This window comes from Sphaerodactylus townsendi, linkage group LG05, assembly GCF_021028975.2.
Source record: "Sphaerodactylus townsendi isolate TG3544 linkage group LG05, MPM_Stown_v2.3, whole genome shotgun sequence".
Taxonomy (NCBI): Eukaryota; Metazoa; Chordata; class Lepidosauria; order Squamata; family Sphaerodactylidae; genus Sphaerodactylus; species Sphaerodactylus townsendi.
In genome coordinates, this window is record NC_059429.1 from 19,509,015 (window position 1) to 19,652,648 (window position 143,634).

Sequence of the window (143,634 nt, forward strand, 5' to 3'; positions counted from 1 at the left end):
AAATCTATCTTGGCTGCCACTGGCTATCAAATGGGACCATATACTACAGTGTTTCCCAACATTTTCGACATCACGGTACCCTTGACCTCACTCTTCATGTCTCACGGTACCCCTGCCATCCTCCCCCCCACCTTCCCCTCCCAGTGCCCCTGCTTGCCACCACCACCACCTTCCCCTCCCAGGGTGAAGGGAAGCACTGTGGGGTGGGAAGTGGCTACTGACCTTGCAGCAGGCCCTGCCTCTTGGGCCAGCTCCATGTCCTTGCTGGCACTGGTGGAAGACACCGCAAAAGTGAGAGGGGCTGGTAGCATTGCCTTGGTACCCCTGGGACTTGCTCACAGCAACCCAGGGTACCACGTAACCCTGGTTGGGAATCACTGATATACTACATGGTGCATTAGTGTTCTTGCAGAAGCATTTAGATGGGATTGTGCATTTCTGCTTTTAAGGTAGCTTCACCCTGAAAATGACATCAACCCTCACATGCAGAAGACTTCCCCCAAAATGAGAGAGAGAGAGAGAGAGGAGGAGGAGGAGTTTGGATTTAAACCCCCTTTCCTGTAAGGAGACTCAAAGGGATTTACAGTCTCCCTCCCTCCCCCCCTTGTGAGCTGGGTGGGGCTGAGAGAGCTCAGAAAAGCTGTGACTAGCCCAAGGTCACCCAGTTGGCGTGTGCTGGAGTGCACAGGCTAATCTGGTTCCCCAAATAAGCCTCCACAGCTCAAGTGGCAGAGCGGGGAATCAAACCCGGTTCTCCAGACTAGAGTGCACCTGCTCTTAACCACTACGCCACTGCTGCTCTCTAATTTACTCAGGGCAGATTCTAAAAAAAATAGGGGCTATCCTTCATAAGCAGTGACCTGGACTGGCCAGGCTAGCTCGACTCAGGCGAGCTCAGTCCATTAAGATCTCAGAAGCTAAGCAGTCAAGCCTGGTTACTGTTTGAATGGGAGACCACCCAAAAAACCCTGGGGTCGCTATGCAGAGGTAGGCAATGGCAAGCCGCCGGTACGCCTCTTGGCTTGAAAACCATGTGGGTCACCATAAGCCGGTTGCAACTTGGCGGCACAACAAAAAAACCTTGGCAACCAGGAACCGTTGAAGCATATGCAATTATGAGAGAGAAAACGAAGAGGAAGATCTGGGAGCTGGGGGGGGGGGGGGGGGGATGTGGGTGCCTGAAGAGACAGATAATTAGGTGCATTCAAAAGATATGCGAGTTTGAAGGATAAGCAGTTGTGTATTCATGATAACATGAACAGCCTGCCTGTCCTCGTGGCTGAAGGCAGCGTACAAATCAATTTAGAACATACAGAATAAAACACAGCTCTCTGTGGCGGAACAGCCCCACTCAACTGCATACCTTATCCGGTCTTGCCCTCCAAGAGGCTTTTCTTTCCCTCTTTTAGTTCACTCACTGCAGTGCCACCACCTGGCCTCTGTAAGAATTACACACTGGGAGGACCAGGGCTTGCGGCTTCCCTTCCCTATAGTGCCATTCTATGGCCCTACCTTGTGCCCACATCTCCCGCTACCATAGGAACATCTTGCTGCACTTGTGCTCCACTGGAGATATTAGAAGAGAGAAGAATTGGATTTATATCCCACTTTTCTCTCCTGTAAGGAGACTCAAAGGGGCTTACAAACTCCTTTCCCTTCCCCCCTCACAACAAATGCCCTGTGAGGTAGGTGGGATTGAGAGAGCTGTGAAGAACTGTGACTAGCCCAACGTCACCCAACTGGCATGTGTCGGAGTGGACAAGCTAATCTAGTTCACCAGATAAGCCTCCACAGCTCAAGTGACAGAGTGGGGAATCAAACCCAGTTCTCCAGATTAGAGTGCACCTGCTGTTAACCACTACACCGCGCTGGCTTTCTTGATATTAGCCACTTGATAATTGACTGGTGCTTGTCGCAGCATAGGTAGTTCAGAGAACAGGCGTGTGGGTACCATCAAGTCTCAGCTGACATCGGTGACCCCACAGGGTTCTCAAGACAAGAAACATTCAGAGGTGGTTTGCCATTGCTTGCCTCTGTGTGGGCTGAGAGACTTCTGAGAGAACAGTGACTAGTCCAAGATCACCCAGCGGGCTTCATGTGGCAGAGCAGGGAAACAATCTTGTTTCACCAGATAAGAGTCTGTCGCTCATGTGAAGGAGTGGGGAATCAAACCTGGTTCTCCAGATTAGAGTCCATCACTTGTAACCACAGCATCATGCTGAGCAAGGGGTCCAAAAGAAAACCTGAAACATGCAGTTCCTCAGGCTTATTTGGGCATCCTTCTATGGGCTCAGCAACCTCATGGAAGCCACCTATCCCCCTGATCTTTCTGAGGTGGACCTGACACACATTTGGAGATGTCCTTCCTTGCTGCAATTGCTCCTCCTTGCTTTCATTTTCCAGGGGAAGCACAGTGCTTACTTTACTGTGGGGCAGTGGTTCATTGGCTCTGCCCTGATCCCACCCTTGTGTGCCACTGTGCCATGAAGTAGAAGAGCCACAGGGATCAGTGACATGAACATGGGGCCACTGCACCTGTTCTGTCTCAGCCCCGTTAACAGATGTGAAGAGGAAGAGTTTGGATTTCCACCCCACCTTTCTCTCCTGTAAGGAGATTCAAGGTGATTTACAAGCTCCTTTCCCTTCCTCTCCCCATGCCTTGTGAGGTAGGTGGAGCTGAGAGAGTTTCGAAGAAGTGTGCCTAGCCCAAGGTCTCCCGACAGGAGTGTGGAAGCACATCCGGTTCACCAGATAAGCCTCTGCCACTCAGGTGGAGGAGTGGGGAATCAAACCCGGTTTTCCAGACTAGAATCTCTCTTGCTTTGGGGGAAGCCTTCCGCACTCCTACATTCCTGGTGGGTGACCTTGGGCTAGTTACAGTTCTTCGGAACTCTCTCAGCCCCACCTACCTCACAAGGTGTCTGCTGTGGGGAGAGGAAGGGAAAGGAGCTTGTAAGCCACCTTGAGTCTCCTTACAGGAGAGAAAGATGGGATATAAATCCAAACTACTACTACTACTACTACTACTACTACTACTACTACTACTACTACTCTCTATGTGACGTTTCACAAGCCAATTGGTCTGAAATTGGTGTAAAGAAATTCCACTTCAAATGGCTCACACTCAGAGGCACCACTCTTCTGGTCATGTGGGGGGCGCAAAATCAGCCCCCCACGTGACCAGGAAGTCCTGCAACCTCATTGTTTTCGCGTGCCTCGACCACGTCACCTACATGGGTGGGGACAGGGCACTTGAAGACCATTGTCTCGAAGAACCTCTGACCCCGCCCATGTCAGTGACACATGGACGGGGTCAAGGCATGCGAAAACAACAAGACAGCAGACTTTCTGCTGCCTCCATGTGCCTTCAACGCCACCCTGGACTCCCCCCTCCATTCCTTCCCCCCCTGCCGGCTGGGAGTAGCCAGCAGCCTGCAGTCTCTTCTGGCCTCCACTCCGGACAGGCCAGAAGAGACTGCAGTCACGGCCTTGGAGACCTACTTTTATAAGCACTGAGGCTGGGGGTGGGGCTTGGTGAGCAGGAAGTCCCACCCCTTCCTGCTCCCCAAGCCCCACCTCCCGGCCTCAGTTCTTATAAAAGCAGGTCTCTGAGCCCAGCCAGCAGGGGGAGTCTTGGGGGGGAGGTGGTGACATGGGCGGGGTCGAGGGCACCAGCAGTGGGGGGGCAGAGCCTGGGGGCGTCCCAGAGACAATTTGTCTCCAGCCGCCATTTACCCCCGGTATGCCTCTGATCACACTCTCAATGGTTTTTCTTTCAATTGGAAGACAAAACGGCCTTGCCCTTTCCATTTTGCTGTAGTTCTGATATCTTGCGGAAACCATAGGACACTTAAGCCCACTATGCTAATTTCAGTGGCCAACAAAGGAGTCCACAGGTCATGGATCCCACTAGGTTGCCAGCTCAATTTAGAAGTTCACTGTGTCCCAGATCGGCAAGGTGTGATATCCCATGGAGCTGTTCCTCAGCTGTTAAACCTTGAATAAATGACTATGGTCCCTAGAAGAGGTCTACTGTATTCCCCAGGAAAGAAAGGTCTGGATGTTAGCTTAGTGCAAATTTAGCTGTGACAAAGTCTTCCTCAGGGTAAATTGCCTTGCTGGGGCTGACAGAAAGAGTTTCACCGCTTCAGACATGCTGTGAACTCAGACAAGAGCAAGCCTCCCGAGAAATTCTAGCAGTAAGAAAGGAGGGAGGAGGAGATAGAGGCTTGTTTTCCTGTTGCCGATACTGTGCAGGGTCATCTGGTGAGCGTCTGTGGCACAACAGGAGTGCCTGGGGGTAACCTGGCCACTGCACGCCGAATGCCACAAAACAAAAAGGTTGTGGTTGTTTTAAAATTAAGTCTCAGCTGAAATCACAGGTCGTTCATGGCAATAGATCAAATATTGGATAATTACACCACCACCACTACCACCCCGCCACCTCGTGGAGATGTCTGCTTTTCATTTCATTTCATTATTCGATTCATATATACCTATTTATTTGCCTCTTTCAAGAACTGAAGGGATGGGGGAATGGGGAATCTTGCCCCCCCCCCCCCCCCGCAGATTACAGCAAAAGCATCAAACCCAGGCTGTCTTTAGACAAGGTAATAATTGCCTTTACCTACTTGGAAGACTTCCAAGGCATGCAGAAAAGTATGACTTTGTAAATTAAGCAAAAGGGCCGAATTTAAAAATCGAAACCAATATGTTCCAGACTCTACCTCATCCCTAATCTGCTCGTGAAGCCCTGCTGAGGTGCCACCTTTGGGGATGGATGAGTGGCACCTAATAAATGCTGCAGGACCTTTTCAGTGATTGCCCCATTCTATGGAATAACGTCCCCTAGGATGTTTATCTTCCACTGGCTTAATTCTAAGGATGCTCTATTTCACCAGGTTTCAAATACTGAAGACTGTGGTTGATTAAAAAAAACTGAGATGTTGTCAGTCATTCCATTGCCGCTATGATTATGTTATTTTATTTTACATCGTGTTGTGCTTTTTGCTGTTCGGGTGTTTATTTGTTTGTAGGGCTTTATGATGCTGTTTTGGCATGATGTTGCAGTGGATTATAACTGGTCTGAAATTGTATGGTTATAAATATATGGAGTAACCCAATAAAATAAGGCCCCAATTCCCTGGTAGACTACAATTCTAAAAGATATTTGCTCAGGGAAGTTCCAGTAAGTCAAATTTTAAGACCTAGTAAAAGTACAAGGGGAGAGAGAGAGAGAGAGAGAGAGAGAGAGAGAGAGAGAGAGAGAGAGACTGTCCCAGGAGATGCCAGGACTTGTGCTTCTAGGTTCAAGAACAGCTTGGAATGGTCTCAGTTTATTAAACTCTGGGTCAAGAATCAAAGTGATTTGGGTTCAAATCACAATGAACTGGTTATCCCTCGTGTAAAGCGTGGGGAAATAATATACACTGCAGCCATCCAGTGGCAGCAATGGGCACGACAGGCAAAATGGAACAATGGGGCCATAAAGGCAAAGCCATCTAAATTGCATGTTCGAGAGATGTTGAATGGTATTGTTTATAACAGTGATGGCGAACCTTTTCGAGACCGAGTGCCCAAATTGCAACCCCAAACCCACTTACTTATCGCAAAGTGCCAACACGGCAATTTAACCTGAATACTGAGGTTTTAGTTTAGAAAAAACGGTTGGCTCCGAGGCGTGCGTTACTCAGGAGTAAGCTTGGCAGTAGTCGGTGGCTTTGCTTTGAAGCAACCGCGCAACTCTTCCAACGGGTGAATCACGACCCTAGGAGGGTTCACTCAGAAGCAAGCCCCATTGCCAGCAACCGAGCTTATTCCCAGGTAAAGGATCACGTTTTAGTTCTTCACATGAAAATCAGTGGGGTTTAACAGCGCTTAATAGGGTTACCTACACTGCTTCCCCAAAACTAGGTCTTAGGTTTAATGCTAATAATTGAGGCCAGTGGCCCAGGCCAGCCTAGATGTGGGGGGAGGGGCGACTCTGTGCGTGCCCACAGAGAGGGCTCTGAGTGCCACCTCTGGCACCCGTGCCATAGGTTCGCCACCACTGGTTTATAACAACGTCCATATAACTCATCATTCTAAAAGGTGTGCATTTATGGTTGTAATTGCGCTAGAGTGCTTCTGCCCATTGTGATCTGGAGAAATGAGGTTTTGGGGAGAAAACGTGCTTGAGAATCAGCCTACGTCGCCTGCCTGTTGCGTTTGCGCAGGAGTGTCTTCAACCTGGGATTTTGCAAAAAAGATTGCGTAGCAATTTTTGAAAAACCTGGGTTGAGAGGAATAAAATGGGCTTAAGTCATATCTGTGCAAAGTTCTTCCCCAAAACGCTATTTATAACATCCTAAAGATGTTATATTTGTGTTGTGCGGAATCCACCAGTGCAGCCCTGCGACCAGACTCCTCTCAATCTCCATGCAACGCTGTAACTGGACACTGGGCCTGGAGACACTCAATCACTGTGTTAGTTACGCTTGATAAAATAAATGGGATGCAGGTAAATGCGCAGGACCAAGAGGTAGAGTGGCCATTTAATTTACAGAGAAAGATCTTGTTGGGCTATTTCTCTGAAGGGTTTCGATCAGCCAGGAGTGAGCAGAGGCAAGCCCCATGTCCCCCTACCAGCACTGCAGGAATTACTCAAGACCCTTCTGCACATACAGACTAATGCACTTTCAATCCACTTTCAATGCACTTTGCAGCTGGACAAAGCAGAATACAACCATACCTCAGTTTTCGTCGCCTTCAGAAATCGTTGGTTTCAGTTTTCGCCGATGGGATCCAGCCATTTGTTGCCTTCAATTTTCGTTGGTTGCCTCGGATTTCGTCAGCATGCCGACGAAATCCAAGGCAACTTTTGCATAAGTTGCTACGCCGTTTGCGTTGCGCCTGCACAAACAGCGTAGCCTCGGTTTTCGTCAGTTTCAGTTTTCGTCGAGGTAATCCGGACGGATTACTGATGAAAACCGAGGTATCACTGTAGCAAAATCCACTTGCAAACAATTGTGAAAGTGGATTGAAAGTGCATGTGTGGAAAGCCCATTTAAACTTGCCAGTCCACCCCTGTGTAGGGCAACCAATGCATACTGTATTTCTCCGTCACTAATAATGACTTTCAATAAGTACGAATTTCTGCATATCGGTCTAAATTGCAACCAAGGAAAACATGTTGCATTTAAAATGTGCTATATTATTCACTTCTAAAGTACACTGCCTACTTTAGAGCTGCATATGATTGTTGAATTAATTCTTGATTTTAAAAAAAGGAATCAGAGTGTGTTACAATGGAACTCATTTAACATCAGCCAGCCGCATTCCTTTAGCTTTAACAAAAAAAATGCTCCTGTAAAAACCAGCTTATAGCCAAGGGACTGCTTGGTAATTGTAAACTGGATCTAGTTTACAAGGATTACTCATAGCACAGGCCAAACACAACCTTCTTGTAAGAACCAACATTAATAATGCTTAAACTCTTATTCTTCTCCCTCAATGTCTGTTAATAGACTGGTTGTTGTGGGTTTTCCGGGCTATGTGGCAGTGGTCTGGTAGATCTTGTTCCTAACATTTCACCTGCATCTTTGGCTGGCACCTTCAGAGGTGTATAACAGAGAGAAGTCTGTTACACAGCCACAGATGCAGGCAAAATGTTAGGAACAAGCTCTACCAGACCACGGCCACACAGCCTGAAAAACCCATCACAACCAGTTGAATCCAGCCGTGAAAGCCTTCGACAATACTCTGTTAATAGAGTCACACAATTTGGAATTGGATAAGACAACTGAACAGCTAACTTGAGATGTAGTGCAACAGCATAATGTCAGTGGCCAGCAGAGAGAGAAATTATTCAGCCCAGGTTTCCCTGGTGGCTACTATTTACAAACCAATTTGCACGCAACTGCTCCTGAGACTCAGATCTATGAATTGAACACAGTCTCAAACTGTGTTTTCTATTGTGGATACTCAGGATTCAGCAGAAGAAGATTACACATTCCATTCTGGCCATCACCTACAATTTGCAGGCTCGTGCCACTTCAATTTGCCTTAGTACCATGCAGGGATTTAACTCTTCCACCCCCAGTTGGTTTTGCTGACGCCCTCCATAGACTGCAACCCATGCAGGATGATCTGTCCGTAAATTCTCCAGAACAGAACTTGATGCATTTTGTAGAGGCTGTTGCCTGGCTAGAAGTTTCGTCCTTTGTCCATATGCACATTTAATCCCAGTGGTATTATCGCATAGGAACTGTAATCTCGGCAGGATCCATGACACAATAGAGCTATGAACTCAGTGTGTATGAATGTGAGCGTTATGGACTGGGAGATTTGCACTGAGTGAATCTTTTATGAAACAGCTTGGTAGGAAGGGAAAGCTGATCTGTAGGTCAGCAGGTTTCCTTGCAAAAGCTCCCATTAGCATAGAATTAAGACATAGGGTGAAAGGGCATCCTCCACCCGTGGGTGCCTGTACAAACTGCTCACTGGTAGACGTGACATCTCATTAAAGGCCTGTGAACCTTATCCGTCTACAACTCCGAAGGAACATGATCCTGAATTCTGCTTCTAGCCCGATATATTTTCCTGATCAACAGACCACTGTAATTCCACAATCATCTGCAGGATTTGAAAACTGAATAGACGAAGAACCAGAAGGGTGAAGGGATTGTCTGGGAAGCCATTGCTATGGGCCCTGAGCATTTCTGTGACAGTATAAATTACCTGTGACCTGCTGTGTTTGACCTTGATCATAAGGAGGGCTAATGCCACTGCCATAGGTCCTAACTGCACACATGCACTGTGAAAAGCTGCTGCATTTTTTTTGTACAAGGTACTGAGAGATTCCACCAGAACTTTTCCCCATCTTGACAGCCTTTCCTTCTCAGGAAGTCAGAAATGATATACCTGCTCCCCTCTTGGGTATGATACCCGGCCATTCAGCGAAAGCGCTACTTATCTTTTGTTTGCTAGGGAGAATGAAATAAATACCACAGAGAAAAGGGTTACCTTTCTCAGTGTAGCTATTGTGATAAAATCCTGGATGCTTAAAGAGTTCTGTTAATCAAAAAAATGCAGTTGCTATATTTTGGACATTGGTTGGGCTCTCTGAGAGTTTTAGACTTCTCCTTCCTTGCAGCTGGAGAGAGTGGAGGTGCAATAACAGTGCTCCTTGTGAAGGGCAAAAGAATTCTGGGTTCCCAGAAGCATTTGAAGCCCAATCGTTCCTGGCATAAATGCGCCACATGACTCCATCAAGCTCCACATTTGTAAAAGTCCTTTTGTGTGTGTTGCTTCATGAAGTCTCACAAAACTTTCAAAGCATGCTTCAGTTCTCCCCCTCTTCTGCCCACATCGTTCTTCTGTTGTCCAGCTGGAACTTATAAAGGGTGCAAGAGCCAAGACAAATGTTGATCCCACCCTCTACCATCCCATTTAATGCATCTTCAAAGCCAGGAGTCTGATCTAAATCAGCAGTGCCTACAACATTGGCAAATCTCATTGAAGGCTTCAGTGCTGGGTTTTATAACTGTCCGTTAGCACAAGTTTTGAAATAAAGTTGAAAAAGTCTACGGTATGATGTTTCATCATACTGGAGTTAATGCTTTTTGTGCAGGATCTTTAAATCATCATATTCCACTGCCTGCCCAATTGTATTCCTTTCTAGTATGACTTAACTGAATATGAGTACATTTTCCACCGAGAGAATAATTTCCTTCCGAAACAACAACAACAAAACCAGGTTGAAGCATAACTACTCCTCTGTTACATCTGGTTTCTGTATTGCAATTTGTAGGAACATAATATATAAGCACTGGTTCAATCAACACACGCAGTAGTTGGTTGAATCAAAGCAGGAAATGCTTTGGCAGAACACTTGGGTTTGAGTGGCAATCATTTTTTTAAGCTCATGAACTTCCACTGATGGTCTCTGTTGCAGAAGGAAAGCAGCAGCTTGGTTCAAATGTAACAGCAAACTGGTTAGTCACTGCATGAACAAACCTGGGGGATTCTACCTCTGTGCATGATGAACTAATTGTATGCTTCTGCTTTAACTACTTGAGTCATAACAGCAGCTTGGTTATTACTATGCCACAGGAATATATCTACCTGTCTTGAGTCAGCAATAGTGGTTACTAGTTTGCTTCCAAGATGTGTTAAAGGTGCTGGTTATTACTGTTAGAAGTGTGGTACAGGGTGCTGGGCCCATAACCTGTTAGAAGAAGCTGGCTGTGCACTAATGAAACAGGGCAACTGCTTTTAGAATAAAGCCTACACAAGGCTTGATGTTTTATAAAAGAAATTGACATTCTTTATTGCTAAAGAAATTCATATTGTGATAGGAAAGGCATTATTGGTGTTCTAGCTTTCAGTCTCAACTAGAATGGATAGAGATTCAGTGAATGTATGTTGCTCTCATGGAGGTCAGAGAGAGAGAGAGAGAGAGAGAGAGAGAGAGAGTACAAAACAGAATGGAAAACAGTGAAGCAGTTGGAAGGAAGTTCCTTGGTAAACAAAGGTGGATTCTGCATGCAGATTGCTATTCTCAAGGAACTGCCTTCCAACTGCTTCATTAAGAACATAAGAACATAAGAACAAGCCAGCTGGATTAGACCAGAGTCCATCTAGTCCAGCTCTCTGCTACTCGCAGTGGCCCACCAGGTGCCTTTGGGAGTTCACATGTAGGATGTGAAAGCAATGGCCTTCTGCGGCTGTTGCTCCCGAGCACCTGGACTGTTAAGGCATTTGCAATCTCAGATCAAAGAGGATCAAGATTGGTAGCCATAGAAATTGACTTCTCCTCCATAAATCTGTCCAAGCCCCTTTTAAAGCTATCCAGGTTAGTGGCCATCATCCACCACCCTCCTGTGGCAGCATATTCCAAACACCAATCACACGTTGCGTGAAGAAGTGTTTTCCTTTTTATTAGTTCTAATTCTTCCCCAGCATTTTCAATGGAATTGCCCCCTGGTTCCTAGTATTGGCAGAGAAAGAGAGAGAAAAATTTCTCTCTGTCCAACATTCTACCCCATGCATAATTTTATAGACTTCAATCATATCCCCCCTCAGACGTCTCCTCTCCAAGCTGCAGCCTTTCCTCATAGGAAGGTGCTCCAGTCCCTCAATCATCCCTCGTTGCCCTTCTCTGCCCTTCTCTGCGCACTTTTTCTATCTCTTCCAATATCCTTTTTTGAGATGTGGTGACCAGAACTGAACACAAGTACTCAAGTGTGAGTCGCACCGACGGCTTTATATAAGGAGCATGACAATCTTTGCAGTTTTATTATCAATTCCTTTCCTGATTATCCCCAGCATAGGAGTTTGCCTTTTTCACAGCTGCGCATACATTGAGTTGACATTCCCATGGAACTATCGAATTAAAGGCGCTAAAATCCCTTTCCCTGGGGTCTGTGACTGATAGCACTGACCCCTGTAAGCGTGTATGTGAAGTTTGGATTTTTTTTGCCCCTATATTGCATCACTTTTTAGGCATTTTGCTACATTGAACTTGCATTTGCCATTTCTTAGCCCACTCACCTAATTTATCCAAGGTCCGCTTGGAGCTCCCTCGCCAATCCTTTGTGGTTCTCACCACCCTACATAATTTGGTATCCTCTGCAAACTTGGCCACCACGCTACCCACCCCTACTTCCAGGTCATTTATGAATAGGTTAAAGAGCACTGGTCCCAATACGGATCCTTGGGGGACACCACTCCCTACATCTCTCCATTGTGAGAATTTCCCATTTACACCCACTCTTTGCTTCCTGTTTCTCAATCAGTTTTTAATCCATAGGAGGACTTCCCCTCTTATTCCTTCATTGCTGAGTTTTCTCAATAGTCTCTGGTGAGGAACTTTGTTTTCCAATCTGTTTTGTCTCTCTTTATAATGAGTTGCACTCCCCTGCCCATTCACATGTGTGCCCATCACCCTTTCAGGCAGCAATTGGAGCCCACAGAAAGAATCCAGGTTGCTTTTGCGCCTTCACATGGGCCCCTTCCACACATGCAGAATAATGCACTTTCAATCCACTTTCAATGCACTTTGCAGCTGGATTTTACTGTGTGGAATAGCAAAATCCATTTGCAAGCAATTGTGAAAGTGGACTGAAAGTGCATTATTCTGCATGTGCGGAAGGGGCCATGGAGATGCTTCTCTTTTTTAAAATTTCCTGCAACACATGCGTGGCTGCGAAGGCATACAGAAACGAACCCCCGCAGCCATGCCAATTGTCCCACAATCCAATCAGCTGCACCTGCATAGCTGCACATGTGCAACACACAAAAGAGAAAAAAAGGGACCTCCCTGCAATAGCTGGGCAATAATGAGCATGTTGCTGTAGATCTATGTGGCAGTCCTGCACGCTGCCACCAGGAGAAAACCGGCTTGGGGAACTTCGTACACTGTTGGGCGCTCAGAGAATCTGGCCGCAAAATGCTGGGTGACCTGCACAGAATGGCAGGTGCTCCCTGACAGTGGATGGCGCAGAACCTAAAGTGAACAGGTAGCTGGAGGAAAATAAAGCATCTCCTGTCTGTTGTGTTTGTGCAGGCGCACCTCCAACCTGGGATTGTGCAGAACGATAGCTGGTTTACGCGATTTTTGAAAATCCTGGGTTGAGAGGAATAAAATGGGCCAAACTTAATGTCAGGATTTGCCATGGTTAGGATTTTGGATGGGCAATCCCCAAGAAATGCCAGAGTCGTGATGCAGAGGCATGGTGTAGTGGCCGAGGTGTCAGGTTCGAATCCCCATTGGCGCCATGGAAGCTTGCTGGGTGACCTTGGACCAGCCACATATTCTCAGCCCTGACCCTGGCAAGTATATGGAAGGAAGACCTCCAAGGAATAGCAGGATCGTGACACAAGAGCAGCCAATGGCAAACCACCTCTGAATATCTCTTGCTCAAAACAGCAAAGCATCGCTTTCAAAAAGGCACAATATTTGGGGCTATACAAACTACTCACAAACATTCACAGAGGCTCATTCCGCACATGCAGAATAATGCACTTTCAAACTGCTTTCAGTGCTCTTTGAAGCTGTGCGGAATAGCAAAATCTGTAGTCGTGACCGCGAGGTCAGCGCAAGAACGAGATGAGACGCGGTGATAACATCTGGTGGAGAGTGCCAGCAGCGGGAGCGCGGGTGTCCGTGTTCCTAGCGACTCTCCCGCGTGCTGGTTCCTGGCACCTTTTATTATAATGAATTCCTAGCAGTGTAGAAGGGCGGAGCCGGGGAATTCGAGAGAGAAGTGGGAGGCTGGAGACTGGAGAGAGCCATCATGTGAGTGCATGATCTCATCACAGCTGCCTCACGTGCGGAGAGGAGCATCAAGCGTCTGGGCCTAATGAAATCCTCACCCGAGGGGCAAGACCATTTGTCCTTTTGTCCGGGACACCCGGTGGTTTGTGAAGCCAGGTAGTTCATGACCACCTGTGACTCATCGAGGGATGAGGGTGGGAAATGATCGCTGACCAGAGGCAAATAGGAGGCGCCCGATGATGCCGAAGCTCTACTTACTGGTGCTGCTGGGTCAGCGAGTGCATCCCTACATCTCCTCCTCCTTTTTTTACATTTAGAAGGGGAGGCCGAAATGTTAGGGGGGGTGATTTAAAGGGGCCTTCGTCTCCTCCGCCCGTTTAGCCAAGCTGGCCGAGCTGCTTGATGCAACATTAGAATTTGGTTTAGAGTAGCGATGTAAAGAAAGTCAAGGGGTTTCTTACACACACATGTTACAGGCAATATTAGATATATACATTGAATGAAACAAAGATCGACGATGAGGAGGCACACAATCAAGCCAATGCAAGAGCCGTACAATAGCATAACCATCCCCGGTAGCCAGCTCCAGAGGGCTGACCACCAGTGGGGAGTAAAAGCGTCATACTTCAGATTAGATACAGCATCTTACAGTTCCGCACTTTCATATGAATCAAATGGGAATTATCAGAAAGATTAAAATGCTTACATATTATGTACATTCTCACAACCTTAGTGATGCAATAACAACAAATAGGTAATCAATAAGCAGCGCGATTATCTAAAATTAAACTTGTGAAGTTCCACCTGCTGCTTTCGGAGGCGAAGCATCCAAAGCAATGGAAATTGGAGTTGATGGATTCGCATAAGGGCACAGAGCCAACCCGACCCAATGGTCTTAAGCGTTGTAAGAAGCGAAGTCCGGGGACTCCCTACTAGGAAGTCAGCGGGGAGGCGAACTCCGCTTAGGAGAGGGTCACAGCGTTGCTCCGGCAAGAGGGGAATTCGAGGAGCAGAAGTGGAAGCTGGCGGCAGCGTCGAGACTCCCGAGGGTGGAGCTTGAAGGCCGGAGGTGATGGTGGCGAGCAATAGAAGTCCCGGTAGGCCCGGATGTGCCTTAAAGCGAAAACAAACTAACTCCTAAGTTAAGATGCGAAGTTCTCAATAGTTCGCTTTGGAGAATTAGAAGCTCCGGAGGGTATTATACAAAGCGAGGGAAGCCCGAGGGAAGGGGCTTGGCAGGAGTTACATTGGAGGTTCCAGTGACTCATCATGGCGGAAACTGCGAGAGGGAGCATGTCCCAACAACAGTCGAGGTGGCTATGAGACAGCGGGGGGTCAGGGGGTTAGGATCCTGCAAGGGGTGACCCGATTGTCACGGCCGGTAGTTGCATAAGTAGTTGCTGATGGCTGTGAAATCCGCAGCTTAATAGCCGCAGAAGGTTACAACACACAGGATTCTTAGGCGTCCCTGAGAGCAGGGCCGACTGCTGCAGGGGCTGCCGAGGTTGAGGCTGATCGAAGCTCTGGCGCCTTAGCGGATCCTCAGGATCTTCGGGTTTGTTCCGATGTTAGCCCGTAGGTCTGTTGAAGCTTCTGACAGTGGGGAGGTTCTCGGGGGGGGCCTGCTCTGTCTTAAGTGGTGTAGCCTGACTTAACGTTCCGGCGCTCGTTCCTCGGGCTGGCCACAATGGCGGTAATGGGCAGCTGGGATCCCATAGAAGACCTGTAGGAAGGAAGGACTGAAGCATACCCCCTTCCCCAGGTTGCTATGAGGGGGCTGGTCCCAGCCAGGACCGGTCTGGGAGTTGGCCGTTGTAGTAAACCTTGGCGTGGGGGGAGGGATCCCTGACTGCCTGAAGTGTCTTTCTGGGGGGTGATCTGTTTGCCCTGATGGTAGGGCAAAGCAAAATTCAAATGGTTGATGGTGAAGGGGTACTTTTGATACTGTCTGTTGTATGTGGCCTAGAGTGGGGGGGGGGGCTGCCTCCCCTTTCTTTAGTTTGTTTGGCTAAAATTTCCCTTAAAGTTCGCGATTTGCTCTCTCAAGCGATTGCTTGCCCGATACTGTTGTAGGGGAATTCCGTGTGTCAACCACGATTCCCCCAGGTAATTGGTGCAAAACTGGAGACATGGCTGTGGAGGAATATCGCGAGCGCATTGTCCGTCTTTAAATGAGGAAGTGAAGCATTATGTGATAATGCATGCAAAGAAGGTGTTGGATGGCGTGATTGGTGGTTTCACCTCGAATGGGGTGGGAATTAGCCCAAAGCGTACCCAGTGGGGTATCTATATAGTTACATGCAGGTGCTTCCAGGGGCTAGGGCGAGGAGGACCAAGGTTACGATCCAATTTGCCATAAGTCATTTGCCAGGGCCCCTCTAGGGTTTACCCAGGGTCTGAAGAGGGAGCCAAGGCGTGAAGGCGTGAGCACAAAGATTTAGCGATAGATTGTGCTTGGTTGAGAGGATGTTGCAGGATCGAGTGGCGCTTTGCCCCCTGGTGGAAGAAGTCGTTATTGACTGAAAGGGTGAGAAGGGTAGAGATGTAGGTAAAGCTGTCTGTCCTTGGTTCCTACCGCTGAGGGGCCCGGAAGCAATGATGTGACTCTGCGCATATGGCTATGAAATACTGAAGAAGGTTCTGGATGCTAGTAGATTCAGTAATGTCAGGAAGAGACTCATGAGGTTTGAAGTCGATTCGAGGGGGGGCGGCAGTAGGCTCGAATTAGGTGGCGATTACGTGCGCTACGTATTGAATACGACTAAAAGGTTGAAGAGGGTTGAGGGAAGGTTTGAAAGGGCTAGGAGAATGGCCGTAGCTGACTTCGCTCCACGCTCAGCTGAAATGAGAGGCTTAGGTGTGTAGCGATTTACCCTTTAGCCATTTTGTTGTTGAAATGCAATGCTTTTGCACGGCGTTTGCCCCGATCTGCGAGCGGTGGGGGGCGCTTTGGAGTGGGGCAGAGGCTGCTAAAGGCGAGACCCGGGGACAAGAGGCAGAGTGAAGGAGAGGTGGGGGCCGAGGATCTGGGGGGGAGGTGGAAGAGCACCTCTCCCGCAGCGAAATCCTCCAGGGCCAGCTGGAGAGGTGAGGAAGCGTTCAAGAGATGCTGGAATTCTGCTCTGTTCCAGAGGGGCGCCCAGTGATTTTTCAGGAGTCCCACCCGACCATTACACCGTAGTGCGCTGGCCGCCCTTGGTTGGTGAATCAGCATTAGAGCTGGCCTGGGGTGGGAGAGATTTTTCGCGGGTACATGAGGGTAGGTAGAGCCACTTTCGACCAAGAAGGTTTGTGGTGGTCGAGGTGTACCCTAGGACTCCCGGTTGGGAGGAGTGTTCAGAGGAGGAAGAGGGAGAGAGGTTGATCCTTGAGGGGACTCGGGAATCCACCCAGCCAGTGAGCCAGGACCTCCCTTACTGCTTTCGAAAGGGCGTCCTTGTGCTTCTGGGTGAGAGCTGGATCTCTTGTCCCTGGATCGCTTGGCTGGCCGAGGAGCAGCTGAGAACAGAGGCTGAGCAGAGAGGTGAAGGGAGGCCGAAGAAAGGGCGGACCCAGTTGAGGGTTCCGAGCAGCTGCTGCAGCTGGAGGAGGAGTGTGGGGTGTGTCTGGAAGTCTGCATTTCTGTGGTATGACGAGGGGCGGGTAGGAGTGGAGGAGTTTGTGCCCCAGATACAAGGAATGGCTCCTTCTTTTACACCTTTTCAGGGAAGCGATGTATAGGCCCTGACTGTTTTAATGTATGCGGCCAGCAGTGCTACTACTCTTGAGAGAGGATGATGGGATTGACTGTGGGATATCATCCATATAATGGATGAATTATAGCTCCAGCGCCTTAGCGAAATACAGAACTAAATTGATAGACAAAAAACTGACACAAGGTGGGGCTGTTGAGGCATTCCCTGAGGGTGGCATACCTGACTTCCATTGGTGGTACCCTGGCAGTAGGCTGCTGATGGTTAAACACGGTACATTGAAGTGGCGTGCTTTCGGTCCCCAGGAGAGAGGGATACAGAAGAAGCAATCCTTTGGGTCAACAACCAGACCCTGGTAGTCTGAGGGGATAAGGTTGGGGGTTGGGCAGACCACATTGAAGAGGGGCCATATAAGGTTCCGTTACAGGCATTTACTGCTCTATGAAAGGATCCTGGAGCAATCGCATCATGCGCAGCCACTCTTCTTTTTATTATAAGAGACAGGTGTGTTCCATGTGGTGATGTGGAGGCTTCAATGTGGCCTGCAGCCAGCTGTTCCTCCACGAGTTGGTGCATGGCAGTCAGTTTTCTCTGGACCGAATTGTGGCCACTGTTCTACCCAAACCCGGGAGTCTTGGTGGTCCCGCGTGAGGGGGGGAGGGGCAGTGGGGGGCGGACTACTAAGTCTCGAGAGCCTCTCCCCATTGGTGATGGGGAGGCTGATGAGTTGCCGATCGAGCTCTGGGGCGGTTTCTGGTGTAGCCTGTTCCCCTTCCCTCTCTTCCCAGGTGCACAAATGAGCTGGCCCAACCCGGCCACTGATCAGGCCGCCCGGTCCCTCCGCTGATAGCAGCGTCCAGTTTCTCTGGCTACCCTGGGGTTTTACCTGGGCCCTCGATTTTTTTTTTTTTTTTTTGTATTAGCGAAATGGGCGGGCTGCTCTCGGGGCAGGGAATCCCACGATGTCGCGGCTGCTCGTGAAGGCTGTTCCTGCGGGGCGGCTTCGCCCACATTGGGGGGCGTGGGCAGAGCTCGAGGCAAGCCAGATTAGGTAGTCCCTGAAATAGCCGGATAGTTCCTGCTTAATGGGGAGAAGGCTTTCGGTAGGACCCTAGGTCCGGGCGAATACGAAGCTCCCCGGGCAGCCCGAACGCTTGATGTCTCTTGGAGATGCCCTGGTTTGCCCATTACTTTCGAGATGCTTCGTCTTGGAGCTGCCCTATGGCAGCAGGAGGCTGATGGCGCTAGAAGGCTGGCCTGAGTGGGTGAAAGACCCGATGTCCCGGCAAACCTCGAGCATGTCGACTTGAATCCGGGGGTTCCTACCACCTAGATCTGTATGATCGCTTTTAGAAGGCGATGTGAGGCGTTTTCTTGGCTTGAGAGAGTTAAGCCCTATGGAGCTTCCTGATTGCCAACCTGCCTTCTGAGTGCCTCTTGGAGCCTATTCCTACCCTGCAAAAGTCCAATGTCACGGCTCCTGGGGCCTCTCTGTCCTAATGGGTGAAGTTTTTGCAGATTACGACTGCACTTTCGAGCTAGGGACTTTGGTGGCAGGCAGCTTTGTAAGAGCCACAATGTCCGGAGAACGTGACCGCAAAGGAATGGTCTCTGGCGGAAGCGGGACAACTTTGGATTTGTTGGAGTCGTGAAGCCACGCGCTTAGCCGTAAAGCAATGATCTTAGCGACCGTGTAGCAGAAACGCCCGCTTGAAGCTGACTCCCTAATGAAGACATTGCTGGCCGGAACTTCGCTATCCCAGATGCAGCATATTGGCGCGGGGTTCAGGAGTATGTGAAAGGTGGTGCTTCCAGTCACTCCCGGAACCATTGGTAGGTGACTCCCCATGCGACTACTTCTGGCATGCCTCTCACATAGGGGCTAGTGAGTTCCTCGATCCCGCATCGCCTACTGCGGGCTTCGGTGAAGGTATTATAGCCTAAAAGGGGCGATTGCACCGATAGTCAGCTGGCGATGCAGCCTCCCCACCACCGGCATCCTGTAAATTGAATGGGGCATAAAGAGGCCGAGGGCATGCGGCATCGTCTTCCCGATCAAATTTCCTTCTACTACGCCAGATGGAAGTGGCTAACTACGCTGCTCTGCTGGGGTTCGGAAACCAGCGCCATTCACGATGGCGCTAGCCGGAGAATGCTGTAGCTTCTATGAAAATGGGAAGTGAGCAAAGGGGAGGCCCGGTTCATATGCAGGGGATAGAGAAAGTTCGGGGGGGTGAAGACTGAAGCTGAGAGGATTCGAGAAAGGAGGCTACGGCAGCAGGGAGCCATAGGTCTCTCTCTTACTGCGAACAGGTGGCGACGCGGCGTTCTCCACTCCCACGTCAGTAGCAGTGTGAAGAAGTGCGCCCGATGTTTCCCAATCCTTAAGATTTAATGTCCCCCCCCCTCTCTGGGTACCACTTGGACCATTGAGCTTCAATCTCCTCAACCAATTTGCGCGGCTCCCCTCTCTTTATGGAGACCCTGCAGCATTTAAAATATGCGCTTTTTAGTTAAGTTAGCGTGCTTTGTCGCCAAGCCCCTGCTTTTGCAAGCTCCCATACCCTACGGTGTTCCGTCCCGGACGAGAGAGTGTCCCTAGGACTTGGGTCCCTGGATGCGCCCGATCCAGCCCGGACGAGCGATACGAAGAGTGGGTCCCTGGATAAGCCGATCCAGCGGACGTCCGGTACCCCTCGACCCTTTCCCAGGCGGCCGGTAAGCAGGGTGGAGGGTTCGAGGATTCCCGGGTTTTACCGGCACCAGCATGAGTAAGTGACCGCGAGGTCAGCGCATAAAGAGCGAGGAGCCGAACTTGGCGGTGATAACACTATCTGGTGGAGAAGTGCCAGCAGAAGCGGGAGGCGCAGGTGTCCCGTGTTCCCTAAGCGACTCTCTCCAGCGTGCTGGTTCCTGGCGCACTTTATTATAATTCCTAGCGAGCGTGTAGAAGAGGCGGAGCGGGGGAATTCGGGGAAGTGGGGAGACTGAGAGACCATCATGTAGCGATGCATGATCTCATCTGGCGCTGCCCTACGTCGCGGAGAGAGACGCATCAGCGTCTGGGCCTGAAAATCCTCACCGGGGGGGCAAGACCATTGTCCCTTATTGTCCGGGACACCCGGTGGTTGTAAGTAGCGGTAGTTCATGACCTGCTTGACTCATGGAGGATGACGAAGGGGAATTCAGAGGCGGTCAGTGCGACCAGAAGAGCCGATTAAAGGACGCCCGGTGTGCCAGCGCTCTACTTACGGTGCTGCTGGGTCAGCAGTGCATCCCTACAAAAATCCACTTGCAAACAGTTGTGAAAGTGGTTTGAAAACGCATTATTTTGCGTGTGCAGAAGGGGCCAGAGACTGATGGTATCTGACTAACATTACACCCTTATCAGTGTAAAGAAAAGAAAAGGAGCTTTGCGACAGGAGAATTTTAGAGGAATATGCTTAACCCTTTCCCCATTCTTCTGTTCCAAACCCCCTCCTCCAAGAATATCTTCCTTCTATGGCACAGGTGTCAAACTCGTGGCCCTCCAGATGTTATGGACTACAGTTCCCATCATCCCCTGCCAGCATCATGCTGACAGGGGATGATGGAACAGTCCACTGTATCTGGAAGGAAACTAATTTTGACACCTATGTTCTATGGAGTTTCAACATACTGGAGTTTGTGCATGTGCTTTAGAGCAGCGAAGCTGTTGTGTGGGGACAGCAATCCTGTTGGATGTCTAAATTCTCCTTCACGATGCTGTTTTCTTTTCTTTGTTGAAATGGCATCCGGGATCTCTTACACACGTCTGAAAGTAAAACACAGTGAACATCCGATTCATTCATTGGTGCCTGAGCTTTTATCACACACGATGTCTGTCGCTTTTAAAGCTGTCGCTGCTGCCAGGTTTATGATGTGGCCGGTTGAACAACTTCAGTTCTCTCTTCTCGCTCGTGTTGGTTCCAAGGGCTTCCCTGAAGAAAAGGGAGAAATTCTTTCCCCGTGAGTCACTAACCAAATGGTTGTTTTTATATAAACTTTCCTTTAGTCGGTTGAAATTGGAACGTGGTCATCTTATCTCCCCCTCATTCCAAAACTGATCCCCCCCCCTTCTTTAAACATTTGCTGTCTGAGCACGGCGGTATGTTTCCCAGGTGGTGTGGTTTTTGTCCCGGGTGTTTTTCTTTTAGTTAACGGGGGGGGGGGGGGGGGGGACTATACCAGTAAGTACTGAACATCTGAAAAATGTGGTTGGGTGTTTCCTTTCTGCCGTATTCTTTCAGCAGTCACTCACTCTGCGGCCTCTTGCTACTTGAAGGAGAAAAGTCCCGAAATGATCACATTTTAGGACACAAAAATAGAAGAAAAGGCCCAAAGGCCCCTCTAGTCCAGCATCCTGTTTTCCACAGTAGCCAACCTGTGCTCAGAGTGTCAAACAAGTGTCTGGAAAACTCAGGTTCAAATCCCCACTCTCCGTCTATCTTTCCTAAGAGATGAAATGGCAGAGAAAAGAACAATACTGCTAAACTATTCCGAGTCTGCATTGGAGAGCAAATCTGTATGTAAATATCTAATAATACCTCCAGGAAGCACGCAGGTAGGGAAAGAGCGCAGCAGATTTCCCTTGCTGTGATCCCTCAAGCAACTGGTGTCCAGAATTGGTATGTACTGCCTCTAAACATACACATTTATTTTAGCTGTTCTCCATTCGTCTACCTACTTTGCTTTTGAAGCCATCTAAACTGGTGACTGTCTCTAAATGCTGTGAAAGTGAATCCTGTATTAGTTACAAGAAGAATTAGTTTTTCTGAGTGATCCGGATCTACTGCCTGTCCGTGAGACTTGGTGAACATGGGTTCTATTATGAGAGAGGGAAAAGAAGTTCTTTGAATCCGTGCCCCCTTCCCCAGATATAATTGTATAAACTCTACCATATACCCCCCACCCCTTTTGGTATTTTTAGTAATGGGAAAAGATCCAAGATGGCTCGCACTTCTTGATAATTTAGGTTGCTTCTTTCTGCAGCTGTTTCAACTCATTTTGAGATGGGGCAATTAGAACCATACAGACAATTCCAGATTCAGTTGCACAGTAGATTTTTAGCAGGGCATTACTTTACCAGTATTTTTTAATTTCCTGTGAAATCTAATTCCTGTGAAATCTAATTCCTGGTCATTCACTGCCAGTTCATGATATGGATAGATGGATAGATGGATAATGATAGATAGATAATGATAGATAATGATGGATGGATGGATGGATGGGTGGGTGGGTGGGTGGATGGGTGGATAAAGATAGATAGATGTGTGCATGTGTTTGTGTGTGAATATGTATGTGTGTTTGAATATACATACATACATATATACATGCATACACAGAGAGAGACAGAGAGAGAGAGAATGAATTATAAAGTTATATGAGGCCAAGAGAGTAAATAGAATGTTTTCGTCCTCTTCTCAAAATATAGGACTTGGTAGCACCAAGTGAAGTCGATGGGCAATAGATTCAGGACAAGGAAATCCTTATTTACTCTACGAGTAATTAAAATGTGTGATTTATAGCCAGAGGATGTGGCGATAGTCCCAAGCATAGATGGCTTTACAAAAAGACTGGATGAATTTGTGGAGGATAGATCCATCAGCGGCTACTAGCCATGATGACCTCCGTATTCGGACCCAGTCATATTGCCGCCAGCATTGGGAGGCAACATCAGGGGAAGGCCTTGGTCTCTATGCCCTTTTGTTGGTCTTCCACAGTAACTGGTTGCCCACTGTGGGAGACAAGATGCTGCACTGGATGGACCACTGGTTTGATCCAGCAGGGCTTTTCTGAAATCCTTTAGGATTTCTTGTCCCAGCATGCATCACTTTACTCTGAATTGCACTGATTCTCATATTTATCATTTCACTTCCTGTTCAGCTAGTTTGAAGAGATCGTCCAACTTCTCTGGGTCAACAGCCTTAGCTTCAAGGACATGGATTTCCCCCCTCAGAGCCAGGCATTTATTTCCCTTAAGATTCCTCAGGAGTTCCTCTAAACCAGTGATAGCGAACCTTCGAAACCGAGTGCCCAAATTGCAACCCAAAACCCACTTATTTATCGCAAAGTGCCAACACGGCAATTTAACCTGAATACTGAGGTTTCAGTTTGGAAAAAACAGTTGGCTCCAAGGCGTGCATTACTCAGGAGTAAGCTTGGTGGTAGTCAGTGGTTTTGCTTTGAAGCAACCGTGCAACTCTTCCAACGGGTGAATCACGACCCTAGGAGGGTTTACTCAGAAGCAAGCCCCATTGCCAGCAACCAAGCTTACTCCCAGGTAAAGGATTGCGCTTTAGTTCTTCGCATGAAAATCAGTGAGGTTTAACAGGGTTACTTACACTGCTTCCCCAAAACGAGGTCTTAGGTTTGATGCTAATAATCGAGCCCAGCGGCCCAGGCCAGCCTAGATGTGGGTGGAGGGCATTTGCGCATGCCCACAGAGAGGGCTCTGAGTGCCACCTCTGGCACCTGTGCCATAGGTTCGCCACCACTGCTCTGCACAGATACTTTATAGTTAACTTTGACTGGTGTGTGTGTGCCTTCAAGTCACAGCTGACTTATGGCAACCCCACAGAGTTTTCAAGGCAAGAAACATTCAAAGGTGGTTTGCCATTCATTGCCAGCCCCTGTAAGGGCTGAGAGAGTTCACAGAGAACTGTGAATTGCCCAAGGTCACCCAGCAGGCTTCATGCGGAAGTGTGAAAACATACCCAGTTCTCCAGCTTGGAGTCCGCCACTCTCAACCACTATACTGCCCTGATAGCTAATTGAATTAAGATATTGCAAAAGGATGTCTAATTCAGCTGTGTTGGTGGAGATAATTACAAGGGAATTGACCAGTGAGTAGTGAGCAAAGCTTTATTGCTGTAAACCAATTAAGGATTTAGATTAAAGGGAACAGTGATCAACGGTCATCTGGTTTTCCCCGGAAGAAATGAGGTAAGATGTTGACAGATGCCGGATAAAGCAAGGAATCCTAAAAGCCTGGGAGAGAATCTGGGGACAAGGGTTTGGAAAAGGGTTAAGCAGAAAACCTGAGTGGTTATCTCACAGCTAGCCCTATGGCTGCCAGCATTGGTTTGGGAATCACCCGGAGAGATTGTTTGTGGAGCCTGAAATGGGTGGGGTTTAGGGAGGGAAGGGGTATAATGCCATAAGCCATTTGTGCACTTTGTTGCCTTCTTTGCATTGAGCGTACATTCCCGCCAGAGTTGATTCTTGGTTATGCATACATTTCTCCCACTTCGACAGTCGCCCGCTTTCAGATCAGACAATCCCCACGGTTTCCAAAAGCTTTGAATGTGTGACTTTTCCTTTCCCTCTGCAACGAAAGCAAAAGGAATTGGCATGTATTTAGCTTTAAGAACTTAAGAACATAAGGAAGAGCCAGAGTCCATCTAGTCCAGCACTCTGATACTCGCAGTAGCCCACCAGGTGCCTTTGGGAGCTTTCTTTGGGTTTTCTCACTCCTCCCTGGCTTTCCCTGCCCACACCACAGCAGTTCCTCCCGCTCTTTGGGTCTGTACTTCAGAAGGATCAGAAGGGCTTTTAAAATTTTCACATGATAGACCCAGTGAAATTGACATGGTCTAGCAAACCATGTGGGAAGGGAGGGATGGCATGCAAGGGAGGGAGGGGGAGAGGGCCCAAGCATCTGGACATGGCCCACCCACCCTAGTGGAGGGAGAGGGAGGGAGGTGGAAGGGTGGCATGCAAGGGAAGGGGAAGGAGGGGTCCCATTTTTATTGTATCATTGGAATATTCCATTTTATATTGATACTCTTCTTCATTCATTTTCAAACAATACATTTCCCCCTTTCCCCCTCCCCCTTGTATTTTCTTCACAGTTTTATCAAACAGCAGTAAGTTCATTTTTTGTAATCTCTTCTCCCATATCTCCTCATTGACTCTAGCTTCTTTCATCCAGTCCGCCTATATTGTCCATGTCTTCAAAATTTCGCTCTGTTTATCTTGCCACAGTTTATTTTTTGTTATTATTTCAAAAACGTCCAGTGTCACTTGTTCCCAGATATATTCCAACCATTTCTGGATTGTCCATTTTTTCTTTTCTTTCCAGCCTAAAGCTATTGTTGCATGTGCTGCTTTGATCATTATTTTATACATGTAGCTATATTTTTTTATCGGTTAGCACCCTATCGACGCTGAAGGTATATCACAGTGAGCGTAAAGGGTTGAAAATCCTTTCTTCCCCACAATGCAGAGATCATAAACTGTGGAAAGCCACCTTGTGCTTGGAAAGAGGCACCTGCTAAGCCGAGATGGAAGGGATGTCTAGGCTTAAAGACATCATCATAAGAGAGGTCAATGAGCACAGATGTCTAGATTGTCCACTGACAATTTTTCCCTCCATTTTTTCACTTTGGAGCAGATTGGAGCGCCCCCTGCTGTTATCTTTAATACACAGGCATTTATAGGAATTGTCGGTCTTGACTCTTCTTCCCCAATTAGATGGCCCCATATATTCTTAAGTGACCACATTACCCTAAAGACAATGCTATAGAGTTTGTTATATGCTCAAGTTATAGATGTAGACTGTAAGGGTAAAGTGACTGTAAAGCACTTGACAAAGCAATCTGGCAGGTGCGGCCTTGTCCATGCTTCGAACGAAGCCCTCCTGAAAACCCTATTTTACCTCATGTCCTGTGGTGAAGGAAAAGCAGGAGTCAGCACGGTGTACAGGTTATAATGTCAGGGCAGGATCTGAGAGATCCAAGTTCAAATCCCCAGCCTGCTATGGAAACTCCCTGAATGAACCTGGGCTAGTCTTAGAAGAAGAGTTTGGATTTATATCCCCCCTTTCTCTCCTGTAGGAGACTCAAAGGGGCTTACAATCACCTTGCCCTTCCCCCCTCATAACAAACACCCTGTGAGGTGGGTGGGGCTGAGAGAGCTCCGAGAAGCTGTGACTAGCCCAAGGTCACCCAGCTGGCGTGTGTGGGAGTGCACAGGCTAATCTGAATTCCCCAGATAAGCCTCCACAGCTCAGGCGGCAGAGCTGGGAATCAAACCCGGTTCCTCCAGATTAGATACACGAGCTCTTAACCTCCTACGCCACTGCTGCTCCTTAGTCTCAGCCTTGCCTACCTCTCAGGTTGTGGGTTGTGATGGGGAAATGGAGGAAAGGAGAACCATGTGTGGATCCCCATTTGCGAGAAAAACTGAGTAAATATCTATAACTAACAAATAAATTGTTATTTCAGAAAGTGCCAGGAACTGTTGCTGGAGCAGGCTCTTAAAACACGGTGCAATTGATCCCAGGGCAAAACTGCCAGCAACCTGCTGCATTGCCAAAAAACATTTATTTGCTTGAAGTGATTCTAGGATTTCATAGTGATCCAGACATGAACAAAACTGGTCCAACTTGAACAATAGCAAGAGAACAAGTCTAACAAGATTATTGTTCCCTTCTGAAAAATCTCTGCGCTTTACTTGGGAAGTTTCTTAGGATAGTAAGGTTTTCTAAAATGTAAATACACTTTTCAGAAATCAGCAGTTAAATGAGCCCTTGCCACCACTGCTGATGGCGGAGAGGACTCCAATCACCACAGCAGAGGAAAGGCCAAAGAACAGCCATCCTCTTTGGCTATCCTGACTGCAGGCATTTGACAACTCCAGCAGCCAGCAGCTGAGTGCTGCTGTGTGTATCGATGCAATTTTGGTTTTGGTTTGCCTCTCTGAACATATGAATTGGGAAGAAAAGTAAGCAGCTCTTGAAGGCAGCAGCTGGTTCTGTTGCGTCTGACTTGCACTAGATCAGGGGTCAGCAACCTTTACCACCCAAAGAGACATTTGGACCCGTTTTCCACAGTCCCGAAGATCTACGGAGCCACCTCCGGTTTGGCCCCTCCACTCACCATTCCTTCCAGCGCTGGGAGGCGGAGGCGCCGGGCAGGGAAACCCCCTCTGCCCGATGGAGCAGGCGGGTGCCTGCTCTGTGGGGCAGAAGGGGATGGTGGCCATGGCCTGTCTGGTGCCGCCACCTCTCGCGCTGTGAGAGGTAGCGGTGCCAGGCAGGGAACCCCCTCTGCCCGATGGAGCAGGCAGTCGCCTGCTCCGTGGGGCAGAGGGGGAATGGCGGCTGCGGGGATAGCAGAGAGGTGATGGCGGCTTGTTTTGGAGGGACATGCCCACACTACCCTCCGACCTCCTGGGGTCGGAGGGTAGCGTGGGCGTGTTCCTCCAGAGCAGCGCTGGAAGGAGAGATGAGGGGAGGGGATGCAAAAAGCAGTGCCCTCATGCATGGAGCCGCCTCTGGTTCAGCCCCTCGACTCACCTTTCCTTCCAGCGCTGCTCTGGAGGGCTGGAGAGACACACCCATGCTACCCTCCGACCTCCAGGCCACGTGGAGCCACAGTATAAGGCTGAAAGAGCTGCAAGCGGCTCCAGAGCCGCTGGTTGCAAACCCCTGCACTAGATTCTTTCTCACCTTGAAAATTATCCTGGAAATGGGAATTCGCTAAGTATTTTAATCGATTCCAGGAGAATAAATGCCCACTATTTTTGAAGACGAGCCAGAGTGTAATGGTTAAGAGCAGCAGACTCTAATCTGGACAGCTGAGTTTGATTCCCCATTCCTCCGCAAGAACCCTACTGCGCCAGTCACGATTTTTTCCCGAAGTCTCTCGGCCCATGCAGAGACAGGCAATGGCAAAGTACATCTAAACATCTCTTGCCTTCAAAACTGTCAGGGTCACTATAAACCAGCTGAAACTTGATATGCGCACACACGTTTTTGAAGTGCATGGGGATAGAAAAGGAAGCCCTTTGCAAAAGGGACAGGCTGGCTTTGATATTTTTCTCCTTGATCTTTGCGATGGCTTATATTATGTACGTTTGGGAGCGCTTTCAAGTTGCTAACAACCTATGATGACCCCAGCAAGGGGCCTTCAAGGCAAGTGAGAAGAGGTGGTTCACAATTGCCTTCCTCTGCAGTTTTCCTCCCATCTGAGTACCGACTCTGCATAGTTTTCCTCCCATCTGAGTACCGACTCTTAGCTTCTGAGCCCTGACGAGGCTAGGCTATACCATGCTGCCTTCTCTCCCAAGGACTTATCTAACCCATGCGAAAAGATCAGTTCTTTTGCTTTCTAATGAATACCATATTCTCAAGAGGGTAGTCCAGATTCTTTGTTATGTTTTTCTTTTCATGACATTCAATCAGGCATGACCTTAAGAAACCAGCTAAGGGCATAATAGGGTTAGATTTAGATTCAGATTTAGGCTCTTTCCGCACATGCAGAATAATGCACTTTCAATCCACTTTCAATGCACTTGCAGCTGGATTTCACTGTGCGGAATAGCAAAATCCACTTGCAAACTGTTGTGAAAGTGGACTCAAAGTCAGTGGTGGGGTCCAAAAATTTTAGTAACAGGTTCCCATGGTGGTGGGATTCAAACAGTGGCGTAGTGCCAATGGGGCTGGCGGGACACGACGGGGGTGTGGCTGGGCACAACAGGGGCGAGGCATTAATAATTTCTCTGTTACTGGAAAAAACTCTTACTGTAAAAAAAAAGTTCCTAATTTCCAGCTGGTATCTTTCTGTCCATAATTTAAACTCATTCTAGCAAGTCCTATCGTCTACTGCCAACAGAAACAACTACTTCTCCTCTCATTGACTGCCTGTCAAATACTTAATACTTTCAAATACTTCATTTTGTTTCTAGACATCAAAAGAAGGAGACTTTCCTTAAACAAGGAACTTTACCATATTTCTAAAACATGTTTTTAAAACAGCCCAACAGGGAGAATTATCCCGTTTTCTACCTTCTCTAACCAGCCACATAGGAAACAACAGGACTTTATGATTTTTGGACCTAATGGAATTTCTAACGGAAAAGCAGACCCAATTAGTAACCTTCTCTCGGCACACACAAATAATTAGTAATCCACTATCGGGAACTGGTGAGAACCTGCTGGATCCCACCTCTGCTGAAAGTGTATTATTCTGCATGTGTGGAAGGGGCCTTAGAGCTGCTGTGTGGACTCCAAATGGGCCTGCACACTGGTATGAGAATTTCTCCTCTCCTGGTCCAACAACCCCTTTTATACATTCTAGTATTCTGATCTAGAGCACCACCCTTGAAATGGTTTTCAGCTATTCATCTTAATTAACTTACTGACCAGTCACCTTCCTGAAAGGAGCTCTAATGCGATTTGGCAGCTCAGCTGCTAAAACGTTTGCCTTGTTTTTCCTTGACGGCTCCGAACGTCGTTCCCAAAACTTCCATGACGAAACAAGCTCTTGCTATGTAAAATGCTTCGCAGTATTTATTGTTTGCCGTCACAGCCCGTCGTAGAGGCTGGAATCTGAGCTGTATTGTATTTCTACATTTCCTGCTTCATTAACTTCTACTTTTGAACAAAGTAGAAACCAGTTGTTGTGGGCTTTCCGGGCTATGAGGTCGTGGTCTGGTAGATCTTGTTCTTAACGTTTCGCCTGCATCTGTGGCTGGCATCTTCAGAGGTGTATCACAGAGAGAAGTGTGTTACACACTGTGATACGCCTCTGAAGATGCCAGTCACAGATGCAGGCGAAAAGTTAGGAACAAGATCTACCAGACCACGGCCACACAGCCCGGAAAGCCCACAAAAACCAGTTGAGTCTGGCCATGAAAGCCTTTGACAAAGTAGAAACCGACCCTGTATTGTCCCAAATCCACAACGACCCCTTGGATTCCTCCATCTAGTATGTTAGAAGGATGTTTAGCCTGCCCTTTTCAACAAGAGCACATCCCACCATGCAGGGATCCCCAGTAAACATTTTCCATGTCCCAGTATTTGTCTTTAACCACATTACAGTCACTACCCGTTCATACCAAGGCAGCTGTCTTAAGTGGCACTATCCAAACAGCAGCCAAAGTATTTAGGAAAACATGTCATTCAAGAGTAGAGGCATTGAGATAGTGTCAAGCTGGGATCCCCCTTCTCCACTGAACAAATGTTTCTAGGTTGGGACCAGCCGTGGAAGCAACCACCTCCTCCATGGGCCTACATGAGGAACCTGGAGAGATCTTCTTTGATTTCCGCTTCATCCCAAGGGCCGTGGATATTGTTTTTGAAGAGCTGCAGCCTGATGAGGCAATAAGGGCACAGGCATGAAATGGAGACCAGCAGGAGGGCGAAGAGGACCGCGCCAACGCTGGAGATGGTCAGCAGACCCAGCAGAGCAAACGTGGCGAAGAGCAAAGTGAGGACCACATAGCAGTGCGGGGTCTGGGCTTTGAGTTTCTTCTGCAACATGGGCCAGAGGGCAAAGATCTGGATAGCAAAGGTCACCATGACGAAGGCGTGCAGGGACCGGGGCAGCCGGGAGGCCAAACAGACAGAGGCGAAGATGGCCATGTTGAGCGAGAGGGTGCTGGACACAATGGCAGCGTTGGCCCCGTAGTCGAAAAAGATCAGGTGTCCAAGGAGCATGAAGGCAGACATGGCGTAAATGGTGTCGGTGCTGATGGACTCCGTCAAAGTCTTCAACACTGGGGAGAAGCCGTAGGTGAAGGCCACAAAGACGATGGAGCTCTTCAGATCCGCCCATCGAGTCCGCCCGCTCTCGCTCCTCCCTGCTCCCGAGTCGATGGCATCGAAGACGACGTAGCCCACGAGGGAGGAGGCCAGCCCAGCCCCAAATAACCACTGAGGAGCCAGCAGCCCTACATCCATGTACCACCAGATGACGACAAAGACGCAAACGCTGCACAGCTGCTGGATCATCACTCCGGACTCAAACACTACAGCCTTGTACTGGTACTTGCGCGCGTGGATGTTCTTGCGCAGCTTCTCCAGGAAGCTCTGGTCCACGTAGTTATCGGGAAACGACTGCTTCTTGTAGAGCACCTTCTGCCAGTGCTGCCTTGGGTTCCGATCCAGCTGCAGAGAGGGCATGCTTCCAGCCCAGGCAGCTTCTTCAAGGAAGACAAACCAATCTGGCACAAGGTGCCACCGGACTCCTGTCTAATTTTGCCTTCTTTGTAACTGACTCTTGTCTGTGAGGCTGAAACACACACAAAATATACATGGTGGTAAGTGTTTCACACCAGGAGCTTCTGCAGATAGTCACATACGCTTCACTAGGAAAGCCAGTCTCCAGGTAGGGACTGGGAATCCCCCAGAACAGGGGTCTGCAACCTGCGGCTCTCCAGATGTACATGGACTACAATTCCCATCAGCCCCTGCCAGCACGGCCAATTGGCCACAGTGGCAGGGACTGATGGGAATTGTAGTCCATAAACATCTGGAGAGCCGCAGGTTGCAGACTCCTGCCCCAGAATTACAGGCCATCTCCAGACTACAAAGATCAGACCCCCCTGGAGAAAATGGATGCTAAGGAGGAGAAGAGTCGGATTTATATCCCCCCTTTCTCTCCTGTAAAAAACTCAAAGGGGCTTACAAACTCCTTTCCCTTCCCCCCTCACAACAAACACCCTGTGAGATAGGTGTGGCTGAGAGAGCTCCGAAAAGCTGTGACTAGCCCAAGATCACCCAGCTGGCATGTGCTGGAGTACACAGACTAATCTTAGTTCCCCAGATAAGCCTCCACAGCTCAAGTGGCAGAGCAGGGAATCAAACCTGGTTCTCCAGATTAGAGCGCACCTGCTCTTAACCACTATGCCACTGCTGCTCTCTTTGGCATCGTATCCCCCAAAGTCCCTGACCTCCTCAGGCTCCATCCCCAGATTTCCAGGAGAGTCTCAACTTGGATCTGGCAATCTTACCCCCACTGGTGAACAGGGGAACTTGGCAACCCTAACCAGACTTTTGCACATTACTACCATTAAAAAAAACATTTTAAAATGCCACAAGGACCACTCGCAGTATAATGTCAAGAACAAGACCAGACCACGGCCACACAGCCCGGACAACCCACAACCAGCTGAATCCGGTGGTAAACGCCTTCAACAATACATTGGATCTGGTAACCCCCTTACCCCCCCCCCCCCATCTTCTGCCAGTAGCTGGAGGCACCTGGCAACCCTATGTCACCCCAGCCAAAAGAAAAACAAATAACCCCCCCCCCCACACACACACACACAAAGAAGCCAAGGGGCGTTACTGCTCGTGTGAACTATCCCGTTTGCCCACACGCTGCAAAAAGCAATGGGAAAAAGCAAGAATCCGGTGTGTTAGAGGGATGTTTAGCCCGGTCTTTCCCTGAGGAGCTGCAAAATTAAGAGGTTTGGGGTGGGGGCTTCCTTGCATAAGCTTCAAGAGCAGCCCCTGCTGGCAACGCTGCGGCACAGCGCGAGGCCAGACGAACTGCAAAAAACGCCCCGCGCAAGAGCGCCGAAACCCCTTACAGCAGCAGCTTCACCTGTGCGATTTCCACCTTCGGGAAGGCCGCGCGGCCGGCAACCCTCCACCGAACGGGTTGGACAAGCGACGCAGGCCTGCGCCACGCGGGAGCCGGAGGGAGGCCCGTGCTTTCCTGCCGAGCAGCCGCCATCTGCTGGGCGAGGCTGTCCGCGGGAGGCGAAGGCGGGCACAGGCGGAGGAGGCGGAAGAGATTTCCCGGGCAAGCCTCGCCACGCTTCCCTTGAACGAAGAGGGGTTTACTTCCGAGTAGACCCGCTTCAGGGCTCCCGTATGGTTCAGTTTTATTAACGTTGCTAAAGACACGGCGGCAGGTCTAAAGATCACGATCAAATACATCATCTCCCCCCTCCTTTTATTTCTTAGAAATCACTTAAAAGTTCTCTAGAGCACAGGTGTCAAACTCGCGGCCCTTCAGATGTTATGGACTACAGTTCCCATCATGATGCTGGCAGGGGATGATGGGAGCTGTAGTCCACAACATCTGGAGGGGCACGAGTTCGACACCTATGGCAGTGGTGGTGAACCTATGGCACTCCAGATGTTCATGGACTACAATTCCCATCAGCCCCTGCCAGCATGCCCAATTGGCAGGGGCTGATGGGAATTGTAGTCCATGAACATCTGGAGTGCCATAAGTTCGCCACCACTGCTCTAGAGGATTCCTCGCATGAGCTTTTTGGTGGCATTGTGGTTGTTACTGAGGTGTTTTGGGTGTTTTTGGGTGGTGGTCTGTTGGACCAGCGGACACAGCAGGCTTGGCCACCATTTTTCACCCCCCCCCCCCAAAACTGGATCTTGAAGCTCCACAGGGAACGACTTCTGGCGACCCCCAGTGGGGCTTTCCAGGCAAGAGATGCTCAGAGGTGGTCTGCCATTCAGAGGTGGTTTGCCATCGCCTGCCTCTTTGTCAGGCTCCTGGTATCCTTTGGAGGTCTCCCATCCAAATACAAGCCAGGATCGGGGCTGAGGATGTGGCTGGTCCAAGGTCATCCAGCATAGCGCCGGCGGGGATTCGAACCTGGTCAGACACCTCAGCCATTGCACCATTCTGGCTCTCCTTAATGCAATAGGGGTTTTCAAAAAGCTATCTGCATTTGCCTGGAACATAATTTAACACTGATTATATTGCCTTGGATGCAATGGCTCATGCATGGAAGGTGCAGGGAGTGTTCTAGCATTCCTCTCCTTTCCTTCAGCCCCTTCCAATTGCTGGGAAAATCACTCCCTGATCTGTGGCAAAACAGGATAGCGAGTTGGAAGTAGTGAGATGATATCTGTGTGTGTGATAATTGCTTCTCGTTCCTCTATCACAAGCATGGGGGAGAGGGAACAGGCAATTTCATCTGCTTTATTATTTTATACATTTGTTTATTGGGTTTATTAGACTGTTTCTTCCCATTTGCACTTGCACGGAGCTGTTTACATCATTTCCTCCATATAATAAATCAGTTAAAATGTGTAATAAATTGGCTAAAATATCATATAACAACATGCTTCCCTCTTAACTCCAGCTTCTGAACCACCAAAGCCCCATGACCCATGGGCTACAATGGCCAAATTAAAATTTTTTTGTAAACAGACAGTCTAAACAAGAGTTTGATGAGAAACTGAAACTGTGTTTCTTATATGAGGCCAAATCGATTATATAAGAAGAATAATAATAGTAAGAATCTTAATTTATTATTAAGACATCAGTAACTGCTTATTAGATACTTATTCCTGTTTTGGAACTGAAGGTTAGAAGGTAACAAATTTTAAAACTACGTAATGTTCTCTCTGAATGATATTAGTGTTGTAATTCTAAGATCCAATGTGTTAGAGTTAATACATATATAGTTTCTGGGTAACTATTTTTTTCTTTCTGCATTTTCTTTTCTGTTTTTAAATAATATTTGAGAAAATTAATAAAAATATTGGGTTTAAAAAAAAACCAATCTCATGACCCCAACAATGATCTTTCTGGGAGTTGGCAAGGTTTTTCACAAGTAGCAAAAAATATGGGGAACTCTTTGTCATCTCTGGACAGAGCTAAGTTCAGACCATCAAGCCAACTAATTCACTGCAAAGGACTATGATGTCCTGGCAGAATGCACTTCACTGGGCGTCAGACTTGCTCTCCTCCCGATGAACAAAAAGTATTGTGGCACCACAAAAGGAAAGTAGCACGTTTATTGTACTGGAGCTAAATGCTGAATAAATAATGTGCTGAATTAGGGTTTCAGAGAAGCTTGAATTGGATTCGGCGAGGGCTTAAACAAACACACTGTCGTGAATAGCCACTGTGCTTTTGAGGTTTTGCCTACAAAAGTGACATGCCATAATGCTTGAATGTCGTGCCCCTTTAACACCAATGCCCGCAGGGTCTTTTTCCCCCCTCGCTCCGTCTGTACTAAAGCAAGCTTGCATGCAGTGACAGCTGCATGGATTTTTCCCGGATGCCTGCACATACCTACTCCTATTGCCAGGGCTTCCGCCTGCTATCTCCCGATCTCTTGACTCCCTCCTTCCATCAGCAACCCCCAGCTGGGCTGGACTGGCTGTAATCCAAAGAAAAGGGTCTCAGATCCCTTGCTGTTCCAACCGAACCGCTGAAGTAGCAAAGGCTGAAGACTTTTCCTGTTAAAATGTTTCTAGCTTGCTCAGAGGTTCCCAATTAGAATGAGGAGATGCCTTCAGCCAATGTCACCGCTGCCCCTAACACAGTGGTTCTCAACCTTCCTAATGCCGCGTCCCTTTAATACAGTTCCTCGTGTTGTGGTGACCCCCAACCACAACATTATTTGTGTCTCGGTTCCTAAGACCATCGGAAATATGTGTTTTCCGATGGTCTTAGGCGACCCCTGTGAAAGGGTCGTTCGACCCCCCCAAAGGAGTTGAGACCCGCTGCCCTAACAGACCCTTTTTGATTAGTGCCAGGCACAGGAGAAAAGCCTGATAAAAAGAAGGCTCAGAACAGCTGAGCAAACCAAGGACCACTGGGGTGAAAGTGTCTCCGCCCCAGTCCTGGAACCCCAACCAGACCCACATGCTGCTTGTGCTAAGACAGTGGTGGCGAACCTATGGTACGGGTGCCAGAGGTGGCACTCAGAGCCCTCTCTGTGGGCATACGCAAACAGAGTCCCCCCCCCCCCCATCTAGGCTGGCCTGGGCCGCTGGGCTCAATTATTAGCATTAAACCTAAGACCTAGTTTTGGGGAAGCAGTGTAGGTAACCCTGTTAAGCGCTGTTAAATCCCACTGATTTTCATGCGAACTAATGTGTGATCCTTTACCTGGGAGTAAGCTCGGTTGCTGGCAATGGGGCTTGCTTCTGAGTAAATCCTTTTAGGGTCGTGATTCACCCATTGGAAGAGTTGCATGGTTGCTTCAAAGCAAAGCCACCGACTACCACCAAGCTTACTCCCAAGCAACACACGCCTTGGAGCCAACCTAAACTAAAACCTTGGAGCCACCCTAAACTAAAACCTCAGTATCCAGGTTAAACTGGCATGTTGGCACTTTGCGATAAATAAGTGGATTGTGGGTTGCAATTTGGGCACTCGGTCCTGAAAAGGTTCGCCATCACTGTGCTAAGAACTGGCCCTCCGTGGCGTGCGCATCCCCAAAAGAAACCGAACAAGCCTTTTACTGCATTGTCTTCTGCCTTGTAGCCCAGTTTCTGCACGGTGGCAGCTTTGCTATAATTTGCACTGTTGTCTAACATTTGTAATCCTAGCCCTGGTGCCTTGTTTACTGGATGCTCCCTGTTGGAATTTTCTATATGTCGTAGTCTGAGTCTCGGCGAGAAAGACGGGCTGTAAATGAAATACTAAATGCAAGTGAGACACACAGACTGAATCCTGTGCATACTTGAAAGAAGGGAGGACTGATTTCTCAGTCAACCTGCCTGGGATCGGGTACCAGTGACTGCTACCACTTTTGGCCCATATGGCCAATGTAGAAATGGGGCAGGGGGAACTCTCCTATGAGGTTAGAGCAACTCCTGAAGTTCTCAACTTCAATATTAATTACCATATGGGGGTGCACGTCTCATTGTTTTTAACAATCCAGGTTACCAATTACTGGAGCATCAGGGAGAACGGCATTGTTGTTCGCAGTGAACAATGGCCCAGGCGTAGTTCAAAACCTGCCCGGATTACAAAGGCTGCCACATTCCACAAAACACTCTGAATGGCACTGTCTGCACACTGGGGAGAGAATCATTTCTCCCTGGCAACCCAAACCCACTGTTGTTCGACTGTCGTAGGTAGCCACATTAGTAAACAACATAATCAAAAAAACAAATGCCACGCGCACTCCTTTTTAAAATTAAGTCATAACACAATAGGCACGAGAACTCATCAGGCGAATGTTAGGACAAAAGTGGATTGTGGAAAGAGGAAAAAAAGACCTCCCGGGTCGTGATCTTACAGCCCCTTTGTCTGCATCTTGGGTGAACGCTTAGCTAGCTTCAGTGGTGAGGTGCGGCTGCTATCAAGAAGCACTCTGGGAGGAAGGAGCAACACATTGAAGCCATTCAACAAAATATAAAACCAGAATATTATTGCATATCAGCTCTCAGAGTGCTACAGCAAACCCCCAGAGCAGGGGACGTGCTGCTGCCAGGCTGTCTGGTGGATACAGGGTGGCCAGAAGTCTCTGTAGCTATTTCCCCCCTAAATTTTGAGTGAGCCCTGAATATAGAAGCCAGAGGCCTCCAAGAGCAGGGCTAGGCGAAGAAGAAGAAGAAGAAGAAGAAGAAGAAGAAGAAGAAGAAGAAGAAGACGACGACGACGACGACGACGACGACGACGACGGAGGAGGAGGAGGAGGAGGAGTTTGGATTTATACCCCACCTTTCTCTCCTGTAGGAGACTCAAAGGGGCTTACAATCTCCTTTCCCTTCCCTCCCTCCCACAACAAACACCCTGTGAGGTGGGTGGGGCTGAGAGGGCTCCGAAGAACAGTGACTAGTCCAAGGTCACCCAGCTGGCATGTGTTGGAGTGCAATGCACAAGCTAATCTGGCTCCCCAGATAAGCCTCCCCAGCTCAAGTGGCACAGCGGGGAACCAAACCCGGCTCTCCAGACTAGAGTGCACCTGCTGTTAACCACCACACCACGCTGGCTCTCTTTGAGCGTACATGCCAATAGTGGTACGCCATACCAAGTTGCTTGTTACTCGGCACCAGATCTCTGCTCAAGCAACCAAGGCCTTGGCAGCATGGCTGGGGCCAGCAGTGTGGGAGGAGGCTGTAGGCATGGCTTATGGCCATTCTCACCACCTGCACAGCCACCAGCGGAGCCCAAGGTGGAGATGCTGGTGGTGCTCCTTCCCCCGCATTAGCCAGCACATTGCCATCTTCAAAGGCAGACGCTGCATTTTTTCCCCGCTCGGCATTTGGGTCAAAATGCCCCTCTTCCAAAAAGCTGCTCCAGGGACAGTCTTCCTCTCTGGAACCTGAACCCTCGCCTGGGAGATAGCATGGCCTTTCTGTGGAGTCTGCCAGTGGGGTATAGCGGTTAAGAACAGTGGTATTCTAATCTGGAGGTTTGTTTCCCTGCTCCTACACATGAAGCCCACTAGGTGTCTTTGGGCGAGTCTCGCAGAACTCTCAGCTCCACCTACTCCACAAGGTGTCTGTTGTGGGGAGAGGAAGGAGTTTGTAAGCTGCTCTGAGGCTCCTTAAAGGTAGAGGAAAGCAGGTTATAACTCCAAATTCTGCTGCTGCTGCATGGTCAGTAGATGTGACTGGGCAATTTGGTTCAGCTGTCCATGCTGCTTTCTCTGCTTATCAAGCCATCAAAACACATGTTTGCTAAAGACTAGGAACATGGTAGCTACAGGGCATGGCACACTCCTCCGTATAGCGAAAAGTAGCGTACTTCCTTCCTTCTTTCTCGGACAGCTGAACCAAGCTGGAATGGTGTAATGGTTAAGAGCAGTGGACTCTCTTAATCTGGAGGAACCGGGTTTGAGTCCCAAATTCTCAACCTGAACAGAGGATTCTTGGATTTGTTTCCCCACTCCTGCACATGAAGCCTGCCGGGCGACCTTGGGCTAATCACAGTTCATTCAGAACTCTCTCAGCCCCACCTACCTCTCAAGGCGTCTGTTGTGCAGAGAGGCAGAGGAGGAGTTGTAAGCCGCTTTGAGTCTCCTTGCAGGAGAGAAAGGCGGGATATAAATCCAAACTCTTCTTGTTGCTGTTTTTTTGTGAGTGGGTCAGGGTATGGTGACATCATGGAAATGTTCTGACATCATTGCAAGTTGATTGGCTATTTCTATACACAGAAAACAGCATCAGGATCAGTGGATTACCAGGGGGGGCAGAGTGGGCCGACGCCTCAGGCGCCACTTGCGAGGGTCACGTGGAGGGTGCATTGAGCTGCCCCTTCCCCCCAACAGCCTCCACCCACTCCCCACTTGCCCTGCCCGCTCCGCTTGCCTGACCCACAGTTCGCCCAGCCCGCCCTACACTCACCAGGCCTGCCTGTAACCTGGGGGGAGGGTGCAATTTTAGGAACTTGCCCAGGGTGCATTTCCTGATTGCCACTGATCAGAATGTCACTCTGACTGGTATGGGTGATGTCACTATGAACATCAGTTCAAAGACGCTCCCAGCTCCTCTCCTCCACTTAGAAAGGTTATAAGATACTGACTAGCAACATTGGAGCCTCTCCAGTGACAGCACTTAGGACAGCACTGGCCAAATTTTCCAGCACTGACATCGCTCCTGGCTTTCTCTTTAGAATGGAACAGATTTGTTGCTTCTAGCTTTAAAAAACATTAAAGAGAGAAGGGAGGCAACCGGAATACTGAGTCATCCAAAACCAGATTGCCCAGTGGATCTTTTCATGGTCACCAGCGTGACTTTTGCAGATACCATCGCTGTTAAGGCAAATCTATTATGAAGTGTCCCACTGAACTCAGAGGAACCAAATTTGGCCCCTTTCTATGTGCAGGAATTTCCCACATAAACTTCTCTATGTGAGTATGCCGTGGAGCTACTTCGAACACCTTACAAAAAGTTTCTAGTTTTGTGAAAGTTCCACAAGAATATCAGCCTTTCAGTTTCCACAAAACCCTTTTTTTCCAGGTATCTGTATAATATTTCTATCAGGAGGAGGAGGAGGAGAAGAAGAAGAGATGGATTTATACCCCCCTTCTCTTCTGTAAGGAGACTCAAAGGGGCTTACAAACTCCTTTCCCTTCCCCCCTCACAACAAACACCCTGTGAGGTGGGGGGGGGGGGGGCTGAGAGAGCTCTGAAGAACTGTGACTAGCCCAAGGTCACCCAGTAGGAATGTAGGAGTGTGGAAACACATTTGGTTCACCAGATAAGCCTCTGCCACTCAGGTGGAGGAGTAGGGAATCAAACCTGGTTCTCCAGATTAGAGTGCATCTGCTCTTAACCACTACACCACACTGGCTCTCTCTGATGAGAGCACTTCATCAGAATCTGCAATCTAGTGATTTTTATCTTTCGTACCAAATTATTAACCACTTGCTTCCCCCCCCCCACCCCCCCGTGCATTTGAGAAGGCCAGTTCTTCTCACAACCAGGATCATGCCTGTGAAATCTTGAAAGGGAAGGCTGTAATCTCTCAGCACCTTGCTGGATTCCTCGGAGAGGTCCCTTCGGGATGCCCCTTCCCCTCTCGATGGTCAGACATCTCCACTCAACAACACCTGTTTTGTTTAAGGAGCGTGTTGCGTGTGAGCATCAAGTTGTTTTGAATTTATTTAGCTTACAAAATTGGCACCGAGCACACCTGGAAATGTGCGGCAGCTGGAACTGTGTTTCAGTAGTTCATGCAACGCCCTTTCTGAAGAGGGACAACGCGCATACCTAAAAGCTGACCCACTGATCAGCAGCTCACAGGTACGCAGGCTATCTGATGACAAAGATGCCAAAGTCCGTTTGCTTCGGCAGGCAAACTCACTGGGTCAGGTTATCACAACACACTTGGCCTCTGAGATCATGAACATACAGCCTCAGCTTAATCACTGCTTTGTACAAACTTCACAAGACACTGTGCTGCCATGGCAGGACATCTTGCCGGTCTCTGGCGATGATGAAGCTGATTGCTCCCACACTGGTGAAAGGTCTTTTTCTCTAAGTATGCACTAATCAAAGGTATCAACATAGCAAATTATCCTCCCAGTGAATGCCAAGGGGCTAGGCCTATGATGTTTTATTGGCAAACATCAGTTCCACAATGTGAATTCTTGAGTCAATAAAGCCCGTACTGGACAGCCAGTAAAGTGGTGTAGTGGCAGACTCTAATCTGGAGAACCGGGTTTGTTTCCCACTCCTCCACATGAAACCTTGCGCCAGCCACAGTTCTCTCAGAACTCTCTAAGTCTGCACAGATGAAGGCAATGGCAAACCACCTCAGGACATCTCTTGCCTTGTAAACTGATGCTATTAATAGGGTGAGACATCTATAAGAAAGGCAATACAGAAATTTGAAACAAGTATAGAATATCAGACATATTACAGAATGCCAATACGTTGTAGCAAAATGGCATTACATCAGAAGAAAATAAAGCAGAGAAATGGCATTACGTCAGTAGAAAATAATGCAGCGACAACAGGACAATACATACACCAAACCGACAAATACATCCTGTTTTCCTTTTGGTGTGATGACAACCAGCAGCATCCCTATTTTCATTTGTACAGCACAATACTTTTGTCATAGCATCAATTTAATTAAGAACAATTATGAAGAGATCAGAATTCTGTTTTGTGGTGCAGTAATTAGAAATTTTGGTCATTAAAATATGAAACCTGAAGGCTGAAAAAACGAGTCTGGCTCCTAAATGTTTAGGCTGGCCCCTAGAGCCAAAAGCAATCTGTCAAGGCCTGCACTAAAGTGTGGTATAATAAGCAATGCCGTACTAATTCTGCCGTCCTATGCAGAGTAGCTCTGGCTAAACGCAGTGAAATCAGTGATCTTAGACTGAACTGCACTGCGAATTACCTTTTGAGCAAGTGAACCAGTTTCCTAATTCAGAAATCTAGATCAAGGTCTCCAAATTTTTCAGTATGACGGCCACATTGTATATTTTATACAAATATTCACAGGCAAAAAAAAAATGAGTTTTATAAAATAAATGAATGAATAAAATGTAAACGAATGAATAAGTTTTACTTGGATTTTTCTGTAATCAGCCTGATGTGATTCGGAACAAAAGAGAAATGTGACAATTACAAAGAAACGATGCAGTGCTTAAACTGAAAAATGAGTAAAAATGACAAACAGTAGCAAATGCTCTGACAAAATGATTACTTTAAGCGTAGATAAGAAAAACAGGCTGCTAAACAACTCCTGAACTTTATTTCAGGAGAAAAAATTATGTGCACGATACCTGTGTGATAAATGAGAAATGTGTTTTCTACTAGGAATGGGGAGATGAATCATAAGGGAGGATGCTTGTGGCAGGACAAGATAAGACTGTGGGATGACGAGGCTGAAGGGCAAGCTTGTATCAGATTATACATATTGAGCATGCTTAATAGGCTAATGCATATTAACTTCTCTTGCTCTGACAACAAACTGTATTATAATGAACATACAGGAAGAATATGGGAGGGGCCACGTATAAAGGAGTAACATGTAAATAGGCGGACTAGAAAGTTGTGACTCTAAGTACCCTTAACCAATGGGGGAACAGAGAGGGGGTGGCGAATTCGGGAGAAGGGAATAAACATGCTGTGGAAATACTGTTTCGGTGGAGTCTGCCCATGTGATTACAACTCCACTTTCTTTGCAAATAAAGCTACTTAAAACTCTCTTCTGTTGGCTTGATATTTGGTAAATAAATAATGGGCACCACACCTGCAACAGCACAGTGGAAAATAATTTAATTAACAAAAGAAAGTGGTTATGATTTGTACAAAAATGATAGTTACTCACAGAGATGACACAAAAACCTGGGCTGGACGAACCGCTTACATAGGGTGGGTGCGAGCTGTGCACTGCACATGGTCTCTGCCCTGTTTGTTGCAGAAGCCTAGTTTGTTATGATTTGTTTGTGCATGTGTGAAAATGATGTTATTTCCTCCCCACCATGGTTTTATGTCATTGTTAACATTCCAACAAGCAAAAACCTGTTTTATCGGCAATTATTACGAATTATTGAATGATTACGGTTTGAGGGTCTTAACGCATTTGGTCCAGCTGACTGAAAATGAGGGTTTGCCAAGCTGACACCACTCTGGTCATACTGAAAGGAGCATGGTTTACAGAACTGCATGTGTTAATTGTCCAACCACGTGGCTGGGGAAAAATATTTTAAGTAGCTGCAGTCCAGAGAAAATCTTGTAGTGGGCTGTATGTGGCCTGTGGGCCATAGTTTGGAGACCCCTAATCTAGATGTGCAAAAAATTCTGAATGCAGACACCTCAGACTTAGTAGTAAGGATTAATCAAATACTGGTTTCCCCTTCCACCCCCATCACCCAAAGGTTATTTCTGCCAGGAAGAAAAACTCCACAGGGTAAAAATGCAAAGAAAAATGTGACCATCGCTATTCGTTTATTTATTTTATTTATTTATTGGTCCTATAGACCGCCCTCCCTGGATGTTCCCTGGATGTTAAGGAAGTCTTCACCTCTGATTGGTGGGATGGGTTATTTCTGGAATATATGTTTCAGAGCAGCGTTAGATGTGCTCTTACATATGACTGATCTGTAAAATCCATACCATTCTTCTAGTTCTGGTGGGTTTTCCGGGCTGTGCGGTCATGGTCTGGTGGATCTTGTTCCTAAAGTTTCGCCTGCATCTGTGGCTGGCATCTTCAGAGATGTATCATACAGGGAAGTCTGTTACACACTGTAACAGACTTCCCTCTGTGATACACCTCTAAAGATGCCAGCCACAGATGCAGGCAAAACGTTAGGAACAAGATCCACCAGACCACAGCCACACAGCCCGGAAAACCCACCAGAACCAGTTGAATCCGGCCGTGAAAGCCTTCGACAATACATACCATTCTTGTTTTCAGTTCATTTTATTGACCCTGTGCCAGAAGGTTGCTGTCGGAACTGTTTGTGATAAAAGCCGCTTACTTGCCTACAGGCCTTCAGTGGGAGGAAAACATCTCTTGCTGCACTTTTATCATTTTGCAATAAGCAAAGTCGCAAAAAGGAATGGGGAAAGGTTATTTGAAAAATGTATTTATAAATTATTTCCAACGCCTCTCCTCTATTTGTTTATACGGATTAGGTTGCTGTTTCAAGATTGTCATGTCTAATTCAATTTCATTTAATCCCTAGTCAAACTGCAAATATTTGTTTGGGGTGTTACATGTTTATACTTGGAAGATCCATTCTTTCAAACCACAACCTGCACATATTGAAAACAGGATAACATAAAACACCTGTCATTCAAATTTTGAGGAAAAACAGATTTTGTCTATCAACAGGGTGGAGAAGATCTGAACATACAAAACTGACAAAACTGGGCTACAGATATGGACACTTGAGGGGGGGGCGGAGAAATAGGAATGTCGTGGAACTGTAAAAGCGAACATATTTTTATGTAGGAGATGCTCTTGTGGCCTACTTTATCAGATGCACCTAGAGATCAAAGTCCCATCGAACATCACGATTTGCTTCCTAGGAAGCCACGCTGTCAAACCCTATCCGTGGTCATCCTGCAACTTCTTCCACTACCACAGGTGAGTTTCTGCTTTAGAAAACTACATTTCCCAGAATGCCTTGCAACCAAGGAGTTTTTCCCTAGCGCATCTCTGCTCTTTTTATCTCCACTGGGACCTCAAAGGTTGCCCCGAGCGAAGCCTGTTTTGTTACAGAGCGCAACAATTCCCACCTCCACCTTCATTTTTTCCCCCAGTACTTTCCAACGAACCCAAAAACGTTCTCGCTATTACCTTTCTCCTACCTTTTCATGACGTCACCGGAGAGGCGGGCCCAAGACGGCGCGCCCGGTGCCTCACGGGGAAGAAAGGTTTCGCCCAATCAGCAACCGCCTTTGGCGAATCGCCGTTCCTATTGGCTCGGGGGACGCAATGTTGGACCAACAGCCGTTAGGGTCGGTTGGGGAGGGCCGCAGGTAGCGCCCGATGCGCAGGCGCAGTCCTTTTTTTTTTTACGCTTCGCGGGCGGCTGACGCGTCACATTCCTCCACCTCAGCGCGTCGCGACCACAGCTCGGAGCGGCAGCGGTGGTGGTAGTTGAAGTGAGCGGAACGAGGAGGCGAGGGAGGCCGGGAGGAAGGGGCCCGCCGCCCGCCCGCCCGCCTGCGACGACCATCCCCCCCAGCGACCCGAAGGCGGTCCGACTCCGCCCCGCCCCCCTCAGCCTCAACGGCCACAACCGTCGCCGGGAGGATGCGCCGCCGCCCCCTGGCCCGAAGAGGTAGACGGGGGAGACGATGAAGGAGACGCCCCGGCGGCTTCTGTTCTGGGCCTCCTCCTGCTTGCTGCTCGGCTGCCTGCTCGGGTGAGTGGAGGAAGAGGGGTGGGTGGCCGAAGGGGAGGGAAGAGAAGGGGACGTCCCATTCCCAGCGATGGGGTTGTTGTAGCGATTTACTACAACATAAGAAGGAAAGCGACTTGGGCAAAGCTTGTAAACAGTTGCTTTCATATCACTTGGGACCTGATTCTTTACAAGAGATTGAACCTGGGACCTTTTGGGCGCCAAGCAGGAGGTGCCAGGGATTGAACTTGGGTCCTTCTGATCTCCAAGCAGGAGGTGCCAGGGATTGAACTTGGGTCCTTCTGATCTCCAAGCAGGAGGTGCCAGGGATTGGACCTGGGACCTTCTGGGCCCCAAGCAGGAGGTGCCAGGATTTGAACCTGGGACCCTCTGGTTGCCAAGCAGGAGGTGCCAGGGATTGAACCTGGGATCCTCTGGTTGTCAAGCAGGAGGTGCCAGGGATTGAACTTGGGACCCTCTGGTTGCCAGGCAGGAGGCGCCAGGGATTTAACCTGGGACCCTCTGGGTGCCAAGCAGGAGGTGTAGATGCAAAGAATTGAACCTGGGATCTTTTGGACCCCAGGCAAGAGGTGTAAGGGATTGAACCTGGGACCGTCTCGGTGCCAAGTAGGAGGTGCCATTGGTTGAACCTGGGACCTTCTGGGCACCATGCAGATGCTCTGCCACTGAGCTGTGACCGCGCTTCTTTTGCTTTAGCATGTGAAAATATACACATGGCTTAAATAGGGGCACAACTTTTCTTTGGGCTGCCTGCTATCCAGGTTGTGCATGTCAGTTGAAAATGCAGTGTACTCCCTTTTCCTCTGAACCACAGTCATACAGGTAAAGAGGGAGGAATTTCTTTTTCAGCTTATGAAAGATTTCCCTAGTCTTGTTGCTCTTCATGCTCCCTTGTGTTTTCTTACAGTGTTTACATTTTCATATTGTTTCAATTCTGTTCTCACTTCTGTGGGGGGGGAGGGGTTTGGGGAAAAAACTGAGAATAGATTTTCTACATGTCAAATGGATGCTCTGCACTGAGCCATGGTCTCTCTCTGCTTTTGCTTTGACATGTGAAAATCTACACATAATGACTATGTTGTAAATAGGAACATAACTCTCTCTTGTGCCACCTCTGCCTGCTATCCTGATTGTTCTTATGGACATGGAGAGCTTTTCAAAACCCCACTTGCTTAGCCTCTTGAATTCAGTTTGCCGGCCTCCTTCCAAAGATAGGGAGCTCTGGATCTCCGTGGCTGCTCAGGGACTGGTTTTGTCAGTTGCTTTCAGTGGACAGGTGAACCTGAATGTTTTGAAAGGCAGACCTTCCAAAGAGAGAGGGAGAAGAATTTTGGATTTATATCCCACTTTCTCAACAGCAAGGAGCCTCAATGTGGTTCACAATCCCTTTCCCACCTCTCCGCACAACAGAGAAGTCGAGAACTTGGCTAGCCCAAGGTCACCCAGCAGTCTTCATTTATAGGAGCAGGGAAACAAATCCAGTTAACAGATAAAAGTCTGCCATTCTCAGACTCAGTTCTCTGGATTAGAGTCCACCTCTCCTAGCCACTGCACCATGCTGGCTCTCTGGCCACTGTTCCCTGGCAGAAGAAGTCATGCATCTGGCCACCCATGGTGCTTGTGGTGCCCTTTCCAGGCTTACAGCTGTCCAGAGGCCTGCTCAAGCTTGCTTGCAATATGAGAAGTAATACAGTCAATTAGAGTGATGATGAATGCAAGGGATTATCCATCTTCACATAAGCCATGCGATGTATCTGTCATCATGTGGCTTAAAGGCTTTCATTTCAGCCCCAGTGCCCTTTTCAGTGTGCTGTCTGCACCTAGCCAGGGTTAGAAAGGGGAGCTGGTAATACTCTGTGGAATAAGCTTGCCTTCCCTATCAGCAACTTCAGTGCTCTCTAAGTTATGGAAGAAGCACTTCCTGCTATTTGACAAAAGGTACTCTTGGGACAGACTCGAACTCCAAGGGGCTTCTGATTTCAGAACATGAATGGACGTTATAGTTCATCACTACCTTAGATGTGGACTGAAGTATTTTTTTTCTGTGTGTCATGTGCCCTGGTGTAGTTTTAAATACCAACTTATGTATGCACTTTGGTTGGCTATGCAGTACACCCTTCTTTCCTCCCAACAACAGCCGTGCAGGTAAAGAAGGGGAAATTTCCTGTTCAGCCTTCTCAATGTGTGTGAAACATATTCTTGGTCTTGTTACTCTTCATATTTACTTGTTTTTTCTTATAGCATTTACTTGTTTGCACTGTTGTAGTTCTGTTCTACTCCACTCCTTTGTTTTGTTTTTTAAAAAAACAGATTCAAATTAGACAGGAATTAAATTTGCGGGGGGGAGGGGGAGGCAGGGAACAAAGTCCTATTCCTCAGGGATTAGTCCTGTATATGCTTTATAAGAGAGGTGATGACATTCTTAATAGTCTCTTATGGTGATGTAGGGGTTACGGTGAAGTAAAATTCTCACTTTTGATTCCAGGAAGCTTTGGGGGAGGTGTAAATGGTTACATCTTTCTTAAACAATTAATATCTGCTTTGTGGTACAGTGCTTTTTTAAGTCTGGTGTCCTTATGTCTTTATAGATAGAGGAACTGTTTCTGCATAGATGTACACCGTAGAGTTATCTAATATTATTATATTGTACTGAAATTGCTTTTAAATGCACCTCCATTACAGTTAAGAAACAATCCCAGTTAATAAACAGCTTTGGGGAAATGTCTCTGCTAGAACACTTCATATGGTCCATCTGTAGTGAAAAATACATGCTGAAGAACCTTTGTGTGTGCAAGTGATACGTGTCAAAGAGTTTCAAAGCGGCAGAACAAACTGCCAGAAAAGTTTCCTGTGCTCTTCTTGTGAAAGTGATAGCCTGCCCAAAATTTTACACATCTAATTCTGTGTTTTGTATATTTATGCAGATGGGATAGTCTTCCAGATAATTTAAAAACAGTGTTCTTAACGTTTTGCCACTAGCCTACCCACATTTGCTTTTGCGTCTGTCATGTTCTCAGCTTGTGGAAGAGAGGTTGTATTTAGAGAGTAGCTGAGTGCAGACATAGATGCAACCACTGGCGTTTGGCAAGAGAGGATTGCATTGGGGTGTTTCTTCAGTGTTCTTAAGCTATGATCTCTGGCTTCCTTTCCCATTTTCTTATCCCTGCCTCACTCCTTTCCCATGGTCATTCTTTTTCACCCTGTGCATTGCATTTTAAAAGTTTCTTGACTGATCCTTAAGCTTGTTGCCTTAGCCAAAGTGATTTCAGAGCACTATTCTTCTGAAGAGTCCTTTGTGGCTGGCATTTGTTCTGGAGAGCACCTCTACCACATCTTCCCCTGGGTGATACCCTACTTACCAAACATTCAATTGACAAAGAGCAGCAATGTTCTAGAAGGGAACTGCAGACATGATTCTGAGACAGAAGAGAGACCTGTCAAGTGGAAGTTATGATGCCGGAATGATGATGCATCTGAACAGCTCCGGAGGGCCAGTAAACCCAAATCAGCAGCAGACAACAACAGACAGTACTTAACAACAGCTGGGTAAGTCCCTTTGCACCCATAACCTCCCTTCCCTTCTATTCAAGAAAGTGAAGAATCTCTTGTCATTCTTCAAGAGAGTGGGTGCAGTAGTTTGCGCTTGGCAGTTGCATTCCTCCAAAGCAAGGAAGAGGACTAAAGGGCTACAGACTTAAGTTCCTCTCTCCCCCTCATTCCAAGAATTCATCTAAGGGCCACAAAATATTTTTAAGCTCCATTTCCCCTCTAAACCTCAGTAATAATGTTTGAGCCCCTGAATGAATACAAAGGTAGCCGGAATTTAGTCTAGACCAGGGGTCTCCAACCTATGGCCCTCCAGATGTTCAAGGACTATGATTCCCATCAGCCCATCCCAGCATAACCAATTGGCAGAACTGATGGGAATCGTAGTCCATGAATATCTGGAGGGTCGTAGGTTGGAGACTCCTGTTCTAGATGGTCTGTTCCACTAAAGTAACCAGAGAGTCATCTGTCTAGGTCTAGGACTACCTCTGGTTGAGGATCATACCCCTGGATGAAGACCTGGTTGTCAAATCAAAAGGCTTAATCTATAAAGATAGGGGAGGACTGTCTGGTGATGACATTCTGACCTAGATGTGCTTTCCTTCAAAAAGATCTACTTTTGAATCTTCTGAAATTCTTAGACGAAGGTTCCTGAGTAGGAGCACTGTGACCACAAGAGCCTTTTCTCAAGTGGGAATTAATCCTTCCCAGAACTTTTTTTTGAGGTGGAAGAATTTAGAGGTGAAGCTGCCTGCTAACTCACAAATTAAACACTTCCTACAGTAGAAAAGATTCCTCTCTCTTGTGACCTCATCCAGTTGTTGCAGCAGTGATCTGATTCAGTTGTTGTAGCAGTTGCCAATCTAATGTCCAGGCCAGCGGTTCTGGAGGATGGGGAAGGTTAGCTGTGAGGCTTGCAGTTCAAAAGTTTGAATTTCACTGGAGACTGAAAGTCTGGCTGCATCCCTCTTTCTGGAGGAAAACTGTTCTGTAGATGTCTTAGGTGACATAGAAACTAAAACCAAAAAGAGGCCCATTTTTTTATTTGAGAAAATGAGGTCTGCCTGTTAAGACCCCAAGAGTAAATTGGTCTTTTAACATTATAATAGAGACATGGCATGACCCAGACCTAAACCTGCTTTGAAATGAGTATCCAGTCCCAGATCCAGTGATAATTTTCTGGTAGGAGCCCTGTGGGCGGTGTTTGTATAAAATTAATGTAATTCTGTCACCAGGGTTCTATGGGGGCAAGTTGGAAAGGTTTTACCAAAACTGTCTTACCCACATGCTCAGACTGTTGAGCATGCAAAGTGGTGACCAGAAATTACTCATTACATTTTTTTTCCCTTTCAACAGATTTTTCACAGCTCTTCCAGATGAAAGATTATACATAGCAGAGGCCATTCATCGTCTTCTCCCATCAAATAAACCCATTGCAGGAAAGGATCTCTGATGAGGGTTTTTTTATTTACAGTCTCACAAAACATGTGATAGGAAACAATATTAAACCTCAGATCTATCAACATGTACGAGATACCGGAAAGCAAGGGTAGAAGTCTTCAGAGCTGTGGTGGATGCCCTGCATTCCAGAGACTTCTTGTTGTTGGAAGATTTGATGCCTGCCTGCATGTTCTGATTGTCCCACTGCAACAGATTTCTCATTTTCGTACAACCACCACCACTTTTATTAGGCATATAAAATAGGCTCTAGAGCATTACCAGACGTTTGTGCAGATTTTCGTACCAGGGAATGTCATTTCCTGTTTATGGTTGTATCATTTGCCCTGGCTTCTGTGCAAGGATAAGAGGATTCAAGGCATGCATTTGTACTCTCATTACGCTAATTTTGCCTGTGGTCATCATCCAGAGATTAGGCAATCAAGACCAACAACAGTGTGACACTTGGTAGCTACGATCCCTGTTCTGGACGAGGGTCTGCTGATTCCAACCTGATGCATTCATCACCTTGGAGTTACAACCTGTCTGATCTGTGCAAATTTTTCCCCCTACTGTGGAATTAGAAGGAGAGCAACAACAAAATGAGTGGTAAAATAGACCTGATGATTCTACGTTAGCTGATGTGAACACCAATCCCTTGCTTAGACTGGGCCTATTAGCCAAGAGAAACAAGACTTCTAAACACAATCTTGGGCTATCCTACATCTGTGGATAACTATCTCAGCTGTTTTGTGCCAAAGCATGGATCTTGAATAGCCTTCTGTCCAAAGAGAAATCACTGCAAATCATGACAAAAGCCAGTCTCTGGAGCTTGGGTGCTTATGGCCAGGATTTCCAAATCCAGCGTATCTATAGCTAGGAGAACAAACACTGTATAAGTCGGCTGGAGTTAATGGCAAAGTTAAGATCGAAAGAGGTTGATTGAAAGTGTGAGACAACTCACATGGCTAAAGAGATCCACTAATTCTCTAAACCAATGGAATTCTTCCTGCAGGATTTATTTATGTGACTTTAGGTTTGCTGAAGAAGGGTTTCTTTTACCATTCATACCTAAGATGGCTCAGTTTAAACAAATGGCAATTGAGAGATCATCCCTCCTAACAGAAGGTGATTCAGTTAGTGAAATCCATAATTTGACACCATGTGACAAACATTGAGAGATGTTGCATGGTCACCACAGGGACTTGCAGCAGAATGCAAGCTGCCAGTTCTTCATAGGAATACTATTTATACCCTTTTCAACAAAAAGAGCTAAGCAGAACTGTAACTTCATCCACAACATGCTGGACTGTTTTAGAATGCTCTGCTTGGGTCCTAGTACCTACCTAACAGACCTAGGTAGGCACTAGGACCAAAGCAAAGTGTTCTGAAACAAAACGGTCCCGCACGTGGCAGATGAAATTACAATTCTACTTGGCTTTCTGTTGAAAAGGGTATAGAATTGTTGCAGGAGCCTGATTATGTTTAGAGGAGGAGGGAATCTGTCTTCCCCATACTGTTTTCCTGACCCAGAACAGAATCCTTTTGAGAGGGGGTGGGACAACATGGGGGGATAGGAGCCCCTTCCTCCTTCTGCGTGGCAGTCCCAGCTAGAATCAGTTCCCTGCGGCACTTCTGAATAGTTCCTGTGGGGCTGTTGCAGCCATGCAGCCAGTGTACTGTGTTTGGTCCGGAGTGTGTGTTACTCGATATTCAGTATCTACATGAAACATCCGACTCTATCCTCTTCTTAGTTTTCACTCAAGTAGTGGCGGTCCTGATGTTGACTTGGTGAAACAATTGACTGGGCTGGGATTGCATTCACCCTGTTCAGGTTCATCATTGGGTGTGCCTGGATTTGTCAATCCGTCTGGAATCTCTGATTGCTTTTCTGACCTGAGGAGCCTTTTATTAGCTGTGTTGATTTACTAATTCTGTTTGGTTCAGGAACAGACTGCTGGAATTTACTTGTTGATTTCCAGATGTTGATTTCCAGAATTTACTTGTTGATTTTCCAGATTAACAAACTTGTTCATTTCAGTGTGCTGTACATCAGAGTATCTTTGATGGGGGTCCAAAAAGTCAGTTGTTTCAAAAGTCCTCTACCCTGTTTTTGTTACACAGAAGAAAACACATAGCACCTACACTCCCATAACTTAAGTGCTTACTAGTATATTTCTCGTATAAATTCATGTCACCAGTTTTATTTAACAATTTTGATGGTGCGGGCATTGACTAACTTATAAAATGTAATGTCTCACAATTTGCCAGCGAGGCTCTCCTCAAAATACTGTGATAGGTTCTTGTAAGATTGGTGTCCAGCAGGGTCGGTATTTTCTGTATTACCGCTGTGTTGCTGTGAAATTGCCTCCCTAGAGGTCTGTTGAATTCATTTGCGTCATTTAGGTGGCAGTTGAAAACTGTTTTTTATTCTTTCAAGTTCTTGAAGGTAAAATCTTAAGATGCTTAGAGACCTCGACTATGGTGCTACTTCGGAGTTTGGTTCATTATTTCAGTGTCTTCTCAAAGGGTTTTGAGTACTTTCTGTACTGCAGTAAATTGTCCAAGTGGGTGTGCTGACCTTTTGGGTCACTTTGATCTGTTGATTGATATAAAAATCTAGTACAGTTCTTTTCAAGTGGAACTTCACATTCTTTAAACAGAAGTTGAATTAATCTTTGCTTTCTTCGTGTATTAATGCTTTAAGATATGTGTATAGCAGATAAAATCAGAAGGAGAAACATTATACTCTAACAAATGATAGAACACTTGGTCCTGAAACTCATTAAGATGAATAGTATACATACTAACTAGGGGATACAAAAGGCAAGATGTAAGTACATTTCTACCCCCTTTACTCTCCTGTGTTTAGGGTCCCTTATCATCTATGGGACCCATCTTTCTTTCTCCCCTCTTGGGAGGGTTTAATGAGGATTACCGTATATACCGGCGTATAAGACGACTGGGCATATAAGACGACCCCCCCCACTTTTCCAGTTAAAATATAGAGTTTGGGATATATTCGCCATATAAGAGTACCCGGCGTATAAGACGACCCCACACTTTACAGATGATTTCTCAGGGTTCAAAAGTAGTCTTATACGCCAGTATATACAGTATTGCGGACATTGTTTAATATGTTGATTGCTGCATTTTAATTTAATTTATTTAAGAGTTTATTGTATACCTGTAATCTTATGTTGTTCACTGCCCAGAGCCCTTCGGGGGTAGGGCGGTATATAAAACCGAATAATAAAATAAATAAATAAAATTCTAACCATATTTGAGCAGGCATCTTATTTAATGGTGGGTGGAAAACTCTTATGCATGTCATGTTTTTCAGAGATTTAAGTTCTTAGCTACCACCCCTTTCCTACCACCCAAAACTTTATTTAGAATTTTGTAACATAACATTGCAGCCTACTTTTGTCCCTTGCTGGTGTGGCAGACTTTAAGGACAGGGTTGGTTTCATCCAAAGAATACTGCTGTGATTGTAGATGCAATGGATTGACTCCAGCAGGCTTTGCTGTGTGCCTTTAACCACACGCAAAAAATGATACTTACAAAGTAGACAGTTTATGCTCAAATACCATGCAGAGAATGGAAAAGGTTGTTTAGTAATTTCAAGTTGTGTTTCTCTTAGCTGGGGCTCTTTGGTGGGTGATTTATAATCATATATTTTATGGTATGTTGTGTTTGTATTTCCACTTGATGGTTATGATGTTTGTGTCTGTATTTGTATGAAGTATTAAATTAAAAAATGAACAAAAACCCCTGTGCTGGATAGAACCTCCATGGACAAAAGCCAAATGGAATGGGTGCTGTACAAAGTTGGGCCAGATTGATTGAAAAGGCTGTCTGACCACATTGGTTTGGCTATAAATCTGCTGATATATCATGTAGAACACACAAGGATTTAAAAAGGGTTACAACTTGTAATCGTTACTTAACCTGTTTTTTAGTGGCAATTGACCAGCACCGTTTCCAAAATCTGTGTTTGAGGTTTCCTCAGTCTGTGTATCACTTCTGATTTTTCTACTCTCCGAACTTCCTACCTTCCTGTATAGTTTAACGCTGGCCAATTTGTGTCATGTTCAGATAACTTCCTGTTGTCAGTGACAGAATGCCTAAGGCAGTTGGAAGTCAAAATGTACATGCATTGTTGTCCTACTGTATTCCAATAAAACTATGTCAGAGTTAAGAGTCTTATGCCAATTGTTTGTACCCTATCCTGGAATTATTCTATAATAGGTTAATGAAGGAGCAAAGTTTATAGATGTGTAATGCAGAGCAAGTATACGAAATAGGTGGGCTTCTGTGTGCAAATGGACAACAGTGGCTTTAAGGTGAGGCAGCATTGCACATATTAGAGAAATGGTGCAAAGAGTTCATTTGTGTGTATTCAGCTGGTGCAGTTCCATTCCTTTCTGCCTCTCATTGGTGGTCTATCACTGTTCTTCTATTTGAGAATGATTAATTTGTGTTCATTCCAGAGAGCAGCAGGGGCAGTTGGAAAGGGCCATCTTTATCCTCCTAAACGTCTGCCTCTTGCCCCTACAGCATTATATGGGAATGTATATCTCCTTTAGCAATGTTTCATTGTGGCTTTTGGATTCTCTTTTAATAGGCTTCCCTGCTGGCATGTATTTTGTAAAGAGAGCCCTTCATCTGCACCTATGTATTCGTCAGATGAGAACTATCCCTTGGCAAGCATGGAAGAAAACATCCAGGAAAAGGTAATGAATGTACGTGCCTCATTGCACTTAGAGTAAATCGGTTGACTTCTTTGGAGAACTTCAGGCAGCTGTAATACCATCTGCGTCGCATGTTAATTTATGTAGTCTGTTCTGTAAAATTCTATAGAAAAGCTGGATAACATCAGAATTTAAACAGAAGTGTCCTTTACCAGTGGCTCTATTCTTTGTTAGTCATGGAAGAAAAAGTCATGAAAATGGGTAACAGTCATTTTCTAAAACAGTTCTCAAGGGTGTGAGGTAGGCTTAATTGTGACTGGCAACCTCTGCTTCCCTCTCCCTTTAATTCTGGTTGTACCATTAAGATAACCCTGTGTGTGGCCACCAAGTGAGGATTATTTTAGGATCTCTTTTGGAAGCTATACAAGGCTTGTTTTCCTCTCTTGCTTGCTTTGAGCTGCACTTCTTGTAGCGGGTTTGAATGGTTTTTGGTTTTTTCTTTTTATGCGATCTGCTAAATGAGAGAGTGAGGTTTTTGCATCTCTGCAAAGATTGAAATATCTTGTTGCAACTCTTAAAACAATGAATTTATCATGGCTTAAGTTTTTTGTGAGCCGGAGCTCACTTTAATATATGCACAGAATATAAGCTCAGTAAGTACCATTACAATATATAGTGCACAACTTATTTATTATTTATTTATTTTATTAAATTTCTATACCGCCCTTCTCCGAAGGGCTCAGGGCGGTGTCCATCATTCAGATAACAGTTAAAATCAATTTCACCCCAATCCCAGTTAAAACCATATACAAATTACAAAATACATATACAAACTTCTGTTCAAACTACCCAACAATGCTAGACACTCCTAGACTCAGAAGAGCATTCATGCAAGTCAGAACACACACTCTACCCTCAGCAGTCTAAGCTGGCAGATACCAGAGAATTCCATATTCAGAGAGACTCTGCATCAGTGGATGCGGGACCCCTGATTCCCTGTCTCATATCCTGTTGGACTGTCAACTGCATAAAGACTTAAGGGAGAAAGTAATTATGATAGGACTGTAGCACCCTTTTACCAACAATTGAACAAATGTGAGCTTTTTAGATTCTTATTAATGGACCACAATTCAAGTGTTACTTTTGAAGTGGCAAAATTTTCATTAGCGGTCTCTGATCATGGTTATTTAGTCTTGTTAATAGTTCTAAGTAAAGACTATGGTAATTGTCGAGCAGAGCCTTCGATGGGCTAAACATTATATTTAATGTATTTATTTTAATTATGCCATTAAAGGTTGTCTTGAAACTCTTGAAACACATATACAGTGACATCAAAAGTTCATTCATTTGTACTTCCAGCATATGTGCTACCGGTATCTCTTCTGCCATGTATGTTAGCCAACCTAGGCAGCATTTGCACAGGGGAATGAAAGAATATGAATCAGGCGTTAGAAGCAGAAGCCTTTAGAAACGGGAAGGGGAGCATAGTTCCCTTGCCTGTTTAACAGTTGCAGTGTTTCAGTTTTTCAGGAACTGGCTTAATAGCTGTAGTACTTCAGCAGGAAAGTTTCAAAGGGAGATTCCAGCAAGAGTGCAACTCTGTTTTCCTTTTTGTGGGCACTATTCAGATTGAGCCTCTATTTTGCCAGTTCGTCAGTAGTTCAAAGTACTTCACACGCAGTGCTGAGTAGATTGTTTACTGTTTTGACAGATTCCTGTCTTTATCTGTGATCTACATTGTAAAGTAACTGCCTTGTGTCTTGCTAAACTCTGGGCCCTTTGACCTAGTTGCCACAACCCCCTTCTTCTACTGGTCAGTTTTCTGCTTTTCTGATTACATATAACACAGCACACATATTCAAGTAGCTCACATAAACTTGTGCTACAGTAAATTGTCACTTTGGTTACACCAAGGTAACGTAGCTTCTCCTCTGGGATTCCTGTGGGTTTTCTTTCCTTTTTTTCTTAGTTGTGAGGTGGCTGTCCCATATTGTAAGAGTGCTTTACTATTAACAAACTTGTGTTGACTACTAGCTGTTCTTGAGCCTCACATGACAAAGTTGAAACTAGTGAACTTAAGATCAGGGAGTATCCTATATTTAATGAGACGAGGGCCAGCTTAATTACTTTTTTATTCAAAAATATGGAAATGTCCATTGAGGCATCTGGTGGTAGTAGAGCCAGGTGATGTGGCTATTATTGGATATAAATTATTATGTTGGTGGCAAAATTTATAGGGGCAATAATTAATACCAGAAGAATAATACTAAATAAGGCATTATTTTATTGCTTTATTTTCTGTTCAAAGCTACAGCTGTATGGCCAGAACTAATAGATTGCTAGCTATTAAGTTGGCTGCAATAAAGTATCAGTGATATTTTGCAAATTGATATAGACCCTATCTTGAAAACTAATCTGTAGAGCAAAAATTAGATTCAGTGGCCTTGTTCTATTGGTTCCTAAAAACTGGAAGCTGCTAACAAGGAAAAAAAACTGGTTCACACTTATCGTATTAGTAAATGCCAGGCTGATTTCTTAACTACTTCATAAGATTATTCCACCATTAAGAATTTTAGGAGTATCAATACATACACCCACACCCACACTAATGGCATAGTGGTAATGGAAGGGCTTAAATTGGCTTTAAAATTTAAATATACAATTTTTGAGCCGCTGATCAAGAGATATTGATGGGAGATTGACACATCTATCAAAACTCTAATTTTGAGAACTGGCAGTACAATCCTGCACAGGTTAAAATTCTGGAAACTTAGAAACCATGAAAAGTATTCTTGCTGGGTCCTTCAGGAAAGCAGTCTGTGTGAAAATTTGGAATACTTTCAGTACATACTTTAAGCAGATTTGCTGTACTTTGAACAACGTAAAAGGTATTATCTATAATAAAATATCTGTTATTATTTGGCACGCTTATGGAATTTAAAAGCATAAATTAGTTTTCTACAAGCAAAATAGCACACATACCCTATACTAGAGAGAGCTATGTGCAACCTTTGCTTACAGATTTTAGCTTTTGCCAGCTGGTGAACAGAAAAAATAAGAGCTTAAATTAGAAAATTTACAAATAAACAAGGGCATATTGTTTAGAAACAGTCTTGAGATAGGACTTCTAGGATGTTTGGATATCGAGTTAAACTATATAACATTGAAAAAACACTGAACTCTTTCATAATATCAAACATGTGATATATTTTTGCCAAAAATATTCATATTTAGGCAAAAAAAATCATTGAAGACATGATATATGTCTGCAATACAGTTTATATTATTTAGATCATTAGATTCTTACATAAATTTTTCATACTGCTTGAAAAACAGCCTGTGTAATCTATAAAACAGGAGCAAATGTTAACTGTCCAAATGGTTTGAGCACAGTTCCTATTGAAAACCATTCCTCTTTAGAAAACAAGCTAAAAAGGCCAAATGGAAATAGAAGAGAGGGGGAGAACCTACTTTTAAGGAAATTCTGAAATAGAAATGGCAAATGTCAAGGTTTTTTTTTTAACAAAACACGAACATAACAAAAAATAACCAAATAGCTCTGTTGGGAAGCAGTTAGTGTGTGCAGTCTAGAGAAAACCTTATACAAAATAGAAAACTCAGTCCCTTCCTAAAGCTTCTGTACATTCCTGGTTCTCCCTAGCTAGGCTGAGGAGGCAGACTCATTCAGAGTTTCAAAGCTTAGTTGGAGATAGTGAGTGCTCTCTGTACCACAATCCTTTCCCCAGCCTCAAGAAACAATTTCCAGTGCCCCCCCCAAAAAAATTGAACCCAAAATGCAAATGCATTTTTCCTTGCATTAAAAAAGTAGTGGGTTTTCTGTAATGGGTAGGAGAACTGCAGGGAGAGTGAGCAGTGGGATGAAGGAGATCGAAGAGCCATACTTTGAACGATATTCAGGTTGAAACAAGGATATGGAAAGAATGCTTAGGCAGGTAAGGTGATGCAATATGATACTCATCCCTGTGAAATCTAGGGAACTACCCAGTTACTTGTCTTCCCTGCCCATTATGACAAATCTTGGGTTGGAAAGAAACAATTCAGTAGGCTTTGACAGAGCCATGAACGGTTTCCTGTGAAAGTTACAGTCAGCCATGAGAGCTTGATAGTGAATGACACACATGCTTGTCTGGATCCAGCCAGCTTTTCTACTGATGAGAAGGTGTTGGGGGTGTGGGTTGTCCCCATCAATCAGCAACGAGGATATGATGGGGACCCTGAAACTTGCCCATACAAAAGCCATGTGGATTGTGGGCTGTAATAAGGACAGGGTATGGATGAGATTGATTGAAAAAGCTGGATGGATTGGATATGTTAGTGTTCACACTTCGTTAGCTCCAAGTCACTTGCCAGAATACTTTTTTCTGCAGTTCCTACAGATGTTATGTTAATAATGACATCCACAGAACGCTAGCTTCCACTGCATCTAATTTTTGCTCCTGTACTTTGAAGCATGAAGAAGTGTTTGATTGGATTTGTTTCTTCAGGGAAACAATTGCAAAAAGTGTAGCTGAATTCTTTCCATTATCAAATTACTGCTGTATGTGAGGAGAAGGTTAACTCACTAGGATTTACTTGAGGAGAAGGGTGACAGCCCAGTGGAAAGTTTCTGTGTGAGGATAAGGAAAGGAAAGGAGACTGCCTGACCCTGGTGAGGAGGTGGATGCTGCCCTCTTTGAACAGCGTGACAGGGTATCCAGACAACATGACTTAGTAATTATAGATAACTTCAACCTCCCTGATATGTGCTGCGAGACAAACTCCACCAAGCGTCCACAGTTATGCAAGTGCCTGACCTGCCTGGCGGACAACTTCCTTCCATCAAATGGTGGGGGAAGCTACAAGGGGCTCAATATTGACCAACAGGCGAGGGATGGTAGATGGGGTGAAGGTGGTGGGACCTTAGGCAGAAGTGACCATCTCTTCCTAAGATTCCTCTTGCTGTAGGGACCAAGGAAGTTTGTAGCCACATGTGTCTTTAGATTTTAATGAACTCAGAGGCATGATGAGAGTCATTCCACAGGCAAGATGGCTGAAAGGGAAAGGAGCAAGTGAAGCGTCGGCTCTCCTAAAACAAGAGTTCTTGCAAGCCCAAGCCATAGTTAGTCGAACAACAAAGGAACATAATAGCGGATCCAAGAAGCCAGTGTGGATTAACAAGAGAATTTCATGATCAGCTGAGGGAGGAAAAGAAAATGTTAAAGAAATGGAAACAAGGATGTACATTTATAGAAGAGTATCTGTGGGTTTTTAGGCACTATCGATCAATTATCCAAGAGGCCAAACCTTGCAGTGAGTTGATGCTGGCCAGGGAGGCTCACTACAACATGATATGCGAGGAGCGAACACAAAGTTTAAAAGGTGATAGGTCCACTGCTGTGTGAAAATGGAGAAACTGATAGAAGGCAGAAAGGCTCTATGTGCCTGTTGTGCTTCTGTGTTTTCCCTGAAGAAGAGGACAGGCTCATTTAGAGATAATAATGGGTGAGACAGCTTCCAGGCTGCTGGTTGATATGGACAGAGGAGAACCATGAGAAACACTTGGCTGCTTTGGAAGAGTACACATCCCCTGGTCCAGAGGAGGACAAGAAGCATGCCACAAGACTGAAGAGGACAAACAGTATCCCAGTTTTCCAAAAAGGGAGGGAGATGACCCAGGACACTATAGGACAGTCAGTCTGACCTCTGTCCCAGGAAAGATAGTAGAGCAGATTTTAAAGGAACAATTCTGTGAGCATCTGAAGGACAACTTGGTGATCCAGGGGAAGTCAGTGCAGATTTGTCCCCAACTGGAGGGGGAGGCATGTAAACTGACTAGGGTCCCCACTTCATTGAAAGGCAGGGTATAAAAGCAAAGAAATATACTTATATTGTATGAGCACTATCAGCAAGTAACTACCAAACATTCCTATTTCACACTCATTTAAAGGTGGCGGGGACGTTCCTTCTACAGTGATCTTAAGCAGGAAGGTAGAAGAGTTTCTTCCTGTTGTTATTTCATCAGGCTTAATTCTGTTTTGACTAATTCTGCTTTTGGAGCATACTCTGTCAATCTGAGGATTTCCATGTTGATAACGAGATTTGCAAGCACTTTAAAGTGGCCTGGTTTATTTGTGGCAGGCTTTTCATCTCCTAGAGCCATGAGACTAACTGTAACAAAATTCATAAAACATAGTACTGAAATATCCCTCCAGTGTGTGTTCAGAAGACCTGGCAGAATAGAGATTTTTTTTTACCTGTTTTTGAAAATCCAAGGAAAGAACTGGTTTTCCCATGGCTTGTTATGGGAGAGCGTTCAGCAACTGGAATGCAGCCATTGAAAGACCTTGCTCCTGGGACATTCATTTCTGCTAGTGAAAGTTGCTGGAACATGTCCACACTGGCAGATCTCTGTTCCCAAAGTGGTTCACAAGGGAGGAGGAGTTCATTAATGCGCCATTATCTCAAGCCTCTAAACTGTTCATAGTCAACCCTATACCTTGATGTCTGCTGGGAAACAAATCAGCAGTTGCTGTTCTTTCAGTACAGGCATAATTTGGAGGTAATTCTGACTGTTTTCCAGAGCAGCCTAAGAAAGAGCCCAGTTTGAATTGTGGAATAGAAAGCATTTCATAAGTCTCTAGTTCTGGAAAAGAATATCCCAGTGGTGTCTTGCGCTGGCATGAATTGTACTTCAGAGATCATTTGACAGGGCTTTTCAGTTTCATTAGTAAAAAATAAAGATTAGATTAAATATTGAATGATTCAGTGGTTTCAGAATTAAAAATGGTTGCCCGAAGCTGGCGTATCAGAGTAAAAAGGTCAAAGTTGGCCAGTGCATTTATTTGAAGGTCACACTTTTCTATCTTCCAATTAGGAGGAGGTGGATGGATACATTGGAATGCTGCCTTTAGAACCCGGTGAATCCATTTTGAGTGGTGATCCAGAAGAAGAATGTTCAGTTGACTGCACAAAGCAAAAACAGGCAAGCCTTTTCACTTGGCTTTTGTTCATGGTACATTTAGCAGGAACATCATGGGTGTGGAGCCTGGTAGTCATCTTTCCAGTGGCAGTCCTCTTTCAACTGGGTGCAGCCATTTGAGAAAGCAGCTGATGGCGTTGCCTTCGACGTGTAGAACTCAGAATTTCGTTGAGGTTCCTCTTCTTTCATAAAAGGCATTGATCCAAAGGATCATAATCAGAGCTCCTCAGAATAGATGTCTCATCCCTGCCTTCTGCAGCCATAGATGAAACAGAGCAGCATGCAGAAAGATGTAAAAGTCACAGAGGGGAAGGGAACTAGCAAATGTTGTTGCGCTCCCCGCCCAGCATTTTTCGTATGTGTTCTTGTTGATGTCTGATGAGACAGTAACTTAAAATGTACCTTAGGTAGAAAATTCAACATTTTCTGAGACGATGATAAAATGTAAATAGCATAACGTTTATGGAAGCTTAAAAGTTCCAGGTGGGGGCCTGCAAAACTCGCAGGTTGATTCCCTCCTCCTTATTGCTGAGCCTGCTGAGGCTACCTCACAATCCCTATCTTTGTCAGTCCCACTAGTCTGGAGCAGCTGCCTCTGGGCCAGAGGGGATACTGACACCTGCCAAGAGTAGGTATATTCCCTGTGCATGTACAAAGAATGCTTTCTTTAGTTTTGCGGGGATTTAAATTCCCCAGGGTTTTTTTATGTTTCAGATTTTTCTGCAGACCGGGGGCGGGGCGGGGGGGGGGTCTCCTGAGTCGGCAGAAAAACTTGTTGCAGGGTCTTCTCCCATCGGCAGATTTAAGTGTCCACTGGCAGGGAACAAACTTGGGAGTTAAGGCCTATAGATGAAGATTGTTTTGAGAAACCATGAAAGTGTTGATAAGCTGAAATACTTGTAATACTTTCTCTTAATCTTAAAGTCATTTTGCTGCTTTAGCAACACATAGTATTTTGCCTACATATGAAATTTAGAAAGTATAATGTCTGAATTTCCGTCAGACAAAACTGGGAATATATCCATTACCAGAGTGCAGCTGCAGACTGCTGCACCCTATGCTACCTTAACCAAATGAATGTTAGTTTTTCCCACCTGAGAGGTAGGAAAAATAAGAATTAGAAACAGGAAACTCAAATTATGCAGTGAGCAAAAAAGTATATTTAGGCAGAACCAGTCTCACACTGTGGTAACAGCTAGCGGCAAGTTTGGATTCACAGTTAAGTTTAAGACCTTGAAAACAAATTATTCAACAATTTAGTGGAATATATTGACTAGGAGTGAAATTAATCTGTTTTAAGAAAATAAACATCCTTGAAATATGTTTATTTATGTTTACAGTATACACAGGAATTAGCTTTAGCCAATTCTGTAATAAAGATTTTTATGAGAACATTTGCACATTTTGAGTGAGTGAAAACCTTGTCTTAAGAACATAAGAACATGAGAAAGAGCCAGCTGGATCAGACCAGAGTCCATCTAGTCCAGCACTCTGCTACTCGCAGTGGCCCACCAGATGCCTTTGGGAGTTCACATGCAGGATGTGAAAACAATGACCTGCTGCTGCTGCTGCTCCCGAGCACCTGGTCTGTTAAGGCATATGCAATCTCAGATTAGGGCGAATCGAGATTGTTCTCCATAGATCGACTTCTCCTCCATAAATCTGTCCAAGCCCCTTTTAAAGCTATCCAGGTTTAAAAACCGTTCACTCACTCCCAAAGAAAATATTTCATTCACGTTTTTAGTGCTCTCAAATTTTAAAGCTTTCCACAATCTCTTTAGTTGAGTTTGTGTAGAAGATACAAATATATCTTCAGATAGTCTTTGAAACTTGTAATAAGAGTTGATAAGATTTCAATCCTCTGTACCGTTTTTAAAATTATGTATGATTTGAAGTCATCTAGGTTAAATTATTGTATTTCGATTCTGTCACTCAACACAAGGGCTTGGCTCATAAGCCATGCTTCCATGGTAGGTCCTGGGCTGCATGGTGATTTCATGTGGTGCTTTTTGGCTCATAAAGAGTTGTTATCTTGGATCCCACAGAGCATTTCCTTGGGTGGAAGGAACTGTTCTCATGGAGTGTGACTCAAAACCTGCATTGTGGGGGACATTTTGGGCTACGGCGGAAGGGACAAACATGGAAGTGCTGTTGAAATGCTCAATTAAATCCAAGCTATGGGTCTTGAATGAGCAGAAGCTCCTAAAAAATGTATCCTTCAGTGGAGAACTGCCCCCACTGCGGGAAAGGGCTCTGCAGATACAAGGCTTTGTTTCCAGCCTAGGAAGATTTCCAAGCTTCCCAACTGCCAGAACTAGTTTAACATGTGACACTGTTTTACCAATGTAGACCATGGAAACAGGGGAATTAAAAACGCCTGAAGACGTGACTCAACCTTTAGATGAGACTCAACCTTTAGATGAAGCTTCTTCTAGCATAGCTGCTACCCTCGAGAAGATTTCTAGTACACCTACCTCAGAGATCTTGCCAGTCTCTCAGCCTAGGTAAATATAATTCAATTCAGTTATCCTGTTTCCGAATGCAATGTCCTTTGTTGTCTGTTCTATATGCACATTGGAAGCAGTGCGGATTGCATGCATCTCAAGTTTTTTGTGCACTCTGTACAAATAAATCTTGGAGGTAATTGGGACTGTTTTATCTCTACATCTCATTTATCTTATTCATAATAAACCAATTCAGATGGGTAGCCGTGTTGGTCTGAACCAGTAGAAAATAACTTTGAGTTCAGTAGCACCTTTGAGACCCCCAAGGTTTCATTCGTGGTAGGAGCTTTCATATGCACGCACACTTCTTCAGACAATAGACCAACTGATGCTGTATGGATGCTGACAAACTGCATTTATTTGAAGGTTGCTGAATTAATAATACCACTAAGGTACAGCACTTTTGCCCTTGGGTGGGTGCCAGTACAGGTGAATATTTTCCACAAGGAATAATAGATTTGTCTCAGGGACCACAAGGTCTCAGAACAGCGAAAGGACGGGGTTGTCTTTACTGGCTGCTGTGGGTTTTCTGAGTTGTGTGGCCATGGTCTGGTAGCCTTTGCTCCTAACGTTTCACCTGCGTCTGTGGCTGGCACATTGTTGATGCTATGTGGGGTTCTCCAGCCATCCAGAATGGAAGCCCCACATCTTGGTTGTCATTGAGCAAAGAAGGTTGTTTACATGGTGCATAAATGCTGCTCTTATTTGGGGTGGGTGGGTTACCCTGTAATTGTGTGTGATTGTGAAAAATTGATCTCCCCTGTCCTGCCAACCTGGAGATTTCCCCATTTTCAGGGAAAATGTCCCAGCCCAGGGTGAGCCATCCTTGAAGATTTTAGTTACGAACCAGGGCTTGGGGGCATCTTTCTGAAAGCATTGGCATCATTCTCATGCTTTTTACAAAAAGAGCTTCAAAACCACCCTTGCAGAGTTCTGGGATGGGTGTGGTATCTCTTGACTAGTAGTTCCAGAGGAACAAGTGTATGTTTGTTTCCCTTCAGTGCAATAGAAAATTCCAGTGCTGATAACCCTGTCGTTACCTCTGCTGAAGCTGAACAGGCAGAACCTAACTGCGACATTGGAGGGACACTTGAAACAGAGGAGGCTCAGAGTGAGCCTTCCACTCTTGTTGCTTCACCAGAGAGGTGAGTAGAAATGCGTAAGCCGGCAGCTCTTTGTTCTGGTTTTTATTGTCTAAGGATATTCCAAGCTGGGTACCAAGGAGAACTTTTAACGTTGGCATGTTTTCAGCCTTGTAGGTCAACATATAGAAAACATTTCCTCGCGCACGAAGGGGAAAATTACTAAACCGGGATTTGAACCGAAACTTGCTGCTGCTGAGCAGAAGGCAGATCCAAAGTCTGCGTTGAATGCTTCGGGTAACATAAGAGGAGATGTGAGTGCTACAACCCAAAACATTCAGTTTTGCATTGGAAGTTTTTACAGGATGTTGCCAGTTCTTTTTGACGCTTTCTGTCATTCCGGGAGTAGTTTGTAGCTTTTCTTTCGTTGGAATGAATTAGTCATTTTACATTTCATGTAAGCCTCTGTTTGAAGTAAACAGATACCTTGCTGGGTTGGATCGCGCAATCCATCAGTGGAAAGCATTTGTGGATGCGGGTTTTTGCTAGGTCCCCTTTTCCCTATTAGCTCTTTCCTGCCTCTGAGTCCTGGAGGTTCAGAGACCCGTGTGTACTTACAGCCATGCAAGAGGAGGTTGCAGTAAGGAGGGAGCAAAATCACCATCTCTTTTCCCTTCGGTCCAGTAGTATTGCCCCTTTCCCTCTCCTTATTGCAGCCCCTGACACACATTGCTCTTAGTTTACATAGGTCTTGTGAATTCAGAAGTCAATTTTCCTGGCCTTGGAAGGCACTGTGGGGAGGCAGGGAATGGCGTAAAATGCCATGTTACCTCTGCTAATGACTCTGCTGGATCAAATCCGTTGTTCACTTCAGAACTGCCTAACGAAGGATGCTGCATGGCTTTCAGTTGTGGATTCTTCTGTGCACTAGCAGGGCTACCTGCAGTCCCATTGAGTGGAGAGATTCTTAAATGAGTTGCATCTATCATAGTTCCCTTTCTACTGCTGTATTCTAGGTTTTTTTAAAAAAAAACTAACCTGCCAACAGATGATGATAGTATTTCAAATGCAGGATACCCTCATGCTGACTTGGAAACTTTCCCCTTAGAATTGAGAAGAGCAAAAATGAAACTTCATGCAGAAAAATCGATGGCACTGCAAATAGAGTAAATTGCAAATCTTGCCTGCTTTTCGATCTGTGACATTGTTAATCACCGTATTATCCTCATTGTAGACAGTTAAGAAAATACAAGTGAGACCCTTGAAAATCACGGGTTAATCCTCTCCCCTCCCCATTGCTGAACCTGCCACCGCTGTTCCAATCTCTAGGCAACTTTCAGCCTCCCCAGTGGTCCAGAGGAGCTGCCTCTGGGCTGGCAGCGGAAAATGGCAGCTGCCAATGATAGGTGTGTTCTCTGTGCATGTGCAGAAAATTCTTGCTTTAGTTTTGGGGGGATTTAATCCCACCTTTTAGTTTCAGATTTTTATGTGGGGATTTTAGGGGATCCCCCAAGTCTGCAAAAAACCCTATTGGGAGTGAATGTGTCCCCTATGTGCAGATTTAAGCATCCTCAGGCATGGGGAGCACTTGGGAATTAGATATATAGATGGATCTACTCTATTCCAAGTCAGGTGTTTTGATTTTGCATTTGTTTAGTCCGTAGACATTGCTTAAACTCAGATATGTTTACATTATAGTATAAAACATCCAGCAAAATTGGCAACCTGCCGTTACCCCTACGCTTGCTATGCTGTATGAGTTCTTAAGTCTCTTAGTGAACTGAATACTACACAACTTGGTACATGTGCTATTGTTTGCCTATCATGTATGTTGATTCCTGATCTTTGCCATCTTGCCTTCTTCTGCAGCGAAAAGTGGGAGAAATTGACCCAACTTCTGTGATAACTCCTAAGGACCCAGGAGATATTCCCACATTTGATGAGTGGAAGAAGCAGGTTATGGAAGTAGAAAAAGAAAAGAGTGAGCTCACTTAATTTTTTAGTTAGACTATGAACAAATCTTGTCTTTATTTAAGTATTTAACGTTGGCCGTGTGTCCTGACTTCAGGAAGGGTCCATGAGTTTCCTTAAAAGGAAGATGTTTGGGTTGGAGCTATACTGCTAAGAACGGATCAGCGAGTTTGTGAAAGAGGGTATTTTCAATTTGGTCTGCCAATATCAGCTCCCAGCATTCCTTTTTCTCAAACTGTTGTGGGGAAGGGGTGGGGGAACACTCACTCATGTGGTATTGGGGGACGAGGGCTGTAGCGAATCATATTTCCCTTATTCTTGCATAAGCAAAAAAAACAGGATAGAGGAGAGTGGGAAAGATCTACTTTCGTGGTCTCACGTCATTCCCAGGAGTTGATTGAGAGGTTGTTGTGGATAAGTCTAGAGGATCCTTGAGTTCCCATGCTCCTTTCCCTTGTGATCAGTTTGATTATTAAACACTTCCAATTTGCAACAAGCCATAGTTTGTCTTCTCTGGGCTATGGTCTGTTCTGTTCAATCCCAACCTGTATTTCAAGCTAGATTTAAACCAAAGTTTGGAATCCTGGTTTGAAGAGAAGGAGCCATCGATTGTGGCTTGGTTATTGTGAAAACGCACATGAAGCTACCTTATACTGAATCAGACCACACATTCCAGCCATTACTGAATTATGTGAAATTATTCGAATTCCCAGTAGAAGGATTCTCTTTATTCATTGTTAGTGTGGCTTTCCTTGTTTCAATTAAAGCACAAAGCTCTATTTATTCCATTTCTTTAGAGCGATCGAACAATTTTCTACTATGTTTTCTCTTTTATGCAGGTCAAGCAATGCATCCTTCCTCCAATGGAGGTCAACATTCTACAAAAAAGGTTCAGAAAAATAGAAATAACTATGCTTCAGTGGAGTGTGGTGCCAAAATATTGGCAGCTAATCCGGAAGCGAAGGTAATCACGCTATTTCAATTTCCTTCTGGAATACTGTCAGATTTTTCTGATAAGCCTTTGATTTCTTGAATCAGCTTTGGACTTTTGGGAGCACAAGTATTCTATTAGTTACGGTGTGCAGCAGGGGCATGCCGCCCATGGGAACATAGGGTATCCCATGTTCCCGGGCACATGTGATTTAGTCACATGGGGGGACGCCGGGTCCTGGGGAGGCCAGGGGGGTGGAGCTGCCTACCACCGACCCAGCCTCCCTGCTGGCTGCCATAAGTGGGGCATGGGGGTGTGTGTGCATAGGAAGGCGGTCATGCCCTGGGCACCATTTAGGCTTGATATGCCTCTGGTGTGCAGTGTTTATACACTTTTAAGACAGCCTGCACTGAAAGCTAATATCCAATTACTCTATTTTGAATATTTTCTGTATTTTGAGCGTTCTTAAAGTTAGCAGTGATATAGCACAAAGACATTAGTAAAACTCTCTGCAGTTATATAAAATGTGCTTTTCATTCTTTATGCAGAGCACATCAGCTATACTAATGGAGAATATGGATCTCTACATGCTAAATCCATGCAGTACTAAAATCTGGTAAGTTTTCAGGCTTTTAGACGGGAATTAGTGTGTCCTATAAATATGTGTGCCATCTGACTTCAGGTAAATAACAGTTAATGAAAGTGATTGGATGTCTATATTTTGAAGTGCATTTCTGGAGCAAGGCTGTAGTTCAGAAGATTTTTCAGTTGTTGGCAATCTTTCCCTGCATTTGTGCTAATTTTACCTTTGCCTTGAAGGTTTGTTGTGGAGCTATGTGAGCCAATCCAGGTGAAGCAGCTGGACATTGCTAACCATGAATTATTCTCATCCACTCCTAAGGACTTTTTGGTGTCCATCAGTGACAGGTATGATCCTGATCTGAATGTGGTTTGTTGCCACAAAGACCAATAAATCCCTTCTGTTGAAGTGACTTCTCAGCTTCCGTGCCCTGTGCAGGCATATCCAGTACTCTGCTTTAGTGTCACAGAGCATGTTGCAGCATGTCAGGAAATTTCTTACTTAATGTACCAGTCCGAGAAACAATTTTCCTAGCTGGAAGGAAACATAAATGGGTTGGTAGTATTTCTCCTTAAAATTTGTACCACCAAACTTGCTGATTTCAAAGCTGGGTGGGTGGATCATGAACCATAGGTATTTCAGTTTGTTCAGTTAATCAATCATAGTTTGTATAGATTTCTTTCTGGAACTGTCTCCCCAATGCTGTATTGTTTCTCCTAGTCCTCAGGACCAATATCTTGGGTTTTCTGTTTTTCAAAAAGTGCTTGCAGACCTTTAGATCCAACCAAGAGTGCGCAGGATTCATTGCTTTACAAAATCCCTTTTCCTTTCTAACGATTCAGACGTTGACATAACTGTTTTAAGTATGGTCCACCTAGATCAGTGTTTTCTCAACCTGGGGGTCGGGACCCCTTTGGAGGGGGGGGGTGTCGAATGACCCTTTCATAGGGGTCGCCTAAGACTTTCTGCATCAGTGTTCTCCACCTGTAAAATGGATAAATGTTAGGGTTGGGGGTCACCACAACACGAGGAACTGTATTAAAGGGTCGCAGCATTAGGAAGGTTGAGAACCACTGACCTAGATGACCGTCTTACCCTATATGTCCCGAATAGGCCTCTGCACTCAGCGGAGGCTAATCTGCTGGTAGTCCCCCGCCCCTCATCGATGCGGCTGGTCTCTACCCTGGCCAGGACCTTTACAGCCCTGGCCCCATCCTGGTGGAATGCTCTACCATCTGCTGTCCGGGCCCTGCGGGACCTTGGTGAGTTCCGCAGGGCCTGCAAGACCGAGTTATTCCACTGGGCCTTTGGGAATGCCAGCTGCAGTTTGCCTGCCCCCCTCTGAAGCCCCCGCAATAGCTTGCCATCTCCAGCATTGCCTGGTTACTGATTCCATCTATTTTTGGGCAGTTCTGACCCTCCTGGCCTTTGGTCCGAGCACCATCAGTATTTGTATTTGGATTGATATATGAACTGCTGCTATAATGTATTTTAGTGTTTTTGTTGGTATACTATTTTATGATATTTTACATTGTAAATGCTTTTTGCGTTTATTGTACACTACCCAGAGCCCTCCAGGGGTTGGGCGATCTATCAAGTCTAAATAATAATAACAACAATATTGTTGTTGTTGTTGTTGTTATTATTATTGAGTCAAATGCAGTGTTTCTCTGAACCAGCTGGAAGTCACTGTTCTCTCTCTCTTTTTACAAATGATTTTTTTTATTTTCTAGATACCCAACAAATAAATGGGTCAAGCTGGGCACTTTTCATGCTCGAGATGAGAGGAATGTCCAGAGTTTTCCTCTGGATGAACAGATGTATGCAAAATATGTGAAGGTGATTTCTGTTTGCAGTGACCACAACCTTAATCTAGTGAGCCTGTGATGCTCCAACTGAAAATGCTGCTCCCCCAGATCAGAAATAACATCCTGCACTTTTCCATCTTGTGCATTTGCTCTCCCCCTCCCCCCTTGCCCATCCCTCAATAAATAAATGCATAGAGATTGGGGTCAGTTAATTTTAGGCTTACATTTTATTGATTGATTCGCCATCTACATAGGAATTGGATTTAGAACTTACACGGAAATTAATTTTAGAATTTATTTATGTAATCTATGATGGTGTTGTTGGTTTTGACCTTGATGTAAGCCGCCCTGAGCCTGACTCTGGCTGGGGATTGGGCCGGGTATAAACCCAAATATATAATGCCTGGATGGATAGAGTTCATTCATAATTCCTGGTGGACTACTCTGTTAGTCTATTATACCAAAGTTAAGCAGGAGTTGTCTAGTAGCACCTTAAAAACAAACAGGTTCCAGCTAACTGGACTCATGTTGACTATAGCAGCGCTTAATCCAACCTATCATAATGTATGATTCAGATGGTGCATTGATGAGCGTGGTGCACAAAATGTTTCCCCCCTCAAGAGGTCAAAGTGTTTGGTGTGCTGTCATACATGCCAAGATTGCTTTTTTTGAGTACAACGGTCTAAGGAACTTGTAAACCATAGTGATTAATCCTCAGGCAATGTGCTGCACCTAACCATATGCAGTAACTGTGAGTCATCAGATACTTTAATAATAAATCAGATATCTTTTAATGACTGCATTCCAGTTGCCAGCTTAGTTTATACAAGGATGTAAAATGATTGTCCATAAACCAGATTGGACTGGATTAGATGTTCTAGTAGAATGAAGGTAACTTGTCTGCATAATCTAGCATACCATGACAGTCCCATTTTTTTGTGGATTATCCTTTTTTGCAGCCCTGCAAATTGGTATGGATCCAGGGGGAGGGTTTTTTCCTGTAGAAATCTTGCATGTGGTTTAGGAATGATGCTGAACAATTTGGAAATCCTTCCTCTCTCAGTACCTCTAAGTTAGTCCCTTTTCTGAATCCCCTCTCCCCAATCCCTTAATTATGCAGAGACTGCCAACGTCTCTGTGGGTGCCTATTTGTCATCTGCATAGAGGCCGACCAACTATTATGTAGTAACAGAGTCGGTGTGGTGTTGTGGCCAGAATAGGATCTGGAAGACCCAGGGTCGAACGAACCCCTACTCAGCTATGTGATCTTCTTAGATGACCTTGGACCAGTTATGCACACATGGCCTAATTTGCTTTACAAGTCCCCATTGGGGAGAGAGGCAGAGCATAAATGAAGTAAATAGCTGCAAGAAGCTTGTGTTCTCCTCTCTTATCCAAAAGCAATCCCAAGTTATGTTTACTTAGTTCTTCACCTTTCTGAAATATTGGTGCAATTCCTAAACTGAATTGCACCACCTGTATCTGTTGAAAGCTGTGGCCTTAGGAACGTGTCACTCTGACCTGCTTGGATAGTAGAAACAAATCCCTTCTTAGACAAATGAAATTAACGCTGCTGTTTTGGGGAGATGCATTTTTTTTAATAGTCACTTTTGGTGTGTGATTGCAAAGCATGTCCGTTCTTGATCCTGTAGCCAGAAGCCAGAGCAATTTAACTTTGCATGTTGCTGTGGGTCTTGAAATGTATCTTTCTCCAGCTTTATCCTTTTGTTGCTGGGTGGTGGGGTTTGACTTGGGTGGGGGGAAGAGCTCTGGGGAGCCAGAAGGGGAATGGCCATATTTATAGTCCTTGATTATGCAAGTAGCTAAACCTGTTGCTTGTGGCATGCATATAGCCTACTGACACTTTGTTTTTCTTTTTCCCCCTCTTGCTTCAGATGTTCATCAAGTACATAAAGGTTAGCAACCGTTTAATAACGTCGACTGCCATGGGCTTGAGTACATTCTGTGGCTGAGCGCGGTAGTGCATGGCTCACTAGTCCACTCTTGTGAGAATCTGTTACTCTGATCAGAGGGGTTATGTAGATTTCCAAATTTCCAAATTCATTTCTTTTAACTTTAAACAAAAACTCTTGTGATGCTGCCAGAGGTATTTTAATAAATGTTTTTTTTTCTACTGTAGGTGGAATTGGTGTCGCATTTTGGATCAGAACATTTCTGCCCTTTAAGCCTAATCAGGTAATCTTCTGGTTAGCCCTTTCAAGGGCCTCTAGTGCTGAATCAAAATTGGAGAATTGGATTCTTCAAACACAGTATTTATCATTTATTTCAGTAGAATTTACTGGCTTTCTATAGAAAGTTTTGGTCATAAAGCTAAATGTGGAAACCAAACAAACTTTTGTAGGCAACTAAATCTGGAATTATTGAGAAATGTGTCTAGAACGGGGTGGATTTTGAGCAAAGAACTGGCAGATCACCCAACCACACTTCAGTGAACATTGTTTGTAAAGTTATAAATTTGTTAACAGTTTTATGTCAATTAACTAAAATTGTGGTTTCTGTTCCCAGAGTGTTTGGCACTAGTATGGTTGAAGAATATGAAGAAATAGCCGACTCTCAGTACCAGTCGGAAAGACCAGAGCTTTATGACGACGACTTTGGTATGTAAACTAGTGGCTCACAACACAAGTTGTTCAATTGCTAACTCTTGTCAGCTTGCTGGAAATGATTTGTAGTTTAAAGCAACAGAATAAGGCGGAATTTTGAGGTGGCCAAAGGACACCTGGCACATTGGGGACGAAAGATGGGGACCTGCCAAATGGAGATGGGATGGGTTTGAAACTTCTGGACTATGGTCTGAGGTGCATAGTCAGGACTTTGTGGGTGGGGTCCAATGCAAAATTTCTTCCTCCACTTAGAGCTCTTTGTCAAGCAGAAATTTAAGGCCCTTTCCGCACGGGTGCAGAGCGGGGGTGCATCGGCATAAATTATGCTGATGCACCACCCCCCCGGGACCATTCGCACAGAAGGTTCCGGTAGGGGTGCAGGGGAAGGTGCAGCCTTCACACAGGCTGTGCCTTCTCCAACTGGCTTACCTGCTCCTGCTGGCTTCCGTCGCGTTGTGGAGGCTAGGGGATCCCCCCCCCCCCCTGGCCAGAGCGATGGCTGGAAGCCAGCAAGGTTGGAAGTCAGCAGGAGAAGGGAAGCCGGCTGGGGAAGGCGGGAGGGAAACGGTGTTTTTGCCATCCCTGGGGCGCTGTATTCTGCCCGTGCGGAAACAGCCTAAGAAAAAGACCACAACAGCAGTTTGTACTAAGTCAGACTTAATATACCCTCACTTGGATTTCTGCTTGCACAGGATCTTGTGTAGCCAGTTTCCAGGCACTGTAATATATGGGGAGGAAGGTGCTAGGTGTTGCCCGAAGTCTTGGGCAGGTGAAACTGTGCTAAGTTAGTTTTGTTTCTTGTCTTGTGGATCTTTGGATCTAAGGTTATATTTGTACTGCACTCAGATCAAAATGTGAATACTGGGAACAGTGAGGCCCAAGAGGCATTGAAACAGGGAGAAAGCAACCCAGTTTACAATTTTGATTTGAAACCCACAGCTATGTCCTCTTTAGAGAGAAGCCCTGGGTTGAGCTGTGCCAGATGAACTCCCACTGCAATACATAATATATTTCCTTGGGTTTTAGCAATGGGACAAAGTTTCCCTCCTTACACCTCTCAGTGCAGCTTTGCTTGGAAGCATGTCTGCTGGTAGAGACATGAAGGAGAAGACATCCATCTGGCCTTAGGCCAGAGTCTATCGCTTTTCCCATCAGTTCCAACATTTGTCTTTGACTGCGTGGGTTTGTTAAGGGAAAGGTATCTTACAGACTGTCTAAATATTTAATGGGCTTGCTCCTGTGAACTGATTCTTCAAGTACACCTTAATCGAACCATTTTGGAACTGCTGGGGGAGACATGTTGCTTGCTATTAAAAGTATGTCCTTTTTAAAACAGATGATCGTTTGGACCACATTGTGGGTGAAGACAAATCTTCAAAAAATCTAATTGGTTCTGCCACAAGTGAGTACAGTAATTAACAACATGCTGCTAGAACACGGCCATACAGCCCGGAAACCACACAGCACCCAAATTAACAACATGTTTAAAAAAACGCTTCACACATTTTTAAAAGAATACTTCCTTAAAGGTTTTTTCCCCACTGAGGACAACTTGGGGGGTGGGTGTGTGGGTCCAGTTTTTCTCTCCCCATCCTGTCTTTATATTTCTACTTTTACTATTCCAATGATGTCTACATGGAGAAAAATATATGTCTGTTCACTGGGATTGGAATAAGCATTACATATTTGTCAGAGTTCTCTGTATATTTGATTAGTAAACCACTGAAGCCAATTTTTCTTGTAAGAGCCTTTTCCACTTTGGGCACATCTCAGTGCAGACCACAGTTTGAAGTGATTTTATGAAGAAAAGTCTGAATTGTAAGAAAAAACCAATAAATGGTTTACTGGTTAGAAAGTAATCAGTATGCTGCTGGTCCATTCTTGTATCTCAGATTGATATCTGGAACAAAATGTTACCCAACTAATTCTGTCCAGTCTAATCTTGATAACCTTCTGAATACTTCCTTGGTGGCTATTTTTATCTTTTTATTAGATGCTATTTTAAATATGGTGAATATCGCTGCTAATATACTTGGAGCAAAATCTGAAGAGCATTCTACTGATCAAGGTAACTCAGTGCTATATGGTGGATGTACTTTGTGTGTGGGATCCAATGCAAAATTTCCTCTTCTTTTAAATAAGTTGGGTTTTCTTTTTTTCCCCCTGCTACATTCAGTTTTTCCTAGCATTGTTGTCTTTTCCAATGACTCTTCTCATAATATGACTAAAATGTGACAGCCTCAGTTTATTCATTTTTGCTTCTAGGGAAGAGTTCAGGGAGATAGTTACTTTGCTCATATTGGTGACGATTTCTCTTTGCCTCTTTTTCTATTTGATCAAGCAAAAGACTGGGTAACGTATTCTTAATAGAATAATAGAAATATGTTATATTCATCATCCAGAATGATATTTGATACTTCTGCCATTTGCAAAAATAAAATAATTTTACTGTTTCATAATTTAACTTTTAAAAGAGCAAAAAGGAGGTTTGCTAACAAGTGCCACCTAAATGGGACAAGGAGGAGACTGCCATTTATAGAGTGGCATTTTGGATCACAAGAAATATTTGGCAAAACGTGGCTGCAGTCAGTGGCCAATAGTTACCCTATGTATTTGCCAGTAATGCACCAGCAGGTTGAACATCCAGTACCTTTCCCAACAGAAAAAGTACTTTACTATAAGGTACACAATGTCTAGTCAATCTTAAGTCCTTTCAGTTCTCTGTAGAAAAACATATTTGGGAGGATCAAGATAATTCAGTGCCAAAAAAATCCGTTCTTTGAATGCCAAGATTGCACACACTCAATACTTGGTTGGGTGTTTCCCCCCACTTTACAGTAACTGCTAATTCACAATATTGCAGGACACTTTTTCAATTGAATGAACTGATTTGCAGGCAGGTGTAACTTGGAGATTTCCCATTTTTAGTCATTCAGCTACTAATTCGCTGATATTTCAATCACCCACCCACTCATTGCTTGGCCAGCATCGGTCTGAATCCAACCTGTTGTCTTACACTCTGCTACATCTCTTTGGGAAAGAATGTAGGTACATGAATTAAATGAACAAGGGAGAAAAGGGCATTTGAACATTTTTCCTCTTGGTCTTTGGCAGCACCTGTTTTTGTTTCTGGTACATGGTCTCTTCCCTTTCCTCTTAGTTTACTACCAAATTACACAGGGAATTTGGCCACTAATGATCTTGTTAATATGCAACAGAACTTTAATGAAACCATCAAGGATTCATCATCTTAAACAATTTAACATTGTTGCCCCTTTAACCTAGTTAGTTTAAAAGTATGTTTTCCATGTGCAAAAAAAGAGCATAAAAATTCAGAACCTTGATAAAAAAATTGATAACTTAGGTGTTATATAACCAGTTTCTCAGAAATGTGGTCAGGCTGTATCCATTACCATTATAGTCTGTGCCGTATTTCAGAATTGCCTAGATACTATGATGAATAACATTTTCAGGTCCTATGATGATAGAATGCTGTTCAACAAATGTGCTAATTTAAAAGTTGTCCCTGAAATTCCTTAATGCAACAAATATATTTAAGAATACTTTTAACAGGTTTATATCCCAGTCATTTCATAGTTACTTTGTTTCTTCAATATTTGTAACAGCCTGTTCTGTGTTAACAGTACTTTCTTTTTCAAATAGGAAATGAAAGTGTTCCTGAAAATACAACTGCCACTTCCAGTATGGTACCACATCTATTGGAGCCAACGACCACTCCTTCTTTAGAGTAAGTTAACTCTTGCATTCATTTGGAATTTTTAGCCTGCCCTGTCTCAGAAGCTGAATGGGATTACAGTGCATTTCTGTACAATAGAAGCTGTGCCAAAAAAAACACCAACCTGTTTTGCCTCACATCTCATTCCCCCTTTTTATATTTTTTCTATATCTTTTTACACATCTTTTAAAATGGAACTGAGTGATTAGAGTCCATTTTCCTTTCTTAAAGTGGAAGAGTTTGGATTTATACCCCACCTTCCTCTCCTGTAAGGAGACTCGAGGTGGCTTACTTTCCCTTCCTCTTCCCACAACAGACACCTCGTGAGGTAGGTGGGGCTGAGAGAGTTCTAAACAACTGTGACTAGCCCAAGGTCACCCAGCAGGAATGTAGGAGTGTGGGAACATCTGGTTCACCAGATAAGCCTCTCCCACTCAGGTGAAGGAGTGGGGAATCAAACCCGGTTCTCCAGATTAGAATCCACCTGCCCTTAACCACTACACCACTACTAGAGTACTAAGCAGGAGTCGCCAATGTGGAGCTCAAGGACACCATGAACCCACCAACACTTGTGCCTCCTGAGTGTTTTTAGGAAGTGGGGGGAAGTAGGAAGGGCCTTTGCCCTGCAAGGTGTCCAATTGGCTATTGGAGATTTGATTGGCTTTTCAGATTTTTTAAATCTTTGGCAGCAGCTTGCTACCACAGCGTAAGGATCTGCACTGTGTGACTGAAGTTAAACTGTGGCAATAATTTTGTAACTGGCTTAGCCTCCTGCGACAGCCATTTTGTTGCTTCTCCTACCATGCTCTATCAGTATTCCAAATGTTCCTAGTCTTAAAAAACTGGGGACCCCATACTAGATTAGTTTAAGGGCCCCCTGTCCAATGATTCATTTGCCCTGCACCCAAAAGTCTTTCATGCCCCATTCTTCATATTGTCCAAAGAAAATAATTCCAGCCTAATTTAAAACCCAGTGTGAGCGACCCTCAGTGGTCCATTCAGATTCAAGACCTGGCTTCCAGTTCCTGCTAATTCATTAGCTTGCAAGACAAGTGTCTACATGCATAAGACAGGAATCACGGTTTGTTTGTTTTTAAATATTTAAGATGTGATATGAGTATTCCCCCCTTCCTCCTGAGCAACTGAGGACCCATAGTGACCCCAAGGATATTGACTCCTGGCTCTTATTTTCAAATTGTTTACAGGCTTGTTGCTTCAGTGATACCACAAACAGAGCAAGAGCAGGTCACTGTAGATGTGACGAAAGACAGCCCGATAGTTCAGCTGGTCCAAGAATACGAAGAGGAAGCGAGTCAATCGACAGTGACCCTGCTACCCAGTGATGAACAAGACGAAGAACTGTCGTGGTTTGAATCGGAAACACAAATCTATTGCTATGAGTTGATGACCGTCTGTTGCATTTCCACCTTTTCAGAATATCTGTACAAGCGCTGTTCCGCGATTGCAGCGCTTCACCGGTACTATAGCAAAAAAGATAGCAGTTGGAGCAAATCCTATTCTGCTATTTTCCAGCCCCAGCTAGACTCAACCACATCTTTGCACATATCAATACATGAACCTCATCCAGACAAATTGGAGACCCTCATTCCAGAGCCACCTGAAATTGTTGTGGGTGTCACAAGTAGTGCATGGACTGAGCCCGTGATCAATCGGACAGAGGGAGTCTTTGAATTGGAGCCCAGTCATCCACAGACTGTCTCTCAGTCCATCCTCTTGGATGTCACTGCAGGAGTCAAGTCACAATCTACAATGGATGTGTCCTCTGAGCCCACAAAACATGAAGCTATGTCTGAAGCTCCAGAGATTCCTCCCCAGGAAGAAATTCCAGCCGATAAAGATGAAATCATTGGGTCTGTTACAGAGAAACTGCCTGAAACCAGTGTTGTAACTGAAATCAAAGAGAGTGGAGAAGAGAGGACCTCTACTGAAATGGTCTCTAAGCCAACGGAGACTGTTCCCCAGTCTGAATGTACTGGAGCCATCGAAAGCAGCAATGGGGAAACAAAGGCAGGGTCCTTGGAAACAGAAAAACAAGTGGCATTGCCCACTGTAGACTCGTCGTCGTTGGAAATAAAAGATGATGACTCGGTGGTTGAGGAACCCTTTCTCTCTCTTCCCGTTTCTGGCGGATTACCACGAACTGCTACAGACTTCTATGCTGAATTGCAGAACTCCACAGACTTGAATTACGCCAATGGGAACCTTGTTCATGGATCAAACCAAAAAGAGTCTGTCTTTATGAGACTCAACAATCGCATTAAAGCCCTGGAAGTCAACATGTCTCTCAGCGGCCGCTATTTGGAAGAACTGAGCCAAAGGTAAGTGCTTAGCCGGAGCGGAATCTCTCTGTTCTCAAGTTCTTAAAGAGCTGATTGCGAAAATATTCTTTGTGAAACTGATTTAGCCTGCTTTTCCACCTGAATGTGAGCTCTGCAAAACCTCTAGGAGAAAATGAGTCTCCTGGCTCTACTGTTAATAGAATTTCACATTCACGTATACTGTACTTTGAATACCTGTGGCTCTTTAAGCTTGTAAGTAGAATAGGTGTGGCCTTAGAAGGCTTGAGCTGCTTTGGTATGTTCAATGTTATATATACATCTGTGTATATATATGAGTCAGAGAAGTCAAATGCGCTTATGCAAGTTTGAAGGCTCAGCTGTTACAGCTGTCTGAATTTCTTCTGCATGTGCCCCAAGCTACTCAGTTGCTTCATAGCATGCAGTGTCTCTGTGTTAAAAGTAACAATTTTACTGGGTTTACTTGGGAAAGGCGTTTTCCCTCTTAAAATTGTATTTTTCCCCATTAAGGTGGTTTTCTGTCAGTTGTGGGGGTGGGAAAATGGAGACTCAGGGAAGTTGATGAGAAAGACCCTGTGTTTGTCCCTCCATTTCTGAACGATGACCGAGAAATTAGTTTGATAAAAAAAATGACAGTGCTGTCTGAGATCTGTGTGTGACTCGCTTTGTAGATACCGCAAGCAAATGGACGAAATGCAGAAGGCTTTTAATAAAACAATTATAAAGCTTCAGAATACTTCGCGCCTGGCAGAACAGCAGGTATGTTTACCGAGCAGCTTCGTTTCCCTGGTTTAGAGGCCAGTTAACTTCACAAGACAGAAGGGAGGCGCATGGCCGCACAATTAAGTAGAACCTGCTGGCTAAAATGTCTGCTTAATTGCTGTTTGAGTTCACGCAGGTTTATAGGCAACGCGTGCTTCATTTGGACTGTGCTTCTTGCTTCTGTACTTCTAAGTGTCGAGTGCAAGCGAGAGATTTTTCTTTTTCATTTTGTTTTGCTGCTGAAGAAAATTTCTGCTGCATCTGTCGTTGCAGATGCCTTTCTCTTGCTGCTTAGTGGTTCTTCTGTCAAAACCGAAATTACAGTTTGGTTCACATGGTGTTGGCCTGTCCTGGAGTGAAACCTAAGAGGAGACTGGGGCCCTTTCCACACAAATCTTCTAAAACCTTTATACAATCCATAAAACATTTTCAGTTTCTCCTTTTATCTGCACTTACCCCCTAGAAACAATTACTGGTTGCTGTTTTGTGCTTTTTCCCCCCCCTTGAGTTGAATCGATGCTTCAGTTCTTCACAGCCTTGTGCTGCGTTCTATACTCCTCATGTACTTGATCCTTCAAAGATTGCCCTCCCCAAATAAAAGAACAAATAAACAGGCAAGGGAGAACTGAGCTCAGAAAATGGCGCCAAGGGGTAGTTCAGGGAAGCTGAGAAATGTGGGAAATGTAATCAGTAGATAACACAGCAACTGAAGACGTTTTCAAAACGTTTCAACCAGAGAATATTTATAAATGGGGTTTCGTTGAAAACATTTGGAGGCTGAAAATAAAACGTTTGGAGGTGAAAACAATGCAGAACTCCATGGAAGAAACCTCAAAACATTTTTAATGAATTGTGCGGAAAGGGCCAGTGTTTTAAACCTTTTTTCAGTGTGACAAATGTGCCACAATCTCCTTTGATCTTTTTTTAAAGTTGGAAAAACTCCTCTGGATCAAGTGCCTTGTGACTGCCTCTGCTACAGCATCCTGTAGATTTTGAGCACAGTCCTCATCTCGGCAGCCTAGAGAGAACATTAAAAACTGAAAAGCTTTTCTATACCTTCAGTAAGCTATGCAAGTACAATCTCCCTTTGTTAGACATTGAGAAATAAGTGGTTTAAGTTTTCTCTGCTTTACTTGCGGAAGCCTTTCCCATCCACCCTTAAATTTCAAAACTAGGTCTTACATTTTACCATAGATACCAAAGTTAAAATTTTCGGTGAGGTGGGGAGGCACTACATGTGGGATTTTGCATACTTTTCCAAGTGCAGGATTATGAGTGTTGCTCCTTTAAGCAAACTGTGAAGGTCAGTTCAGTTCTTTTTCATGGTAGACCTGCGGCAAGCAAGAGCTTTTAGTTAGTTGCTGTACGAAGCCACTGGATAAATAGCCTTCACTCCGGGGTTCCCCTGCCTTTTTCAGACTGTGAACTCCATTGGAATTTTGACATAGGCTGATGGAGACAACCACAGAATGGCTGCCATAGGGGAGCCAAGCACAAACGCCATAGAGCAGGGGTCGGCAACCTTTACCACCCAAAGAGCCATTTGGACCCGTTTTCCATGGCGCTGAAGATCTACTGAGCCGGAGAGGCAGCTCCACATGGAGCCACCTCTGGTTTGGCCCCTCAACTCACCTTTCCTTCCAGCGCTGCTCTGGAGAGGTGGAGGGACACGCCCACACTACCCTTCGACCTCCAGGCCACGCAGAGCCGCAGTATAAGGCTCCAGAACCGCAAGTTGCAGACCTCTGCCATAGAGTGAGGTCATGCATTGCTCTAATAGTAACTCTTCAACCTTGCAGGCTCTGCTTAGCAGGATGCCTTTGTAAATCAGCATATTGTTTTACAATGTTTTTGTGCATTGCCTTCGGTTGCACAGTGAAGATCCCTTGCTGGGAAGGCAACTGCTGCTTAGACAATATATTTATTTTCAATCTGCACAGCCTGTTTATTTTATTTATTTATAAAATTACATTTATACCCCACCTTTTTCTGGAAGAGTCAAGGCAGTTCTCCAGTTGCCACTTAGAAGCCCTGCTGGATAAAAGACCCCCCTCCCACATTCTAAAACAAGCTTCGCAGGTGCCAGGGCGTCTGCGTGCACCATATCAGGGACTCCCTGTTCTCCTTTTTATTCATGTGTTCTTAGCTGTTCTTTTGATTCCTCTCTCATCTTGGAACAGTTTGTGTGGCTCCTGTCACCTGTGGTCTGTAAGGCCAACATTCGTACTCTATACAGGAAGCATCCTGCAAGCCAGATTGGAAAGGGGAGGATATTTATTTTATTTTCTTCACCTAGGATTTGAAGCAGACAGAGGCCATTCAGCTCCTGCAGGCACAGCTGACCAATATGACCCAGCTAGTTTCCAATCTGTCATCAACTGTGGCCGAACTAAAAAGAGAGGTAAACATACTTATCCAGAGGAAGAGAGAAGTATTTTGCTTTTATGAGATAGCAATGTAAAATTCCTGTAATTTTTTTTTGCAGTCCAAATACAAACAAACAATTGTACAGTTCTAAAATTTGTTGAGAAAGGGGCTGGAAGCGCACACAGATTTCACTCAGATCGAGCCATAAGGCTTCTGGGCGCAGACTGGTTGGAAATCAAGTAGAAATAGGCTTGAACATAGTAAGAAAGAAAAATTTGTGACTGGTTCTGGTGGGTTTTCCGGGCTGTGTGGCCATGGTCTGGTGGATCTTGCCTGCGTCTGTGGCTGGCATCTTCAGAGGTGTATCACAGAGGGAAGTCTGTTACACACAGTATCTGTTACACACTGTGGGAAATTGAGACACTCCAGATCGAGAAAGCACGCATGCTATGCTCTTTATCCTTTCTTCTGCATTGGAGACACCAAAACTAGTCCAACCTTTCTTACAGCAAAAAGGACTTTTAAATCCCCACAGGCTAACCGTATATATGACTGCCTGGAATGCGCATTATTACATGAGAGGATCCACACCACCCGCAAAGAACTTGCAGCCATAGACAAGGAGTTGCTACTACTCCACATCCACAACATCCACACAGCACAGAAAACCCACCAAAACCAGTTGAATCCGGCCATGAAAGCCTTCAACAATACAACAATTTGTGAGGTTGTTTGAAACCAAGGAGTGGGCTAATTAAAGTGAATAGTGCAGGTGTACTCAGTCGAAATAGAGAATTTCCCCCAAAATTTGCTCTCAGGTTTGGACTGAACAAAGTACTTAGTGAATGCTTTTGGGTTGAGCATTCAATAGAATGTTGAGCAATTACATGATCAGTGTGGCCATATAATTCAGGCACTAAACGTGCATGGTGTAATAAGTCCTGGGAACTACACACTTCAGTAACTAATATTCCCAAATCCAGTATCCATAAACTTGAGGAATGTTATGGAGGATCTAAATAGATGGACACCTTTAACTTAGTCCTACTGGAGTAAAATTAAGATGAATTTTATTCCCACAATATCTATCTAATTAGAGGCCTCTCTGGTTATATTCCTAAAGAATTGTTTTTCAAGATCAATTCCATTTTTTTGATCCTTAAATTGGTGGGATTATACCCAGAATTACCCACGTAAAATTACAATTACCAAGTGAAACGGCAGGGTCAAACTACCTAATTGTCTATTATATGGCCTTTGTTAACCACACAAGGAAAATGTTAGAAAGACCCCCTCGTTTACCCTGGGTAGACATAAGATAAAGTAAAGCTTTTTAAACTTATCTCTGTCTGGGAGTCACTGGGCTCACACCATGCATATGTCCAAGTGCATACTTTTGCACAATTCAGGCATCTAGAAGAATAAACAAACTGGATTAGCCAAGAAATTTGACCCTTTTTTTCCATGAACAGTTGACACTATGGGGTACCCCTAATATTGAAATATCCCCTTAAGTAGGAGCAGTGGTGTCTGTGTTGCTTGCTGCTGATAGGTCTGTCTCTGGGGAAAATTATGCCACCCAGGCTGCTGGATTCAGCCTAACGTTTTCCCTTACAATATGCCATCATGTTCAGCAGGGCAATCTGCAGCAGAAATATCACCCCCTGCATGGATTGTTTGTCTCTAGAGAAGCATGAGTAGCTTAAATAAAATGTGTCCATTGTTCCGCTGCTGATTTGGTACTTGAGCTAGGATCCCACTGCTTATAACTGCCTGAGAATGGCAAGCCATTACTTACTTTTGTAAAACAAGACTGTAAACACTTAAGACAGATGGTACTTGTCTGTCTTGTTTTTACGTCAGAATTCATCTCTTGCTGTCGGCTCTCAACTTTTTTCCCCCAGTGAAATGGATCTGTTGGGTAGAATGGAAGCTCCAAAGCATATTGTGCTGTAGCCAAGTAGTGCAATATGACATTTGAGTTTGACCTATAAGGGGAGTCAAGAAAGGGTTATATTTTTGTACGATTAAACATATTTTGTGTTTTGCGGGAGAATGACTCCTCTCCTCAGCAGGTAAGCTCGAAAATAATAAAAAAACAGCAGTAACAATCCCAAAATGTAACACAGAAAGACACCAAAACTGAATGGCAAGGGATTATTTCCATAAAATCATTGCAAGTCTCCCCCAAAAAGAAGAGGGGGACAAATTAGATTTCCTGGGAAAGGGATTTGCAGAGCCTGTTGCTGACAATGAAAAGGCTCTTTGGCATACAATTATCTGCTCAAACCTCAGGTGGTAGTGGGACATGGAGTAGCTGGCAACTGTTATGCAGCCATATTCTGGTCTAGTTTTAGTTCTGAAGAACTCTTTCAAGGGGAGCTTTATATAGAGTATGTAATAGAGTACAAAGGTATATGTGTGTCCAAAGTCACCCATCTTTGGAGAAAATTGAAATCGATATTTGACCCTAAGCTGGTGTTAAGTTACTACTTGTCACTGTTATTACCCGAATTCCAAGAAGCTGTGCTTGATCCAGCAGTATGCAGTAAAGGCAAGCTTTGTCTCCAGGGGCAGTATAATACTATATAGCAGTGGTGGCGAACCTTTGGCACTCCAGCTGTTATGGACTACAATTCCCATCAACCCCCTCAATTGGCCGTGCTGGCAGGGGCTGATGGGAATTGTAGTCCATAACAGCTGGAGTGCCAAAGGTTCGCCACCACGGCTATATAGCATAGGTGACTTCCAGTATCTTGGCTGCACTGAATCCTTGGTCTTGCGAAAACCTTTTCACTGCTGTGAAAGCTTTTCTTTTGACTCAAAACTCTTAACTCGTGCTTGTGAGAACTAGTTGCAGGAGCTAGGTTTGGGTGACCTGTAAGCTTAAGTCGCCTCTGTTGAAGAGGCTTGGTACTGTGTTGCAGCCGCTCGCTTGCGTCGACGTATTTGACTTAAAATGTACCACTTTCTTCTTCAGGTTGCTGATCGCCAGAGTTACCTTGTCATTTGCTTGGTGCTCAGTGCCATCCTAGGCTTGGTGCTTTGCATGCAGCGTTGCAAAAAGAAGTCGGAGTTGAACGACAACTACTGTTCGAAACTTCTCAAAAGTAATCACTATCCCAGCCCAAAAAGGTAATAGACTACAATTTGCTTACCAGAATTTTGCAGATATTTTTTAATTCCTTTTCTCCCTACTGTTTGTATTCATGCCTATCTATTCCTTCTTTCAGTATTTGTTGCAAAATATTCCTTTTATTTGTACAGCCGGGATAGTGGAACCATCTGCGTTTAGCAGAAATACAGAAAGTATAGCATTCCCTGTATTAATTTCCAAAGGCTTTGAGATGGTTTGGCGTTGTCTTCCTAAGACGAGCCTTTGTAAGAGATTAAATGACTGATGCTGAGTCTTTCTGCTCATCCTTATTATGGGGAAAGTTTTTGGTTCCAGGGTGGGGCAGAGGAATCTTGCTGTTGCTTCTTAAGGATTTTTATTGCCGAGAAGGAGATTAATTTTGCGTGTTGTTGCCTGCAGGTGTTTTTCTTCATACGATGACATGAGCTTGAAAAGGAGAACCTCCTTTCCACTCACCAGGTCTCAGTCTTTTCAGATGAACAACAAAGACGGTAGGAATGTCAGCAATTCAACTGTCTTGAGAGCCAGTGTAGTGTAGTGGCTAAGAGTGGTGGTCTCCAATCTGATAACTGGGTTTGATTCTCTGCTCCTCCACATGAAGCCTGCAGGGTGCTCTTAGGCAAGTCACAGTCTCTCAGAACTCTCTGGCCCCTTCCGCACACACAAAATCGTGCATTTTCAAACCACTTTCACAACTGTTTGCAAGTGGATTTTGCTATTCCGCACAGCTTCAAAGAGCACTGAAAACAGTTTGAAAGTGCATTATTCTGCATGTGTGGAATGAGCCTCTCAGTCCCACGAAGTCCTTACGTAGTGTCTGTTGTGGGGCGGGGAAGGAAAGGTGATTGTAAGCTGTTTTGAGGCGGCCTTAAGGTAGAGAAAAGTGACCATAAAAACTCTCAGGATTGATGCTGGAAAATCTTTAACGTACTGTGCAACATTGTAGCTGAAGAATTTCATTGTAGCTGAAGAATTCAGTTTCATTTGATTGGGATTCAGAACAAACTTAACACAAAGCTAGGCAACCAGATGGCTTCATTAGGTTGCCAGGTTTTCTGGAGTAGGCGTAAGTTGGACAGGTTACTGTAATGGAGTGACCTGAAGTCTGTCAAGAGCCTCTCAACCAAGGGTACCATCTCATCACAGGCTGATTTGTCCAAAGGATTTTATGTTACAGCCACAGCAGTATGCTTTCAGAAGAAGGTCAGCCTGCTCAGCATGTTAGAAAGTTTGCTTGGTGTCTTGGTTAGACTGTTGGACTAGGCTCAGGTTCAAATCCTCATTCTGACCTAGTAGCTCATTGGGTGACCTTTGGACAAGCGCATACTCTCAATCCAACCTAGGTCACAGGGTTGTTACCAAAAAATAGGAAAAGATTGTTATAAGCCACTACCATGGAGGAAAGTGGAGTGTACATTAAAAAAATATTCTGAAACTGAGGGATACCGTTTCTAGAGCAAACAGCAAACTGACTGTTCTGGGAACATTATGTTGATATTTTCACTCAGCTAGGCTAGATGATACTATTTCACCTTGAGAATCAAAGGGTATAACGTCATGCGAAGCAAAGTGATATATGTTCTTCAGGTGCTGCTTTTAAGGCCTCCGAGGTCCAAACAGTGGTCCTTATAGTCACAGTAAGTCCCCGCGGGGTGCCGAAGTTGAAGGAGATACCTGGTGTGGAGCTTCCTCCTCCGCCCACTGCAGCTGCTACGCTGTTCTGGAGGAGGCATTGCAAAACGCACTGCATTTTATTTTATTTAGTTTTGCGTTCAAAAAGAGTGACGGTAGTGGGGAGAACAGAACTGGATAGGCATTAGGACCCCTGAGAAGCATTCAACTACAAAAAAGGTCCAGGAAAAGTGGCAGATAAATATAAAATTGTACTTAGATCTTTCTGTGGAAAAGAGTATAACTGGGTGCAGGATTGCATCTTTCAATGTTAAAAGTACTACATGATATATTGCTTATTGCCCATTTCTCACCTGCCAGTTGAGATAGTCATCAGAGGTCTTTCTTCCATCCTTCTGAGGTTAGGCAAGTTGGTAGTGGGATCTCCGGGACTTCACAGTTTTTGTATCCCAGGTGCAATTGTTTACTGGTGCCAAACTTGTTGGACTTTTAGCATTAGGCTTCTGATATGATCTCTTGCCCCTCCCCCAAACTCCTGAATATTGTATGAGAGTTACATACCCCATCCTTAATGCATAATTGAGGAAGGGTTGGAATGGAGTGAATCCTGTGCGCCCATTGGTTGGAAGTGAGCTGGACTGTGGGGCAGTGCCAGGTTGCCGTGTGCTGCCTTGCCGGCTTGGCCCAAGTCTCCACTCCCTCACCCACACTCTCTCAGCCCAGCCCAAGCCTCCCCATTCCACCCTCCCCCCATTCCAACAGCAAGCCCCACCAGCCTGGCCCAAGCTTCCCCACTCCCCTGCATGCTCTCTTCCATCCCCCAAAGACCAAGTGGGGCATGGGTGCCAAGCCACCCTGCCCACTGGTCCAGGCAGCACCCCCTCCCCCACCCGAGACCAAGGCAAAGTTGGTAGAGAGAGCAGGAGAAAGTGGCCGAGCAGGAAAAGAGGCAGCTCTCCCATGAGCTCAATTAGTCCCCCACCTGCCTTCCCCCACCACCTATCTAGAACCCATTTTATTTTAATTTAAAATGGACTTTACTGCTAGTCGATTTTTTAAAAAGCTAGTAGCTTTAAAGTGGGATTTTCTGGTCACAGAATGACATTTCCTTCCCTTAAATTGCAAAGAACAGAGTAATTTATTTACTAAAACAGAGGCGGCTATTGACATACAGTTAACAAGGTGCATCATTGTTGGTGGGCACCTCAGTGAATGCAGATTTCCCCAAGCAACAAGTTCCCATGATTCTGTCCTGTGTGAGTTAAGTGCTGTCCAGTCGTTTCCAACCCTATGAATTAATGACCTCCCAAATACCTTATTGTTAACAGCCTTGCCCAGAGCTGTAGCTTCCTCGATAGAGTCAATCCATATCACATTAAATCTTCCTCTTTTCTTGCTGCCGTCAACTTTCCGTAACATTGTTGTCTTTTCCAGTGACTCTTGACTTCACAGAATGTGATCAAAGTACCATAGCCTGTTTAGTCACTTTAGCTTCTATGGAGAATTTAGGCTTGATTCTGTCCTTAGAGAGCTGGTACTACAAGAGAAGGCTACCAAGTAGCTTCCTCTTACCTGTGGATATCGCAGATAAGATGACATGCCTAGCTCATCAGATGATGCAAGGTCTAATGTAAGAATGTAATTAGAATTAAGTTATGTACTTATTGCTTAACTCATCCTTCAGTCTAACTTCTTATCTTTCCTTGTAGTTGACCCTGGTGATTTGTACATTGTAGAACCATTGAAGTTTTCGCCAGAGAAAAAGGTACTTTATTCTTAACAAAATTTCTGTCAGAAGCCACAAATATGTTTGCCAGCCGATTTGTGTTGGTAGTTTATCTTATTACTCGGCTTTTTTAAAAAAAGTTGCATATTCTAATTGAGTGGAAGAGAGTGTCACAGACTCTTTTGGTGATCTCTGCTCGCAAAGAATTTGCAGAAAGTGATGAAAGAATCCACTCTCTGAGCAAAGCTTGCTCATAGGCATCTTTCTGTTTTCTCCTTCTTTTAGAAGAAACGCTGCAAATACAAAACAGAAAAAATCGAAACAGTCAAAGCAGCAGTGGAGCCGGTGCATCGAGTAGCTAATGGGGACATCAAAAGCAGGAAGCCCTTTACAAATCAGAGAGACTTCTCCAATATCGGTGACGTGTACCACTCTTCGTACAAAGGCCCACCGTCGGAAGGAAGCTCGGAAACCTCCTCGCAGTCCGAAGAGTCCTACTTTTGTGGCATTTCGGCGTGCACGAGTTTGTGCAATGGACAAATCCAAAAGACAAAAACGGAGAAGAGGGCTCTCAAGCGAAGGCGGGCTAAAGCGCCAGAGCAGGGCAAGCTCGTCAAACCTTTAATACAGACTAAGACGGGGTCCTTGCCGAGCCTGCATGACATCATCAAAGGAAACAAGGATCTAACTGTGGGAACACTGGGCGTCACAGCGTTTTCTGGGCACCTTTAAAACGAATCGAACTCTTCATAGCGGAGAGCTTTTGTATGACAAATCTTGTAGTATTTGGGTGACGGGGAGGGAGGAGGTTGGTTAATTGCAAAGCTTCCAGGAGTTCTATGGTGGCTGGGATTATTGTGTATCCATTTCGGCAGAAGAACCAGCTTAGCTAATAAGCTTCAAAGCTTTCACGAAGCTGATTTCTGTCGTGGTTTAGGGGGGAGGGAGGGGGGAATGCCCAGGGTGGGTGGGGGAGATACAAATTGTTTTATACAGTGTTTTTTTCACAAAATGCCGATTCTAAGATCTTGAAACCCAGTTTGGGTGGAACAGAGTTAAAAGCGTAACCCTTTTCCATTTTGCCGTGTTCCTGTTTCTAGCACCTTCCCATATTTATGTGCCTTTTGTCTATTTATAATGCCACTGGAAGAGGGGAAGGCATTTTATTTTGTAAGTTTAGGTCTTCTTAAAATGCAGCACTACCATGTTTTTAGGAGAATATGCTGTCCTCCAGCGGAAGTCAGTGATGTGATTTGGATACTGTAGAACTGTGTTGCCAGGGTAGACGTTTTCATTCGATCTTTGTTTTGCAAAGGTGGTTGGGGCCAATACCACATACATCTGATGTAGCAGCTAGCATTCTGATGGTACTTTGCCACTTCAGGATGTGATGTTAACAAACATGCCTTTGTTGCCTCAGATGATTTGATTAACTCTTGTTTAATCAGCATTGTAATCTCTGGTTCTCTTCCTGTACTAAGAAATGGTGAGGAAGAATTGTTTTATATCAGTTCTGGTTGCAGTGGGGCCGTAAACAGGAATGCGCACTCAGTCTGTCGAGCTCCAAGTTGTTGTGTTCCAAAGGTATGTCCATAATGTTTCCTTTTTTTAGCTAGCTAACACATGTGCAGTGTTCTTATTTGTGTGTGTGTGTGTGTGTTGTACTCTCATCATGTGTGGTTTTGTTACAGTGTCGGGTTGTATGAATACATCTGAACGAACGTGAGAGAAGGTTCTTGTTCGAGAGGTTCAAGGTTCATGTTGTATAAGATATAACTTATTGAGCACTTTTAGTCACACTTCTTTGTGTTTTACTTTTTAAAGAAAAACAGCTAATGCCTTTTCCTGGGTATTATCCGTAATGTGATTTATTTAAACGTTTTGTTTTGCTGCTTTCATGTTAGTTTCCAAGCACATTTTACAGTGATGTACTTTAGAGCCTGCACAGCTAGCCAGTCAAAGCAGACGGACCTAATTTTTTTTTGTTTTTTAAGAATGGATCGACCAGGGTGGGGTCCAAACTAGAATGGAAATCGGAAGGGTTCTACTATTTAAGTGGACGCATAGAAAATTGTGACACGAGGAACTTATAATACGTGACTACAGATTTGTAGTGCCAGTAGAAACTGTGAATTTCCAAATAAATCTGAACACTTGTCTTTAAAAAATGTGGTTTCGTTTCACAGATTACTTGGTGCGCTTCTTTAGCGGGAGTTTGGGAGCTGGACTGCAGTTTCAAATGGGGTGAGGAGTAATACCTTTCCCTTTTGATCACCGGAGGGCATCTCACATTATTATGCTGAGCAACTGTATCCATTCAGGCCTCAACGGATCTTGGTATTTTTCAGATGTACACTTGAATAACATCCTGCCTTTCATCCTTGTTGTGACAGAAATCCTAGAACGTGCTCAGGCCTGACATTTAGAGGGTCTGGGATCTTAGATTACGTTACAGAAAAGGGGTTCAGGTCTATCTCAAATTGGACCTATCCTGGCAGGGTCTGAGAAACTTTGCACAAGTCTAAGGAACCAACTACAGAAGAGGTAATTTGCTTAGCCTAGTTAGTTCAGCTGCATTTTTCCCCATTTGAATCTCCTGTTATTGTTGTGAGCTTTCCCCTTGTATCTTTTTGTTTTGCCTTTTACCACCCCGTTTCCATTTAGTTTCACTTTTTTTACAATCAGCCTTTAAAAAAAAATCTTAGCACAATCCATTTCTCTGGGGTATTTCACTTAATCTCTTCCCAATGGGATAGACAGCACTGGTGCTACCGGGTTGGTGATAAATTATTTTGTTATTTTTTAGTACTGTGCTGGAAAGAGGCCTTCTCAGCAGGATAGTCTAGATCCGTGGTGGCGAACCTTTGGCACTCCAGATGTTATGGACTACAATTCCCATCAGCCCCTGCCAGCATGGCCAATTGGCCATGCTGGCAGTGGCTGATTGGAATTGTAGTTCATAACATCTGGAGTGCCAAAGGTTTGCCCTCACTGGTCTAGATGTTTTCAGAAAGTCTGCATTGGAGGTGATGGGTTATCAGGGTGTTTTGTAGGGAACCCTTGGTCTATAGGAGCTTCCTTTCCTACTGTAACACTTGTAATACCACTGCTGGAGCTGACTTTCCTGCTTCCCTTTCCCGGGGCAGTCTTACACCATCTGTTTGCCTGTTGAGGGTTATCTCCCTCAGAGCAATGCCATTCCTTCCCACTGTCCCATTTAGCCTCCCCCGCCACCCGGTCTGGATGGAAACTGTGCCATCTAACCATCTGATTTTCAAAGTATAACCTCTGTTTTGTTTTGTATAATGTGTATCTGGCAGCCTTCCAAAGAGGTGCATAACATTCTATAATGTTGAGGCTGTAAAAGATTACATGACTACAAAGGGGAATGCAGAACTTGGAGGCAATCCTATCTCCTGCCCCCTCCACAATTGCTGAGCCAGCATCAGCCCAAGTTCAACCACTCACCTTGGAGCCTAGCAGTGGCAGTGTGTGGGAGCAGCTGCAAGCCCAGACCACGGCCACACAGCCCAGAAAACCCACCAGAACCAGCTGCACTTTTTGATTCTGCTGCAGTATGAATTTTTGGTGAGCGGGCACCTGTGATAATTTGCTCAGTTCTGGCTCCAAGTATGGGACTCCCTTCCCCATTCAGCCCAAACCCTTTGGAGTTTTCGGGATGATTTTAAATCTATCAAAACAAGTCTTTGCTTCACCCTGATTTTCATGTCACTGGTTTCCTGATCCTATCTCAGCTAGCAGTGATGTCCTATGTGCGTTTTTAAATAGGATGTGGGAAGCTGATTTGGTTTCGTTTACAAATGGTCGCGCTGATCTTAAGTGTTTCAACTCTTTCAGTTTTTATCTTGTTGCACAGAGGGGGGAGTATTGAGACTTTGAATTAATCTTTTGGTTCCATGACAGGGATCTTTATATAAAGGAAAGGCTATAACATGTCAAGTAAACATAAATGATCAAATTGGGAAATGAATTGTATTTTTTTAAAACTTGAAAAAATGTGTTTTGAGAACTGAATCAAGAGCCTGTTTGGTAGAGTGGTGGCATCTTCCAGTGGGAAGATCTGGTACAGTTCTCGCCTTGTATTGTCGAAGGCTTTCACGGCCGGAATCACTGGGGTATTATGGGGTTTCCAGTATGTATGGCTGTGTTCCAATAGCATTTTCTCCTGACGTTTTGCCTGCGTCTGTGGCTGGCATCATCAGAGGCCTCTGGAGTGCTTCAGGAGATCATAGATAGTCCAACTGGAAAGGGAAATCAAGAGTTCACAGGATACTGAGCAAAGTTTCCAAGGACTTGGAGCAAGCACTGTCCCGCAACAGGAAGCCCCAGTCTGGTGAAACAAATTTCAGGGTCCGAAGGACTTCAGAAAGCCATCAGGAAAGCAAGTCTTCATCTGATGATTATCAAAACCCACCTGCTCTCCAAAGTAGGCCAGCCCAGTTTTATCTTCAGTTAGAGCAGGAGTTCGAGACAGATCCTTGGGTTAAAGTCATATGGTTTCATCCAGAAGCTTCTAGAAGGGTGAGAGGCAGCTAGCAATGTGTTGAATCTGCAGATTCTTGACAGGGCCTACCTGACTCTGGAGCAGAAATCTTTTTTTTCCCCAAGGTGGTCTGAGATTTTCCTCTTAGACTGAACTCGTGGGGACATGCTCAAGGAATCCAACTGAGTCTAACCTGTCTGCATTAGCCACTCTCTGGATAGTGAAACACAACATTGGCTTGAATCCTCCACTACCTGTAGTAGTGTCACTGACATGGAGCTCTCTGAGTCCTGAACCACCTTCTGGGTCTGTGACCAACAGGAAGAATGATGAACCAGCATGCTGTCATCCTTTTCTTTGCTATGAGCAGCTGTAAAGCTGCAGCCCTTGGTGACATTACACACCAAGCAGAAGGATTAGCCACCAGCAGCCTCCTTGGCCCAACCTATGTGCAGTGCACGCACTTAGGGGTATTTGTTCTGCCTCCCTCATGTTACTGAGTCCTTGATTTCTGTCTTAGCCAGTTCTAGGGACATTATTTAACCACTGTTCAAAGTTATGCACAAGGCTGCATTCCTCTTTCCCCTTCTAAGACCAGGTGTGGGATCTATTAACAAAAGAAGCCATTTTACCCTCCAGGAACCGGTGAAGTCACCGCATATTCCTTTCCAACAGTTCTTCGACAGTGTTCTCGGGCAGAGTGGGGCCACCCATCTACAACCAAGACTGCTCATTGGCTAGTGAAGCCAAATTCTGTCTCATAAAACATTAGAGGTTGAAATTGCCTTCTGTGAAATGACCTAGTTGAAAGCCTTGTCCTCCACAGTTCTTTGTGCGGGGGTGGGGGGGGGGGTCAAGGTGCTAAAAATTAACCAATCCTTAGTGAGGAACTTCAGACTGACCGCAGCCACTTTCCATACCTCAACTACCAACTCTGGGTTTGCCTGGGTGGCATGTTTATAGGCTGAAGACCTGGCCTTTAAATCCAGAGTTGTTCAAACTCATAATGAATGGGCTGAAGATTTCTCCGTCTGTAGACTCCTCACTGGGCCCTATCCCAATAGAATCAGGAGTCTGCAGCCTGTGGCTCTCCAGATGTTCATGGACTACAAATCCCATCAGCCCCTGCCAGCATATTGGTCACGCTGGCAGGGACTGATGGGATTTTTAGTCCATGAACATCTGGAGAGCTGCAGGTTGCAGACCCCTGCACTAGATACAATGGTCAGGGCAATCAATAGCCAGCCTCACATCTGCGAGTAATGATTAAGGCTCATATGTCCATTCTGTCACCATGCACCTTTCTCAGACAGCAAGCTCTTTAGAGAAGTTGTTTTTGGTTTGAAACGGGAGTTAAAGCCAGTGCGGTGTAGTGGTTACGAATGGTGGACTCTGATTTGGAGAACTGGGTTCGATTCCCGTAAAGCCTGCTGGGCTAGTTACGGTTATCTCCAGTCTCCCTCAGCCCCCATCTATTTCACAACTCTGCTGTGCAGAGAGGAAGGGCAGGCGATTGTATGCAGCTTTGAGACTTCTTAAAGGTAGAGAACGCGTGGCATAAAAACCAACTCTTCTTTCCAGCACTGAAACGACAAAATCTGTAACTCAACCAGCAGCAACCCTTCGAAGGTCCAGACCCTGTGCCAAGGGATACAAGTCTTAACAGACTAAAGCATACGTAGCTGTGTCAGAAGGTTGTGGGAGGTTAGCATCTCATTGCCCACAAAGAGAGGCAAGCAAGATACACTAGAACTGACACTGCAACCTTATAACCTAAACCGAATAGGCAGCTACAACCTTCTCCTTGCGGATGGCTGACAGAGGCATATGGCCTATAGCCGTGGTGGCGAACCTATGGCACTCCAGATGTTCATGGACTACAATTGGCCATGCTGGAAGGGGCTGATGGGAATTGTAGTCTATGAACATCTGGAGTGCCATAGGTTCGCCACCACTGGCCTATAAGGACATGGGGTCACCCATGTTCCCACGTGCACGCATCCAAACCCTGCCCCCACTTCCCTGCAGGCCAACACAGAAGCTGGCCTGCAGGGAGGCAGGGGCGGGGCCTGGGTCGCTCACTGCTGCTGAGTCCGCCCCCCCTTCTGCCTTCCTGTAGGCCGACTTTTGACCTCCCCAAGCCCTGCCAGCCTTGGCCTGCACAGCAACCGGGGAGGCTCAGCGGCGTGCAGCCCAGATCCCCATGTGACCCTCCAAGCCCTGCCCCGGTCCCCGTGCAGGCCAGCATAGAGGCCAGGGGGCGGAGCTCAGAGATGGGGATGTCTCTGGGCGCCATGCCCAAGTGTGAGGGTGCAGGGGGGGCACTTGGAGATGGGGATGCTTCTGGGCGCCATTTCCCTCGATACTCCTCTGGTGGCTGGTATCAAATCACCTTAAATGACCGGGTGATGGAGGAGTAATGAATATTCCTTTGAATGAGCCACAAGCTGAAGTGTTTTCATAACTTCAAGGAGGTGGCAGAAGCGGGCAAAGCACCACCTCGTGCTGCCAGCCCTCCAGTAACTGCTGGACATCGGAACGAAAGAGCTAGCCGTTCAAGGACAGAGGGACTCTAAGGCAGGGATCCTCAATACGGTACCTGTGAACACCTTGGTGCCTGCTGTCACCTTTTCTAGCACCCGCCATGTGTTTTTAGAAAGCGGGTGGGGCCACATAGGTCTTTTGCTGAGCAAGAGTTTGAACGGCTGTTGGAAGTTTTATTGGATGTGTAGTTTTTTTCGGTTTTTCAAATGCTGTTCTGTCGGCAGCTGCCCCCACACCACAAAAATCTTCACAATGTGACTGAGGTAAAGCTAAGACAATCACTGTGTGGCTGGCTCCGTCTCCTCTGGCAGCCATTTTGTAACTGCTGCGCCCACTCACCATGCTGCGTGAGAGTTCCAAGGGTGCCCACAGACTTGAAAAGGTTGGAGATTCCGTCTTTAGGATTATTGTCTCTTTCTCTGGTCCTAAGAAAAATAGGGCCGTGAGTGCAATCCAAGATTCGAAGAGTCTGAAAAGATACCACATTAAAGAAACAGGTGGTTATCTTGTGATGTTAACGTTGAACTATTTATCTCTGCTCTCTGCTCTTGCGCTGTTACACCAGGGTGCCCCTCATATTGAGGGGCCCGCCGTTCCTCCTTCTTGGGGTAGGTTTTAAATGGGGTTTTTTTTGGACGCCTCTTGCTTATTTATTTATTTATTGCATTATTAACCGCTGTTTTATATGAAGTTTTAGAATGTTTTATTGATTATTAATTGGATGGAGCCTATGTGATTGTTTATTGTGTTGTATGATTTGCTCCTTGTTCAATACTGTCTGAATTTTATGTTGTACACCACCCGGAGCCCTTCGGGGATCGGGCGGTATAGAAATTTAAGAGATAGATAGATAGGTAGGTAGATGGTAGGTAGATAGATAGATGATAGGTAGATGGTAGGTAGACAGACTGACCGACCGACCGACCGACCATTAAAAGTAATCGAAAAAGAAACAGGCCAAGATGGAAGTTGTCTGGACAACTGTTTCGGCTCTGGGAAGGATTTTCTGCCGCCTGTTGATCTAGGCCAGGGGTAGGGAACCTGCGGCTCTCCAGATGTTCAGGAACTATAATTCCCATCAGCCCCTACCAGCATGGCCAATTGGCCATGCTGACAGAGGCTGATGGGAATTGTAGTTCCTGAACATCTGGAGAGCCGCAGGTTCCCTACCCCTGATCTAGGCAAGACTTGTCTTCAAGTTCCTCTTAGGGTAGCACGCAGGAAATACCTGTGGTTTCCATGCACTGACAGAAGTTTCCAGTGCAGAGCAATCCCTTTTGATCTCACCACAGCACTCAAGCTCTTTACCAAGTTTCTGGTTTTCTTGATGGCCCACCTGAGACGGCATGCAGCATTTCTGTACCCTTTTGCAGACATTGTGATCCAAGGTACAAAGTTGCCTCACCTTCAGCGACATTTGTGCCACCGTGGGATTGTCTGCTTCGGCATGGCTCTATCATAAACTTGAAGAAACATGTAGGGAGGCTCATATAAGGAGTCTCAAAAGGACTTACAATCTCCTTTCCCTTGCCCCCTCACAACAAACACCCTGTGAGGTGGATGGGGCTGAGAGAGCTCCGAAGAACTGTGACTAGCCCATGGTCACTCAGCTGGCATGTGTTGGAGTGCACAGGCTAATCTAGTTCACCAGATTATTTCTTGATAATATTGAGCTTGCTGGACTGATAGTCCGTTTCAGTATGTCAGCTTCGTGTGTGCTAATGTATGGAGATCTCACTCCCACATAGTATTAAACACCTCAGTGTTCATTGGTACACTGTTAGTTTCACATGGTTCCTGTAACAGGAAAGGGGAGGGCAGATTCTCGCTTCCATGTGCCACAGTCAACGGACTGGTGATCATGAAATCATAAACTCACCTGGGCATGCTTATGACAGGAGGCAGGCTGTGCGTGAAACCTACAGAGGAAACGTCTTCCCATTCGAGACCAGTTCATAATCCAACCGCTATGTCAGCTTGGCATTTTACACAGTATTCTTACCCCTCCCACAAAGATGAAAGTTCACTCTCTCTTTAAAAAAAAAAATCCAGCTCAGTAAAGAGTTCCGGAGAAACTGGAAGAGTGTGCGTCGTTTGGTGTTCTTCATTGACTATTTAATTACTTTCGGGGTTGCTGTTTGCATTGGACCAACATGATTCCTTGAAATCTATCACTGTAGAGTACATTCTCACATTTCAAGAAATGGTGCCTTTCAGAGGCATGTCTTCCAGGACAAGAGGCTTGCTGCATTTGGACAGACTTCCCAAATTGGAGTTCTTACCCAAATTATTATTACTACTAGCACTAAAGCCCATTTTAAATTAAAATAAAATGGGGTTAAGAAGGGGGGAGGAGGGGGGACCTCCTCCTCCCCTTCTCCAGGAGAGCAGCCCGTATTGTTTAGGGCAGGGGAGGCTCCTGGGTTGGGGGAAGGTGGGCGGGGATGTCTTAGATCCCTGCACCCATTGGCTGGGAGGTTAAATAAGTCGAACATTCCATCCCTGTAGACAAGTGCCCATCAGGGGTCCCCAAAGCAGCAATGCTTGGCATTTCAGCAATTAAAAATGCAGCAAACGTTACTAAATAATTAAATTAAAAATACACGAAGAGCACCCTGCCTAGTATTTGGACAGGGGACTTCCAAGAAGACCACGATGGTGACGCGGAGGCAGGCAATGGCAAACTATCTCCAAACGTTCCCTCAAAAACCCTGTGGGGGTCACCATAAGTCAACTGATTTGACAGCGAATACATTTTTAAAAAACCTAGTAAGAGGGCTGATAATCCTTAGGCACTGTTTTTTTATGCCAGAGGGTAATGGATTACCTCCTTCTTAGAAGAAAATAGTGGGTTATCTTACCGTAACTCATTGTTCTCCTGGACCTAGTAGAAAGGGGGACTCTTCACCTGCTGCTCTTACCAGGTGATTGTGGTACCATCCTTCTATATGTTTTTCTATATGGAAAAAGACAAGGACTCCCAAGATGTCACTCTTCCCTTTGCGAAACAGTCTAATCTACAGTGTCGCAACCTGATTTCAGTTCTCTGGCCACGCTAACTGGGTTTTTTTTTAAAAAAAAAAAAACTTTTTGGTGACTCTAAGTTTCAGTCTTATGTAGGGTGAGAATTTCCTTTTATGTAGTTTCTATCTTTAAGATTCCCAGCTTACCCTAGTTCAGTTGGGGACTTGAAAATGACCCGTCTCCCCTCTGAAAAGGCAATTTAGTGTTGATTCTGCCTCTTAAGGGGGTGACGTGGGTCGCCCAAAAGCTAATAAAAGCCAGCCTAATAGTTCGGCGAATAAGAATTTATGGTAAAAAGTCCTCCTGATTTTCATTAACTGGCATTCCCAAGATTCTGTATTTTTATTTTGCTGAATCTTGCGGAACAAATTACAAAAACCAGAGCAAATACAGTGTGCCCTGTGTGTACTGGCACATAGAAACAATAAATTGCAGTGCACCGATACATAAAGTTAATATACCTTCATTGTAATAACCACAAATTACAAGTATTCATAGTGCATGCACAAACAAAAATCACTCAAGAAAACCAATTAGACCAATGACAATACATTCTGCGCTTTCTGTGTTTCTCAAGACTTTTCCTAAGTGGACTGTTGCCCTCAAAGGCCCCTCCGTTCATCAGAGGGGAACCTTTTAATGATCCCCGGGCATGGGCGTAACGAGGCAAACTGTAGCCCTGGGCAAAACCTGAGTTGGATGCCCCCCCCCCCTCCATGGGCGGACACTCCACCACGACCTAATTTTTTTTTGCACCAGGACATTGGTGTGTGCAGGGAGTGCATTTTTAGACATATCAGCACCAAAATTTCAGCATATCACCAGGAGTCTGTCCTTATGCTACCCCCCAAGTTTGGTGAGGTTTGGTTCAAGGAGGCCAAAAATGGGAAACCACTAAAAATACCCAAAAACGAACCCTGCATTTTGATGCCCCCCAGAAGGTGGTGCCCTGGGCAGCTGCCCACCTTGCCCAATGGGCATTACGCCCCTGTCCCCGGCCTGAAAGATATCAGGTTGCCTTCAACTGGAGGCAGGACCTTTATGGCTCTTGCCCCATCCTGGTGGAACAAACTGCCAAGTGATATCAGGGCCCTGCAGGAGATGTCTCAATTCCGCAGGGCCTGGAAAAGGTAACTGTTCCACCAGGCCTCTTCCACCTAGGCAGCTGGATTAAATTAAGGGAGGTTATCTCCTTTAGGTCTCGCGGGGGGGAGCGGGGGGGTTCTCAACGCCATCTGTTTTTTACACCCGCTTTAGGATTGGTTTTAACACCATAATAGATATTTTCATGTGGTTATATCTGTTTTTAATGTTTTAAAATTTAATTGCTATATGTTGGGAAACTGTGTTGTAACCCGCCTTGAGCCCTACAGGGATAGGGCAGGCTAGAAATTGAAGATTGGATGGACGGATGGACGGAAGACGGATGGACGGATGGATGGATGGATGGATGGATGGAGTCATAGCCCTACCTTCCGGACTTAAGAGGAGACGTGTTATTTTCACCCCAATGTTCACAGCACGACGATTAGAAAACCTGTTAGTCATCTCTGTCTGACAAGTTCACGTATGTAATGCACTTTCTGTTGACTTCTCTGGAAGGCAAATTTTCTTTCTTAAGCTCATTGTCCATTTATGCAACTAAGCATTGTTGTCTTCGGTGTAATTGTCTGTAGCATTGTCATTGATGCAACTGGTTTTCTCCAGTTAACAATACCTTCTTCTACCTTAGCTGTTTTCTGATCAACGTCTCTTTGTAAGTCGTTGTTTCAGTGGTGCACAATGAATGATTGTTGTTTGTATATGCACTATGAATGTTTGTAAGGTATGTTATATAGGTATATTAACTTTGTGCATAAGTGCATTGTAGTTGATTGTTGATACGTGCCAGTACACACGGCGTACGCTGTATTTGCTCTGGTGGCTGTATTTACGGTTGGCAAAAAGTACCAGAACACTGTCGTACAGTCCGTTGATTCTAGCCGTGAAAGCCTTCAACAATACATATTTCCCTGGGCTTCAGCCAAGATATCAGGAGTCACTGGGAAAACAGTTCCGTTCCAGGTCATTGCTGGTGCCCAGCCATAGAACCGAGATGAGGAATGAGATACAGAGTGCCTATATAAAAGAGGGACAAAGGAGTCTGTAACCTCAGCTTGTGGGTTCTGTGGGGCAGAACTTGGAATGAGTTTGCAACAACAATTTTAAAAAACAAAATGGTTTACTTTCTCAACATATAACATCAAACATCAACATTTAACATCAAACTTCAAGGTCCTGTTCAGGTTGCATTTTCAAGTCCTTAATTTACAGTCTGCTAATACTGCCAAGTCCAATTCTTCTTTGCAAGTGGGTTGGCTCCTGAAGACTCCAAGGGCTTGATGAATAGGATCCAACATGGTGAAGGTTTCCAGGAGAACTCTCACCCATTGCAAACATAAAAAGAAACCCTGAAACAATAAACTCCAACATTTACAACATAGCAAAAATAAACAACTACCTTCCCAGTAGTTCCCAACAATATTTCAGTTACCTTAACAAGGTGTTAAGGGCTTATACAACGCCATCTGTCTCCACCCCTTACTGGGTCAACCCATTCTGAGCATGGGGGTTACAAGTCCTCATGATATTCTGATTAAGAACAGTGGTGTTGAAGATGGTGATACTGTAGGCGCAGAGAAAAAGGGAAAGGGGGTTTAATTCCACTTATAAGTAAGGCTGTTTCTTCTTTACCCCCATTATGTTTCCTATAATGGGGAGATGGCAACCATAAAGCTGCTGACCAAAGAAATCATGCAGGCCTTAATGCTTACTGTTCTTTCACTGTTACTAATCAGGCTTGGCACCCCTGAAGAATGCCCCTTGTTCTCAATTCCCCAGAATATGTGAACTAAACTGTTTTCGAGGTCTCAATGTCCCTAAAAGATACCTTGAAGTTGTACTTTGCGGTAACAATACCTGCTGTTTTTTACCTTAATTGTGTCTATAAATGGGGCCAGCATGGCATAGTGGTTAAGAGTGGCAGACTGTAATCTAGAGAACCAGGTTTGTTTCCCCTGTTCCTCCACATGAATCCTGCCGGGTGACCTCGGCCCAGTCACAGTTCTATGAGAGCCCGCAGCCCCACCTACTTCACAAGGCATCTGCTGTGGGGAGGGGAAGAGAAGGTGCGTAGAGCAAGAGGAACTACTTGCCACTGCGTGGATTCTGATTTGGCTAACATGAAGCACTCAGAGCCAAGATGTTTAAAAAAATTATTTAATTTTATTGAGAAGTAAACATTTCTAGATGATCAAAACCGCTCTAGCTAACAGAATTTATATTCAGCTGATAAAAAACCAATACTGTCCAAATCACGGTTAACCATAAAATAATAGCCTAATATGGTTAACAATAGTAGCGTTGCCTGTAGTTCTAAAGGAGTAAGCAGAAGCAAACAAACTTATCTGAAGCCCAAGTTTGTTAAATTACACACTGCACAAAGTAACTCTTCGGTATGTAGTTAGGAGTAGCAGTGGCATAGTGGTTAAGAACAGGTGCATTCTAATCTGGAGGAACCAGGTTTGATTCCCCACTCTGCTGCCTGTGCTGTGGGAGCTTATCTGGGGAACTAGATTAGCCTGTGCACTCCAACACACACCAGCTGGGTGACCTTGGGCTAGTCACAGCTTTTCGGAGCTCTCTCAGCCCCAACCACATCACAGGGTGTTTGTTGTGAGGGGGGAAGGGCAAGGAGATTGTAAGCCCCTTTGAGTCTCCTACAGGAGAGAAAGGGGGGGAATAAACCCAAACTCCTCCTCCTCCTCCTCCTCTTCTTCTTCTCCTTCTCCTTCTCCTTCGTCTTCTTCACTATCATACCTGATAGTGCTCCTTTTGTAAGATCTCTGCCCCCTCAAAAATTCAGACACATGATTTGATAAGGAGTAGAAAAGTGGTAAAAGATAATAGTAGTCCCCTGTGCAAGCACTGGGCCTTTACTGACCCATAAGGTGACGTTACATCACAGTGTTTACTAGATAGTCTATATTTACAGGGTGGTTTGCCATTGCCTTTCCCAGTCATCTACACTTTACCTCCAGGAAGCTGGGTACTCATTTCACCGACCTTAGAAGGATGGAAGACTGAGTCCACCTTGAGCCGGCTACCTGAAACTGACTTCCCTTAGCAGCTTGCCACTCTGCACCACAGGGATCCCTGTGCTAAGAAGAACTACAGTGAAAACATAGGGAACTAAAGAGCAATAATTTAATTTATAGTTTATATGGATCAATATTTTATTGACTGTATGTTCTATAAGGCCCTTTCTGCACGGGCACTGAGAGGGGGTGCACCAGCATAGTTTATGCCGGCGCACCCCCGTGGGACTGTTCGCCTGGACGGTCCCGCTGGAAGCGGCATCGGTGGCACAGCCTTCACACAGGCTGCGCCGCTCCCAAACGCTGCTTACCTCCCGTCGCCTTCTGTCGCATTGTGGAGGCCAGGGGACATGCCCCCCCCCCCGGCCAGAGCGACAACCCTGGAGAATGAGGCCAGGGGGGGCATGTCTCCTGGCCTGCACAATGCGACAGAAAGCGACGGGAGGTAAGCAGCATTTGGAAGGGAGCTGGGGGAGAAACGCATGGCACCGAATGGAAGCTGGCGTTTGCAAAACACCTTGCTCCCCAAGCGAGGTTGGAAAACACCATTTTGGTGGGAACCGAGCGCCGCTGCAGCGATTTGGCAGCGACGGCTGTGCAAACGGTCCCTGCCAAAACGGTGTTTTACCGGCCCGCTGCCACCGCTTTTGACCCGTGCGGAAAGGGCCTCAGATTGACGTGTAACACCTATTGTTTTTGTTTTTGTTTGCTGATCTTGGATCATAATAAACTTGAAACTGATTGAAAATAAAGCAAGTGAAGAAAGAGGACATATGTACAAACTGGAAAATGTTTAATTTTGGCCATAAAACCCATCAACAACTTGACATTCTGGGAAATTACCAATATAGATGCCAGAACGCATTGCAAAATTCCCTTTTGGATTCAGTCAGAAGTTTGAGAGTCATACTTCAAAAGCCTGTTTTTGTTTCCACAAATAAACATGTCTGGGGTCATCCCAACATTTTTGGAGGTACAGAATAATAGGTCCAATCTTTAAGAAGGTTCAATGCTCAAACCCAAACTGCTGCTATGTAATTAGCTTATTACTATGTTTGAGCAGTCTATATTCTTGGTATTTTCTGGATACATTAACTGATTGGCTAGAACAAGGTAGCAGTCTGGACTTGGAGCAGATAAGGTTCAGGAGAGGTAGCTCAGGTGGACCATTGCCTAGTAGTTGTATACCGCCACGTAAAAAAATAGACTCATTTCTCAAATGGCTCTGCGTAGGATTTATCAGTCCGAACGGGGCTTTTGACACCATTCCTAGGATAAGACTTTGGGTAAACATATGACACATCACAATTGCTGACAGGCTGCCGGGGCACGCACAGTGACTTCAGGCAGATGTTATAGCTCAGGTCCGCTGCGGTTGTGGTGGTGAGATGGCTGAGCCATTTAGCCTGGAGTTAGTCATGGCTGTCTTTTGGGCCCATTTGCCTCAGTGAGAGATCATGTCAGATTAATTGATCACCCAAAGTCTGCTTTTAGAGCATGCCACATCTGCTCATCCCAGTTTTTTGGTATTCCCCCTCTTAAATCTCTTTGCTCTTTATACCCATCTGTTGACTTCACAAAGCCTTTTAAGAGCATGTGTCCTGGCCAGACTAAACATCCACTCCTCACATACGGAGAAAGTTCATCTGTTAAGCTTATTCAGAACAAATCTTCCCCTGTTCCTCGAGTAAGGTGGACATGATTGCATACGTTCTTTAGGAGCGTCTTTTGTATGCTACTCACAGCAGGCAGCATGTAGTGGAGCAGCAGTGGCGTAGTGGTTAAAAGCAGGTGTACTCTAATCTGGAGGACCGGGTTTGATTCCCTGCTCTGCCGCCTGAGCCGTGGAGGCTTATCTGAGGAATTCAGATTAACCTGTGCACTCCCACACAAACCAGCTGGGTGACCTTGGGCTAGTCACAGCTCTACAGAGCTCTCTTCTTCTTCTTCTTCTTCTTCTTCTTCTTCTTCTTCTTCTTCTTCTTCTTCTTCTTCTTCTTCTTCTTCTTCTTCTTCTTCTTCTTCTTCCAGTTTATCAGTTCCAAGTTCTAGCAGAATATTAAACCATCTCCAGTGACATAACCACACCCATACATTGCAAGAGCTTCTAGCCCCCCTCCTCTGTCTGAGACTTCAGCTAAACTGCTGCAGATAGAATGTTCACTCTCTAAAATTTTCCCCCAGCATGCAATCTCTTCATAAGGTGATTTTAAGACATTTCAAGCATCCTTAAAAGTGGAGGAAAGAAAGTGAGGTATAGAAACCAACACTTCTCCTTCTGTGAGATGGAACATCTCTGCGAGTGTGTTTGTTTCAATTGCACAGTGCTATGAAGTTCTGTGTGAAAAGAGAAATGCAAAGCAAAGCGGTATGGAACAACTGAATAAATGTCAATGGTCAAATTGTTCCAGAGTTTATGGAACCCTTGTAGCAAACAGGCGAGCCCACAAGCTGTTGTGGCAGGTGAATCAGTGTTTCCAGATGGGAGGCACTCTTGCTTGGCTTGAGAGGTTTGGCTTTATCATTGCTGGGGTGGTGAAGGTGCCGACCTGTCACATTTGGCTTGAGAGAGATCTTTCACAGAATTAGAGGCAGCTTGGACAAAAGAGTTACTGCTCTTGTTGTCTACCCTCACCCTATTTTTGCCTCCTGCTACAACAAATTGGGGAGGCCTGATAGCTCCTTGAAAAAACTTGGCATGCCAAAGGTCCCAGGTTCAAGCCCTAGCACCGTGATGGTGAACCTTTGGCACTCCAGATGTTATGGACTACAATTCCCATCAGCCCCTGCCAACATGGCCAATTGGCCATGTTGGCAGGGGCTGATGGGAATTGTAGTCCATAACATCTGGAGTGCCAAAGGTTTGGCACTAGCATCTTCAGAGTGTGGTTAGGAACAGGTGGATTTTAATCTGAAGGGAGCCTGCTTTGATTCTAATCTGAAGAGAGCCAGCGCGGTGTAGTGATTTAAGAGCAGATGGATTCTAATGTAGAGAACCAGGTTTGATTCCCCCCTCCTCCACCTGAGTGGCCAAGGCTTATCTGGTGAACCAGATGCGTTTCCACACTCCTATGTTCCTGCTGGGTGACCTTGGGCTAGTCACAGTTCTCTCTGCACTCTCTCAGCCCCACCTACCTCACAAGGTAGGTCACAAGATAGGTCGCATAAAACTTCCAAGCCCGTTTTATTTTTTCGTGTAAGATCTGAAGAAGCGTGCATGCATACAAAAGTTTATACTGAGAATAAAACTGGGTTGGTCTGAAAGGGGCTGCTGGTCTTAAACTTCAGACCCAACACAGCTACCCCAACGAATTTATCTTCAAGGTTTAGAACAGACTTCCAAGCTGGGCAGCCAAATCCATAGGGAAGGCAAAACTTCCTTTGAAGCCAGCTTGGGTGCTATCCTGCTGTCACAAGGGTATTTACCAGTAGTGGGATTCGGCAGAACTGGTTGTTAAACTGATGCTTGTAAACAACCTGTTGTTAAATTATTTGAATCCCACCACCGGAACCGGTGGTTAAATTATTTGAATCCCAACACTGGTATTTACCCTGGTGAGTGGGTGTTGTGCCGCTGCACAGAACCAGACACGGATGCCGCCGGTCCTGCCCAGGTCTGCTGGAAGAATTTTGGGGATGGGCCAGGGAATGGAGCCAGCTTTTGAACACCCTCCTCACCCACCTGCCACACAGAATTGGGCTGTTAAGGTGTGAAACCAGAAAAACACAGCATTGCTTTGCTGAGAGCAAGAAAAGACTCTCTGGCCGAATTCCCACTGAACATTTAATCTTGATACAACCAAGTTTCAAAAGAATCGGCACCTTTTCATCCAGGTTCCAACATCCTCACTGCAGCATGTTTCTAGGCCTGCCCCTTGGGGGTGGGGAGGAGGGGTGCCTGCTGTCAGTGGTGCAATTGTTAATCTAGCAGCACCAAAATTTCAGAGTATCTGTAGGAGACCCTCCTGATGATGCCAGCCAAGTTTGGTTCATAGGGGCCAAAGGTATGGATCCTCAAATGTTTAGCCCCCATCTCCTATTAGCTCCCATTGGAAACAATGGGGGATGGGGGCACCCCTTTGGGGAGTCCATAGCTTTGGACCCCCTGGACCAAAATTCACAAAACCTAGGTGGTATCAGTAGGAGACTCTGCTGATGATACCACCCAGGTTTGGTGAAGTTTAGTTCATGGGGGTCAAACTTATGGACTGTCAAATGTGTAGCCCCCATCTCCTATTAGCTCCCATTGGAGTGTTTTTTCCAACAAGGTGCATATACAAGCAGGTCCAGGAAAATCCCATGATGGGGGGTGGGGGCAGAAACGGGACTGATCTGTGTTCTGCAGTTCGACAGTGGGGAGATTGCAAGGAAACCTGGATATTTCGGGTGACTATCCCAGGATTAACCGCCAGTGGGAAATCGCCCTCTAATTCAGGAATGTCAAACATGTGGCCAGTGATGGGATCCAAAAATTTTAGTAACAGGTTCCCATGATGGTAGGATTCAAACTGTGGCGTAGCGCCAATGGGGCTGGGTGGGGCATGGTGGGGGCATGGCTGGGCATTCCAGGGGCAGGGCATTCCTGGGCGGGGCTGTGGCAAGGACGCAGCTGCTGCGCCGGTCCTTGGGCGGGAAACGAATGCACACAGGCGCAGGCTGCCACGCACGCCGGTGCACCTCCTGCTAGACTGCTTCAAGTTCTGCGCGCTACTGCTGAGAGGAGGGGCATAACTAAGGCAAAAATCACGTGGCAAAATCACCAATTAGTAACCCCCTCTCGGCACACACAAATAATTACTAACCTACTCTCGGGAACCTGTGAGAACCTGCTGGATCCCACCTCTGCATGTGGCCCAGGGGCCGAATCTGTCCCATTGGGGGGGCTTATGAGGTCCATGAGCCAGCTGAGGTAACCCCCCTCAGCCCAGTGGCAGTCATCCCAACCCACTGCAGGGTCACCAATCCAGTCCCCCACCCCACCCCTCATGCTGTTCTGGGGCCAGCCAAGGCAACCCCTTCCCAGGGCTCGTCCAGACCTAACCTAGCTATATTTGTGCCCATACAGTTCTCATACAAATGGACTGGACTGAACATGTGCTCAAAGGTGAGATGTTCCTGTCTGGAGGAGGGAGGCATGCTGGAATTCTACCAAATGAAATGAGGAGGAGGAGGAGGAGGAGGAGGAGTTTGGATTTATATCCCCCCTTTCTCTCCTGCAGGAGACTCAAAGGGGCTTACAATCTCCTTGCCCTTCCCCCCTCACAACAAACACCCTGTGAGGTAGGTGGGGCTGAGCTGCTTCGGAACCCCAACCCATCCCAAAATAGTATGTTTCCCAGACTTCTGGTCCTAACTGGTACTTTGTTCAGTTTTCTGTGCTCAGCTTGCAACTCCTGCCTCTGCTTGGCCTCGCTTGGGTCATTTTTCCATTTCACTTCAAAGACTTCTCTCGAGCCTGGCTCAGGCTCCTCGCTGCTGCTGTGCAGGCTGGGCGAAGCTATCTTGCATCACGGCAGTGGGTGGAAGTGCTCTGAGGTTTTCTAGCATCAACCAGAAACGCTTTATAGCGGTAGGTGCAGTGTGGGGGGACGTAGCACGAGACGAGGACACTTCTCTGATGCAGCCTCTCAGCCGAGGCCAGTGGCAGAGTGTTGAGACGTCCCAGACGGGTCGATGTTTTCCTGCCATGCAGCAAAACCCACCGTCTCCTTATCCCCAGGTCTTCTGGACAAATAACAGCGCAGTTTTGAGCCCCAACGGTGCCCCAGTGGGATTGTACCACTCTGAGGCTGGACTTCATCAAGAAACGCGCTCCTCTTGGCCTGTGCCAGACGGGAAGAGGCAGAGACCGAAGGCAAAAGATGCCATATGCCTCTGTTTCCTGGTGGTTTTTATGCTGCTCTTGCTGGCTCTCACAGGGGTTGGATTAGTGATGTTCCAGATCTACCGTCTGCAGAAGGAGTTGGAGGTAATTGTTCCTTTAATCTGGGCACAGAAAAGTCCATTAGGAGGTCCTTTGGATGTATCCTCATGGGGAGAGGGTGTGTGTGTCAGAGTAATCTGGAGAACTGGGTTTGATTCCCCACTCCTCCACCAGAGTGGCAGAGGCTTATCTGGTGAACCAGATGTGTTTCCGCACTCCTACATGCCTGCTGGGTGACCTTGGGCTAGTCACAGTTCTTTGGAACTCTCTCAGCCCCACCTACCTCACAAGGTGTCTGTTGTGGGGAGAGGAAGGGAAAGGAGCTTGTAAGCCACCTTGAGTTTCCTTTCAGGAGAGAAAGGTGGGATTAAATCCAAACTCTTCTCTTCTTCTTTTATCCAGAGTCCCTGAAGCCTTTCTGAATTAGCATCTCTTGAGGACAAGGGCTTTCATTAAAAATGGCACAAGGGTTATGTTGTGGTTTCCCTCAAATGAATGTATGCCTCTTCCCTCCTCAGCTTGCTCAGAATGGACATACACCTCAACCTCCAGAGAAGCTCAAAGGTGAGACATTCTTGTCAGGGGAGGGGGCATTCTGGAAATCTACCAAATGAAATGTGCTGGTTCTGATCCCCACCCCACCCCACCCCACCCCAAAATAGTTGGCTTCCCAGACTTTTGGTCCTGGCCTCTGACTAACAGAACCAAGATCCTGGACTGTCTGTTCTGTGAAATTCCAAGTGGACAGCCAGATCTAACTGTTAGACAATACTTAGTTAGTAACAGCAATAACAACACTTTCAACTTCTTCGGTCTCCCTTGTGCAACTTTGGCAAAAATGCGAGACCGAGGAAGGGTTTTATCTCTTCATATCAGCATACTTTTTTTGTGGGGATGGTGGGGGTCTTTGCCAACTATAATTAGCCAGCATGGTGTAGTGGTTAAGAGCCGTGGCCTCTAATCTGGAGAAATGGGTTTGATTCCCCACTTCTCCACATGAGCAGCAGACTCTTACTTGGTGAAGTGGATTTGTTCCCTGCTCCTCCACATGAAGCCTGCTGGGTGACCTTAAGACAGCCATAGTTCTCTCAGAACTCTCTCAGCCTCACCTACCTCACAAGATGTCTGTTGTAAGAAGAAGGAAGGGGAACAAGTTTGTAAGCTGCCTTGAGGCTCCTTACAGGAGAGAAAGGCGGGGTATAAATCCAAACTCTTCTTCTTCTAGTTAACTTTCATTTCTTTTCTTGTCTGGCATATTATACTATATTATGAAAAACTATAGAAATGTCTATTTCTCTTTTTAAAAAAAGGTTTTTACCAGAGCATTTTTATTTGAAAACAGCTTAGGAAGACCACCGGTGGCATAGTGAAGAAAGTAGTAGATCCAGTAGTGGGATCCAAAAATTTTAGTAACAGGTTCCCTTGGTGGTGGGATTCAAACAGTGGCGTAGCGCCAATGGGGCTGGGCGGGGCACAACGGGGGCGTGGCCGGGAATTCCAAGGGCGGGGCATTAATAATTTCTCTGTTACTGTAAAAAACTCTTACTGTAAAAAAAAAGTTCCTAATTTCCATCTGGTATCTTTCTGTCCATAATTTAAACTCATTATAGCAAGTCCTATCATCTACTGCCAACACAAACAACTACTTCTCCTCTAATTGACTGCCTGTCAAATACTTAATACTTTCAAATACTTAATTTTGTTTCTAGAAATCAAAAGAAGGACATCTTCCTCAAACAAGGAACTTTACCATATTTCTAAAACATGTTTTTAAAACAGCCCAACAGGGAGAATTATCCCGTTTTCTACCTTCGCTAACCAGCCACATAGGAAACAACAGGACTTTATGATTTTTGGACCTAATGGAATTTCTAACGGAAAAGCAGACCCAATTAGTAACCCCCTCTTGGCACACACAAATAATTAGTAACCCACTCTCGGGAACTGGTGAGAACCTGCTGGATCCCACCTCTGAGTAGATCCAACCAGCTTGGGTGTTGAGTCTAGTTGTGAGGTTCTTAGACTGTACATTGAGGGACACTGGAGTTCCGGAAAAGGAAAGCTTTTCTATCCCAAGCTAAGACATGGGGAGAAGGGGGTAGTGGGAATATGCCTCAGAAGACCCTCAGTGATCAGTACTGGATTTGGGGCTGATGTCCCTCAGCAAGAATACACTGCTTTGCTCTGTAGCCAGCGTGGCTTAGTGTTTAAGACCTGCCAACTCTAATCTGAAGAACTGGATTTGATTCCCCACTCCTTACATGAGAGGCAGACTCTAATCTGGTGATTCCCTGCTCTTTCACATGGAGCCTGCTGGGTGACTGTGACTAGTCACAGTTCTTTCAAAGCTCTCTCAGCCCCACCTACCTCATAAGATACCTGTTGTGGAAGAGGACCAGAGGTGGGATCCAGCAGATTCTCACAGGTTCCTGAGAGTAGGTTACTAATTATTTGTGTGTGCCGAGAGGGGGTTACTAATTGGTGATTTTGCCACGTGATTTTTGCCTTAGCTACCCCCCTCCTCTCAGCAGTAGCGCGCAGAACTTGAAGCAGTCTAGCAGGAGGTGCACCAGCGTGCGTGGCAGCCTGCGCCTGCGTGCATTCGTTTCCTGCCCAAGGACCGGCGCAGCGGCTGCGTCCTTGCCACAGCCCTGCCCAGGAATGCCCCGCCCCCAGAATGCCCGGTCACGCCCCCCATCGTGCCCCGCCCCCCATCGTGCCCCGCCCAGCCCCATTGGCGCTACGCCACAGTTTGAATCCCACCACCATGGGAACCTGTTACTAAAATTTTTGGATCCCACCACTGGAGAGGACACAAATATGATTGTAAGCTGCTTTGAGACTCCTTAAGGTAGAGAAAAGCCCTTTCACTTGGGATGTTTACCACACCTTTTTGTAGTAGCAGTCATCAAGTTGCAGCTGACATTTGGTGAAACTAGGTTTTTCAAGGCAAGTGATGAAAAGAGATAGTTTCCCATTGCCTGTCTTGGACTTCCCAGACAGTCTCCCATGCAAGTACTAACCCAAGCTGACCCTGTTTAGCTTTAGGAGATCTGATGAGATGGGACTAGCCAGGGCCATCCAAGTCAGGGCAATGTTTTCATAAAGATAGGCAATTTGACCCAAGGCCAAGCAAAAAATCTGCAGCTGATGGATGTCACAGGCATCTGTCAGGAATATTTGAATCTGCCCAAAGCAGACTCATTCATATTCCATCCTTATGCTTTCAGTTTATTTCCACCACCATTTTAAGCTTATGTTTCTCCTACAATGGAGCACAGACAGTTCTATGGTCCGACCCCTGACTGAGTCAGCTTGGAATGGGTAACAGGGTACTGCAGGGGCGTAATGAGGCAGCCCTGGGCAAACTGTAGCCCTGGGCAAAACCTGAGTTGGATGCCCCCCCCCCCAAATGGGTGGCCACTCCACCACGACCAAATTCTTTTTTGCACCAGGACATTGGTGCCTGCAGGGGGTGCATTTTTATACATATCAGTACCAAACATTCAGCATATCATCAGGAGACTGTCCTTATGCTACTACCCAAGTTTGGTAAGGTTTGGTTCAAGGAGTCCAAAGTTATGGACTCCCAAAAGGGGTGCCCCATCCCCCATTGTTTCCAATGGGAGCTAATAGGAGATGGGGGCTACAGTTTTGAGGGTCCATAACTTTGGCCCCCCTGAACCAAACTGCGCAAACTTGGGAAGTCCCATCATCTCCAGATGATACCCTGAAATTTTGGTGCCGATACATCCAAAAATGCACCCCCTGCAGGAACATCCTAGAAATTTGCCCAAGAATCTTTGTTCTGCATTGAGTTTTCTGCATTGCTGTCAATGGGGGTTGCAGGCTGTGGGGGGCACATTTCTGAAGGCACAGTCTCAAAACTTTCAGGGTCTCATCAGGAGACTGCCCTAATGATACCCCCCAAGTTTGGTGCAGTTTGGTTCAGGGGGGCCAAAGTTATGGACCCTCAAAACTGTAGCCCCCATCTCCTATTAGCTCCCATTGGAAACAATGGGGGATAGGGGCACCCCCTTTGGGAGTCCATAACTTTGGACTCCCCAAACCAAACCTCACCAAACTTGGAGGGTAGCATAAGGACAGTCTCTTGATGATATGCTGAAATTTTGTTGCCGCTTGCCTAAAAACCGCGCCCCCTGCAGGCCAAAAATGGAAAACCACTAAAATACCCAAAAACGAACCCAGCATTTTGATGCCCCCCACAAGGTGATGCCCTGGGCAGCTGCCCACCTTGCCAAATGGGCATTACGCCAGTGGGGTACTGTCTAACAAAATCACCCCTTCTCTACTACAATGCAGGTTTCCTGAACAGAACCACCGAAAAGATCGTCAAGAGGAGGGCACACTTAACAGGTGCGTAGTAAAAGGAATGCCAAGCTATCCTGGGATCAATGATGACGTAAGAAAGAGCATGGATGGAGGTTGGGGAAAATATTTTGGGGAATGGCATAATGTTGTTTTGGGTATGTGGAAAGGATCAAACTAGATGGCTTGCTATTTCCTCTGAACATATGGCAGAAAGAGAGGGAGCATTGTCACCCCATTTCGACCCACAGTCTGTCGTTCTTCTGCAGTCAACATCTGCCCATTGCTTTTCTGTCAGCTGGGCTTTGGGAAGTTGCCGTGGGCCTGTGGAAAAAGATCTCTCCAACACACTTGATAAAAGGAGACAGCACACATTGTGAAGGAAGAGAATGAATTCACCCTTCGGCCCCTTCCGCACATGCAAAATAATGCGTTTTCAAACCACTTTCACAACTGTTTGCAAGTGGATTTTGCCATTCCGCACAGTAAAAGACCTGATTTAATTGCATCTACCATGACTGCACAATCTAAAAATAGAATCACAAAATAAGACTCCAAATATGGTTCCCATAAATATGGTAATTATAAATATGATGCCAAATAAATAGATAAAAATAGAAAAAAAATCCAATATATCAAAAGATTAGATAAATAATGAAAAATCCAACTGTCAGATATAAATGTCGCGTTGATAAATATTGAAAAAATCAGTTCATCAGTTCATAGGTACTGGACTAGGTTCCTTCCTTCTTCCGCAATACTGAGAACTGTGAAGGAAAAACTATATAAATGCAGAAAAACCATAGTGGGTTTTCCTCAGCCAAATCACCATCTTAATGTGAAAGTTTATTTAATCACAAGGGTTCCATAAACCCAGCGAGGAAAGGATTTTCTTTTAATCACAGTTAGTATTGTTGAAGCAGGAGAGAACCTAGTTTCCCAACGAAACAGGCATTATATATCTGGAAATCCTGTCTAATACCTATGAATGATTATATTTATGCACTGATTTTTTCCCAGTATTTATTAATGGGAAATTTATACCTGGCAATTGGATTTTTCACTATTTATTGGGTCTTTTGATGTGTTGAATATTTATCTGTTTTTTGTGCATCACATTTATCATTACCATATTTATTGGAACCATATTTGGAGTTTTGTTCTATTTTTAGATCGTGCAGTCATGGTAGACACAGTGAAAATCAGGTCTTTTACTGTTCCGTATTCTTAATTTTGGCTTGCCCCTTTCTTTCACATTGTAGTAAATTGTAGCACACTTTGTATTGTCGAAGGCTTTCACAGTCAGATTCAATTGGTTGTTGTGGGTTTTCCAGGCGGTGTGGCCATGGTCTGGTAGATCTTGTTCCTAACATTCCGCCTGCATCTGTGGCTAGCATCTTCAGAGGTGTATCACAGAGGGAAGTTCCCTCTGTGATACACCTCTGAAGATGCCAGCCACAGATGCAGGCAAAAAGTTTGAAACAAGATCTACCAGACTGTAGCACACTTTATTTTGTTCTATATTGTCCTTTTTGGATCTAGTAATCTGGAGTAGCAAAAAACAATTTGCGTCCAGTAGCATCTTAAAGGCCAACAAAGTTTCCATGGAGTACAAGTTTTCATGAATTGAAGTTCATTTTGTCAGATTATTTTCACAATGGCATTTAATCTTCCCAGGTAAAGTCAACCAGAAGTCTTTGCCGCTAGAATGGGATAATACCTACGGACATGCCTTTGTCTCTGGGGTTCGATATGAAAACAGGGGCCTAGTGATTGAAGAAGCTGGTCTGTACTTTGTGTACTCGAAAGTGTTCTTCCGAGGTGGGCACTGCACCAACCAGGCCCTTGACCACATGGTTTTCAAACGAAACCCGGTTTACTCTGGTTACCAGGTGCTGATGGGGGACAGGAAAATGAACTACTGCGTGACCAGGGGCATGTGGAGCAGTGACAGCTACCTGGGCGCCTTGTTCAACCTTTCTAGGCAGGACAGCCTGTATGTGAATGTCTCTGAGCTCAGCCTGGTGAATTATGAGGAACCGAAAACTTTCTTCGGCCTATACATGCTTTAGAAATTAGCAGTCGTCGTGTGGACAATGTGGAAATTCTGTGACACATGAATACAGGATGTGGAAATTCTGATGCGCGTGAATGTAGCCATGAGGATTTCGAGAAAGGTTTCTAGACAAGCATTGGCTACTTCTATAAGCAGGGATTCCCAGAACGACTTCTGATGTGGAAGCCATCAAAGCAGATCTGAGATTTGCCTTCACAGGCTGAAACGATTCTAACAACCTCACCAAGCACAGAATGCTCCACAAAGCCTGATTCCGGACAGTACCCGCACACCCTGGAGTGAAGACACGAGACACAGCTGTATGACTTAAACAAGGATTCATTAAAACAGATCTACGGCAAAATATTAATATCTGTTTTACTTCTGACACCCAAACCTGTGCAGGGCCTGCTGAAGCCAGCCCCCGAAAGGTTGCTTAAGGATAACCTCGCCCTGGTTCCAAAAGCATCAAATGCTGCTCTTCCTTGTTTGTTTATTGCCTGAGTTGAACGATGCAAAGATCCTCTGAGCCGCATGAACATCCCCATGCTTCAGGGCACCCAGGGTCCAGTTGATTGTACCAAAGCCCCCTTTTGCTTGACACCCTGGCTGATAAATGGCTAGCTTGGCTGAGCTCCCTTCATCAATAGGTGCTCAGTGGGTTTTCCTGCCTATCTCCTATTATCCTGTACATTTCTGCCAAACTAATTAGGGCAGTGATGGCGAACCTATGGCACAGGTGCCAGAGGTGGCGCTCAGAGCCCTCTCTGTGGGCACGCGCAAACAGAGTCCGCCCTGCCCCGCCCCGCCCCGCCCACACATCTAGGCTGGCCTGGGCCACTGGGCTCTATTATTAGCATTAAACCTAAGACCTAGTTTTGGGGAAGCAGTGTAAGTAACCCTGTTAAACCTCACTGATTTTCATGCAAAGAACTAAAGTGCGATCCTTTACCTGGGAGTAAGCTCGGTTGCTGGCAATGGGGCTTGCTTCTGAGTAAATCCTCCTAGGGTTGTGATTCGCCTGTTGGAAGAGTTGCACGGTTGCTTCAAAGCAAAGCCCACCAACTACCACCGAGCTTACTCCCGAGTAACGCACGCCTCGGAGCCAACCGTTTTTTTCTAAACTAAAACCTCAGTATTCAGGTTAAATTGCCGAGTTGGCACTTTGCGATAAATATGTGGGTTTGGGATTGCAATTTGGGCCCTCGGTCTCGAAAAGGTTCGCTATCACTGAATTAGGGGCTCATCCCTCCTGGAATCAGGCCACGTAAATCCCACCCCCAATCCAAGCCTGAGCATGACACTGGTGAAAAAAGAGGTCCCGTTGGACTAATTGAGGGAACTACCCCCCCCCCCCAATTCCTACTCAGCCCCCAAAAGCCAGCTAATCACATACTGTCAGGGTAACACTGAACGAAAATCCCCGCAGAGAAGCTGGAGTTGCCTTTATGCCACCATTGCTAATTACATAGCTTCAGAGGTGGGATCCAGCAGGTTCTCACAGGTTCCCGAGAGTAGGTTAGTAATTATTTGTGTGTGCCGAGAGGGGGTTACTAATGGGTGATTTTGCCACTTGATTTTTGCCTTAGTTACGCCCTCCTCTCAGCAGTAGCGCGCAGAACTTGAAGCAGTCTAGCAGGAGGTGCACTGGCGTGCGTGGCAGCCTGCACCTGCGTGCATTCGTTTCCCGCCCAAGGACTGGCGCAGCGGCTGCGTGTTTGCCACAGCCCCGCCCAGGAATGCCCCGCCCCCGAAATGCCCGGCCACGCCCCCGTCGTGCCCTGCCCAGCCCCATTGGCGCTACGCCACAGTTTGAATCCCACCACCATGGGAACCTGTTACTAAAATTTTTGGATCCCACCACTGTATAGCTTACCTTGTGCCTTTCTTCCCTTCTACGGGGTGCTGGTATAAACACTCCCCCATCCTCATTCAGCAGCAGGAAATGGTATTGTGGCATAAGGAGCTACCCATTACTGAATAAGCATTTACCCCAAGCCCACTGAGTGGATTGTAAATAAAAGTAGATGAATTTGGATTTATACCTCAACTTTCTTTCCTGTAAGGAGACCCAAGGCAGCTTACAAGCTCATTCCCTTTCTCTCCCCACAACAGACTCCTTGTGAGGCAGGTGGAACTGAGAGAGTTCTGAGAGAGCTGTGACCATCCCATGGTCACCCAGCAGGCTTCATGTGGAGGAGCAGGGAAACAAATCTGGTTCAGTAGATTAGAGTCCGCAGCTCACGTGGAGGAGAGGGGAATCAAACCACCTGCTCTTAACCACTACATCACATCGGCTCGCACGTTGAGATATGAAGGGAAAGATGATTTGTCATTTCTGAGAAGATGACAGTTTTTTTCTTCCTGTTCCACATTTATACCTTTGGTTTGTCAACGTTGCTCCTGTCTTGACCTTGTGTTTAACTTCTGAAAGGGAAACTTTCAGTTTTGTACTTCTACTTTCAGATTAGCAGAAGGACCCCATACTTGTTTTAACTAATTTGCCAGTTTGCAAATGTTTTGTTTGCATTTCTGATGGCCGCTTTAAAATTTGCCCTCCGCCAATCCCTCAGCCAACAGGTATCAAGAATTTAAAAACGTGATGCTTTAAAATTGTTAGTGTATGAAGTTTAAAAGAAGGAAATAAGAAAGCTGGTATCTGTCCTGGAGGACAACCAAGGCCCTTTCCCCACTTACCTTAAGCCCTGCGCTACTCTCCTCAAGTAGCGCGGGGTCCCCCGCAGAAGCGTACCAGGGGCAAATGGCGCCTGGAGACAAATTGTCTCCAGGACGCCCCCCAGGCTCTGCCCCCACAACCCTAGCTCCACCCCTGAAGCCCCCAGGCTCCACCCCCACTGACCTCAACCCTGCCCATGTCACCATGGACATGGGCAAGGTCTAGGGTGCCCACCTCCCCCCCAGACTCCCCCTGCTGGCTGGGTTCCCAACCGGCAGCCTGCAGTCTCTTCTGAAGAGAGGGGGGAGTCCAGGGTGGGGTTGAGGGTGCTCAGATGGGGTCGGGAGGCAGCATCGCGAAACAACAAGACAGGGGTGCAGGGACTTCCTGGTCACGTGGGGGGCCGATTTTGCGCCCCCCATGTGACCAGAAGAGTGGCGCCCGGGGACAAGGGGTACCCCTTGTCCCTAGGCAGATACACCACTGGTCCCCCGGCACTCCCCACTACAGGGGCGGCCACAATGCAGCCGCCCCGACACTGCCGCTCTCGCGCCCCCTCAGCGCGCGGCATCCCTGGCGCTCCTCAAAACGGCGCCTTTTGATGACCCCGCGTGGGGACGCCCGGGCGCACACCAGAGATGCCATGCGCTGAGAGTAGTGCGCAGCAAAGGGCAGCAAAGGTAAGTGGGGAAACGTCCCAAGGTGTTTCTGGGTTCAGCCCAAAGTGCTGGAAATGGAGCAAATTACCTGCATACTGGACCAGCTAGCCCATTTGCATCAGATCTCAGAAACTAAGCAGGATTGATCCTGGTTAGTCCTTGGATGGGAGACCTCTTAGGACGTCCAGGTTTGCAACATAGAGGCAAGCAATGGCAAAACACTTCTGAACATCTCTTGCCTTGAAAACCCTATGGAGTCACCATAAGCCAGTTATGACTTGAGGGCACTTTCCACCTCACATCAGCACACCAGTTGAGGTAGGGGTGGTCAACCTATGGCGCTCCAGATGTTCAAGGACTACAATTCCCATCAGCCCCTGCCAGCGTGGCCAGTTGGCCTTCAGTGTGTCCCACCTTCAGATGACAGGTGGCAGCTATCAAAAAGATGGCATCTCTTGGGATGCTTCGTCTTCAAAATTCTTCCCTCAGAGGTTTGCCTGGCTCTTGGTCTACCGAGATTTAGGTTTCCCTAGGTTTTTAGTTGAGTCACGTCTTGTCTTCCCCAGTCACGGATTTCATTCATTATTTATATTGCTGACTTCATTCTATTTATGACAGCTAAACTGTTCTTAAACATATATTGTTGTGTCAGTTGAAACCAGATTTTTTCAAATGACTGAGATTATTATTATTTTAAATAAATGTTTATTGCAAGCCGCTTTGTGAATGCCTGAAAGTTGTGGGAAAAGAAATGTCTGAATAAACTGGTGGGAAAGGGGTTTTAAAACTGTCCTGCCTCCATCCTTGCTTCTTGAACCAATCCAGCAACTCGCTCCCCTACTGTTCATGGTTCTTCACAACCAAGTTCTTGTTGTCCTATGATGTGCTTATCTTGCAGATTCAGATGAACAGCTTCTTGACAGCTCACACTTGCCCCTTCTCTGTTACCTTCACAGGGGTATCAGGTTCTCACATCCATTGTTGGTCCTCCTATGGCAGTGGTGGCGAACCTATGGCACACGTGCCAGAGGTGGCACTCAGGGCCCTCTCTGTGGGCACGCACAGAGTGCCCCCCCCCCACATCTAGGCTGCCCTGGGCTGCTGGGCTCAATTATTAGCATTAAACCTAGTTTTGGGGAAGCAGTGTAGGTAACCCTGTTAAGGGCCCTAAACCCCACTGATTTTCCATCGCAGAAGAACGCTTCAGCAAGATCGCGATCTTTTACCTGGGAGAGTAGAAAGCTTGGTTAAGCTGTGGCAATGGGAGGCTTGCTTTTCTCTCAGTAAACCACTCCTAAGTGGTGGAAGTGTGGATTCACCCGTTGGAAGAGTTGCATGGTTGCTTCAAAGCAAAGCCACCAACTACCACCAAGCTTACTCCTGAGTAACGCACGCCTCTGAGCCAACCGTTTTTTCTAAACTAAAACCTCAGTATTCAGGTTAAATTGCTGTGTTGGCACTTTGCAATAAATAAGTGGGTTTTGGGTTGCAATTCGGTCACTCGGTCTCGAAAAGGTTCGCCATCACTGTCCTATGGGGAAAATTTCTGCCAAGCTACTGCCCATGTAATGCTCTGCATATAGCATCCATTTTGGGAGCACATTTTCAGTTGGCTTACACAGTTGTCCATTTGCCTTCAAGTACATGGATCTCTCTTTTTTTTTAACCGACACACTGATAATGGAGACATATTGTCATTGTTAAGTCCTATTAGTGGTATTGGCTGTGATGGGTTGAGAGGACAGGTGTGTTTTGTGTTTTCTGAGGTAACATTCCCACAATAAGTCTATTCCATGCAATTCCCTCATCCTTGTTTACAGAAATTCTGTCATCTACCCTTCTTGCACTTGGTAAGCATTGTTGGATTTGTTAGAATAGGCAATACCTGGTATACAAAGAAGACCTAGCAGGGGACATCAAGCGGGTAGCTAGACAAGTTGGAGAGGTTAGCACCTTCTCTCCTGTTGAGTGTCTTTCTTTGTCTATTTCCAGATTCCTACTCTTAGGGCAATTTTCTGCTTCTTCTCAGAAGTTCCACTCTTGACCTCTCTCAGCTAGTGATGTAGTTAGGACCTTCTCTGTCTCTCTCCTCTTCACTGGGCAAATCCCCCCTGAGAAATTAAAGGTGGATACATCCAGGTTTGAAAAGAAACAGTACCTTTTCATCACACATTCTCCTCCTCCCCCCTCCACTGAAGACCTTGATGTCTATCAAGGATTCAAGCAATGTAACACTCCCTATTAATATACGATCTGCTTGGTGGGTGTGCTCTTCCTCATCCTGATTGGCTGTCGTGTTGTGTTGGGGCGGGACCTCTTTAGTTTTTTTTCGCGCACAGCTACGTAGCTCCGTCACTACGTAGCTGTGTTGGTGGAATTTGATCGGCTATTGGGTAGGAGTGGGAACATTACTCCGCCCCTGATTGAAAATTCATATTCTTATTTTCGTTTTTACGTTGCTATGTAGGCATATATGAATAATGTTTGCAAATCGTTGTCTCGTAGCAATGTTATTTCGTTACTATGTAGACACACCCAGGGCACAGCAAAAAAAAGGCTGTGCACGATTGGTGCACAGCCCACTGCACTCTGATTGGCTGGAAGGCTCCAAGGGTGGGAACAATAAGACTCATCTGTTCCGTTTCTCCCCACCGAACCAGCTTCGGCGCTTGATTGGCTAAAAGGTGTACTTCAATGCAGGTTCTGAAAAGTGTGATGGGGGGGGGGGATGTGCACCAGAACCTCGATGAAGCCGTGTTTGGCAATTGAGCGGTGGGGAGTTCTGATTAAAAGCGTGATTTATCACGTGAGTATCATGCAATTAATCGCCCGTGGGGAATCGCATACTATCAAGTCTGGGGGGTAAAGTGTAGCCAACTGAGGAAGGCAATGGCAAACAACCTTGTAAACAAGGTCTGCCTAGTAAATGTCGTGCTGGGACGTCACCCCATGGTCAAGAATGGCCTGGTGGTTGTACAGTGGACTATCTTTACCTTCACACTTTAATCAGGTTGTGCATCTTTGCAGTATTAATTATCCTGCCAACGGGAGTTATCGTTGCCCAGATCAAGCACATGTCAGATTAAAGATAGAAAGATTGCTAGAAGCTGTTAGATGCCAGGGAGACATAAGCAGGTGATGACAAGCTTTAGTGACATTTTAATCAGGTCATGCACCTTTTCTGTGTTAATTGCTCTGTCGACAGGTGCAGACTAAATTTCCCAGTGACAGAATTCAACTTTCACGCCTTCCCTCCTCCACAGCAAGAAGCAGGAAATCAAGGGGAATTGCCCCCCCCCCCCCCGCTATAGTTCACTGAGCTCTATGAAATGCTGCTTCTGGGACTATCAGGAATGGCATGAGAGGGCTCTACAACAGGAATTATTCTGGGTCCAGCCTGTAGCCACAGAGAGATATGGTGGAGATATGGTGGAGATGCAGGCTGTGGAGGGATTGAATACCAGCTAGAAAAAACTTATTCTTCTCCTGGAGCTTACTAGACTAAGGCCCCTTCTGCACATGCAGAATAAAACACTTCTAATCCATTTTCACAATTGTTTGCAAGTGGATTTTGCTATTCCACACAGCTGCAAAATGCATCGAAAGTGGATTGAAAGTGCATTATTCTGCCTGTGTGGAAGGGGCCTAAGAAGGCCTTGTAGAGCGGAAAGGGGGACCAAGCCCCCTTACTTTTCAAACACCGTATGGCCATCAGTGACTTACCAAACCTACTGAAACAGAGGCACAGCAGTAAAACCATCCAAATGTTTATTGAGAAGCACCAGGGACAACATTTTGAGATCGCCAGATGTGAATAGGGTTGCCAGCTTTCATGGTCTTTCAAGGCTCCTGTGACTTTAACAGGACACAGCCTGCATTGACAGCCTTCAGGGTCGCAGTAGAGCTCTCCCTATCACTGCATGCTCATGACAGGTAGAACTATGCTGGTTCAGCAGGTGGGGATGGTACGGACCCCTACATCACAGCAGCTAGTTCTACGCTGCCTACTGTTGCATCACGTGGTGGCAACGCCCTGTGAATGGGGTGCATCCTGGCCGCTATCCTGTTGAAAGGGTAACCAAGAGGAAAAGAGGGACCTATGGGGAACGAGGAGCAATGTTCAGTTGTAGATGACTACTTTAGAAGTGGTCACCACCTAGCTGTTGTGCCCATAATAGGATCACTGGACCAGTGCTAGACTTTGAAGAGACTGTACTGCACCTCCGCCTGGACTTCCTGCCACAGTTGTTCCAGGGTGGGGTTGTGATCCTGCCGAAGGTGTCACAAGTATTTTGCTAGCAACAGCAAGGGCAGATAGTTACAACTGCAAATGCAGCCACTCGCCCTTAGAAAGATTACTGTGCTTTCCCCCACTACTGTATGTGAGATTAAACCAACTACCATTATGCCTATACTGTGGTGGTACTGTGGTGGTGCTACATATCTGGAAGGACTACTACTACTACTACTACTACTACTACTACTACTACTACTACTACTACTACTACTACTACTACTACTACTACTAGTAGTAGTAGTAGTAGTAGTAGTAGTAGTAGTAGTAGTTCGGATTTATATTCCCCCTTTCTCTCCTGTAGTAGTAGTAGTAGTAGTAGTAGTAGTAGTAGTAGTAGTAGTAGTAGTAGTAGTAGTAGTAGTAGTAGTAGTAGTAGTAGTTCGGATTTATATTTCCCCTTTCTCTCCTGTAAGGAGACTTAAAGGGGCTTACAAACTCCTTTCCATTCCCCCCACACAACAAACACCCTGTGAGATAAGTGGGGCCAAGAGAGCTCCGAAGAACTGTGACTAGCCCAAGGTCACCCAGCTGGCGTGTGTTGAAGTGCACAAGCTAATCTGGTTCACCAGATAATTCTCCACAGCTCAAGTGGCAGAGCGGGGAATCAAACCCGGTTCTCCAGATTAGGGTGCGCCTGCTCTTAACCACTACACCATGTTGAGTCCACTTTCTGCACTGTACATACTTACACTTGGTGCACTGTGTATGTGGTGTGAGAGATGCTACGAGCAACTGTTGAGGTGTTGAGCCAGTTCACAGCGGGTACCTTTTTTTAGGGGCGGGGATGTTGGCATCCAAGTTTGAGGCCAGGATTTTTAAAAAGTACCCAGAAAAACCTGACTGGCAATCTATTCTTTTTCAAATGGAAGCAAATTAAAATTTCATTTTATTTGGGGCATATTTTGAAAACGTTGTGTCACCTCAGAAATAATTGGCGCACCCAGAATACCAGGTTGAAAATCCCTGCCCTGTAGAGAGTCCATCTTCCCCACCTCTCCTCACTGCAGGACTGAGATAAGTAAAAAACCAAACCAACTCTTTTGGAAGTTGAGATTTGTTCCTCTCAGGCATATTTGGTGAACAAGTGATAGATCTGGACCCAATTAAATATTGAGTTAGATGACCAAAATTGGCTGGGCTAGAATAGAAAGGGGTAGGCTAGCCCAGTTTCAGAGAGCCAGCATGGTGTAGTGGTTAAGAGCACTCTAATCTGGAGAACCAGGTTTTATTCCACGCTCTGCCACTTGAGCTGTGGAGGCTTATCTGGTGAACTGGATTAGCTTGTGCACCCCAACACATGCCAGCTGGGTGACCTTGGGCTTGTCACAGCTTTTTGAAACTCTCTCAGCCCCACCCACCTCACAGGACGTTTGTTGGGGGGGAGGGAGGGAAAGGAGATTGTAAGCCCCTTTGAGTCTCCTTACAGGAGAGAAAGGGGGGATATACATCCAAACTCTTCTTCTTCTTCTAACCATGGTTGACCCTGGATGGCACATGGATGGGAGAGAATACCATGAACCCCCAGGAACGCTCTGGAGAGGCAAGCAACAGCAAACCATCTCTGGTCATCTATTGCCTTGAAAACCCTACATGGTTGCCATAAATCAGATACAACTATAAACAGTGGTGGGATCCAAAAATTTTAGTAACAGGTTCCCATGGTGGTGAGATTCAAACTGTGGCGTAGCGCCAATGGGGCTGGGTGGGGCACGACGGGGGCGTGGCCGGGCATTCCGGGGGTGGGGCATTCCTGGGCGGGGCTGTGGCAAGGACGCAGCCGCTGCGCTGGTCCTTGGGCGGGAAACGAATGCACGCAGGCGCAGGCTGCCATGCACGCCGGTGTACCCCCTGCTAGACTGCTTCAAGTTCTGCGCGCTACTGCTGAGAGGAGGGGCGTAACTAAGGCAAAAATCACATGGCAAAATCACCAATTAGCAACCCCCTCTCGGCACACACAAATAATTAGTAACCTACTCTCGGGAACCTCTGAGAACCTGCTGGATCCCACCTCTGACTATAAACCACCATGGGTGGCCCTGACATGGATGACTCAAGCTAGTCCAGTCTTGCCAGATGTCAGAAGCTAAGCATGGTTGATCCTGATTAGTACTTGGAAGGGAGACCACCAAGCAAGTTCAGGGTTGCTACACAGAGACAGGGAGTGGCAAGCGGAGACCACCAAGGAAGTCTGTCATCGCTATGCTGAGGCAGGCATTGGCAAAAACCACCTCTGTTGGTTGTTTTCCTTGAAAACCCTACGGGTCGTTGTCAATCAGCTGCGACTTGGCAGCAGTTTCCTCCACAAGAATAAAAAGCCCAAAGACGAGGATCGTCTGCTTTCCCTCAAGCAAGGCTGAAGCGCCTTTTAACTTCTCAAGTTAACTATGAAGGGTTTGATAAATGGGAGAGAATGAACAGCTCTGCCAAGCGAACGTGACAGGCTTGGCTCACAAATGGGCAGTGAGCGTCGTCCCCCGAGCAAGCTGCCTGCTCTTTGTTTCTAGGAAATGTATTTCTCTTGAAAGAGAAGCAGAGGTAGCCCCTTTGTAACCAGAACTCTTTATAAAAAAAAAATCTGTCTGGCTCAGCTTTATCTGAGGGGACGGTAAACCAAACTTGGTTTCTGACTAAGTGGGGGGCGTCACTGTCAGGCTTCACCTGTTGATGCAGCTCGGTAGAATTCTCTGCATCTGACTGGATGGGTTTTTGTGGTTTAACAGCATGAAGCAAAAAATGGCAAACACCTGCTTGATAGCGTACCCCAGAAAGGTCAAGGCTGAAGTGCATTCTTTACGGAAAGCTGTGTGATGTATGGTAAAAAGCGGTGGCCTCTACTCTGGAGAACTGGGTTTGATTCCCCATTCTTCCACACGAGCTGTGGACTTGGTTTGTTTCCCTCAGGGAAGGACTTCTGGTTTTACTTGTTGTGATCCTCCTCAGTTCTGTGCTACTTTCCTTCTTCCACTCCAGCTGCCAACCTCTCACAGCCAATCTCTCATGTCAACAATAAATTCCGTTTTTGTTTTGAGCCTCTTAATCAGGGTTCTCAGACCGAGGCCTTGGCACACGAGTAGCAGCAGCTGAAGAAGGTGTGGCTAGACAATTTACTAATAAATGGAAATCCTCATATTTCGAGGCAAGTGGCTAATTTTTGTGCCTTTGTGCTTTGAAGTCCAGTGAACTTGCTTTGTTTTCTCACTCCTTCACATGAAGCCTGCTGGGTGACCTTGGGCTAGATACAGTTCTCTCAGAACTCTCGCAGCCCCACCTACCTCACAAGGTATCTGTGGTGGGGGGAGGAAGGGAAGGAGCTGGGCACCAGAATGGCACATGACTCATCAAGGGGCAAATGTAGCAAGAATTAATTATAAGTCGGAGACTTATTAAATGACAGTCTAAAAAGTGGAATGCTTCCAAACAAGTCACCGAATCAACAGAATGTAGTTAATGGAAGGAAGCCTGAGAAAAAAAACGTAAGGAATGTAGAATACAGAAGGAAGATCACTGATGGTAGGACAGTTGGTTATTACTCATGTATCCAAGGAGGTCAATATCTAATAATCTCAAGTCTTAAAACCTCAGAGTTTTAATTGAGTTAAATTCGATATAATTTATAAAACAGTTAAATTCGATATAAGATGCTAAAAATCGTACTTCTTAGAAGAGTATAGAATTTAAAATGGTTTGTTATCACTATCACGGAACCCTCTGAACCTGAGCAGAGAGGAAAAGGGGCACCCAGAACGCCATCCGCATCCTGAGGGAGTTGAATCAGCCGCCGCCGCCAGGGTGATGCAGCTCACATAGGAAATGAGTCTTTCACGCTTGGCGGCTGATGTGTGGCTGTAAAGCACGAAGCCGGAAGGAGCTCTGTGGTTTGCAACACCTCTTCACAGCCTCTCATCCATACGAAACTGCCACATCAAACAGAGCCTGCTGTGCTCACAGTGCTTTCATGTGTGGGCTCAGCAGGTTAGTTCGAAAGCCATCAGAAAGAGACTGAAATGTATTTATTTACTCGCTTGCTTATTTATCAGCTCGATTTATATCCCACTTTCCTCCTCAGTGAGGACTCGAAGTGGCTCACAAAATTCTCCCTTCCTTTATTTTGTCCTCACAACAACCCACCCTGCGAGGCAGGTCAGCCCGAGTGGGTGTGACTGGCCCCAAGTCACCCAGCAAGCTTCTGCGACAAAGTGGGAATTTGAACCTGGGTCTCCCAGATCCTAGTCTAGCACTCTTGACCACTACCCCACACTGCTCTTTGTGCTATGAGAGATATTCCTATTAGGGCCAAATTAGTTGCTTAATGGCATCTGATCAGAGACGGAGCGCTCACAGGGACATGTGGGGTCACATGTTCCCGGGCGCACGCCAGCTGGTCGGGGGGGGGGGCAGAGAATCACCCCACACCCCTCCCTTCGGCCCCGCCCTTCCAGGCTGCTCCTTCAACCAGCAGAGCCTCCGCTGGCTGGAGCAGGCTGGCTGGGCCGCCACTGGGTGACCCTTGGCCCCGCCCCACCAGGCTGTTCCTTCAGCCAGTGGAGGCTCTGCCAACTGAAAGAGCAGCCTGGTGGGGCCACGCCAAGGGGTGGCCCGCAGCAGGCTCCCGCAGCTGGCTAAGGTAAGTGGGGCACGGGTGCCGTCCCCCCTCCCCCGCCCCGCCAACACCACTGCATCTGATAATAGCTTTGTTTTTTATCTGAATGTTCTACTCAAGGAGACATTTCCAAACAGGAGAGGTGGAATTCTGAAGGGTGCTACAGAGTGGGCATGTACCCTGTCCCCAGCGTATTTGCCTTGGGGACATGGGGTACCCCCTGTTCCCGGGCACCCCCTAGTGGAAGGCACAAAAAAATCAGGTTCGTTTGTGTGGTTTTTGTATTTTTTTTAGTGTTTTTCAGTTTTTGGGCTGCATGGGGCACAGTTTGTAGGCTAGCAGCACCAAAATTTCAGGGATTTTTCCGGAGACTCTTCTGATGATACCACCCAAGTTAGGTGAGGTTTGCTTCAGGGGATCCAAAGTTATGGACTCCCAAAAGGGGTGCCCCATCCCCCATTGTTTCCAATGGGAGCTAATAGGAGATGGGGGCTACACCTTTGAGGGGCCATATGAACTCTTTTGGACCCCCTGAACCAGGATACCAAACCTGGCTGGTATCATCAGGAGAGTCACCTAAAGATACCCTGAATTTTTGGTGCTGCTAGCTTAACAATTGCACCCCTGATAGCAGGCAAACTCCAAATTTCCCCAGATTCTCCCTTTTTAAATCCCACTCACCTTTGGCAGTGGACTTGGGGAAGGGAGAATGTGGCAGGTCCCCAAAGCTTCTAACACCAAGTGGAAAGGTTGATGCCTTGTTTCAGGCGGGTGAGAATTCATAGGGGTAATAGGTGAGCCTTCATTTTCAATGTTAGTTTCTAATCTGTGGACCCGTAGATTCTCCCTAAGGTGGATTTAAAAGAAGAACCTGGACTCCCTAGTTTAAACACCATTGAAAGTGATGCTGTTTGGGGGTGGATTCCACTGGAGGTGTTTTGTGAGAGATGATGCTGACATTTGTTTGGTAAATGTTTTGCTGCATGTGATTTGTGAGAGATATACATGCTTAATACCCACTTGCACTGGCTTGGAGCTGTTTCTCAGGCTAACAACCTACCTCATAGGGTTGGTGTGAGGACAAAATTAGGAAAGAGATTTGGTGGGGAGAGAGCCATGTATGTTTTGCTAGGGGTGGGAGGTGTTTTGTGAGCTGGTGCAAAAAAATCATTGTTTGGTCGTGGTGGGGGAGGGTGGCCGCCCATACGGGGGGGGGGGGTACCAAACTCAGGTTTTGTCCCTGGACTCCAGTTTGCCTAGATACGCCTCTGCCTGTCCCTACCCCACATACCCTGTTTTGTGGAGTAGTGAATGTTTACAGTCGTTCATATATCAATTCCATGGCTCTGCCACTTGTGCTTTACAAGATGGAGAAAAAGAGGTCTAGCCGTACCCAATATCAAACGATACTATAAAGCAGCAGGACTTGTGTGGATTTCTGATTGGATACAAAACCTGCTTCAGAGACTTATAAAATTCAAAATATCAGCTTTAACTACGGGTATACATAGTTATTTATGAAGGGGGGAAAGCCGATCAAAAGACAGAGTTGATTAGAAAAGGCTCCAATATAATTTTTTAAAAGAACTTTTTGAAATCTGGGAAAAAATATACTTAGGACTCAGTCTCTCTGAGGAATCTTTGGAGCATGTTCTATTAGTCTGCCCGAAATTCATAGATCTCAGACCTAGCTTGTTTTTCTCAACACCGACTTATTTGTGCCCTCCATATTCCAAATTGAACCGCCTCTTGAACAATGAGGATCCCAGGCAGTTGAAAATGGTGGCCAAGTTCCTGCTCGATATTGTAAAATAAGTTTCTGGCTCTCCTTTTATTTACTTATTTTCTTGAAGTTTGTACTGTACGAACTATGAGCAGCTGTTTTACCCCGTCAAACTCAGGATCATATTACTGCACAGTTTTATCTGTATTTTCTCTTGATGCCTAATAAAGGTCTTTGAATTTGAATTTGACTCAGTCCCCCAATTTCACCTTTAAAATCTCCCATGGAAGCTTATTAGGATAAAGAAACACAGAAGAAGAATGATAATATATAGCCTATAAGGAAATGATCAACAAGCAAGGGAAAATTAAATCGTGCCAAGAGATAAAGGAGGTAGGCAAGAGAATACAATGGTTGATATATTTTCAGTCAGCGTCTAGACACAGAAGGGAATTAAAACTACAGGGAAGAGTATTATGTGAAATGTCAAACTTTGAAAAAGAGATTACTTCTCAAGACTTTGCCACTTGTGTTTGGTATGCAAAAATCTGGCGGTTCGCACAATTCTGTTTGACAAGCTGTTCAGTAAATGGTATTTAGGATGCCATGCTGCCTTTCAACTAATAGTTCAATGCTCAGCAGTTACACCCATTAAAACCCATTGCCTTCCATGGACTTGAAGGGTGCAGCTTGGCTTCAGATGGTGCTATAAAAGTTAGGACAGACCATAATACAAATGTAATCCATCCCTTGTACAAAGAACCATCGGCTGTTTCCGCACAGCCAGCAGCAGCGGCGTCTCACCGGCTTAAATGAAGCTGGTGGGGCATCGGGACTGCTCGCACGGTCCCGTGCGGGCAGCCCCGACACCAACGCTGCCTGCAGGGGCAGCTCCAAATGGATCCGCCCAGAGTGTGTACAAGGGACTTACCTTGCCGTCCTGTTCATCTCTGGGCGGCTGCACAGACATGCTCACGCTGTCCTCCAACCCCCAGGGGTTAGAGGGCAGCGTGGGCATGTCTTTGCAGCCACCTGGAGCTGCACAGGACACCAAAGTAAGTTCCTTGCACACACCGGGGGGGCCGAAAGTGGCACCCTCACGCCGGTGTGGTTCGCATCGCGCCATCCAGAAGATGCCGGTTTCGGAAAACCTTGCTCAGGGAGCGAGGTTTGAAAGCGGCATCTTCGTGCCGCTTGGGCGGGTCCAGCATGGCGCTGCTGTGTTGCAGCAGTGCCTGCTGTGCGAACAACGCCCCAGGGACGATGTTTTAACCATCCCCAGGGCACTGTTTTCCACCCGTGAGGAAACAGCCCTAGAGACAGACTGGCTGTTATGGGTTTTCCGGGCTATGTGGCTGTAGCTTGGTAATTTTTGCTCCAAATGTATCACCCACATCTATGGCTGGCATGTTCAGAGCCATGTCACAGTCAGAGGAGTTTCTGTCCATGATACAGAGAATACATCTTACTGTCACATGCCCGGAAACCGCACGGCCCAGTTGATTCCAGCCATAAAAGCCTTCAGCAACATATATAGGCATGTTGGTGTTTGTACCAAATCGGAAAGTTGATTGCATGCCAGACAATCAATACAAGAATATCAGCTCAAAAGCAAAACACTCAATGTGGTATTCAAACCAATGTGCCTCCAGTCATTTCGATGTCTCAGTCTTTCTGTGGCATTCTGTACCAATTGAACTTTCATAGCCATGGAGAACATCTGCCAATAATCTTATCTGAATGTGATGCTTCCAATGATAACCAATGGCCAAATCTGGCCTTTCTAAGAAGGGTAGCTGCTGGTGGACCAGCTAAAGCTGTTTAAAGACACTGTGCAGGGCAGAAAAGACCCACGTCTCCATTCGTTGACCTAACAGCGCCCTCATGTGGTGAACTTTTTCCTTCAGCAGATGTGTGACCAATCCAGAAGAGGTGGACACTGAAGCCCCAAATCTCAATTCTCCCTTAGTTATCCAAGGTTGTAAATTTCTTAATTGAAGGATAAGAAGATAAAAGTAGATCTCTCACAGACTACGGATGGGTTCCCATTCTGGTAGTTGACAAGAGGGTTTCTGTGGTAGTTTTCAGACATGTGGGAAGTAATTAAAGGAGGACCCAAATGTTTGTACTGAGCATAGTACTAATTATTTGTTTTGAAGATGGACAGGAAACTAGGTGAAACAGTGTGGTAGCAAAGTTTGTCAATAGCGACACAGTATTTCGAAAATCCCAAGTGGTAACTGAGAAGATTTTTTATTTGAAAGGAGGGGATAGAACACAAAGCAAAAGAAAATCCCAAACTCACTGTCACATGTTTTATTTAAACCAAGTATTTCCAAATATTTGGGGTTTTTTACTTCCTGAAGTCTTAAATCCTGGTAGTTCCTGCTGCTATGCAGAAAACCTCTCTGGTCTGCCTTTAATGGACACAATGGAAGAAGAGCCACGTTGCTATTAGAATTACCAAGCTGGGAGTCCATGTTGAATTGATTATTCTTCCAATGGCAACTGGACATCCAATTCCTTCCCAAGATCCCTCCTCTCAAATTCTGTCTTATGGGCGTGAACAAGTTAATGCACTGTACCCGCTTTTACTCCTTTATTAGATATATATATATATTACATTTATATATTTTACATTTGTACCCTGCCATATCTCTATGACTCAACATTTTGTCACTTCTGGTTCTTATCAGGATATGTAGCCCCTTCCGCACATGCAGAATAATGCACTTTCAATCCATTTTCACAATTGTTTGCAAGTGGATTTTGTTATTCCGCACAGTAAAGTCCAGCTGTAAAGTGCATTGAAAGTGCATTGAAAGTGCATTATTCTGCATGTGCAAAAGGGGCCTTTGAGCCCCAACCCCATCCCTTCTTGATTAATGTAGGGAATCATATCAGTTCCTATCAAATCAGCCAATAAAGCTCATGGCCTAGTCACCATCTCTCAGCCTAACCTAGCTCTCCGGATTATTGGTTGGTTTCAGGTAGCTAGCTCAAGGTTGACTCAGCCTTCAGAGGCCAGTAAAATGAATACCCAGATTGCTGGGGGCAAAGTGTAGACAACTGGGGAAGGCAATGGCAAACCACCCCTTAAACTTTGTGTGCCTAGTAAATGTCATAATGTGTCATCACCCTAGGAGTCAGTCATGAGCTGGGACTTCCACAGGAGACTACCTTGATCTTCACCTTAATGTACCTCAATGGAACCCATGCAAGTAAGTTGCCATTCCTGGACCCTAATGGGCCTTCAAGCCTTTCCTAGTGTCCTGTCCTTCATGTTAGCATTTCCTGAAGCAGCCTAGGATCCACTGCATGATATTGCAGAGCCCTCCGGGGGTTGGGCGGTCTATCAAGACTAATGGATAGATAGATAGATAGATAGATAGATAGATAGATAGATAGATAGATAGATAGATGGATAGATAGATGGATGGATGGATGGATGGATGGATGGATGGATGGATGGATGGATGGATGGATGGATGGATGGATGGATAGATGGATGGATGGATGGATGGATGGATGGATGGATGGATGGATGGATGGATGGATGGATGGATGGATGGATGGATGGATGGATGGATGGATGGATGGATGGATGGATGGATATGGATGGATGGATGGATGGATGGATGATGGATGGATGGATGGATGGATGGATGGATGGATGGATGGATGGATGGATGGGATGGGCTGAACAGACACGCAGCATGGAATGGACATAGCATTATAGCTTTTACATGGAAGGGATGGAAGGGAATGGACAGGATGGGAAGGATGAAGGAAGGGTATAGGCAGGAGGACATGGATGGATGGATAGATGGGATAGATGGGATATGATAGGATAGATAGATGGAGATGGAGGCATGAGATATTGTCCAAGGAACATTCTGCCCACTTTAGCAAAAAAAACCCAAAACCCTTCAAAGTTTGGAGTTTTTTGCTGACTTTCAGTCTGTGGAAGGATCCTCGAGTCCACAAAAGCTCACAGACTAGTATGTGAAGTTCCAGCACAGAATCACCAGATGGCAGCAGTAGGTCAGGTAATGGCCTTCATTTAAAGATCAGTCACAACCTTAGTGGCCTTTATCTCTCTCTCTCTCTCTCTCTCTCTCTCTCTCTTTATTTATTTATTTATTTATTTTCTAGACCGCCCTCTCCCAAGGGGCTCAGGGCGGTGAACAACATAAAATTATACAATATCATAAAATCCATTCAGTTAAAACCATTTAAAACTAACGACAATAAATACTTTAAAAAAGGAACTTATGTACACCAGATGGCGGTTAACTCCCCCCCCCCCCACCGGACCCACTGGCTGGAGGCCTCAAGGTCTGATTGCCTGGGGTCGGCCCCAACCCGGCTGGCCACAAAGCCTCATGGAGCTGTGGTCTGAGCTTTACAGGTTCCAAGCGGAAGCTTTGTAGGTCCCGCAGTGCCCTGGTCTCCCTAGGGAGCCTGTTCCACCACAGAGGGGTCAGGGCCGTAAAAGCCCTCACCCAAGCAGAGGCCAGCCAGATGTGTTTCGGATCAGGGATAGGTTCTCCGAAGATTGGAGGGACCTAACGGAGCAATGTTTTGACAAAGTTCCTCACCAGAGACTGTTGAGAAAACTCAGCAATGAAGGAATAAGAGGGGAAGTCCTCCTATGGATTAAAAACTGGTTGGGAAACAGGAAACAAAGAGTGGGTGTAAATGGGAAGTTCTCACAATGGAGAGATATAGGGAGTGGTGTCCCCCAAGGATCCGTTTTGGGACCAGTGCTCTTTAACCTATTCATAAATGACCTGGAAGTAGGGGTGGGTAGCGTGGTGGCCAAGTTTGCAGATGATACCAAATTATGTAGGGTGGTAAGAACCACAAAGGATTGCGAAGAGCTCCAAGCGGACCTTGATAAATTAGGTGAGTGGGCTCAGAAATGGCAAATGCAGTTCAATGTAGCAAAAAATCCAAACTTCACATACACGCTACAGGGGTCAGTGCTATCAGTCACAGACCAGGAAAGGGATTTAGGCATCTTAGTTGATAGTTCCATGGGAATGTCAACTCAATGCATGGCAGCTGTGAAAAAGGCAAACTCTATAATTGGGGACTATTAGGAAAAAGCGGTTCGATAATAAAACTGCAAAGATTGTCATGCCCTGGTAAAGAGCAGCACTGCGACCGCACTTGGAGTACTGCGGGTCCAGTTCTACCACATCTCAAAAAGGATATTGAGGAGATAGAAAAAGTGCAGAGAAGCGGGCAACGAGGATGATTGAGGGACTGGAGCACCTTCCCTATGAGGAGAGCCAGCCGCGTTGGGGACCTCTTTAGTTTGGAGAGGAGGCGGCTGAGGGGGGGATATGATTGAAGTCTACAAAATTAAGCGTAATGGGGTGGTAGAAAATGCTGGACAGAGAGACATTTTTCTCATTGACACTAGAACCAGGGCTGCTTCATTGAAAATGCTAGGGTGCGAACAGAATTTACCAAAAGGGAACACTTCTTTCACGCTAACGGTGTGATTGGTGTTTGGAATATGCTGCCACAGGAGGTGGTGATGGCCACTAACCTGGATAGCTTTAAAAGGGGCTTGGACAGATTTATGGAGGAGAAGCTCCATTTATGGCTGCTCAATCTGGATCCTCTTTGATCTCAGATTGCAAAAGCCTTAACTGTCCCGGCACTGAAAGACCGTAGCAACAGCCGCAGAAGGCCATTGTGTTCACATCCTACATGTGAACTCCCAAAGGCACCTGGTGGGCCACTGCGAGTAGCAGAGAGCTGGACTAGATAGACTCTGGTCTGATCCAGCTGGCTTGTTCTTATGTTCTTATGTTCTTATGTGGACTCCTTTCCTTTTAAGTTGCAATATCCCAATTCTCAAATTTGTAATAAGGGAAAGAGAACAGGAACTTCCATTCCAATATTATTCCCTTATATGTACAAGAAAAAAATGCATCGGACTATAAACTTTTAAATATTTTTTTTCATATAAACTGGGAGTTAACGTAGTACTTCAAAAAGAATTCTTCAAGGGGTTTCCACGGGTCTTCATTTTTTCCTGCTTTCCTCTTCCTGTAATGATAAAGATAATCTATCTAAAGATAATCTATCTGAGCAGAACATCGGCTTTCCAAAATCTTGACAGGAGGAAAGGAAACTCCTTTCCAGATACCTGCTTTTGTGTGGAATTCTCTAAGGTCACGAAGGTGGAAGGCAAAGAACCCTGAAGTGCAAGAAAGATGTCAGAAAGCAGAAGTGCCTGTGAAAAGGATAGTCAGAACGCAACTCTCTATTCTGTGTTCTGAACAAAACAGACCTTAGCTGAATTTCCCCCCCCCGCCCTTTATCAAATATGAGCTGTTTTTCGTTTCTAACAAGGGAAATGACTTGCAGTGATGTGGTTTTGCGGCTACATGAGTGTCAGCTAATGACATTTTCAAATATCAAATATTTCAGGAAAGTCCAGCAAAAGAAGGGGGATGGGACGCTGCCACTTTTGGCTATACAAACAAATGTATTCACCTATCTGCATACTGCGGTTTGATCATGAGGCAATTATATAAACTGACGATGCCACTGTCAAAGAACAAACCAAATGACCGCTAAAAGCATCAAGCAGTATTCAAGACCAACTGGAAAAATTGTTGCCTTGTGAAAGTTTCCATTCACCCCACTTGAATGGGCGTGGTGGCTAAGAGCAGGTGCACTCTGATCTGGAGGAACCAGGTTTGATTCCCCGCTCTGCCGCTTGAGTTGTGGAGGCTTATCTGGGGAATTCAGATTAGCCTGTGCACTCCCACACATGCCAGCTGGGTGACCTTGGGCTAGTCACAGCTTTTCGGAGCTCTCTCAGCCTCACCCACCTCACAGGGTGTTTGTTGTGAGGGGGGAAGGGCAAGGAGATTGTAAGTCTCTTTGAGTCTCCTGCAGGAGAGAAAGGGGGGATATAAATCCAAACTCCTCCTCCTCCTCCTCCTCCTCCTCCTCCTCCTCTTCTTCTTCTTCTTCTTCTTCTTCTTCTTCTTCTTCTTCTTCTTCTTCTTCTTCTTCTTCTTCTTCTTCTTCTTCTTCTTCTTCTTCTTCTTCTTCTTCTTCTTCTTCTTCTTCTTCTTCTTCTCCTTCTTCTTCTTCTTCTTTTCACTTGTAATCCAACTTAATTCCAAGAGGGATATTATTCTCAATTGAAACTAAAAGCATTAACTTTTTGACAGTGGGATTGCATCTTGTGACACTAAACACTTACAAAAATTACAGTAAACAATTTTCCAACTCGTTCTTTCTTTCCTTTGTTTCTTTCATAAGAAATAACATACAGAACTGTAAATCAAGTATAGAAAACATTAATTAACATACAAAGGTTCAGGCCTGTTGTGCTCCAAAAGACTAGTAGAGTCTCAGTCCCTCTCCGGCTTTTGTCTGCTGGGTCCCTTAGAGATGGATGGACTTTGCAGCTTCGCTTTTCCTTTACTGGGCTGCAGTGGCATAATGTCAAGGAGACAGAGGGGGGTGACGTACTGGGCGCGCGCCCCTGCGGGGTCATGGCAAGGGCATTCCAGGGGCATGGTGGGGGCATTCCGAGGCATTCTGTGGATGGGCGGGGTGGGGCGGGGTGGGGTGGAGGCATGGCAGGGGTGCATGGCGCCAGCATGCCTCGGGCGCAGTTCCCCCGTGCTCTCTCCCTGCTGAGCTGTCCTTCTCTTCAAGGGTTCAATATAGCCCTGGAATATCATAGAATCAAAGAGTTGGAAGAGACCACAAGGGCCATCAAGTCCAAGCCCCTGCCATGCAGGAACAAACAATCAAAGCACTCCTGACATATGCTCATCCAGCCTCTGTTTGAAAACCTCCAAAGAAGGAGACTCCACCACTCTCCGAGGCAGTGAATTCCACTGTCTAACAGTCCTGGCAGTCAGAAAGTTATTCCTAATGTTCAGGTGGAATCTCTTTTCCTGCAGCTTGAATCATTACTCCACGTCCAGTCTCTGAGGCAGCAGAAAAACAAGCTTACTCCCTGTTCGACATGGCATCCCTTCAAATATTTAAACATGTTCCCCCTTAACCTTCGCTTCTCCAGACTAAACATCCCCAGCTCCCTAAGCCCATGGATTCCAGACCTTTGACCATTTTGGTTGCCCTCCTCTGGCCACGTTCCAGCTTGTCAATATTCTTCTTAAATTGTGGTGCCCAGAACTGTGCTACAGAACTGTGCTACAGTGCTCTAGGTGAGGTCTGACCAATGCACAGCGGTGCAATTACTTCCCTCTAGTCTTTATACTCTTATTGATGCATCCCAGAATTGCATTGGCTTTCTTGGCTACCATATCACTATCCATATATTGTTCATGACAAACTTGGAGTCCTTCTGAGGTGAACTACCTACAGCTTTAGGCTTTCCAACACATCTGGGAGAATTGCACTTTTTCTTCCTTATATGGGACTATCCCAACTCTTTAGCTCCCCTAGTGGACTCTGGGTTACACACTTAGAAGGGATCACAGTGATGATATGGATTACTACAGGTAGGCAAGGATTTTAGAAACAAGGGAATGAAGTTATTCTTCTAAAATTTTAAAAGAAGCTTTTAAAAAAGCTAGAAACACCAATAGAGATACCAAACATTAATCACACCTAAAATGAGAAACAAACAAGTAGTCAGAAAGGTTAGATTCGGGGTTCAAGAGTCAGAGTTCCTTTCCTTTTGGCAAATAGTTAGGATGATTATCTCATCTACCGTGTTTCTCTGAAAATAAGCAGTGTCTTATATTAATTTTTGCTCCCAAAGATGCACTATGTCTTATTTTCAGGGGATGTTTTATTTTTCCGCTCCACAGCTGCATGCTCTGGTGTTCTGTTTGACGGGCATGCTTCCAAACAAAATCTTTGCTACGTCTTACTTTCGGGGGATGATTCCCCACTCCTCTATATGAGCGATGCACACTTATCTGGTGAACCAGATTTTATTCCTAGCTCCTACACATGAAGCCTGCTGGGTGACCTTAGGCTAGTCACAGTTCTTTCAGGACTCTCTCAGCCCCACCTACCTCACAAGGTGCCTGTTGTGGGAAGGAGAAGGGAAGTTGATTGCATGCCACTTTGAGACTCTTTATAGGTAGACAAAAGCAAGGTGTAAAAGCTAACTCTTCTTCTTCATCACTTTCACAGTGCTTTTGCTACTGCTTCCTGACACACACCAGAATGTATTAGAAAGCAGTCTGTTTACATATACCAAAACATGTTCCCTAGCTGGTAGCTTAGGGAATCAATGTCAGTGGCAAAGAAACAAACTTTCCCAGATAATACTAAATCATGGAAATGATAAGTACCACTCTTCCTTGTTGCCTGTCATTCCGCTCAAATTTTATATGTCACACATACACAGAGAAGCAGCCTCCCATAGAAACTGAGGTGTGAAGTTAAATGACACACAAGTGTCAAAATGTAATGACACTGTTTAGTGTTTCTTGACTGTCGGGACAACAGGAAAGTGATAAATGGATGTTTTGCTATAAAAAAATGACACAGCCTGACCATCTCGCCTTCAACAGTTTCCTAAGTAATAGGTATTTCATCCACCCTCTCAAACAATATACAATCCATTGTTGAAGGCTTTCACGGCCGGAATCACTAGTGTGTTGTGGGTTTTCCAGGTTGTATGGCCGTTTTCCAGCAGCATTTTCTCCAGTAGCATTTTTCCTCCGCAGATGCCAGCCACAGATGCAGGCGAAACGTCAGGAGAAAATGCTACTGGAACACGGTCTTACAGCCTGGAAAACCCCTCAACACACTAATAGACAATCCTGTAATTCAAATATTCACCCACTGTTCCAAAGTCATCAGCTCTGCTAACCAAAGAAACCTTGGTTGGAAACCAGTAGGATATATTGGCTACTAGGATGGCATGTGTATGAGGTGTGCTGTCAAGCCACTGCTATCCTATAGCAACCCTAAGAATTAATGTCCTCCCAAATATCCTATGGTCAACTCCCGAGGTCAGGTTCTGCTAAGAGCGGCGCCTTCCTTAATAGAGTCAGTCCATCTCATGTTGGGTCACCTCCTTCTCATACAAGGAAGACAATGCAAAAAGGTTTTCCCCTTCCAGGAATCAGAAACAACCCAGTTCCTTTTTTCGTAGTCCAGTCTAAACCCAACCTCTACAACACCATACTGAGCATATGACTCGACCCATGTTTTAATCCAGAGATGTACCACAAGAACCTCGTGGTTGTCACGGTACCCTTGAATATCCTGAGCTGTAAGGCTGACTTGGTCTCACAGAGATTCCTGTTAGTTTTGTTGCAACAGTCTAGCATAGCTACCCTACAGGACTTGTTGGTGTGGGTATTGGAACTTGGGCTAGTCACAGTTGTTTGGAATTCTCTCAGCCTCACCTACCTCACAAGGAGTCTGTTTTTCCGCATAGTAAAATCCAGCTGCAAAGTGCATTGAAAGTGGATTGAAAGTGCATTATTCTGCATGTGCGGAAGGGGCCTAAATCTCTCAGGAGGCTTAAAGCAGAAAATGGTATGTAAAAGTACCTTTGTGGTGAAGTTTTTTACTTGTACTTTATACCAGTCCATGCCAGTCTGAGCCAGCATGGTGAATTGGTTAGGAGCAGTGCCCCTCTTCCTTGTTGCCTGTCATTCCACTCAAATTTTATGTCACACATACAGAGAGAAGCAGCCTCCCATAGAAACTGAGGTGTGAAGTCAAACTATCAAATGTCACACAAGTGTCACAATTTCATGACACTGTTTAGTGTTTCTTGACTGTTGGGACAACAGGAAAGTTATAAATGGATGTTTTGCTATTAAAAAAAAACACAACCTGACCATCTTTCCTTCAACAGTTTCCCAAGTAATAGATATTTCACCCACCCTCCCAAACAATATATAATCCATTTTCGAAGGCTTTCACGGCCAGAATCATTAGAGTGTTGTGGGTTTTCTGAGTGGTATGGCCATGTTCCAGTAGCATTTTCTCCAGTAGCATTTTCCCTCCGAAGATGCCAGCCACAGATGCAGGCGAAACATCAGGAGAAAATGCTACTGGAACATAGCCATACAACCCAGAAAACCTACAACACACTAATATACAATCCTGTTATTCAAATATTCACCCACTGTTCCAAAGTCATCAGCTCTGCTAACCAAAGAAACCTTGGTTGGAAACCAGTAGGATATATTAGCTACTAGGATGGCATGTGTATGAGGTGTGCAGTCAAGTCACTGCTATCCTATAGCAACCCTATGAATTAATGTCCTCCCAAATATCCTATGGTCAACACCCGAGGTCAGGTTCTGCTAAGAGCGGCGCCTTCCTTAATAGAGTCAATCCATCTCACGTTGGGTCATCTCCTTCTGATACCAGGAAGACAATGCAAAAAGGTTTTCCCCTTCCAGAAATCAGAAACAACCCAGTTCCTTTTTTCGTAGTCCAGTCTAAACCCAACCTCTACAACACCATACTGAGCATATGACTCGACCCATGTTTTAATCCAGAGATGTACCACAAGAACCTCGTGGTTGTCACGGTACCCTTGAATATCCTGAGCTGTAAGGCTGACTTGGTCTCACAGAGATTCCTGTTAGTTTTGTTGCAACAGACTAGCATAGCTATCCTACAGGACTTGTTGGTGTGGGTATTGGAACTTGGGCTAGTCACAGCTGTTTGGAATTCTCTCAGCCTCACCTACCTCACAAGGTGTCTGTTGTGGGGAGAGGAAGGGAAAGGCGCTTGTAAGCCACCTTGAGTCTCCTTACAGGAGAGAAAGGTGGGATATAAATCCAAACTCCTCCTCCTCCTCCTTCTTCTAGGCTTAGCAAAGACGGTGAGTAGGGGGGAGGGGGCACCCATCCTTGCCCTGTCATGGCCCTTCAAAGGAGAATTCCAGTTGTATCCCCCCCCCCCCCATAGAGTTTCCTCATAGACTCGGCAGCAAAGGAAAATGTAGGTCAGGATTGCCCACTTTTCTGTCTTCAAATGGTGCAGGCCACCTCTCTCCTCTAACATTGCTGCTGAGAGCAAGAGTCCTTCATAAAGGGCTTCTTTGCCAGAACACAGCCGCAGAGGGGAGCAAAGGACCCCTGAGTCCCACCCGCCAAGTGTGAGAAAACTGGAGATATCCTGAGGGGGGCAGTCAACCCGAAGGAGCAGGGAATGCCTTGGCCAAGTGCCAGGTCGAGGTCGAGGTCGAGAAACAAAAAAACCTCCTGGCAGATTCCGCCTCTGAATGCTAACAAGCAAATCCTCACGTGCCCATTTTTCTGGGCCAACGGCTTGGCTCTCCCCAAGCAGCCTCACTTAGGGGGCAGGTTAAAGGGACGCGTCAGAGGGTCTCTGAGGGAAAGAAGGAGGAGGAAGCGACAGAGAAAGAGGCAGCAAATGCCAAAATGGGGCATGAGCAGAGGTGGGATCCAGCAGGTTCTCACCAGTTCCCGAGAGTGGGTTACTAATTATTTGTGTGTGCCGAGGGGGCGTTACTAATTGGGTCTGCTTTTCCGTTAGAAATTCCATTAGGTCCAAAAATCATGAAATCCTGTTGTTTCCTATGTGGCTGGTTAGCGAAGGTAGAAAACGGGATAATTCTCCCTGTTGGGCTGTTTTAAAAACATGTTTTAGAAATATGGTAAAGTTCCTTGTTTAAGGAAAGTATCCTTCTTTTGATTTCTAGAAACAAAAGTAAGTATTTGAAAGTATTAAGTATTTGACAGGCAGTCAATTAGAAGAGAAGTAGTTGTTTCTGTTGGCAGTAGACGATAGGACTTGCTATGATGAGTTTAAATTATGGACAGAAAGATCCCAGCTGGAAATTAGGAACTTTTTTTTTTACAGTAAGAGTTTTTTCCAGTAACAGAGAAATTATTAATGCCTTGCCCCTGGAATGCCCGGCCACGCTCCCATCGTGCCCCGCCCAGCCCCTTTGGCGCTACACCACTGTTTGAATCCCACCACTATGGGAACCTGTTACTAAAATTTTTGGATCCCACCACTCGGCATGAGATTGTCGGCCCCTCACGAAGGCAGAGATGGCTTGACAGCCTATCTTGAGGCCCCTTCGTCCCTTTAGGTAGGAATGAAAACTCAAAACTCAGTAGCAAAAATATAGGTTTATTTTCTGTACAGAAAAAAAATCCGATGGGACATAGAGCTCCTGTTCTAAAGGCATGCCTCCCCCCCCCAAAAAAAAACCCCACAAAGGTTAGGCACCTGTAAAAAAATCTGACATCATGGTGCCATATTAACATTTGCATATAACCAATGTCTTTTAATCAAGATGAGCATCAACCAAGAACAGGAGTCCAGTAAAACTCTGCCCTCCATTGCCAGCCCAGATTTGTTTCTTTCTGCCTCAGTCAGACAGGGCCCTTTAGAATGCTGGGAGCCTGCCCAGATTTATTGCCTGGAGTCAGATTTACTGCCATGACCCAAAGACATGCAAATCTCCCCCGAGGAGTTTCCCGCCAGCTATTGGTGCAGGGGATCTCCTGCTTGGCCACCAGCTACATTTACTGCCTGTTGTGGCCAACGTGGTGTCATGGCTAAGAGCAGGTGGACTCTAATCGGGAGAACCAGGTTCGATTCCCCACTCTTCCGCTTTAGCCGGGGACGTTTATCTGGTGAACCAGATGCACTTCCCCACTCCTACTTTCCTGCTGGGCTTGTCATAGTTCTGTCTCAGCCGTGCCTACCTCACAAGGCATCTGTTGTGGGGATAAGAAGGAGTTTGTAAGCCCCTTTGAGTCTCTGTACAGGAGACAGAGGTGGGGTATAAGCATTCTTCTTCATATGCACCTTGATGCCAAGCGCGGCTTTCAGGCCCCTTCCGCACAGGCAGAATAATGCACTTTCAATCCACTTTCAATGCACTTTGAAGCTGGATTTTGCTGTGCAGAATAGCAAAATCCACTTGCAAACAATTGTGAAAGTGGATTGAAACTGCATTATTCTGCATGTGTGGAAGGGGCCATTGTGGGTTTTCTGGACTGCGTGGCCGCAGTCTGCTAGCTCTAGCTTCTAACATTGTGCCCGCATCTACGGCTGGCATCTTCAGAGGAATGTCACAGCACCACAGAGAGAAACACATCTAACTGTGACCCCCTTCTGGAGTTGTCAGCCAGAGAGGAGGGTGAAATGTTAGGAGCCAAAACTAGCAGATTACAAAGCCTGGAGAATCCACCCCAGCTGGTTAATTCCAGCCATAAAAGCCTTCCTGTCGCCTTTACAACTTTATTCCTATTCACCAGCGAACTATTTCCTTGGTAACAATTGTGCAGCTAACGTACAGTATTTTACATCTTCTCTATTTTACACATGTACAGTCCCTATCACTCCATTCAGCCTTTTGGGAAGCACATCACCGAATGTACAATGTTGTTAAGATGTAGTAAAGTCTCCCGTTGTAAACTGTTCCACCCATTGTCTGTGTAGAGCAGTCCCTTGCAGAACGCAGTGAAGTCTGAGAGAACTGTTTTGGCCTTAATATAAGGGAGCATTACCACTGATCTGCCTGACAAAGTGCTAAATGTTAGTGCTAAATGCCACCCAAAACAGATGTCACTGAGACATTGGTGTCAGTATTGC

At 45.7% G+C, this 143,634-nt stretch overlaps 3 protein-coding genes across 7 annotated transcripts; 2 read left to right on the top strand and 1 right to left on the bottom strand.

Moving 5' to 3' along the window:
* Window positions 1–29,528: 29,528 nt before the first annotated feature.
* PIGC (phosphatidylinositol glycan anchor biosynthesis class C) lies at window positions 29,529–44,442 on the bottom strand. 3 transcript variants are annotated; one of them, XM_048496805.1, is made up of 2 exons: window positions 44,198–44,442; window positions 29,529–30,986 (listed from the first exon to the last, which is right to left on the bottom strand). In XM_048496805.1, exon 2 carries the CDS (start codon window positions 30,875–30,877, stop codon window positions 29,984–29,986), a length of 894 nt encoding a protein of 297 aa, XP_048352762.1. In that variant the 5' UTR covers window positions 30,878–30,986; window positions 44,198–44,442; the 3' UTR covers window positions 29,529–29,983. The 3 variants fall into 3 exon arrangements, with proteins under 3 accessions (XP_048352762.1, XP_048352763.1, XP_048352761.1); XM_048496806.1 differs by lacking the exon at window positions 44,198–44,442 and adding an exon at window positions 32,290–32,581; XM_048496804.1 differs by lacking the exon at window positions 44,198–44,442 and adding an exon at window positions 32,304–32,580.
* On the top strand, window positions 44,373–90,756 carry SUCO (SUN domain containing ossification factor). 3 transcript variants are annotated; one of them, XM_048496800.1, is made up of 24 exons: window positions 44,373–44,757; window positions 54,366–54,483; window positions 61,307–61,414; window positions 63,761–63,915; window positions 64,917–65,060; window positions 65,167–65,311; window positions 66,867–66,978; window positions 67,808–67,932; window positions 68,448–68,515; window positions 68,719–68,826; window positions 70,213–70,318; window positions 72,183–72,203; window positions 72,428–72,483; window positions 72,814–72,905; window positions 74,248–74,313; window positions 74,905–74,979; window positions 76,575–76,659; window positions 77,853–78,986; window positions 79,637–79,724; window positions 82,024–82,128; window positions 85,075–85,229; window positions 85,630–85,721; window positions 88,572–88,627; window positions 88,874–90,756. In XM_048496800.1, exons 1-24 carry the CDS (start codon window positions 44,690–44,692, stop codon window positions 89,318–89,320), a joined length of 3,729 nt encoding a protein of 1,242 aa, XP_048352757.1. In that variant the 5' UTR covers window positions 44,373–44,689; the 3' UTR covers window positions 89,321–90,756. The 3 variants fall into 3 exon arrangements, with proteins under 3 accessions (XP_048352757.1, XP_048352758.1, XP_048352759.1); XM_048496801.1 differs by having other exon boundaries at window positions 54,366–54,474; XM_048496802.1 differs by lacking the exon at window positions 72,183–72,203.
* A 17,132-nt stretch (window positions 90,757–107,888) lies between these two features.
* Window positions 107,889–115,120, top strand: FASLG (Fas ligand). Its single transcript, XM_048497799.1, is given in 6 exon segments — window positions 107,889–107,900; window positions 108,166–108,321; window positions 108,324–108,764; window positions 109,238–109,283; window positions 113,043–113,096; window positions 114,726–115,120. Coding segments are annotated over 6 exon segments (1,104 nt in total).
* The last annotated feature ends 28,514 nt before the right edge of the window (window positions 115,121–143,634 follow it).

What these genes read in the sequence shown, in the direction of transcription:
- PIGC (XM_048496805.1), bottom strand. Translation starts at nt 30,877, where the DNA reads ATGCCCTCTCTGCAGCTGGATCGGAACCCAAGGCAGCACTGGCAGAAG.
- SUCO (XM_048496800.1), top strand. Translation starts at nt 44,690, where the DNA reads ATGAAGGAGACGCCCCGGCGGCTTCTGTTCTGGGCCTCCTCCTGCTTG. An exon ending in TGTATGCAAAATATGTGAAG is followed by an intron (nt 70,319 to 72,182) that starts GTGATTTCTGTT and finishes CTCTTGCTTCAG; the next exon opens with ATGTTCATCAAGTACATAAA. An exon ending in TGTTCATCAAGTACATAAAG is followed by an intron (nt 72,204 to 72,427) that starts GTTAGCAACCGT and finishes TTTCTACTGTAG; the next exon opens with GTGGAATTGGTGTCGCATTT.